The sequence below is a fragment of the Rhamphochromis longiceps genome, linkage group LG1, assembly GCF_057381845.1.
Source record: "Rhamphochromis longiceps isolate RC_006_pf linkage group LG1, R_longiceps_female_GT1.1, whole genome shotgun sequence".
Lineage (NCBI taxonomy): Eukaryota > Metazoa > Chordata > Actinopteri > Cichliformes > Cichlidae > Rhamphochromis > Rhamphochromis longiceps.
The window spans coordinates 30449774-30593952 of NC_140557.1; the positions used below are offsets into that span (position 1 = coordinate 30449774).

At 40.8% G+C, this 144179-nt stretch overlaps 5 protein-coding genes and 2 long non-coding RNA genes across 20 annotated transcripts; 4 read left to right on the forward strand and 3 right to left on the reverse strand.

The window, feature by feature from the left end:
* Positions 1 to 1325: 1325 nt before the first annotated feature.
* LOC146678980 (serine/threonine-protein kinase pim-2-like) lies at positions 1326 to 5331 on the forward strand. 2 transcript variants are annotated; one of them, XM_085405737.1, is made up of 6 exons: positions 1326 to 1816; positions 2709 to 2785; positions 3176 to 4370; positions 4460 to 4640; positions 4727 to 4897; positions 4971 to 5331. In XM_085405737.1, the coding sequence occupies exons 3-6, from the start codon at positions 4191 to 4193 to the stop codon at positions 5060 to 5062; spliced, it is 624 nt and encodes a 207-aa protein (XP_085261863.1). In that variant the 5' UTR covers positions 1326 to 1816; positions 2709 to 2785; positions 3176 to 4190; the 3' UTR covers positions 5063 to 5331. The 2 variants fall into 2 exon arrangements, with proteins under 2 accessions (XP_085261863.1, XP_085261856.1); XM_085405730.1 differs by lacking the exon at positions 1326 to 1816 and having other exon boundaries at positions 2072 to 4370.
* Positions 5332 to 9059: 3728 nt separating this feature from the next.
* On the forward strand, positions 9060 to 12069 carry LOC146678981 (serine/threonine-protein kinase pim-2-like). Its single transcript, XM_085405782.1, has 9 exons — positions 9060 to 9773; positions 10164 to 10400; positions 10526 to 10651; positions 10775 to 10869; positions 11008 to 11055; positions 11140 to 11358; positions 11448 to 11628; positions 11715 to 11885; positions 11959 to 12069. The coding sequence occupies exons 1-9, from the start codon at positions 9713 to 9715 to the stop codon at positions 12048 to 12050; spliced, it is 1230 nt and encodes a 409-aa protein (XP_085261908.1). The 5' UTR covers positions 9060 to 9712; the 3' UTR covers positions 12051 to 12069.
* Positions 12070 to 18567: 6498 nt separating this feature from the next.
* LOC146678982 (serine/threonine-protein kinase pim-2-like) lies at positions 18568 to 24969 on the forward strand. The gene is made up of 11 exons (XM_085405795.1): positions 18568 to 18695; positions 19588 to 19664; positions 20055 to 20291; positions 20417 to 20542; positions 20666 to 20760; positions 20899 to 20946; positions 21031 to 21249; positions 21339 to 21519; positions 21606 to 21776; positions 21850 to 24835; positions 24907 to 24969. Exons 2-10 carry the CDS (start codon positions 19604 to 19606, stop codon positions 21939 to 21941), a joined length of 1230 nt encoding a protein of 409 aa, XP_085261921.1. The 5' UTR covers positions 18568 to 18695; positions 19588 to 19603; the 3' UTR covers positions 21942 to 24835; positions 24907 to 24969.
* On the reverse strand, positions 21114 to 58233 carry LOC146678983 (uncharacterized). The gene is made up of 3 exons (XR_014911701.1): positions 58154 to 58233; positions 57127 to 57300; positions 21114 to 21195 (listed from the first exon to the last, which is right to left on the reverse strand). It is a non-coding gene; the product is annotated as an uncharacterized LOC146678983 (long non-coding RNA).
* A 48975-nt stretch (positions 58234 to 107208) lies between these two features.
* Positions 107209 to 119187, reverse strand: LOC146678984 (kinesin-like protein KIF23). 12 transcript variants are annotated; one of them, XM_085405646.1, is made up of 24 exons: positions 119097 to 119187; positions 118464 to 118530; positions 117681 to 117809; positions 117320 to 117425; positions 117041 to 117177; positions 116843 to 116955; positions 116532 to 116702; positions 116264 to 116299; positions 115681 to 115793; positions 113724 to 113845; positions 113478 to 113580; positions 113253 to 113332; positions 113014 to 113133; positions 112515 to 112674; positions 112205 to 112366; positions 111815 to 111981; positions 111523 to 111696; positions 110980 to 111186; positions 110446 to 110754; positions 108439 to 108672; positions 108134 to 108222; positions 107882 to 107942; positions 107757 to 107797; positions 107209 to 107658 (listed from the first exon to the last, which is right to left on the reverse strand). In XM_085405646.1, exons 1-24 carry the CDS (start codon positions 119108 to 119110, stop codon positions 107643 to 107645), a joined length of 2931 nt encoding a protein of 976 aa, XP_085261772.1. In that variant the 5' UTR covers positions 119111 to 119187; the 3' UTR covers positions 107209 to 107642. The 12 variants fall into 12 exon arrangements, with proteins under 12 accessions (XP_085261772.1, XP_085261706.1, XP_085261699.1 ...); XM_085405580.1 differs by having other exon boundaries at positions 112205 to 112369; XM_085405573.1 differs by having other exon boundaries at positions 116258 to 116299.
* Positions 118561 to 123061, forward strand: LOC146678985 (uncharacterized). Its single transcript, XR_014911693.1, has 3 exons — positions 118561 to 118803; positions 119213 to 119310; positions 122922 to 123061. It is a non-coding gene; the product is annotated as an uncharacterized LOC146678985 (long non-coding RNA).
* On the reverse strand, positions 122058 to 131132 carry LOC146678986 (membrane progestin receptor gamma-B-like). 2 transcript variants are annotated; one of them, XM_085405656.1, is made up of 8 exons: positions 130983 to 131132; positions 130613 to 130740; positions 127566 to 127771; positions 127191 to 127317; positions 126049 to 126093; positions 125097 to 125193; positions 123944 to 124088; positions 122058 to 123135 (listed from the first exon to the last, which is right to left on the reverse strand). In XM_085405656.1, exons 1-8 carry the CDS (start codon positions 131034 to 131036, stop codon positions 122861 to 122863), a joined length of 1077 nt encoding a protein of 358 aa, XP_085261782.1. In that variant the 5' UTR covers positions 131037 to 131132; the 3' UTR covers positions 122058 to 122860. The 2 variants fall into 2 exon arrangements, with proteins under 2 accessions (XP_085261782.1, XP_085261792.1); XM_085405666.1 differs by lacking the exon at positions 126049 to 126093.
* Positions 131133 to 144179: the final 13047 nt, after the last annotated feature.

Genomic DNA, 144179 nt, shown 5'->3' on the forward strand with positions numbered 1-144179 from the left:
TCAGAAGAGGAGCAAGTGGCTTTTCCCTACCTGGATTTCCCCGGAGCCTTTTCCCTGTCACCGCTTTGTATATAGCACTATCCCCTGCACTGTTTGTATATACACCTGGTGGAACTGTAATAAATACTGACTGTGCCTCTGAGTCCTGCTTGTGAGTCCTCAAGCGAACCGTGACACCCACACAGATGAGAGCTTAGCAGTGAAGCTCTCTCTTAAAATTTGAGTTATAAAGTCAGAAGTTATCACGGACAGAGATCCATGTTCTTTTAACATAAGAAAGAATATTTGCTGGAATTGACATTAATCCAAGCCCTTAAAACGCCATTTTGGATTAAGCATTTCCTCTTAGAAAAGTCTTCAATGAGCAGGAAGCTCCAGTACTGGCACCGGTGAGGTCGGCTGCCGTCACGACTGCTCCGACCACTTTTTCTTTGTCTTTGTTTTTTAAGTTAGTTTTCAGCGTTTCTAAATCGGCAAAATCATCACCATTGGGTACATTAGGTATGACAGTGACACTCTTGTTTCTATTGGTATACAATGTACTCACAATTCGAAGTTTTTAACTCCGGATCCGAGCTGGCCGAGTGAGATCTTGAGGGAGAACAAAGGGAAGCGGCGGCGGCCTAGAGGGAAGCGAGCCGGCGTCAGGAACAGGCTGAGAGCTCGTGCACACCGCACACCTCTGCCTAGCATCCTGCTCGCCAACGTCCAGTCACTGGAGAACAAGCTTGACGACCTCAGGGCCAGGGTAAAGTTCCAGAGAGACATTCGGGACTGCAATCTCCTCTGCTTCACCGAGACATGGCTGAACCCAGCGGTGCCGGACCACGCCATCCAGCCGGCAGAGTTCTTCTCGGTTCACCGCATGGACAGGACACGGGACTCGGGGAAGTCAAGGGGAGGCGGCGTGTGTTTAATGGTGAACAACAACTGGTGCAACAGTGCGAACGTTGTTCCTCTCACACGCTCCTGCACACCAAATCTGGAACTTCTGTCCATCATGTGTCGTCCTTTTTATCTACCTCGGGAATTAACATCGGTCATTGTAAGTGCCGTTTATATTCCACCACAAGCGGACACGGTCACCGCCTTATGCGAGCTGCATGAGGCACTCACACAGCACCAGACACAACACCGGGACGCTGCGCTTATTGTGACTTATTACAATGACGGGGGACTTTAATAGCGCCAACCTCAAACGCGCAGCGCCGAAGTTTTATCAACACATCACCTGCCCCACCAGAGGTGAAAGGACACTGGACCACTGCTACACCACGGTCAAGGACGGCTACAAGGCACAATCCCGCCCTCCGTTTGGCAAATCTGATCACGCCGCCATCTTCCTGGTCACTGGTCACTACATTCTTCATTTCCGGTTAATACTTGTACAGCTGCTGTTATTGTGTGTATATATATATATTTATTTATTTATATTTCTTCATACATTCTTATATAGTTCTATATTGTGTATTTTGTTGTACAGTTATTTTATTTTCAACTTTAATTTATATATTTTATCTTATTCTTTCCCAGTTAAATTTACCCTTCATTCTAATTTGTGTTGTACAGTTATTTCATTTTTAACCTTAATTTATATTTTATTCCTTCCTAGTTAAATTTACCCTTTTTAATTTTTCATATTTATTTCCTATCTTTTTCATAGCCTTTTCCTTTTTTGTTTTCTTTAGGTCACGAGCAGTTGTCCAAGCATTTCACTACATATCGTACTGTGTATGACTGTGTACGTGACAAATAAAATTTGAATTTGAATTTGTACTGAAAAAGAAGCCAACATCAACTGCTAAACGTGCTAAAAGTAAGTAAGTCCCCGTAGACTCCTATGATCAAAGCACATACAGTATAAAAGTTATAGGTTACAGATCTGAAAAGTAAAACAAATGTCAAAGTGCAAAAAGACTTATGGTCCCATAGAAGTCTATTCCATTTGCCGGGAATTAGGTGAACACCTTTGTGACAAATTTAATGGCTCAGTCATTTGTTCCATGTCATATTTAATAAAAGACCGACATGGTGGCATGTTGAATTGTCCATTTTGCACATATTTGGTCATTCTAAGCGTCAGAGGGGGAAAGATCATTCTGGGAATGCCTACTGGCATTAAGAGTGACTAGACATGACACGTGGGACACAGGGGCAAGGCAAAGTAACAGAAACCTAAAGCCTAAGAATGTAACACAAGAAGAAAACAATAAAGAGAACCAAAAACATACATAAGAATAATCAATGAATATAAATGAACAAACACAAAACACTGGGTCACAGACTCAGTACCATGACAGTTAAATGTACATAATAAATACTTTAAATCAGATGACAATGTAGCTGACACTGTGTTTATTAGTGTGTGGTCAACCACAAATCTTCATACTGTCATCCATACATGAGGTCTTTATACAAATGATGAAAGAAAATGAAAGAAACTGTTTAATTGATATGAAATGATTGAATCATATGAAATATTATGGCTTTGTCTGCCAGAGTGTTTTTCTGTAAACTACTTTGAACTGCTGGCAGTCAGTGAAGTCACTGAAAGGCAAGATTCTATGTTGTGTTGCCGTAGTTTCCAGTTTACTTATAAAGCTCACTTACAGAATTCAGTTAGAAAAGTCAAGCATTTGAAAGGTGCACATTTGAAGGAATATTAAGTCAGTATTAACTCATTACGGTTTACATTTTCGATTTTAAAGGGTCTCCGAAATTACAATGAAAGAGGAAACAAGAAAAATGACCACTCCAGGCGATAAGAAAGATTCAGGAGATCAAGGTAAGTAAAATAATAAAATAAAATCCTGGTAAAATACAAATCCTAGAACTGTTGACACTGTGTGAATCATTTTTAGAGCAATTGAATCATATGTTTGATTGAAAATAGCTTTAATACAAGATGTCTAATCAAAGAAAGGTTACCGGTCTTTTGGTAAAATAAGGTAATAAGTTTATTCTTGGACTCAACAGTAAAAACAGACCAACAAGTGTCATCAAGATCTAAGACTTAGTGAACCTAGTATCAATTCGCACTGATCAGTTTTTTTTTATCCCAAGAATAAACTTGTGATAATTTAAGCAAAAGCAATTTCAAATTCTTTGCCATCAAACTACTTCCAGTCCTGATGTCGGGGACTCTTTTTCACCACTGTGTTGTTGTCGTTTATAGATTGTAAGAGCAGGACTGCTAAAAGAAAGGCCAGTCCTGAAAAGAAGACCCCAATAAAAAGGAGGAGGGTCGCTGACCAGGCTGGTCCTTCCACCAGCTCAGATGTGGTCAAAGGAGTGAAACGCAAGGTTGTGCAAGATGAAGAGGGCACAACAAAGAAAGCAAAGAGGGCTAAACTGCTTGATCATATGAGCGGTGACGAGGAGCAAGCATCCTCCTCGTTGGACTCTGGTAAAGGTAGGCTAATTAGTTGAATAAGGGGGTAGATTAAGTGTGGTTGCTAGGTTTAAGATATTGGTGTTTAGTGTTTGTGTCTATCATCCAGTGAGCTGATGTGCTTTTGGTGTTTTCCACATCTCCAGACTTGAACAACAAACAGGTGTGCGCAAAAAATGGCAAAAGAAAGGCCACGGGAGACAACAGAGAGTCACCCAAGAAAAAAAGAAGGAATGTGGACCAGGGCAAAAAATCAGTGGCAGACCAAAAACGTAAGTAGCAAGCAGCTTGGGTTTTATATTCAGGGGAAGGGCAAAAGGAACATTTAGGCTACAGAGGAGAGTAATTTGTGTCACAGCTGTAATAAAACAAGATTTGCTGTTTTGTCTGTTCAGGTGAATTCCAAGCCAGATATGTGGAGGAGCACCAGCTCGGAGAAGGAGGCTGTGGAGCAGTGTTTGCGGGCTACCGGATAGAAGATCGTTTTCCAGTAAGTGTTCAGATGATGGTAGTAAGACAGGCAGTAACGCAGATAATGGATAATATCGTAAACTGAAACGTCTGCTGTGTTTCCACCTTTCATTATGTCATACTGAGGAAATGCTCACCAATGCTCTGTGTCTTTTAGGTTGCCATCAAACACATTCCCAAAAATAAAGTCTACTGCAAAGTGGCGGTAAGCATCCAACACTTGAATCAGTTTTACATTACTGGATTGAATGCGGCGTTCCTCATCATCCACTTTGTTGTAACATTTCAGGATGAAAGCGGGAAGAAGCTCTCGGTGGAAGTGGCCATTATGCTTAAACTTGCAGGTGAAGCAGAAGGGTCAGTGGGAATATCAGCACCTGTGTCCTTGCTGGAGTGGTTCGACATTGGCAAAGAGCTGATCCTGGTGCTGGAGAGACCTGTCCCTGCTGTGGACCTGCAAAAATACAAAGCAGAAAAAGGAAGAACTTTACCAGAGGACAAGGCCAAGGTAGGTTGACTGGGAGAGCCTTGGACTGTACAGCGTTCAATCAAGGCAGAAAAGCATTAACTCATTATTGTGTTTTTCATCTTTTCCAGGTCATTCTGAAGCAACTAGTTGATGCTGTAAAGGAACTTGAGGATAAACACATCTTTCATCGGGACATCAAGGGAGAAAACATTCTGATTGAGACCGGCTCAGATGTGCCTCGAGTTCGCATCATCGACTTTGGACTGAGCTGCTTTGTTAAACAGCGATCTCTGTATCGCATCTTCTATGGTAACATATTCTGCTCCTGCTTTTCACAGATGTAACAATTTGTGTCTTTTGTTTTAGAAGAAATTGTAATTGTGTCTGTTTGTTAGGCACGCCTCTTCACACCCCTCCCGAGTGGTACAGGAGGAGCTGCTACAGGTGTGGACCCACCACGGTGTGGCAAATGGGAGTGGTGTTGTATGAAGCGCTTCATGCACGGGACTTTAGTACCGAGAGGTTCCTCGCAAAGAAACTGAGCATCAAAAAGCGTCTGTCCGCAGGTAAGAAAACTTCACACTTCCAGATTCACTAGAACTATCATCTTCATCTTTTTGATCTTTTCTTTCTTTCAAGGATGCCGGAATTTCTTGGAGGCATGTTTAACTACAGTCCCGGAGAAGCGCCCAACACTGGAGGAGCTCCAGCTTCACCCCTGGCTAAGATAACACACACAAACACACAATTCACACCTTATCATGCAAGTGTGATACATTGTGGTAACTTCCTTTCTTTTTTCTGTTGGACAGGAATAGATAGGATGGGTCAATCTTAAAAAATAAATAAATAAAAATTGAGCTTTTTTGGAGCTCCTGTAACCCCCCCAGCCATCCCAGGAAAGGGGATCTCTCTTTGAATGGGCTTTCCCGAGGTTTCTTCCCATCGATCTGGCCCCCTGGGGAGTTTTTCCTCGTCTTCATAGAGAGCTTGGGCTGGGTCAGGAGCTTCATCAAAACTGTCTTTATTTGATGACTTTAATGTCATCAAATAAAGATGTGTTTTACTTAAAGAAAAATTTGATCAAAATAAAACTTGTTTAATTCATCTTTGCTGAGGATTCTCCTTCGTTACTATTTTGTTTTGTTTTTGTTTTGTTTTTTATTACCCATGGTGCATTTTGACAAATAAGAAAACTGAATCAGGTCAAAGTGTGCACAAAGACAGTCACACTGCAAATGATCTGAAGACTTGCATCTGTTGCTCTAACCCCCAACTAGTTTAGACAGATTTCCTGGTTCTACCAGAGGTTTTTTCCTTCAAGAAGGGAGTTTTTCCTTCCCACTGTTGCTGAGTGTTTGCTCATAGTGGGTTGTAAAAGCATAAAAGTTAATAAGAGGCATTCAAAACAGAGTTATCACAGAGGGAACTATATAGCTTAAATGTACAATTTCTACAGGACAAATTATAACTGTAGCGAGATTCAAATGGACAAAAGCGAAAGAAAAATATTACAGATTTGTTTTATTAATCAAGAATAAACTTTATTATACACAACTCTAAATTTCAGTTGGTCTTAGTCAGATGTGTTTTTAATTCAATCCTGCAACACTGTGCTCACTGCCATCATGTGCAATTCAAATATATACTTATTACAATATTTTTCCCCCTTAACTCTCAACTCGTGTTTTTAAAATGTCTGTGATCATGTTTGTCCGTTGACTTCTGTCTGGGCCTCGAACGATTCATCAGACAGGTTGGCAGCCTCCAACTGATGCTCCAGACTTTCATCATCGCCTCTATTCTGATCAACTCTTATCTTAAACTTAGTGATGAACTCATTACTGGCCAGCGCGCCCTCCTTTTTAGGGCATGTGGGCTTTGATAGTCGCTCTGCAAAGAAAATTCACAAAACATTTCTTATTTGGTAAGCTTGTTAACAAATTTTAGTTCAGTTTTGCTGAAAGTTATAGCATGCATCAGGTAAGAAGCAATTGGTTCTTAAAAAGCATATACATTCCCCAAAACATTTTTATTATGTGCATTTTGGAGAATAAAAGATTCTCAATTTCCCTTTTTGAAGTAAAAAGATTATTAAGTCTAATTCTTACTTATTCAGTAGATTAAAGTATTGAAACATCATTATTCATAAAATATGCACATTACAAAATTAAAGTTATTCAAAAATTACTCAAGTACTTACTCCAATACTCACATTATTCAAGTAAATTTAATTTTTGCCAATGTAATGTCACATAAAATCTTAATCTGAATAAGGGATTTGAACCCCACTGTCACGGCCAGGGGATCAGCAGGCCGCTGACTAGTAGTGTTCTCTCTCTCTCTTGCTCTCTGTCTCTCGCTCTCTCGCCAGGGCGGAACTCATGGTGGGTTCACGCCCTCGGCCCACGCCCCTCTGAAGAGGAAACACCTGGGCCTCATCAGTGCAGCCAGCATTTAAGCCAGGGAGTGGCTTCTACTCATCGCTGGACCGTTGTGTGTGACTCGTGCCAGTGCAGCCCGGCTCTGAGCAAGTTCTCTTTTGCTTCCCTGTGCAAAACCTCTAACGTGTGTTTCCTTCTGTACATAGATCCCCTGGACCCGACTCTGCATTCCCCGAGCGGATTCCCTTTTTGTGTGAGTGTTTGGAGAGAGAGTCAGAAGAGGAGCAAGTGGCTTTTCCCTACCTGGATTTCCCCGGAGCCTTTTCCCTGTCACCGCTTTGTATATAGCACTATCCCCTGCACTGTTTGTATATACACCTGGTGGAACTGTAATAAATACTGACTGTGCCTCTGAGTCCTGCTTGTGAGTCCTCAAGCGAACCGTGACACCCACACAGATGAGAGCTTAGCAGTGAAGCTCTCTCTTAAAATTTGAGTTATAAAGTCAGAAGTTATCACGGACAGAGATCCATGTTCTTTTAACATAAGAAAGAATATTTGCTGGAATTGACATTAATCCAAGCCCTTAAAACGCCATTTTGGATTAAGCATTTCCTCTTAGAAAAGTCTTCAATGAGCAGGAAGCTCCAGTACTGGCGCCGGTGAGGTCGGCTGCCGTCACGACTGCTCCGACCACTTTTTCTTTGTCTTTGTTTTTTAAGTTAGTTTTCAGCGTTTCTAAATCGGCAAAATCATCACCATTGGGTACATTAGGTATGACAGTGACACTCTTGTTTCTATTGGTATACAATGTACTCACAATTCGAAGTTTTTAACTCCGGATCCGAGCTGGCCGAGTGAGATCTTGAGGGAGAACAAAGGGAAGCGGCGGCGGCCTAGAGGGAAGCGAGCCGGCGTCAGGAACAGGCTGAGAGCTCGTGCACACCGCACACCTCTGCCTAGCATCCTGCTCGCCAACGTCCAGTCACTGGAGAACAAGCTTGACGACCTCAGGGCCAGGGTAAAGTTCCAGAGAGACATTCGGGACTGCAATCTCCTCTGCTTCACCGAGACATGGCTGAACCCAGCGGTGCCGGACCACGCCATCCAGCCGGCAGAGTTCTTCTCGGTTCACCGCATGGACAGGACACGGGACTCGGGGAAGTCAAGGGGAGGCGGCGTGTGTTTAATGGTGAACAACAACTGGTGCAACAGTGCGAACGTTGTTCCTCTCACACGCTCCTGCACACCAAATCTGGAACTTCTGTCCATCATGTGTCGTCCTTTTTATCTACCTCGGGAATTAACATCGGTCATTGTAAGTGCCGTTTATATTCCACCACAAGCGGACACGGTCACCGCCTTATGCGAGCTGCATGAGGCACTCACACAGCACCAGACACAACACCGGGACGCTGCGCTTATTGTGACTTATTACAATGACGGGGGACTTTAATAGCGCCAACCTCAAACGCGCAGCGCCGAAGTTTTATCAACACATCACCTGCCCCACCAGAGGTGAAAGGACACTGGACCACTGCTACACCACGGTCAAGGACGGCTACAAGGCACAATCCCGCCCTCCGTTTGGCAAATCTGATCACGCCGCCATCTTCCTGGTCACTGGTCACTACATTCTTCATTTCCGGTTAATACTTGTACAGCTGCTGTTATTGTGTGTATATATATATATTTATTTATTTATATTTCTTCATACATTCTTATATAGTTCTATATTGTGTATTTTGTTGTACAGTTATTTTATTTTCAACTTTAATTTATATATTTTATCTTATTCTTTCCCAGTTAAATTTACCCTTCATTCTAATTTGTGTTGTACAGTTATTTCATTTTTAACCTTAATTTATATTTTATTCCTTCCTAGTTAAATTTACCCTTTTTAATTTTTCATATTTATTTCCTATCTTTTTCATAGCCTTTTCCTTTTTTGTTTTCTTTAGGTCACGAGCAGTTGTCCAAGCATTTCACTACATATCGTACTGTGTATGACTGTGTACGTGACAAATAAAATTTGAATTTGAATTTGTACTGAAAAAGAAGCCAACATCAACTGCTAAACGTGCTAAAAGTAAGTAAGTCCCCGTAGACTCCTATGATCAAAGCACATACAGTATAAAAGTTATAGGTTACAGATCTGAAAAGTAAAACAAATGTCAAAGTGCAAAAAGACTTATGGTCCCATAGAAGTCTATTCCATTTGCCGGGAATTAGGTGAACACCTTTGTGACAAATTTAATGGCTCAGTCATTTGTTCCATGTCATATTTAATAAAAGACCGACATGGTGGCATGTTGAATTGTCCATTTTGCACATATTTGGTCATTCTAAGCGTCAGAGGGGGAAAGATCATTCTGGGAATGCCTACTGGCATTAAGAGTGACTAGACATGACACGTGGGACACAGGGGCAAGGCAAAGTAACAGAAACCTAAAGCCTAAGAATGTAACACAAGAAGAAAACAATAAAGAGAACCAAAAACATACATAAGAATAATCAATGAATATAAATGAACAAACACAAAACACTGGGTCACAGACTCAGTACCATGACAGTTAAATGTACATAATAAATACTTTAAATCAGATGACAATGTAGCTGACACTGTGTTTATTAGTGTGTGGTCAACCACAAATCTTCATACTGTCATCCATACATGAGGTCTTTATACAAATGATGAAAGAAAATGAAAGAAACTGTTTAATTGATATGAAATGATTGAATCATATGAAATATTATGGCTTTGTCTGCCAGAGTGTTTTTCTGTAAACTACTTTGAACTGCTGGCAGTCAGTGAAGTCACTGAAAGGCAAGATTCTATGTTGTGTTGCCGTAGTTTCCAGTTTACTTATAAAGCTCACTTACAGAATTCAGTTAGAAAAGTCAAGCATTTGAAAGGTGCACATTTGAAGGAATATTAAGTCAGTATTAACTCATTACGGTTTACATTTTCGATTTTAAAGGGTCTCCGAAATTACAATGAAAGAGGAAACAAGAAAAATGACCACTCCAGGCGATAAGAAAGATTCAGGAGATCAAGGTAAGTAAAATAATAAAATAAAATCCTGGTAAAATACAAATCCTAGAACTGTTGACACTGTGTGAATCATTTTTAGAGCAATTGAATCATATGTTTGATTGAAAATAGCTTTAATACAAGATGTCTAATCAAAGAAAGGTTACCGGTCTTTTGGTAAAATAAGGTAATAAGTTTATTCTTGGACTCAACAGTAAAAACAGACCAACAAGTGTCATCAAGATCTAAGACTTAGTGAACCTAGTATCAATTCGCACTGATCAGTTTTTTTTTATCCCAAGAATAAACTTGTGATAATTTAAGCAAAAGCAATTTCAAATTCTTTGCCATCAAACTACTTCCAGTCCTGATGTCGGGGACTCTTTTTCACCACTGTGTTGTTGTCGTTTATAGATTGTAAGAGCAGGACTGCTAAAAGAAAGGCCAGTCCTGAAAAGAAGACCCCAATAAAAAGGAGGAGGGTCGCTGACCAGGCTGGTCCTTCCACCAGCTCAGATGTGGTCAAAGGAGTGAAACGCAAGGTTGTGCAAGATGAAGAGGGCACAACAAAGAAAGCAAAGAGGGCTAAACTGCTTGATCATATGAGCGGTGACAAGGAGCAAGCATCCTCCTCGTTGGACTCTGGTAAAGGTAGGCTAATTAGTTGAATAAGGGGGTAGATTAAGTGTGGTTGCTAGGTTTAAGATATTGGTGTTTAGTGTTTGTGTCTATCATCCAGTGAGCTGATGTGCTTTTGGTGTTTTCCACATCTCCAGACTTGAACAACAAACAGGTGTGCGCAAAAAATGGCAAAAGAAAGGCCACGGGAGACAACAGAGAGTCACCCAAGAAAAAAAGAAGGAATGTGGACCAGGGCAAAAAATCAGTGGCAGACCAAAAACGTAAGTAGCAAGCAGCTTGGGTTTTATATTCAGGGGAAGGGCAAAAGGAACATTTATGCTACAGAGGAGAGTAATTTGTGTCACAGCTGTAATAAAACAAGATTTGCTGTTTTGTCTGTTCAGGTGAATTCCAAGCCAGATATGTGGAGGAGCACCAGCTCGGAGAAGGAGGCTGTGGAGCAGTGTTTGCGGGCTACCGGATAGAAGATCGTTTTCCAGTAAGTGTTCAGATGATGGTAGTAAGACAGGCAGTAACGCAGATAATGGATAATATCGTAAACTGAAACGTCTGCTGTGTTTCCACCTTTCATTATGTCATACTGAGGAAATGCTCACCAATGCTCTGTGTCTTCTAGGTTGCCATCAAACACATTCCCAAAAATAAAGTCTACTGCAAAGTGGCGGTAAGCATCCAACACTTGAATCAGTTTTACATTACTGGATTGAATGCGGCGTTCCTCATCATCCACTTTGTTGTAACATTTCAGGATGAAAGCGGGAAGAAGCTCTCGGTGGAAGTGGCCATTATGCTTAAACTTGCAGGTGAAGCAGAAGGGTCAGTGGGAATATCAGCACCTGTGTCCTTGCTGGAGTGGTTCGACATTGGCAAAGAGCTGATCCTGGTGCTGGAGAGACCTGTCCCTGCTGTGGACCTGCAAAAATACAAAGCAGAAAAAGGAAGAACTTTACCAGAGGACAAGGCCAAGGTAGGTTGACTGGGAGAGCCTTGGACTGTACAGCGTTCAATCAAGGCAGAAAAGCATTAACTCATTATTGTGTTTTTCATCTTTTCCAGGTCATTCTGAAGCAACTAGTTGATGCTGTAAAGGAACTTGAGGATAAACACATCTTTCATCGGGACATCAAGGGAGAAAACATTCTGATTGAGACCGGCTCAGATGTGCCTCGAGTTCGCATCATCGACTTTGGACTGAGCTGCTTTGTTAAACAGCGATCTCTGTATCGCATCTTCTATGGTAACATATTCTGCTCCTGCTTTTCACAGATGTAACAATTTGTGTCTTTTGTTTTAGAAGAAATTGTAATTGTGTCTGTTTGTTAGGCACGCCTCTTCACACCCCTCCCGAGTGGTACAGGAGGAGCTGCTACAGGTGTGGACCCACCACGGTGTGGCAAATGGGAGTGGTGTTGTATGAAGCGCTTCATGCACGGGACTTTAGTACCGAGAGGTTCCTCGCAAAGAAACTGAGCATCAAAAAGCGTCTGTCCGCAGGTAAGAAAACTTCACACTTCCAGATTCACTAGAACTATCATCTTCATCTTTTTGATCTTTTCTTTCTTTCAAGGATGCCGGAATTTCTTGGAGGCATGTTTAACTACAATCCCGGAGAAGCGCCCAACACTGGAGGAGCTCCAGCTTCACCCCTGGCTAAGATAACACACACAAACACACAATTCACACCTTATCATGCAAGTGTGATACATTGTGGTAACTTCCTTTCTTTTTTCTGTTGGACAGGAATAGATAGGATGGGTCAATCTTAAAAAATAAATAAATAAAAATTGAGCTTTTTTGGAGCTCCTGTAACCCCCCCAGCCATCCCAGGAAAGGGGATCTCTCTTTGAATGGGCTTTCCCGAGGTTTCTTCCCATCGATCTGGCCCCCTGGGGAGTTTTTCCTCGTCTTCATAGAGAGCTTGGGCTGGGTCAGGAGCTCCATCAAAACTGTCTTTATTTGATGACTTTAATGTCATCAAATAAAGATGTGTTTTACTTAAAGAAAAATTTGATCAAAATAAAACTTGTTTAATTCATCTTTGCTGAGGATTCTCCTTCGTTACTATTTTGTTTTGTTTTTGTTTTTGTTTTGTTTTTTATTACCCATGGTGCATTTTGACAAATAAGAAAACTGAATCAGGTCAAAGTGTGCACAAAGACAGTCACACTGCAAATGATCTGAAGACTTGCATCTGTTGCTCTAACCCCCAACTAGTTTAGACAGATTTCCTGGTTCTACCAGAGGTTTTTTCCTTCAAGAAGGGAGTTTTTCCTTCCCACTGTTGCTGAGTGTTTGCTCATAGTGGGTTGTAAAAGCATAAAAGTTAATAAGAGGCATTCAAAACAGAGTTATCACAGAGGGAACTATATAGCTTAAATGTACAATTTCTACAGGACAAATTATAACTGTAGCGAGATTCAAATGGACAAAAGCGAAAGAAAAATATTACAGATTTGTTTTATTAATCAAGAATAAACTTTATTATACACAACTCTAAATTTCAGTTGGTCTTAGTCAGATGTGTTTTTAATTCAATCCTGCAACACTGTGCTCGCTGCCATCACTTTATATCTTAGTGTGCAATTCAAATATATACTTATTACAATATTTTTCCCCCTTAACTCTCAACTCGCGTTTTTAAAATGTCTGTGATCATGTTTGTCCGTTGACTTCTGTCTGGGCCTCGAACGATTCATCAGACAGGTTGGCAGCCTCCAACTGATGCTCCAGACTTTCATCATCGCCTCTATTCTGATCAACTCTTATCTTAAACTTAGTGATGAACTCATTACTGGCCAGCGCGCCCTCCTTTTTAGGGCATGTGGGCTTTGATAGTCGCTCTGCAAAGAAAATTCACAAAACATTTCTTATTTGGTAAGCTTGTTAACAAATTTTAGTTCAGTTTTGCTGAAAGTTATAGCATGCATCAGGTAAGAAGCAATTGGTTCTTAAAAAGCATATACATTCCCCAAAACATTTTTATTATGTGCATTTTGGAGAATAAAAGATTGTACACAATTTCCCTTTTTGAAGTAAAAAGATTATTAAGTCTAATTCTTACTTATTCAGTAGATTAAAGTATTGAAACATCATTTTTCATAAAATATGCACATTACAAAATTAAAGTTATTCAAAAATTACTCAAGTACTTACTCCAATACTCACATTATTCAAGTAAATTTAATTTTTGCCAATGTAATGTCACGTAAAATCTTAATCTGAATAAGGGATTTGAACCCCACTGTCACGGCCAGGGGATCAGCAGGCCGCTGACTAGTAGTGTTCTCTCTCTCTCTTGCTCTCTGTCTCTCGCTCTCTCGCCAGGGCGGAACTCATGGTGGGTTCACGCCCTCGGCCCACGCCCCTCTGAAGAGGAAACACCTGGGCCTCATCAGTGCAGCCAGCATTTAAGCCAGGGAGTGGCTTCTACTCATCGCTGGACCGTTGTGTGTGACTCGTGCCAGTGCAGCCCGGCTCTGAGCAAGTTCTCTTTTGCTTCCCTGTGCAAAACCTCTAACGTGTGTTTCCTTCTGTACATAGATCCCCTGGACCCGACTCTGCATTCTCCGAGCGGATTCCCTTTTTGTGTGAGTGTTTGGAGAGAGAGTCAGAAGAGGAGCAAGTGGCTTTTCCCTACCTGGATTTCCCCGGAGCCTTTTCCCTGTCACCGCTTTGTATATAGCACTATCCCCTGCACTGTTTGTATATACACCTGGTGGAACTGTAATAAATACTGACTGTGCCTCTGAGTCCTGCTTGTGAGTCCTCAAGCGAACCGTGACACCCACACAGATGAGAGCTTAGCAGTGAAGCTCTCTCTTAAAATTTGAGTTATAAAGTCAGAAGTTATCACGGACAGAGATCCATGTTCTTTTAACATAAGAAAGAATATTTGCTGGAATTGACATTAATCCAAGCCCTTAAAACGCCATTTTGGATTAAGCATTTCCTTTTAGAAAAGTCTTCAATGAGCAGGAAGCTCCAGTACTGGCGCCGGTGAGGTCGGCTGCCGTCACGACTGCTCCGACCACTTTTTCTTTGTCTTTGTTTTTTAAGTTAGTTTTCAGCGTTTCTAAATCGGCAAAATCATCACCATTGGGTACATTAGGTATGACAGTGACACTCTTGTTTCTATTGGTATACAATGTACTCACAATTCGAAGTTTTTAACTCCGGATCCGAGCTGGCCGAGTGAGATCTTGAGGGAGAACAAAGGGAAGCGGCGGCGGCCTAGAGGGAAGCGAGCCGGCGTCAGGAACAGGCTGAGAGCTCGTGCACACCGCACACCTCTGCCTAGCATCCTGCTCGCCAACGTCCAGTCACTGGAGAACAAGCTTGACGACCTCAGGGCCAGGGTAAAGTTCCAGAGAGACATTCGGGACTGCAATCTCCTCTGCTTCACCGAGACATGGCTGAACCCAGCGGTGCCGGACCACGCCATCCAGCCGGCAGAGTTCTTCTCGGTTCACCGCATGGACAGGACACGGGACTCGGGGAAGTCAAGGGGAGGCGGCGTGTGTTTAATGGTGAACAACAACTGGTGCAAAAGTGCGAACGTTGTTCCTCTCACACGCTCCTGCACACCAAATCTGGAACTTCTGTCCATCATGTGTCGTCCTTTTTATCTACCTCGGGAATTTACATCGGTCATTGTAAGTGCCGTTTATATTCCACCACAAGCGGACACGGTCACCGCCTTATGCGAGCTGCATGAGGCACTCACACAGCACCAGACACAACACCGGGACGCTGCGCTTATTGTGACGGGGGACTTTAATAGCGCCAACCTCAAACGCGCAGCGCCGAAGTTTTATCAACACATCACCTGCCCCACCAGAGGTGAAAGGACACTGGACCACTGCTACACTACGGTCAAGGACGGCTACAAGGCACAATCCCGCCCTCCGTTTGGCAAATCTGATCACGCCGCCATCTTCCTGGTCACTGGTCACTACATTCTTCATTTCCGGTTAATACTTGTACAGCTGCTGTTATTGTGTGTATATATATATATATTTATTTATTTATATTTCTTCATACATTCTTATATAGTTCTATATTGTGTATTTTGTTGTACAGTTATTTTATTTTCAACTTTAATTTATATATTTTATCTTATTCTTTCCCAAATTCAAATTCAAATTTTATTTGTCACGTACACAGTCATACACAGTACGATATGTAGTGAAATGCTTGGACAACTGCTCGTGACCTAAAGAGAACAAAAAAGGAAAAGGCTATGAAAAAGATAGGAAATAAATATGAAAAATTAAAAAGGGTAAATTTAACTAGGAAGGAATAAAATATAAATTAAGGTTAAAAATGAAATAACTGTACAACACAAATTAGAATGAAGGGTAAATTTAACTGGGAAGAATAAGATAAAGATAAATATATAAATTAAAGTTGAAAATAAAATAACTGTACAACAAAATACACAATACACAATATAGAACTATATAAGAATGTATGAAGAAATCTAAATATAAATAAATATATACACAATAACAGCAGCTGTACAAGTATTAACCGGAAATGAAGAATATAGTGACCAGTGTTGTGCAAAACCAAAGTCCAGAAAGTCCAGTGTGTGTGTAAGAACCATATGTGTGGGTCAGTACTGTGTGGTGGTGTGATTGAGAGACCGTATCGCCTGCGGGAAGAAGCTCCTCCTCAGTCTCTCTGTGTTGGTCTTCAGGGAGCGGAATCGCTTTCCTGACCTCAACAGAGAGAACAGTCTGTTGTTGGGATGGCTGAGGTCCTTCACGATCTTCCTGGCCTTGGTCCAGCACCGCCTGCTGTAGATTGAGTGCAGGTCAGGGAGCTCGGAGCGGATGGTGCGCTCAGCTGACCGCACAACCCTCTGTAGAGCTCGTCTGTCCTGCATGGTGCTGTTCCCGAACCAGGTTAAGATGTTTCCCGCCAGGATGCTCTCTATGGTGCACGAGTAAAAGTTCCTGAGCACCTTGGAGGGCAGTTGGAAGTCTCTCAAGCGTCTGAGGTGGTAGAGACGCTGTCAGGCCTTTTTCACCACGGTGTTGATGTGACAGGACCATGACAGGTCCTGCGTGATGTGAACTCCGAGGTATTTGAAGCTGTCCACTCTCTCCACTGGGCACTCGTTGATGACGGGGGTCTGGTAGTTCCTCTCCTGCTTAGTGCTGAAGTCCACTATCAGCTCCTTTGTCTTACTGACGTTTAGAAGGAGGTTGTTCCTCTGGCACCAGTTCTCCAGATTCCTAATCTCCTTCAGGTAGGCCGTCTCGTTGTTATCAGAGATCAGGCCCACCACGACGGTGTCGTCAGCAAACTTGATGATGGTGGTGGAGCTGGTAGTGGCCACACAGTCATATGTGTACAAAGAGTACAGCAGGGGGCTCAGAACACACCCCTGGGGGGCTCCAGTGCTGAGAGTGGTGGAGGCTGAGACATGTCCGCCCATCCTTACTGCCTGTGGTCTGCCAGTTAGGAAGTTGGAGATCCACTGACACATAGATGAGCTGAGTCCCAGATGCTCCAGCTTGGTGGTGAGTGTGGAGGGAATTATGGTATTAAATGCAGAGCTGTAGTCTATGAAGAGCATTTTAACATAATTCCCCCTTCTAGTGTCCAAGTGAGTGAGTGATGTGTGGAGGAGATGAGAGATGGCATCGTCTGTGGAACGATTTGGACGGTAAGCGAACTGTAGTGGGTCCAGTGTGTCTGGTAGTGAAGAAATGATGAAGTCTCTGACCAGGCGTTCAAAGCACTTCATCACTACTGAGGTGAGGGCTACAGGGCGATAGTCGTTGAGAGAAGCAGGGTGGGGTTTCTTCGGGACAGGAACAATGATGGACTCTTTGAAGCATGTGGGGATCACCGACTGAGATAAAGAGATGTTGAATATCTCAGTGAACACAGGAACTAGCTGGTATGCGCAGTCTCTTAGGATACGACCTGGGATGCCGTCTGGTCCTGCTGCTTTCCTGGTGTTCACTCTCTTGAAGGCTCTCCTTACTTCATGCTCGGAGATGACGAGCACGTTTCCGGTGCTGGCAGTATCTTCCTGTCTGCAGCCGTTAGCGCCGCTAACACTAGCATTGTTGGAGACCTTAGCTGCAGCCTCGAAGCGAGCATAGAAAGTGTTCAGCTCGTCTGCCAGAGTCACGGCCGCGTTCGTCATACCGGTTGTTGGTGCTTTATAGTCCGTTATTGTCCTTAGTCCCCGCCACAGGCTCCTAGAGTCACTCTGTTGGAGTTGTGACTCTAGTTTCCTCCCGTAGCGCTGCTTCGCCTCTTTCACCGCCCTCCGCACGTTATATGACGCGGCTTTGTACGGGTCCATGTCCCCCGTCATGAGTCCCGTGTTGTAGGCAGCGGTGCGGGATCTCAGAGCGTCGCGGATGGTTTTATCCACCCACGGCTTCTGGTTGGGAAACGTTGTGATAGTCTTTGTCTCCACGGTATCATCCGCTAGTTTCCCGATGAATCCCACAACCGCTTCCGTAAACACGTTGACGTCATCGTCGGAGCTGTTTCTGAACATGCCCCAGTCTGCGTCATCGAGTGCGTCCTGTAACGCGGCCACCGATTGATCCGTCCAGCGCGCGACCTTCCTCTGAACCGGAACTTCCTGTTTCAGCCTTTGTTTGTATTTTGGCATGAGGAAGATGGCGGCGTGATCAGATTTGTCAAACGGGGGGCGGGATTGTGCCTTGTAGCCGTCCTTGACCGTAGTGTAGCAGTGGTCCAGTGTCCTTTCACCCCTGGTGGGGCAGGTGATGTGTTGATAAAACTTCGGCGCTGCGCGTTTGAGGTTGGCGCTATTAAAGTCCCCCGTCACAATAAGCGCAGCGTCCCGGTGTTGTGTCTGGTGCTGTGTGAGTGCCTCATGCAGCTCGCATAAGGCGGTGACCGTGTCCGCTTGTGGTGGAATATAAACGGCACTTACAATGACCGATGTTAATTCCCGAGGTAGATAAAAAGGACGACACATGATGGACAGAAGTTCCAGATTTGGTGTGCAGGAGCGTGTGTCCCAGTTAAATTTACCCTTCATTCTAATTTGTGTTGTACAGTTATTTCATTTTTAACCTTAATTTATATTTTATTCCTTCCTAGTTAAATTTACCCTTTTTAATTTTTCATATTTATTTCCTATCTTTTTCATAGCCTTTTCCTTTTTTGTTTTCTTTAGGTCACGAGCAGTTGTCCAAGCATTTCACTACATATCGTACTGTGTATGACTGTGTACGTGACAAATAAAATTTGAATTTGAATTTGTACTGAAAAAGAAGCCAACATCAACTGCTAAACGTGCTAAAAGTAAGTAAGTCCCCGTAGACTCCTATGATCAAAGCACATACAGTATAAAAGTTATAGGTTACAGATCTGAAAAGTAAAACAAATGTCAAAGTGCAAAAAGACTTATGGTCCCATAGAAGTCTATTCCATTTGCCGGGAATTAGGTGAACACCTTTGTGACAAATTTAATGGCTCAGTCATTTGTTCCATGTCATATTTAATAAAAGACCGACATGGTGGCATGTTGAATTGTCCATTTTGCACATATTTGGTCATTCTAAGCGTCAGAGGGGGAAAGATCATTCTGGGAATGCCTACTGGCATTAAGAGTGACTAGACATGACACGTGGGACACAGGGGCAAGGCAAAGTAACAGAAACCTAAAGCCTAAGAATGTAACACAAGAAGAAAACAATAAAGAGAACCAAAAACATACATAAGAATAATCAATGAATATAAATGAACAAACACAAAACACTGGGTCACAGACTCAGTACCATGACAGTTAAATGTACATAATAAATACTTTAAATCAGATGACAATGTAGCTGACACTGTGTTTATTAGTGTGTGGTCAACCACAAATCTTCATACTGTCATCCATACATGAGGTCTTTATACAAATGATGAAAGAAAATGAAAGAAACTGTTTAATTGATATGAAATGATTGAATCATATGAAATATTATGGCTTTGTCTGCCAGAGTGTTTTTCTGTAAACTACTTTGAACTGCTGGCAGTCAGTGAAGTCACTGAAAGGCAAGATTCTATGTTGTGTTGCCGTAGTTTCCAGTTTACTTATAAAGCTCACTTACAGAATTCAGTTAGAAAAGTCAAGCATTTGAAAGGTGCACATTTGAAGGAATATTAAGTCAGTATTAACTCATTACGGTTTACATTTTCGATTTTAAAGGGTCTCCGAAATTACAATGAAAGAGGAAACAAGAAAAATGACCACTCCAGGCGATAAGAAAGATTCAGGAGATCAAGGTAAGTAAAATAATAAAATAAAATCCTGGTAAAATACAAATCCTAGAACTGTTGACACTGTGTGAATCATTTTTAGAGCAATTGAATCATATGTTTGATTGAAAATAGCTTTAATACAAGATGTCTAATCAAAGAAAGGTTACCGGTCTTTTGGTAAAATAAGGTAATAAGTTTATTCTTGGACTCAACAGTAAAAACAGACCAACAAGTGTCATCAAGATCTAAGACTTAGTGAACCTAGTATCAATTCGCACTGATCAGTTTTTTTTTATCCCAAGAATAAACTTGTGATAATTTAAGCAAAAGCAATTTCAAATTCTTTGCCATCAAACTACTTCCAGTCCTGATGTCGGGGACTCTTTTTCACCACTGTGTTGTTGTCGTTTATAGATTGTAAGAGCAGGACTGCTAAAAGAAAGGCCAGTCCTGAAAAGAAGACCCCAATAAAAAGGAGGAGGGTCGCTGACCAGGCTGGTCCTTCCACCAGCTCAGATGTGGTCAAAGGAGTGAAACGCAAGGTTGTGCAAGATGAAGAGGGCACAACAAAGAAAGCAAAGAGGGCTAAACTGCTTGATCATATGAGCGGTGACAAGGAGCAAGCATCCTCCTCGTTGGACTCTGGTAAAGGTAGGCTAATTAGTTGAATAAGGGGGTAGATTAAGTGTGGTTGCTAGGTTTAAGATATTGGTGTTTAGTGTTTGTGTCTATCATCCAGTGAGCTGATGTGCTTTTGGTGTTTTCCACATCTCCAGACTTGAACAACAAACAGGTGTGCGCAAAAAATGGCAAAAGAAAGGCCACGGGAGACAACAGAGAGTCACCCAAGAAAAAAAGAAGGAATGTGGACCAGGGCAAAAAATCAGTGGCAGACCAAAAACGTAAGTAGCAAGCAGCTTGGGTTTTATATTCAGGGGAAGGGCAAAAGGAACATTTAGGCTACAGAGGAGAGTAATTTGTGTCACAGCTGTAATAAAACAAGATTTGCTGTTTTGTCTGTTCAGGTGAATTCCAAGCCAGATATGTGGAGGAGCACCAGCTCGGAGAAGGAGGCTGTGGAGCAGTGTTTGCGGGCTACCGGATAGAAGATCGTTTTCCAGTAAGTGTTCAGATGATGGTAGTAAGACAGGCAGTAACGCAGATAATGGATAATATCGTAAACTGAAACGTCTGCTGTGTTTCCACCTTTCATTATGTCATACTGAGGAAATGCTCACCAATGCTCTGTGTCTTCTAGGTTGCCATCAAACACATTCCCAAAAATAAAGTCTACTGCAAAGTGGCGGTAAGCATCCAACACTTGAATCAGTTTTACATTACTGGATTGAATGCGGCGTTCCTCATCATCCACTTTGTTGTAACATTTCAGGATGAAAGCGGGAAGAAGCTCTCGGTGGAAGTGGCCATTATGCTTAAACTTGCAGGTGAAGCAGAAGGGTCAGTGGGAATATCAGCACCTGTGTCCTTGCTGGAGTGGTTCGACATTGGCAAAGAGCTGATCCTGGTGCTGGAGAGACCTGTCCCTGCTGTGGACCTGCAAAAATACAAAGCAGAAAAAGGAAGAACTTTACCAGAGGACAAGGCCAAGGTAGGTTGACTGGGAGAGCCTTGGACTGTACAGCGTTCAATCAAGGCAGAAAAGCATTAACTCATTATTGTGTTTTTCATCTTTTCCAGGTCATTCTGAAGCAACTAGTTGATGCTGTAAAGGAACTTGAGGATAAACACATCTTTCATCGGGACATCAAGGGAGAAAACATTCTGATTGAGACCGGCTCAGATGTGCCTCGAGTTCGCATCATCGACTTTGGACTGAGCTGCTTTGTTAAACAGCGATCTCTGTATCGCATCTTCTATGGTAACATATTCTGCTCCTGCTTTTCACAGATGTAACAATTTGTGTCTTTTGTTTTAGAAGAAATTGTAATTGTGTCTGTTTGTTAGGCACGCCTCTTCACACCCCTCCCGAGTGGTACAGGAGGAGCTGCTACAGGTGTGGACCCACCACGGTGTGGCAAATGGGAGTGGTGTTGTATGAAGCGCTTCATGCACGGGACTTTAGTACCGAGAGGTTCCTCGCAAAGAAACTGAGCATCAAAAAGCGTCTGTCCGCAGGTAAGAAAACTTCACACTTCCAGATTCACTAGAACTATCATCTTCATCTTTTTGATCTTTTCTTTCTTTCAAGGATGCCGGAATTTCTTGGAGGCATGTTTAACTACAGTCCCGGAGAAGCGCCCAACACTGGAGGAGCTCCAGCTTCACCCCTGGCTAAGATAACACACACAAACACACAATTCACACCTTATCATGCAAGTGTGATACATTGTGGTAACTTCCTTTCTTTTTTCTGTTGGACAGGAATAGATAGGATGGGTCAATCTTAAAAAATAAATAAATAAAAATTGAGCTTTTTTGGAGCTCCTGTAACCCCCCCAGCCATCCCAGGAAAGGGGATCTCTCTTTGAATGGGCTTTCCCGAGGTTTCTTCCCATCGATCTGGCCCCCTGGGGAGTTTTTCCTCGTCTTCATAGAGAGCTTGGGCTGGGTCAGGAGCTCCATCAAAACTGTCTTTATTTGATGACTTTAATGTCATCAAATAAAGATGTGTTTTACTTAAAGAAAAATTTGATCAAAATAAAACTTGTTTAATTCATCTTTGCTGAGGATTCTCCTTCGTTACTATTTTGTTTTGTTTTTGTTTTGTTTTTTATTACCCATGGTGCATTTTGACAAATAAGAAAACTGAATCAGGTCAAAGTGTGCACAAAGACAGTCACACTGCAAATGATCTGAAGACTTGCATCTGTTGCTCTAACCCCCAACTAGTTTAGACAGATTTCCTGGTTCTACCAGAGGTTTTTTCCTTCAAGAAGGGAGTTTTTCCTTCCCACTGTTGCTGAGTGTTTGCTCATAGTGGGTTGTAAAAGCATAAAAGTTAATAAGAGGCATTCAAAACAGAGTTATCACAGAGGGAACTATATAGCTTAAATGTACAATTTCTACAGGACAAATTATAACTTCATTATGTATAAAAGCTCCTGTGGATAATTACTCCTATTTGTAACTTTACACAAGAGAAAGTTTGCTGTCACACTATTTATAACAGGTTGGGTTTTGTCCTCTGAGTTGAGCCTTTGGTTGCAGTTTATTGAAGAATTTCCTCTAAAGTAGCTGTTGATAAAGATTTAAAGTCCTGTTTATATACAGAAATATGCTTTAGTTCATGTTTTTTTACATGTCTGCCTCAGTGGATCAGTAGAAGATCTGGCACAGGAAACTAGATGATGAAAAAAGGGTACGAATACACATATATATCTATACCTATATAGATACAGATATATATACACACACACACACACACACACACACACAGGTTGCAACGTAGTATTTTCATTTTTTCTTAGCATTTCTTTAACGTCTTGGTGCAAAAAAATACCAGCATTTGTGTGTAAAGAAATGTTACATATATACTAAAAACAGTTGGAAAAAAGAACTACAAATTTGGAAAGGAATTTATTCATGTTCTTACTCATAGATGGAGTACATGGTTTAAAAAACACTCAGGAAACAGATATGAGGCGGCTGTATCAACATAAAAACATTAATACAGTTAAAAATGAATAAAAAGTTGCACGCTTAAACTTATTTCTCTACAGTTTGTACAATTAATCCATGTAACAATAGGTTCTCTCTTAATATAGTAGTTAATTAAAATATCTTTACATAAAAATACATTTTTAAGTACTCTCCGGTGGAAGTCTGTTGTGGCTTATGTTTCTAAATGACACAACCATAAAGCAGCCCACAGAATATACAAATATGTCTTTGATAAGTGAATGTTGGCTCCCACAATGGCCTGTTAAGTTATTGCAAAAATAATTTACTGCATAATATGTCAGATTAGAACATGTTTTAAGCACAAAACTGAAGGGGAAACAATAAAAACAAAAATTAAAAAACAAATACTAAATTAAGTTAAAGGATATTTCTTACTATACTATATAATTGTGTAATGTTGCGTTTGATTGCAAAAGAAAACCCACCAAGAAAAAAAGAAAGAAAAAAAAGAGAATAGAGTTTAATTTATTCAAAACATATTCTTTTCTTTTATTTAAGCTGTAGCGAGATTCAAATGGACAAAAGCGAAAGAAAAATATTACAGATGTGTTTTATTAATCATGAATAAACTTTATTATACACAACTCTAAATTTCAGTTGGTCTTAGTCAGATGTGTTTTTAATTCAATCCTGCAACACTGTGCTCGCTGCCATCACTTTATATCTTAGTGTGCAATTCAAATATATACTTATTACAATATTTTTCCCCCTTAACTCTCAACTCGCGTTTTTAAAATGTCTGTGATCATGTTTGTCCGTTGACTTCTGTCTGGGCCTCGAACGATTCATCAGACAGGTTGGCAGCCTCCAACTGATGCTCCAGACTTTCATCATCGCCTCTATTCTGATCAACTCTTATCTTAAACTTAGTGATGAACTCATTACTGGCCAGCGCGCCCTCCTTTTTTTTAGGGCATGTGGGCTTTGATAGTCGCTCTGCAAAGAAAATTCACAAAACATTTCTTATTTGGTAAGCTTGTTAACAAATTTTAGTTCAGTTTTGCTGCAAGTTATAGCATGCATCAGGTAAGAAGCAATTGGTTCTTAAAAAGCATATACATTCCCCAAAACATTTTTATTATGTGCATTTTGGAGAATAAAAGATTGTACACAATTTCCCTTTTTGAAGTAAAAAGATTATTAAGTCTAATTCTTACTTATTCAGTAGATTAAAGTATTGAAACATCATTATTCATAAAATATGCACATTACAAAATTAAAGTTATTCAAAAATTACTCAAGTACTTACTCCAATACTCACATTATTCAAGTAAATTTAATTTTTGCCAATGTAATGTCACATAAAATCTTAATCTGAATAAGGGATTTGAACCCCACTGTCACGGCCAGGGGATCAGCAGGCCGCTGACTAGTAGTGTTCTCTCTCTCTCTTGCTCTCTGTCTCTCGCTCTCTCGCCAGGGCGGAACTCATGGTGGGTTCACGCCCTCGGCCCACGCCCCTCTGAAGAGGAAACACCTGGGCCTCATCAGTGCAGCCAGCATTTAAGCCAGGGAGTGGCTTCTACTCATCGCTGGACCGTTGTGTGTGACTCGTGCCAGTGCAGCAAGTTCTCTTTTGCTTCCCTGTGCAAAACCTCTAACATGTGTTTCCTTCTGTACATAGATCCCCTGGACCCGACTCTGCATTCCCCGAGCGGATTCCCTTTTTGTGTGAGTGTTTGGAGAGAGAGTCAGAAGAGGAGCAAGTGGCTTTTCCCTACCTGGATTTCCCCGGAGCCTTTTCCCTGTCACCGCTTTGTATATAGCACTATCCCCTGCACTGTTTGTATATACACCTGGTGGAACTGTAATAAATACTGACTGTGCCTCTGAGTCCTGCTTGTGAGTCCTCAAGCGAACCGTGACACCCACACAGATGAGAGCTTAGCAGTGAAGCTCTCTCTTAAAATTTGAGTTATAAAGTCAGAAGTTATCACTGACAGAGATCCATGTTCTTTTAACATAAGAAAGAATATTTGCTGGAATTGACATTAATCCAAGCCCTTAAAACGCCATTTTGGATTAAGCATTTCCTTTTAGAAAAGTCTTCAATGAACAGGAAGCTCCAGTACTGAAAAAAGAAGCCAACATCAACTGCTAAATGTGCTAAAAGTAAGTAAGTCCCTGTAGACTCCTATGATCAAAGCACATACAGTATAAAAGTTATAGGTTACAGATCTGAAAAGTAAAACAAATGTCAAAGTGCAAAAAGACTTATGGTCCCATAGAAGTCTATTCCATTTGCCTGGAATTAGGTGAACACCTTTGTGACAAATTTAATGGCTCAGTCATTTGTTCCATGTCATATTTAATAAAAGACCGACATGGTGGCATGTTGAATTGTCCATTTTGCACATATTTGGTCATTCTAAGCGTCAGAGGGAGAAAGATCATTCTGGGAATGCCTACTGGCGAAGGATGTGTGACTGACAAGTCCAGTGTGTGAAGTTTAACTACAGTCTAAGGAGCTTGGAAAGAAAAGCATCTGGACTTCTTTAAGTTTCTTGAAGATGTTTCACCTCTCATCTGAGAAGCTTCTTCAGAGAACTGAAGAAGCTTCTTGAATGAGAGGTGAAACGCTCTTCAAGAACCTTAACAGACAGTTCTTCCCTTCATTCATCATGCCTGATTTCAAAACACCAAGATGGCAGTCATGAAAACACTCATCTTGAGTCTTCATGGGACTACGGTGAGATCAGTTATGCCTCTTATGATGAGGCATACTTTTTTGCCCCACTGTACGTTGCTGCTCCTGGAGGAGCTGGAAATGTTTCCTCTTTTCATCTTCAGCCTGCAGCAACCTGAAGGAGGGGGAAAAGGGAAGAAGCAACTGAAAATGTTAATACTTCTCATGGATATATCAGATCTCCATCACAAATAAAATAATAAAGGGCCATAATAAGAGTTAGAAATCCATTGTTACCGCTCAAGCTCCAGTCTGGCCCTCTCCTCCTCCAGCCGAGCCTGGATCTCCATATTAAGAAATATGGTGAAAAAAATCCAGCACAGACCTGACACAGGACCTGTGATCTGGCCCCTTCAGTTGATCCATCTACTGTTCACTGAAGCCTCATCAGAAATGGTGTCAGTGGATTCTTCAGGGAGGCAAAAATTAAGAAAAGGCCGAAGTTGCCCAAATTACACAAGAACTGTCACTGAAAGAATCAGTGAAAACAGGCCTGATGGAGTAAGGAATCCAAACGTTTTGCATTATTGGTTGAAATTACTGTAGCAAGTGTCTACAGCCATTTATAAAATGCAGATGGTGTTGCAAATGATGAAAATATTAACACAAAAAAGTACAGTCAGCTTTTGATCCACCATGGAAAACTATGTGGAAAGCACTGGATTGGTATTTTTTCCTTATGTACTGTATTTTCATGTATGTTTGTATTTCAGTAAATAGCTGCAACATTTCTCAAGCAAAATATAAAGAAATTGAAGGTGGCTCAAGATGTTTTCCCCACACACATAATTAAAACTAATCAATTTGATAAAAATGGCACAATGAAATAATTTCAAACTACAGTGGGGCAAAAAAGTATTTAGTCAGCCACCGATTGTGCAAGTTCCCCCACCTAAAATGATGACAGAGGTCAGTAATTTGCACCAGAGGTACACTTCAACTGTGAGAGACAGAATGTGAAAAAAAAATCCATGAATCCACATGGTAGGATTTGTAAAGAATTTATTCGTAAATCAGGGTGGAAAATAAGTATTTGGTCAATAACAAAAATACAACTCAATACTTTGTAACATAACCTTTGTTGGCAATAACAGAGGTCAAACGTTTACTATAGGTCTTTACCAGGTTTGCACACACAGTAGCTGGTATTTTGGCCCATTCCTCCATGCAGGTCTTCTCGAGAGCAGTGATGTTTTGGGGCTGTCGCCGAGCAACACGGACTTTCAACTCCCGCCACAGATTTTCTATGGGGTTGAGTTCTGGAGACTGGCTAGGCCACTCCAGGACTTTCAAATGCTTCTTACGGAGCCACTCCTTTGTTGCCCTGGCGGTGTGTTTTGGATCATTGTCATGTTGGAAGACCCAGCCTCGTTTCATCTTCAAAGTTCTCACTGATGGAAGGAGGTTTTGGCTCAAAATCTCACGATACATGGCCCCATTCATTCTGTCCTTAACACGGATCAGTCGTCCTGTCCCCTTGGCAGAAAAACAGCCCCATAGCATGATGTTTCCACCCCCATGCTTCACAGTAGGTATGGTGTTCTTGGGATGCAACTCAGTATTCTTCTTCCTCCAAACACGACGAGTTGAGTTTATACCAAAAAGTTCTACTTTGGTTTCATCTGACCACATGACATTCTCCCAATCCTCTGCTGTATCATCCATGTGCTCTCTGGCAAACTTCAGACGGGCCTGGACATGCACTGGCTTCAGCAGCGGAACACATCTGGCACTGCGGGATTTGATTCCCTGCCGTTGTAGTGTGTTACTGATGGTGACCTTTGTCACTTTGGTCCCAGCTCTCTGCAGGTCATTCACCAGGTCCCCCCGTGTGGTTCTGGGATCTTTGCTCACCGTTCTCATGATCATTTTGACCCCACGGGATGAGATCTTGCGTGGAGCCCCAGATCGAGGGAGATTATCAGTGGTCTTGTACGTCTTCCATTTTCTGATGATTGCTCCCACAGTTGATTTTTTCACACCAAGCTGCTTGCCTATTGTAGATTCACTCTTCCCAGTCTGGTGCAGGTCTACAATACTTTTCCTGGTGTCCTTCCAAAGCTCTTTGGTCTTGGCCATGGCGGAGTTTGGAGTCTGACTGTTTGAGGCTGTGGACAGGTGTCTTTTATACAGATGATGAGTTCAAACAGGTGCCATTCATACAGGTAACGAGTGGGGGACAGAAAAGCTTCTTACAGAAGACGTTACAGGTCTGTGAGAGCCAGAGATTTTCCTTGTTTGAGGTGACCAAATACTTATTTTCCACCCTGATTTACGAATAAATTCTTTACAAATCCTACCATGTGAATTCATGGATTTTTTTTCACATTCTGTCTCTCACAGTTGAAGTGTACCTCTGGTGCAAATTACTGACCTCTGTCATCATTTTAAGTGGGGGAACTTGCACAATCGGTGGCTGACTAAATACTTTTTTGCCCCACTGTATATACTGTCAAACTACAACCCTGTGAGTGCTTACTGTATTTGGGTCATTACAAGCTTGTGATTTTATTTAAACTGTCTCTTTAAATTTAACATGTAAACACATGTTACACACTGCATGTTCAGCCAGTAACTACAGAAATAAGGATATAAGGAAAATCCCTGTTGTTTATTAAGTGTGACAAAACTCATTCAGTCTGTAAACATTTAGTAAGCACGTTAGCAAGTGATTCATGGGGTGTCTCTGTGTATGTGCTGGGACGGCAGGGCGCATTTCATCATGTCATTAGCAGTCTAGCAAGCAGAAATGACTTTTTCTGCACCTTGGAGCATGTTTCAGATCAATGCCCTTGGCAGTTCTTAAATCAATGAGTGATGCTGTAACTAGGGGACTCATCTGTGAAACAGACCCCTGGGAGAGAGCTTGAGTGAGAGAGCGGCTGTCAAAGAAGAAAGACGAGAGAGAAAAAATCCACAGTTTAAATAAACAAAAAGACAACTGAGGGGACAGGAGGACAGGCGGAGGGGAAGTGTAGGTCATCTTAGTGGATATGCATGTAGTATGTGTGGTATGGATGTGTGCGTGTGTGTCTGTGTATTAAAGACCATAAAACAGAAACACATCCAGAAGCACTGACCTTTCTAAGTGCCTTTTGGTACAGCACAATGCAAACGCAATCATGTCTAAATAATTGGTTACTTGATGAGGCAGGTGAATCTCTGCACCTCCATCTTTCTCTCCATCTCGCTCTGCCATGTATTCCTGCAAAGTGTGCGCCTCATACGGGGTGGGGGAGCAAAGTAATGGGCAGGAGGTGGAGCATGAAAAAGGTTAGGGAGAAAAATCACATCACCAGAGAGAGAAACGATGAGAGTGCGCCCACCACCCAAGGCCAGATGTATTTACCTGGGTAATGATAGTCATCTGGACCGACAGGGTGCGTATATGTAGTGTATATATATGTGCATGTGTGTGCTTGTGCGCGCGTGTGTGGTACAGGTGCTGTGTAGGCTAGGTTTCTCTTTGACTGCTAGCTTGCCAATTTATTTGCTGGCGAAAACACAACAGTGTCTCTTGTTCGCCCTTTCCTCTGTTTGTCCTCCCCTCATCTCATTTTTGTTAACATTCTCTTTTTATTCCTCTCATCCCATCTTGCTTCTCCGGTATCCTCTCTCTCTTTCTACCACCATCATCTCTGCTTTGCTTGAAACGTTGCCTTTATTAATTCATAAACAACACACTCCACACACGATTGGGTTCCATAGGCACCGGAGCATGATTCAATCCCCTGCATGCACACATGCTCGCGCACTTTTTCCTTGTTTATGCACCCTATTACCTTGCCTTCCCTCACCCCTCTTCTCGCCGGCTACCTCCGCCAGACAGTTCCCTACTTCAGCAGGCATAAAGTGAAGGCTACAGCCATTTGTGTTCTGTTATGTACAAATAGTTGGCACATTGACTCGCCTCTAGCACAAAGGGAGAGAAAGCAAGCTGATGTAAATACTTCGTTTTTGCCTCGGTTGTCCAGCGCTCTTCGCCACGGGTCATGGATCTTTCTGTTTTGCTGATTTTCTGTATTTTTTATTTTTCTCGCAAACATTTTTCGTTTTGTGCATTTGCAGAAAAGAGAAAAAGTCTGTCTGCGAGTGCGCGTACACGCACATTTGATTCATTTCTTTGGGGCATGTGTGTGACACTTGACTGTTCTTATCGAGGGTTGCCAGATGTGAGCCCTGAGGTCAAAGAGGGGTCCCATTTATGCGCGTGCACGCACACACGTGCACACGGATACATAAAAACATGTACATGCCCTTTCTCAAGCCTCCCTCCTCCCCACTGGAAAAGAGTAGGAAGGAAAAGGAATGGGTGCTTGGATATGGATTGCTGGGATTGAATTAAAAACATTAGCTTGAGGCTGTACGGCTGAATTCTGATGATGAGGCCACCGGGGGAAAATGGAGAAAATGGGCTTTCGCTGCCAGGGCCTTGAAAATCCCTTACTAATGGAATGAGAAAAGGCAGATAGCAAGAGCGAGGGAGGGGAAGAAAGGATATCACACATATGAGTGTGCGTGAATGGTTACAAAGACAATGCATTCTGTTTGTGTGCGTGAGTGTGTGTTCATGTGAGAGCAAAATGGGCTGAAACAAATGGAGCAGAGCCAGAAGGCCTCCAATGAAACATCATTACAAGTAGCTCCAGAAATATTATGCCAAAGGCATAACTAGCAATGCTGGGGAGGGCAGAGCAGATTATTTCCAAGGAGCACACAAGTCACAGCACAGGCACTCGAGCGCTAACACTTGGACACAACATTCACACACGAGTTTGATGTTGTTGAGTAGTCTCAGCTTCGGACATTAAATCGATCCAGCTCGGTTTAGATGGTTAGGACTTTTGCCAAATATGTTTAAAAGATGTGCTTATTTTGTTCATAGCGGACGTTTCCATTCCTGGTGCCAACCACACCGGAGTTAAACAAAAGATCGTATAGAATAGAAGGAAAAAATGCTGAAGGCATGAAGTAGCAAATGGTAACTGCCTTCTCTGAATCGTTGTCTTTATTCCTGTTATAAACAATTCTGGACTGTAGTCTGAGAAATATGGGCAGATGGTTAATTAGAAATAAAAAGCTCTGAGTGCACACTGAAGAAATGCCTGTTTCTTTTCCTCATTTTGCCTTTCTCCACCACCATCACGGTTAATTCTCTGGTAAATTCTCCAAGCGGTGGGCATTTCAGCCCCCTCATTTCTCTGTAAAATGAATAGAAGCATCTGACATGGGCTGCCATGGGCTTTAAATGTACAATCTGGCTGTTTTTATAATGGGAACAAATTAATAAGTGAATGTTATCTGTGAGTAGCAGCGCGGGGTGGCTTGCCAGGCCCTTTTGTTCCCGTACCACTTCTTTTCATGTAAAATGACAGAAGACACAAAACAGACAGAGCTCTTGGTCTGAACTGGATTTTGACACGGGTATTGACACACTTTTTGTGTGCATGCACGTGCAATGTGGCACGCATTAAAGTGCACACACCGAATGCGGATAGGAATGTGTATTGCTTTGTTAGTGCAGCGCTATTTAAATGTGTTTGCGCGCAGTGTTTAGGATGAGACTAGTTTCAGGTTTGATGGAGAACGCGCGGCTTCCCTGTGGAAACATGAATTTTCTGAGCATAAACAGGCGGCCAGAGCAGGAATGAAAAATAAGGTGAGGCTGAATCAAGCATAGGTGGCCAGCAGCGTCTCGCTCCTCTTTCTCTCTCAATATTGGTATTGCGAAGTCACAGAGATGGCAATCAGCAGGAGATGTGTCTCGAAGATGAAAGCAGGGAGAAGAGAAACAGAAGGAGAGCGAGAGAAAGGACAGCCTCTTAAGGCACCTCTATCAGTCTGTCGTTAGGAGGGTAATGAACCCAGCACCAGTGCTGCCAAGCAACCAATGACTCACTCGCACACACACACAGCACATGCACAGACTATACAAAATAAACACACTAACAAAATGGAAATCTCTCAAGTACCTGAGACGTGTCCCTGCTACTCAGCCATTATCAGACCATCTTCCCAATTACACAATGTTTATGCAGAAAAGAGAGGATGCACACAGTGCATCATACGAGCAGGAGTAACAGATTGTTTCCATGTTTACTCAGATCCATCGTTCTCTTATATTTTTCCCAGGCTGCTCGGCTTTTGCCATATGCTGTAGGTTTTACTCCACTTGATGTGTTCTTCAAAGATCCATTTATCTCAGACAGAAATATGCCTTAAAGGATAATTCCAATCATTTTACTCCTGGGGCGCACTTATCTAGATTTTACCAATCTAATGATTTTTTTTTCAGTTACCACACTAAAGAGCTGTTTTGAGCTGTTTGTGAAGTGTTTTGTAATTCATTCAAGATTTTTGAGTCACCCCTGATTTCTTCATATTTTGTTTAGAAATTGGGACATCGCCATAGTAATTTCTTAAACATGTGCAAAACCAATAGAAAAGCAATATACAAGTGTTCAACTCTTGTAGCTTGAAAGTCAGTATTTGGTATGACCATCTTTATTCTTCAGCACAGGTTGGACTCTTTCAGACAGCTTTTTTGTCATTTCTTTAAGTACTCTCCAGGAATAGTTCTCCAATGATCACTGTTGTACCTCTCTCCTGACGTCCTCCATATGTATTAACAAATATATGAATACAAATTTCATCACTCCATAATACCTGCTGCCACTGATTTTCAGTCCAGTTCTTGTAGAACTTGGCATCCTTGTCACGCCATTTCCCTCCCTGAAGAATGGCTTCTTGACAGCCACCCTTGCACTGAGACAATGGACAAGGCCTCAGCGAACAGTAGATGGATCAATTGAAGGATCAGATGCATCTCTCAGGTCCTGTGTCAGGTCGATTGCTTCCATATTTCTTAAGGACATGACTTTCAGATACTGTCATTTGCTGCAGTTTTTAGTCCTATTGTCCTCATTGGACACCATACTGAGATATGCCAATTTTTCAGCTAATAGCTCTTTAGTAATCACTTTGCTGGTGCAGAAATTCTATCTAATGCCTGTCAAACTGTGTTACCTTCGGCATTCTTGTATATTCAGCTAAAGCAGGGGTGGCCCACTCCAAGCCTTGAGAGCCAATATCCTGTAGGTTTTAGACATCACCCTGGGTCAACACACCTGAATCAAATGATTAGTTCATTACCAGGCCTCTGGAGAACTTCAAGAAATGTTGAGGAGGTAATTTAGCCATTTAAATGAGCTGTGTTGGATCAAGGACACATCTAGAACCTGCAGGACACCGGTTCTCGAGGCCTGGAGTTGGCCACCCCTGATCTAAAGAATACTATGTATGTGTTAAGCAGCTTAGCAAACAAAAAATACTCATCTAAAAATGTTCAGGTCCAAGGACTGGACTGAAAAAGCAGCTAATGTACAGTGAAACACTATGATATAAACTCACTTAAGTGTAAATGATGCGTCTGATCAATATTCAAAGTCAACCCTACTCAACAAGCTTACACTTAATTTGCCAAATGCAATATAATGTATTCCTCCTGCTCTAGCCACTATTTAAGTTCAGCTGCCAGGAATGTATTTGTGCCTCATGTCACAAAAATCTGAAAAATGAGTAAATCACACCCACGTGGATTGGCTGCCAGAGTTTGGGCTTGTGATTCTGCCCAATGTGAGGCAAAATAAATCTATCATCACAAAACTGAAGTGAATTCCTCCTGCTGCTGTCACTGGTCACTAGCTGAAGCTTTAAATAATACAATCTGATCAGCTCAAATCCAGGACAGCTGATTTTTCAGCCGAACAAACGCTTAAAGGAATTCCCTCAAGCTCTGCCTACGAATCTGAGGCACTGCTTCTGTTAACGTAAAGTACACAGCACAAGACGAATGTTCACATATTCAACTGTTGTATGCGCATCCAAAGCAGTGACGAAACAAATGCACATTTTAACTTTAGGAAGCACATCATGCAAGGTTGCAATCTAATTACTCAAACATCAATCACATTACTCTATCCTTGCTTGAACTCAGCCCTGCTCACTTCTAGCTCTGCCTGCACAGATGCATGTTGTGCATTTCTGCAACACTGAACCAATGTGTTTGTTTTTGGCTGCTGTGTTTACATGTCAGCAATCGTCATCAACAAGCCACCCCCCCTGAGGACATGGGTTTAACTGTCAGCCTCAGTCAGACATCACACACACACACACACACACACACACAGTTTTTGATGTGTGTCATCTTCTCTTAAGATATCAGGCAGACATATACATGGCTCAGTACCTCCATCATCTTCCACCAGAGTGAACCTGGACTGGGCTCTCCATGAAAGCGAGCGTGAGAGTTAGAAGTCAATCGTCCTCAAAGCTGGGCCTCATAGAGTTCACAAGCAGTGCCGGTTATGGCTGAGCCAGAAAGCTCCCCACAGTAACAGTGACTGGGTTAGTAAGTGACTGACCTAGTCCTCTCCCCATCACCCTCACTATCACAGACACTCAGGCCGACTGTGGTTTGTCTTATTGTCACTATGTGAGATTGCCAATGCTACATTACCAACACTCTGATTTATATATTCCAGTGACGTCTGGTACGCTTACAGGCCTTTGTTGTTCCTTTCACTTAAACCACAACAGTACTGGACGGTATCAAACCTTCATGTACACAGGCTAATCAGAATGAGCCCTCATACAGTTATTAATGTAATTACCGACAGATCATCCGTTCCCATCCTTTGTAATGTCTTGGTCTCTTGTTTATTCCCGGCCTGTTTGGTCCAGCTGAAATGGCTGTCATCTTAATTGACCAAAAAAAGGGGGAGCCAATGCCACATTTAATCGTGTAATAGTGTGAATATTATTACATGCCTAATTTCCATTAGCCAGCATTAATCCACTGAATGAAGTGGTGCTCACGGCCCACTCACCTCTATTCAGGGACAAATTGCACGAGTCTCTAGGCTTGTTTCTGTGTCTCCACTGGTCGTACTCGCAAGTCAGCTCGGTGGCCAGACTGTGGTGCTGATTATAGGTGACAGGGACACTGCTGGCCAGAGGGACCTGGGAAAGTTGGCATGGCAATGGTGAAAGGTCATTACCACAGCACTGTCAGCATCATCACTGTGACACTGTGACAAAAGAGCCAAAGAGAACAACAAGGAGACTCCAACACATTCACACCTCCCCTTTTTGGGAAAAAGGTCTTTGCTAAATAAAAGTAAGGGTTATTTAAAAATGAAAAATGTTTTTCTCAGATTGTTACAAAGCCAATAAAACATAAAACACTGCTGAGTTAAAACAATATATCCTACAGCTTATTAAATGGCTTTAAAGCAATTATTATCCAAGCAAGGATCTGCTCTAAGTCCTCACATGACTTGCATCTAAAACCGCTACATGCTTCAGCTATATATTTATTTTTTGTCCCTCTAAGGGTGAAGCATTACCTCATTAATAAAGAATTGAGCGAGGCTTCTCGATATTATCATTCCAAATAACTTTCAGCCTCATTTGAAAGTAATGTTGCTCCATTACTGGGGCAGTAAACTCTATAAACACACATATGAGAAGATTTCTGGCAGTAAAAGCTTTCTGTTTGACGTTGGTACTCCGATTCATGGTGACTAATCACATTTAAGCAGGCTTTAGTTACATGCGTGTAAACAGCACATGTGAGGAGCAAAAGCAGGAACGCCTTTGCAAAGTACAACCTAAAAACCATTGGCTAATGTCTGACAACAATGGAGCTTTTTATTGTCTTATTAAAATGTGTGTAGAATTTAAACAATGACAAGGACAGGAAATGTTGATATTCGAAGCTACGACAGAGTAATCCCGCCTCCTCCAGATTTCTACATGCATATATATATATATATATATATATATATATATATATATATATATATATATATATATATATATATTAGGGGTGCAACGATACTCGTATCAGTGCTTTCGGTTCGGTACGCATATGTATCGAACAATACAACATTTTTAATTTATTTTATCAGCTTTCCTTCTGACAATGCTGTCTGTGTTGAGCGCTCAGTGGATCTGCGCTCGACAGTGCAGCCTAGGCGGAGTAGTCGAACGCAGATTCACTGAGCGCAGGGCAAGCTAGCGAGACAGAAGTTAAGCTGTCGTTGCAACATGGCAAATTGAACCTCCCCCACCCTCATTCAGATCTGGCGTTTGGAACTATTTTGGTTTTCATGTGACGTATGACCCTGAAGTAGAGCTGGGCGATAGAACGATAACGATATGTATCGCGATATAACTTTTACTCGATAGAGAAATTAAGCTATCGCGATAGACCTCGCCGCTCTTGTCCTCTTAAAAAAAAAAAAAAAAAAAGGTCAGCCGATCCAAATTCAGCGCAGAGCCGAACCAATCACAGCCGCAGCGTCACGTCGCGTGACTTGTTACGTACAGCACAAGTGCCAAGCCGCACGTGTGTTTGTTTGGGAAGCAGCCAGCGCGTAATGGAGCCAGCGCGTAATGGAGGAAATGAGTGTGCCGACTAGAAAAATCAACCGAGCGTGACCGAAGAGAAAACCGATGATGGTTCCAATGCCGGAGAGATTGTCGAACGGAAGAGCCATAGAAGTTCCGTAGTGTGACGGTATTTCGGCTATTTCAAGTCTGACAAAAAACAGAGTAGCGTGCACTGTAAATTGTGCCGAAAGCAAGTCTGGAAATACAATAAACTGGTGCATGCGTCACACTGTGCGCCACGTTATTGTTTCGGTGAAATGAATTTCTACAATACTGTTACTGTTAATTCTACTCTCTGCAGTGTTTAAATGCTTACATATACACACAGTTACTGTCCCTCCACACATACGACTCGGTTCTGCTTCTATGCCCCAGCTTTGTTTACTTTTTCCCACCGAGGCTTCTAGACTTCTGATTGGCCAACATTTCTGCACGGTTAGGAATCTAGCGCCACCTGCTGCTTTGGCATGTTCATAGCAGCGTTTTCCTTCATTTCTGCCTTTACGTGTGGACGGGATTATTTTTTAAAACGAAAACGGAAAATCTCCGTTTTCAAAAATACCCGTGTACGTGTGGACGTAGCCTCAGTCTCTGACTGGAAGCGCTAATTCGTCATTCGGCTTTTGTCAGACTAAAGTAACTGTTAAAACTGTTTGAAAACAATGTGATCTGTACGCTCGAGTGGGATGGCCTTTGTTGTCCTCCAGGAGGTTTGCTCACTGGTGCATCTTTATTTATAAGGCCCTGCTTGGACAAATGCCCACCTACATTTGCGATCTGCTCACACGGAGAAGTACTGTTTCTTACAGCCTGCGTTCAAGCGATCTTTTATTGCTCAATGTTCCATTTGCCAGAACTGAACTGGGAAAGAGGGCTTTTACTTATGCTGCCCCTTTCACATGGAACATGATGCAAAAAGACTGGAAGATAGCAGATCTTATTTCATTAAATGCTTTTAAGTCCAGATTGAGAGAGCCAGAGAAAAATGTTTTTAAAATGTAATTGTTATTTATAATATGTATGTAACTTTGTAATTTCAACGTGTTGTCGCCTCTTGGCCAGGACTCCCTTGCAAAAGAGGTTTTTAATCTCAATGGGACTTTTCCTGGTTAAATAAAGGTTAATAAATAATAAATAAATAAAAGCTAAGCTATACAACAAGGAGAGATTGAGAATTTCCTTTTAGTTCTCAGTTTATTTGATATTGACAAAAGTTAGTCAGTTTTGTCTGTTCTTCTGTAAAACAAACTAAGATTTATTTTTAGAATTAATATTTTGTTTCTAAGTGGAATTGACAATTTAGTCTGTTTCGTTTGTTCTATTTTGAAACTTAAACGCTTTAGCGGCTGCCTTTTGTGTAGTTTGCAATATTTGCCTTTATTTATCTGAAAAAGTCTCATGTTCCTTAAGTACATCTACCCTGTTGAACTTATTATGGGAAATAAATATTTAAATAAAAACAAGCTGCTGATTATTTCACATTTTACTTGTGAGCAACGGCACATTTAAATCTTACAAATATAGTTATTTGGCTTATATCGTGATAGATATCGTTATCGCCTGAAATGAAAAAAACATATCGTGATATGAAAAAATCTCATATCGCCCAGCTCTACCCTGAAGGTAAGCGCGTCATGGACTAAAGTAAAACAGTATGTCGGATGTGCCACGCAATGCTCAATTACATTGGTGGGAACTAGTGTGTTAGCGCAGTTAGCTCGTTAACGTGTTGACCGTCCAGCTCTACGCCCGGGGCGATCCGGGGTCGCTCGTTAACGGAGATTTGCCGCGTTGTGGCGTTAACGTCATTTCAACGAGATTAACGCTGACAGCACTAGGGGGAACACAACGAATATGACTGCACATTTACTCCGACATCATCCTAGTGCAAAGACAAGTGGAAGCAGACAAAAACAACAAGCACGCATGCTACAAACTTTACCCGAGTCATTTAGACAGCCGTTAGCACATGATTCTCCTTATGGGGACCTGATATGTTTAATATGCTGCTGAGAATATAGCCCAGAAGAAGCGTATAGTACAGCTTTTATTTTGGAAAGAGCCATTTCTCTGTAATAAACTCTCTTTTCCAAAGATGAGTGATTTCTCGATCAGATAGATTAATTATTTTATTACTTTGTTGTTTCAGCAACATTAAATTTAAAAACTGTGCTTTTGAGTTAAGATATATATATATATATATATATATATATATATATATATACACACACACACACACACACACACACACACACACACACACACACACATACATGTGGTTCATCTCTTAAGTACTATATTTTTACCAATAAATAGCTGTAGACTGGCTTGTCATTACAGTTATTTTGAGTCGTATTTTTTGTTCCCCATTACTATCCATGAAATCCATAGAATATTTTTGTTAGAGCTATTTTTGAATTTTACTTTCAGACATTTTTTTCAGGCTCAATTCTCTGCGTGTGATTCTTTTGCTAAACACTTCAATCCCTTGGACTGCACGGCCTCTTTGTCTCTCCATTCGGCACTCTCCTTTTTATAACTTCTCGAGTACAAGTGGGAGCAGAGGGTAGGAGGAGGGAGTGATTGGAATTCATTATGGTCAAATGATTGCAAACTCTAGAAGCTGAGAGGCTTTTCTAATCACAGCTGAATGGGCTGGAGAGTTAATGTGGGCAGGCTGTGGAGAGTGGAGAGGAAAGGAGGAGCGAGAACTCCATCGTCGGTGTAGCGCTTTCAAGGGCTCTTCACGGGGCTCTAATGGTGGAATTGTTCTGACACTGAATGGATGTTTGAGATGTTGTGTTTCATGGCCGTGACTCACTCTAAAAAATGTAGTTAGGTTCATTTCTGTGCAGAGGTTTTTATAGAAATGTTTTCACAGGAAAGAAAATAGACAATTTTCCTCATGACAGCAGGTCGGTCGCCAGTCGGGTATTGATGCGTGCCCATAAGGGTCCTTTAAATCAGAGCCCATTTGGTTGGCTGCTGAATCAAAAAATAACGACAACAAACCAGGTGAGATGCAGAACTCCAGTGAACATCTATGCATCTGCACCTCAGTCGGAAACAGAAACTCCGATCTGACCCAGATTTCTTCTGGCGATTGTTCAACTACAGTCATTGCATATGCAAGAATACTATTACCTATAACTGCAGTTCAGCTTTTCATCTGTTTTCGCAAATACTGACTGATCTGGATGACTTGTATGGAATTGCTCTTTCTCTACAGTGTGATTTCATTTGTTGCTATGAGAAGAAATACAAGGACGACAAGGTCTCTGTTGAATTCATTTAACTCTGCCCCTCGAAAGTGTACGATGAGTTAACCTTGAAGCTCTTTTCAGCACTGAGTTGTTTCTGTCATATTTCTGCCTGTATATACAAAAAATGGGTTTGCAACAGAAGTTAGTGAGGATGGTCTCTGCCTGTGCAGCTACCCCTGGAAAAACACAGAAACTATTCTAATGGTCATCAAACCAGATCTTTATTGAAGGATACTGAGGTGTCCAAACTAGAGATGGACCGATCCGATATTACGTATCGGTATCGGTCCGATACTGACCTAAATTACTGGATCGGATATCGGAGAAAAATAAAAAATGTAATCCGATCCATTAAATATCACGAAAGCACCTCACAAAACTTGCAACACGCCGTAACTCACCTCAGAACGTTAGCACGTCGGAGCAGTATGCATCACGTGATAGAGCGGCTGTGGCATGCGGGACCTGTAGGTGGTCTGGATAGCATTTGGAGCTTCGCTAGCAACCCGGCATTTCATCTCCGACAAAGTTATCCCCGAGAGAAGTAAAGCAAGTGTGTAAGTCCATCTCTGAATGTTTGTAAAGCATTCCTGCGTTAAGCTTAACAAGCGACTGCCTCTCCTGCTGCTACTTCAATCATGAAACTGCTTAACGATCAGCTGATCGGCTTTTCTGTCGCGAGTCCGTCTCTCTAGTTTGCTTTTGGCCCACTTTGCACCAGAAAGAGGAAACCAGCGGCTGAACAACAGCAGCACGTTTAAGCTTGATCAGCTGTTGTTAGAATGTATTTAATATTACTTTCTACTCGAGGATCTTTTTCTACGTAGCTGACGCTGGTAGCTGTGCAGGGGCGGATCTAGCAAAGTTTAGCCAGGGGGGCCGATAGGGCATTAACAGGGAAAAGGGGGCACAAAGACATACTTTTCTTTCTTATTCTCATTTAAAATGTCGAGCTTTTAATAAATAATTATCTGACACCCAAAGTTTTAATTTGATGTAAAATGAATAGAAGTCAATTACTGTATATAGTAACTATTAAGTCTAATATATATACCCTAGTAAGCTATAGTACTTTTTCCTTTGGGAAGGTACCATCTGTGCAGTCTGCAATTTTGTTGAAGAAAGATGTTGAATCTATTTAATATTTCTTGAAAAATAATTGATTTCTGTGCATTTTTTTTCACACTGCATCAAATTAAGGTTGATTACGTCGATTAAGCATCATGAGGTGGAGCGTGAGGGGTGGTTCCCTATTTTTTATTTATTTATTTTTGTTGTTGCTGGGAGTTGGAACCCTATTAGTTAGGTTGCTTAATATTTATGCTAAGTACTCTTTAAAATACCAGAATAGGGAGGATGGTGTAGGTTTAAGTTTATTAGATTGATCAGTATTGCTGAACTATGAAATATTTTTTTTTGCATATAGGTATAACAGAATAGCTTTAGTGTAGTTGTTGTTTTAAACTTGAGTATGAACTTATACAAAATGCAGCAAGATATTTAAAAAACAGTTTTGTTGATTAAAAAACATTATATCGGATTCATATCGGTATCGGCAGATATCCAAATTTATGATATCGGTATCGGACATAAAAAAGTGGTATCGTGCCATCTCTAGTCCAAACTCGTCATTAAGGGTACAGGGGTGGTCACGTTGCACTCAATTTTGTCTCCATCAACGAGGCAGTGCAACATCACACTCATTTCTGAAACTTCTGAATGTTCAGATGATCTGCCAGTGTGCTAGTGTTAGACCAATACACAGGATGGCTGCTGCCCCAAAACATTTGGCTCTGCTGAGATCGCTGTGCCCACTTCCTAATATCTAGGAGTAGAGCACTACTGCTTTTCAAATCCTGTTTGGGTCTCTGCGCTCCTCCTCTACCCGTCTGGGCATGTTGGCACCAACTACAAAGGAGCTGAATAGTTGGCACACATTGGGCATCCGAGGGCCGGGGATCAGAGGAGAGGAGATCACTCATCCTGCCATCAACTTGGCGCAGGCTTTTGGGACAGACTCACTACAGATTAGCCTGCAGTGCTAACCTGTGCGACTGCAGACCATTGGCGAAGCACATCAATGGCTGAGAGACTCCCCGCGGACTTTAAAGACATATGTGCACATGGCAGATCAAATTAAAATGCTGACACTGAGGTGGTTTCATCTTTTGGCACTATCTTCCAAAGAGCCACCTGGCCAGTGCAGCGTGCCTGTGCTCATCACAGTCCTCATTGCAGATAACTGCTGGTGTTAGCCTGGAAATTCCTAGCACTTGAATCCAAAGCCATATGTCTCTGTTAGCCTGCGCATAATATTGAATATATTATTGCCACTTGCTGCTGTGCCTCTTTTTTTCCAGATTCATCAAGATCCAGTCCTGTGTGGCCCTATAAGACTGAGTAATTTGTCTCAGAAACAGAAGATAGGCTATCAAGCAAAACAACATATGCAGGATAGTTAGCACCCTTTTTTTCCAACCAAAAACCATATGCACTAATGCTAATCCAGCAGGGTTTAAAACAAAATCAAATGGCTTCAAGCTGTGAAGCTTGAAGAATGACTGTGTAAGCCCATAAGGAGAAACAACTGGATTGGGGTGACAATTATCATTTAATATGTTGTTAGTTTGCGCAGGAAAGATGGAGTTGTGACGAACCATTTTAAAAGTGTCTAATAGAGTCGACAGGAGGTCATGAAGTCCTGGAGGTTTTCCCAGAATGCCTCAGCAAACGTAGATGGACATCTGCGGCGACACAACAGCGGCCTGAGATCATGTGTCTGACTTCATTACGCATTATGCTTCCGACACGTTGGCAGTGTAGGGGCTCAGGGTCTGCACAGTGACATGCGCGCGCATGCGTGTCCAAACAGACGCACATCCTACTTTTACTGACAACACAAAATGACCCTGGACTATCTGCAATATCAAGACTCACGGATAGGTTGGTGCTTGTTGGATGCTAAATTAATAACGCAAACATTACTTTTAAAAACAAAGAAGAAGAAGAAGAAAAAAGAAAGACATGCAACCCAAGGCACTAATCTGGCCAAGCAGACAGACTGGCTTTAAGTGTAAATCTAAACGGTGTTAAACTGCGCTGCAAATATGAGGTCCCCTGTTGCTAATGAGTCGGTTTAGCCAGAGGAGGCCAAACATAGCTGGAAAGCCTTTGACTGATCACAGTGCTAAGAGGCATTTATTGAAGCTGGCGGATCTTATTTTCACACTCCCAGCAAACCCTGACTCCTGGTGTGAATGTGCAGGGGGTGTGATATGTGCATGTGTGTGTGCCAGCTGCATTTCACTGTTGATGGACAAGCAGATTTATGGGAGGCCAGATGGGTCTCAGGGTATGCGAACTGAAATTAGGTTCAACTGGCACTCCGCTGTCCTGTGTTTGCCCAAGTAAAGGTTAGTGTCCAGACGCTTTTTGTTATCAGCCTATTTAGTTTTTATAGTGATGAAGCAAAATGAAGTAAAGAACACGAGGAGAGACCGCAGTTAACCAACCATCCACTAATTAACAGGAGAACGCGTGGCAGGCTTCCAGAACACACACTGCAATGACTGCTGATTTAATCAGGGCAACAAAAGTGAGATTATTAGTAACCCCAAACACCACCCAAGGTGACCGACAACATGGGATCCCTATGCTGCATCCTGCTTTGTCAGCACTGCTACACACAGTTAAGCTGCAATGCACAGCATACACTGTGTGGCACTTTTATGGGTACGCATCATAGCCACGAAACCGAGTGAAACAAATCGCATCTGAGTTGGGTTGGAGCCTGCACGCTCACTATATATAGAGGTGTAAATGCCTCGCACCGGTCCACCTCAAAACATCTGACGATGCAAATCTAATCTAAGCAAACATGCCACAGTTATGTCGCGCCTCATTTTAGGTTTGTAGCAGTGGCCTTTAACTGGATTGTGGAGTACAGCCACCCTTACGCTGCTTTTCTCTAAAGGGGAATAAGGGGTGGGGGCTGGGGGGGAGTGCAGATTGGCTAAGAGGAAACGACAGGTGGACACTTGGGTCATGAAACCTGGATTGCCACTGGGGGGCCTGCTGGTTGCTTTCAGCATGGTCATGTTGTCATCCCCCCTTCGCAACTGTTTGACTGCCAACCCCCCACTTTCTGGCTTCGTCCACTCCCCCTGCAGCACAAGCACCTCCTGTTTGCCCCCTCTCACCCACACGACAGCAGAGACCCCCAAGCAACTGGAGCCGATGACACTTGTCAGCAAAGAGATAGAGTGTCTGACTCCAGCCTCTCAGACTCATGCACACACTTACAAGCTTCATACATGTCCATGTTCACACACACGCACACGCATTTTCTGACACCTCCTGACAGTATATGTCAAAGATCATTCTAGAAAGTCAGTACGCGTGAGATGAGACTGAGACAAAGCCGATGCACACAAATGCACACACGGCTTACTGGGTGGTTATACAGACACGACGCACTGTACAAAAGCTCGCTCAGACACTTTCACTCGCACTGCAATGTGGGCACACCACTGCGCTGACATGGTTTTAAACTAACGCTGGGAATTGCAAAAGAAGTCACTACACTATCATGATACGTTACCCACAATTAGGGTTGCCAACCGTCCCTTAAAATACGGAATCGTCCCGTATTTCGAAACAAAAGTACACGTCCCGTATTGAGCTAATAAGGGACGCACTTTGTCCCGTAATACAGTGAGAATCAAAAGTAGTCTATAAATGTTTATGGAATTAACACTTTGTTTGAAAACATAATTCCCAGCCCCTCTCCTGCTTTGTGACCAATGAGCTGACAGCACACTTATGACAATTCGAGTATGACAATTCAGATTACCGCTCATCTCATTGGTCGAGGAAAGGTCGCTTGCGGAGAAAATACCGGAAGACAACAGATGACCACAACAAGAAGCATGGCCAACAGGGAAACAAACGCCGACACTGCGGTGCAAGTCTCGGACGACAGTACACCTAAAGCTGGGCAGACACTGTGCGATTTTTTCAGTCACGTTATTCAGCTCCTGCTCAAACTGCACGATTGACTCACAGGGGTTAGACGTTCATAGGTCACGATGCAGGTCTCACACTATACGGCCCGATGCTCTGATGCGACCTGAGTGCTCACACTGTGCCTCCATAAAATGAAGGTTATAACAGAAAATCTGTCGCGCTCTCTCTCTCCGTCTTACACTCACACAGACACACACACCACTACCATCAACTTTGCTAAATTGCTAATGAAAAACATTGATCAGGCAGCTGTGATTGAGCAGCAGTGTAAATCCAACTATTTTCACGGTTGTTGTGGTCGTGATAATTTTGTGATGCCACATCGAAAAGGCTCGGATGAGCTTTCCAAAGTTCTACAAGTTGTGCCTCCATCGCTTGTGTCCAGATCACACGCTGCACAGCCGTGCTGCTCCGTCTTTTTCACCAACGTTTACGTTTGCGCGTGAGCAGTGTGAGCGCCTGTGGTGACACCCTCACGAGCGATTGATGATCGGGAGCTGGTCGTGAGGTGTTAATCACTTCTCGTTACCCCACGTATACTACACGACGCACAATGAAGGCCAAAATCGGTCCGATCACTCAAAAATCGGCCAAAAACCGCACAGTGTAAGCCCAGCATTAGAGCAGCAATGTTTGTTCCCCTCAGAGAAAGGGAAGAATGGGAAAAGGAAAACACCTGGCTGGAAAACGTTAATATGGGCATGTGCAGTGAATATCAGCGCTATGTGGCCAGAAGTGTGATAATATAATTTATTTTGTGTAATAAACAACTGCAAGGATAGATGATTACAACAAATTGATGACTAATACATAAAAGTAATACATAGATTAATAATGATGATGACTTAAGATGCGTAATCATGGGAACAAGCAGGTTTACAAACAGGAGCAGCTGATTAGCATTAGAAAAGCTGAAATAATACCTCAACTGAAGCCAATTGTACTAAATGCACTAAATGTGCACTGTTACAAGAATATTTTTCTTTCTATTGTTTTCTATTATTTTAAGTTAAGCAGGACAGAGTTCTTTTAAAGAAAGATTTACTTATATTCTCAAAAGTTAAGCATGACAGGCTTCTGTTTAAGAAAGAGACCTGTTTTACTGTGTTAATGTTGTCATTTTGAGCTAAAAATAAATGGCTAAATGATCATTTGTTTCACATGTGTTCATATCACAAAGAATAGAATATGCATCTACTTAAATCAACTTCAAGTCAAATGGTTAAAAAAATAATTTCACACACAAAAAAAGAGCTAGAAAATTCACCACACTGGGAAGGGTGAAGACAACTGGGTCGCCCGGCCCTGGCCACGAGGTGTCCCTTATTTATTTTTCAGGGAGTTGGCAACCCTACCCACAATAATGATGTATCACAATGCAATTATACAGACACTGCCAGGCAATTCTGTACAGCAGGGAGACACAAAAGGAAGAATGCAGACATAATGTGTGCAATCAGTCCACACTGTGTCGACGTGTGTGTGCGCTATCAAGTCAGTTCAGTTTTTAGCTTTTTGATAACCCTCGACTGACCACCGTTTTCTTCCTCTTCTTCCTGCAAATTCACGAAGAAGAGACCATCAACACCTTTTGAGGAGTCGTGAGGTGCTGATGAGCATTTGGTGAATATGAATCTGTTTAGTGTGCTCATGTTTTCAGAAAAATATCAATATTTTTTGCCAATGTGTTGATAAATGCATTGCAAGAGAAAGGAATCCACTATATTGCCATATCAATAGTTTGTCCTATCATATACATATTAAAGGCATAAACAAAAACTCCTGGGTTTACATCTTGACTGTGCTGAGTGCTTTAAGGAAATCTGTATTCATTATGGAACGGTTTTCAAATGACTCAATCTTCAGATTAATGAGATTTAAATGAGACGGGTGCTGTAAACATAGTGGTATTAATTGAGCCAATCAACACTTTTCAGTCTTTCTCTGCTATATCCCTAATGTTATGTCATAGATCATTCCTACAGCCACAGCAGCTACACGTTGCCAGCTGCAGCTGTTATAACAGTGGTTTGCAAAGACTTCATAGTCTTATTTATTCTCTCGCATGTAATGATTAGCTTGCACCCTGGAACTTTTGCCGTGTTTTGCATTAAGTGTTTCGGGGTTAAACAGCGGCAATCAATGCACTCGGTGAACACATGCTCGACAAACCATGTGCTGACTGAGAGGACTGAAGCAGCACGCAAGAACAAATACTTACGCACTGGTTTAAGACTGGATCGGCAATTTTACTCTGCAGATGTATCCTTTTATTGCAAATGCAAAAATGAATGACAGTTTCATGCAGTAGCGTTTAGTATATAAAGCAGCTCTCATAAAAATGTAGGTGCTGTGCTGCTTCAGCTCTGACTCTACCCTTTCACTTCTGATCTATGCAGTATTTTAACATGCTTATATGAGCTTGACAGCCTATATCCGTGTCCACCCTGCTCCCTCAGAGTGGAGAACCAGGCACAGTGTCAGATGGCAAGCTGAATTAAGGCGATGTCAACACATTCACCGTGGCATGGATGAGTTTCAGCAACTCACTGACCGTTCTGTCACTGTCATCTAAAGGTATGCATGTACTCTATGCATTAGGAAGCCGCGTGTTGAGATGCACAGACTGCAATCAAATTGAACCGAACACAAATGTGAATATTTTCAATTATGTCCGATTTTCTTGATCACCACCTGTAATGCTCACCTGTGCTTTGACAATATCAGTCAAAGAGTCTGGGCTGAGGAATAAATGACAAAAAGCTTTGTTTAAGGTCTGCTTTACTTTAATCGTTCACCAAACATTTTTGGCTGCAGTTTACACCAAATGTGTATTCAGATGCGTACTCTTTTAAATGTATGTGTTTAAAACTGTGATCACCTTTAGGTCCTTCTTCTTCCTACAACCTACTGTGTATATAAAATGTAAAAGGAAATGAAATGTAATGTTATCATCTTGCCCTTTTTTTTTTAGCCTGAAATAAAATACACTGTTTTAGAAATAAGCATCTGCATATTCAAAGCAGGAATGAGGTTTTGGTTGTCACTTGAAAAATGACAATTTTAAAAATACGTGATTTTGTTTTCCTAAAAGAAATTCTTTGTCAGTAATTCATAATGATTTGTGTCAAACACACATGAAAAGATGCTGACACGAAACAAATGTAGACAAGACCAGTAAACACCCGAGCACTATGTTTATTAATGCATGGAGGTTGCATGGATGTAGCCCAGCATGAATGAATTATTGTGCATCTCTGGTTTTTATCCATATACCGTCTTATATGTGGAGTAGAAATAAAATGAAAGCAGTTGGACGTTACAAGAAAGTGTAATAAAGTAAAAAGCAAAATATGCCAAATTGTAATTTTGTCTGTTATCTTAAATAAAGATTAAAACACTGGAGCTGCATCCTTTCTGTTCAAGCTGCAGTGCTATTATTAGGAAATATACTGTGAAGTACACACATGACTAATATAACCAGCACAGGTTTCAACAGAACTTGTGAGGTCAGCGATGGTTTTGAAGTTTGACACATGACCAACTTTAACTGGGCTCGGAGTAGGAGTATGGATATGTGAACAATGCCAAGTTGAGTCCTGAGCCAAAAGCTCCTTTGCTCAAGCCTCAGCTTCCTGACAAGCTTATTCCACTTGTCAGACAGACCTGAATTATACTTTGTATTACAGACGCCTTCAAAGGAGAACTCTACCATTTGGGCCAAAAATATCTCTGTCAAAGGAGATGATTGAAAATGTCAGGATGACGCCTCGCGACAGTGACAGTAGCTATGGGGTTTTTCTTTAGCATTGAGAGGAACAAAGCTAGCTCTTTGTGGAAAAATAAAAGTTTGAGTCTGTTATGTGTGTTTGTCTGTGGGTGGTATCTGCATGTGCTGTGTTGTTTGTTCACTGTTCATATGTCATACTGCTGTATTCATGTTAGCCATGCTTACATGAATTCTATTTTTATCCTCCTCTCTAATGCACTTAGTTCAAGAGTAAATTTCCTTTTAAATCTGTGCATGAGCCCTATACATCCGCACCTACTGCGAGTCCAGCCGAGAGGTTCAGGTGCTATGTCACACCCTCGCGGTCAAAGCCAGAATCGATCATCTCCTTCCCATCCATCATCAGACTGCAGCTTGAAGGAAGGAACGCGACACTCAGAGCTGCGGCGAACGCAAACTGCTTCACCTCCTAAACAAACTTCTCACCAGGAGAGGTTTTAATTAACAAGCGAGACACCAAGGAGCAAACAAGTCAAGTGGGGAGAAATGTAAACACATTTGATAAACTCTGGTTGTTTGCATCGGCATCCCTGGCTTCCTTTTACACACAAGCCAGAGACACATGTCCTCCACTGCCCCACTGTCCCTTCCCTGTGCATCCACAGCACTTTGCAGCTTGTTAGTGGGGCAGTGTCCCAAAGGCAGCGGCGTGAAGGTGACATCTATCACTTAGAGCCCTGGCATGCTATAAATACCAACTGGCAGGCTCCCTGTGGTTCCGCCTTGTGACAGCTATAGCTTGGAGTGGGAGGGAAACAGCTGATGGGGGGGAGGTTGGGTGATGGAAGGTGGGGAGGAGAGTTGGAAGGGAGGATTTACAGCTGAAAGGGAGGGGCTGGTGGGTGGGGGGGGGGGGGGGGGGTTATGCCTCCAGTGGATGCTGTCACTACCAGGGGTATCTTAATTATATCCTTCAGACACAAATCTAAAAAGCAGTTGGTTCGTCATGACAAATCACATACACAAAGAGCTTAAGGAGACTGTTTTCATTTCCGTGCATACCTGCATACCTAAATACCAGTGAGAGATGTTCAGTGCTAAAGACTTTGCATTCAAATCACAACAAAGCATTTTACGGTGACGCAAATTGAATACCAACAAAACCCAGGTATGCGTTTCAGGGTTAAAGGACTTAACATTAAAGCAGAAGGAAAGAGGCGATGATATGGATCCACATTTTTTGGTTATTATAGGCACACACTACACAAACACAAGGCTCATGAACTCTCTGCAACACCCTTAATCTGTTTAAATGTTGGGTTTTTGAGATTTAAATTGTGTGATTTCAGTAGATTATTTCCCTTTGCTTGTCATAATCCATTCGCTATAATACCTCGGCTTTATAACAGCGTCTGACAGATGCTGAACAAAAGTGTTTTTCTCATACAACCACTTAGAAATGTGTTGCTCTGTGCCACCTTCTGTCTATTCAGCTCTGTTTGTACGCTTCTTTATCTCAAGGGCTTGGCCATTAAACAAAAGATTATTGTCATCTTTTCAACCGGCGAACCAGAAGAGAAAGGCGTTTCCCAACCCGACAAGCCAAAAGTAGCATACGCATAAACCTGTCTATAAGAAAATGTGCTTAACAGTCTATCGTAGCTATGACTAACAATCTACCCATTCTTCTCTACTGTTTTCCTTCTGCCTCCTGTAAACATTATATTCACCTGTCATCACACGAAAAGCCACAAAAACCACAGCAGCTGGAAATCAGCCACAGGTATTTTCCACAGAGCAACACGTGACGCTTGTATTTACCTTCTGAGTTACTGAATTCTTTAACGATGACTCTGTAAGCCATAACTTTTCCCCCCCTATCGCACTGTCACACTGTTTGGTAACATAGCAGCGGGAAACTGTAAAAACAAAATTAAGCCGTCAAAACATTTAATGATTAGATGACATTTACACTTCCTGTTAGGTAAAATGCCTTGACTTTCTCACGAAAAACTGATAATGGCCATTTGGCAAATATAAATATTATTTAGCATTATTATGTCTCCTAAAACAACGTTTTGAGAATAATCATCAGGGTGTTACAGACTGTACATGCCTTGCGCTAAACTTGCTTGGTTAAAGGGGACCTACTGAGCTCAAATCCAACATCGTATTTTTTTATTCTTGGCCATTACTGAATTAGCATTGTAGGATTTACAGTTCAGTATAATTATTATTACTACCTCGCCTTTGTACATGCACTTAAATTCCTCCCCAGTTTGAAAAATCTGAAGTCTTCCTCCCTTTAACTCTGATTGGCTGCCCTTGATAAACACAATGTTTGAACAGCAGGTGGGCGGGCCTTCTGCGTTTGTAATTTGAGCTGTTTGATACGAGCTTCCACAATTGTCAGAGTACAAACACTCACTGGCTACTTGTTTAACTGCTTGTTATGACAAACATCTACACATCTAAACATCTACAGAATTTGCAAACAAGGTGATTTAAGTGTGATTTACCATCCCTAGGGTTTATATTCGAATGGTCCAAAAATGAGTGGCAGCTTTCAGGCAGAAATTGCATCAGAAGAGAATGGCCAGTCTGCTTTGAGATGACAGAAAAGCAAAATTAACTCAAATAACCACTCGTCCCAACGAAGGTATTCTTGAAGGAGATGGGTGACAGCACCAGAAGACTACACCAGGTGCCACGCCTGTCAGTTAAGAACAGGAAACTAATGCTACATTTTACATGGGCTCACCAAAACTGGACAAAAGAAGAATGGAAAAACACTTCAAGTCTGTTGAGTCTCCATTTCTGCTGCGATATTCAGATGCTAAGGATCTCTGATGAATGTTTCCAGCACATTGCTGAATCTGAGCCGTGTGTCCAAACTAATACCAGCAAGATACAGTGGGGCAAAAAAGTATTTAGTCAGCCACCGATTGTGCAAGTTCCCCCACCTAAAATGATGACAGAGGTCAGTAATTTGCACCAGAGGTACACTTCAACTGTGAGAGACAGAATGTGAAAAAAAATCCATGAATCCACATGGTAGGATTTGTAAAGAATTTATTCGTAAATCAGGGTGGAAAATAAGTATTTGGTCAATAACAAAAATACAACTCAATACTTTGTAACATAACCTTTGTTGGCAATAACAGAGGTCAAACGTTTACTATAGGTCTTTACCAGGTTTGCACACACAGTAGCTGGTATTTTGGCCCATTCCTCCATGCAGATCTTCTCGAGAGCAGTGATGTTTTGGGGCTGTCGCCAAGCAACACGGACTTTCAACTCCCGCCACAGATTTTCTATGGGGTTGAGGTCTGGAGACTGGCTAGGCCACTCCAGGACTTTCAAATGCTTCTTATTCCTTTGTTGCCCTGGCGGTGTGTTTTGGATCATTGTCATGTTGGAAGACCCAGCCTCGTTTCATCTTCAAAGTTCTCACTGATGGAAGGAGGTTTTGGCTCAAAATCTCACGATACATGGCCCCATTCATTCTGTCCTTAACACGGATCAGTCGTCCTGTCCCCTTGGCAGAAAAACAGCCCCATAGCATGATGTTTCCACCCCCATGCTTCACAGTAGGTATGGTGTTCTTGGGATGCAACTCAGTATTCTTCTTCCTCCAAACACGACGAGTTGAGTTTATACCAAAAAGTTCTACTTTGGTTTCATCTGACCACATGACATTCTCCCAATCCTCTGCTGTATCATCCATGTGCTCTCTGGCAAACTTCAGACGGGCCTGGACATGCACTGGCTTCAGCAGCGGAACACGTCTGGCACTGCGGGATTTGATTCCCTGCCGTTGTAGTGTGTTACTGATGGTGACCTTTGTTACTTTGGTCCCAGCTCTCTGCAGGTCATTCACCAGGTCCCCCCGTGTGGTTCTGGGATCTTTGCTCACCGTTCTCATGATCATTTTGACCCCACGGGATGAGATCTTGCGTGGAGCCCCAGATCGAGGGAGATTATCAGTGGTCTTGTATGTCTTCCATTTTCTGATGATTGCTCCCACAGTTGATTTTTTCACACCAAGCTGCTTGCCTATTGTAGATTCACTCTTCCCAGTCTGGTGCAGGTCTACAATACTTTTCCTGGTGTCCTTCCAAAGCTCTTTGGTCTTGGCCATGGTGGAGTTTGGAGTCTGACTGTTTGAGGCTGTGGACATGTGTCTTTTATACAGATGATGAGTTCAAACAGGTGCCATTCATACAGGTAACGAGTGGGGGACAGAAAAGCGTCTTACAGAAGACGTTACAGGTCTGTGAGAGCCAGAGATTTTCCATGTTTGAGGTGACCAAATACTTATTTTCCACCCTAACTTACGAATAAATTCTTTACAAATCCTACCATGTGAATTCATGGATTTTTTTTTCACATTCTGTCTCTCACAGTTGAAGTGTACCTCTGGTGCAAATTACTGACCTCTGTCATCATTTTAGGTGGGGGAACTTGCACAATCGGTGGCTGACTAAATACTTTTTTGCCCCACTGTATACCTAGTAAAGTATTTGGTGATTATGACAGAAAGTAAGGGAAAAAATGATAGGGATAGGTAACTCTTTACCCTTTGAAAGCCAACTATGAGCAGCTCTTGAAGCTCTTATCATATCATTTATACTGATAACTACTGTCAAAACTTGTCATTTAGGTTATGGGGGAGGACATCATAGGGGAAGAAGTTAAAATGACAATTGGATCAGAGATATGGGAAGATTTCATTGCTGCAGTCGATGTTGCCTAATAGAGTTAGGTATAAAAAATCTAAACTCTTGTCTGTATGCTTCATATGAAAGAAAAAGACTAATAAAATACAATTAATTTACTTAATGTTTACGTTAACAGAAATCTAAAAGCCATGTGGTTAGCCAAGATGCTTTTTAACATATAAATAGAGCCTTGTTAAATTCTTTAACAGCTTTTCTAATAGCAAGACATTAAGGGCTTTACGTTTGCTATGGTAACAGTTTACAAACTGACATGTTCATTAGCTGAGGCTGGCTGAATGTAGGTTACAGTGCACCACATCAAAACAGCCAAAACCACTTTCACAGATGCCTCCAGAATGTCAATCTACAGTGCAAACACATTTTTTCCTGAATAAAACTATCTTTAAATGCAGCTCTTATGAACAATTTGAATCAGCTGCAATGTTAATAAATGACATGAACAGCCTGTGCTGACAATTTCTGTGTGGTGAGCAGTAGATAAATCTCAATCCTCATTCAAAATAATTCAGTTCTGGCATAAGTCAAACTCTGTTGTGTATGTATCCTTTAAAACCCAGAAATAGAGACTCCAGCATTGTGACAACTTAAGAAAAACTGACTTGGACAAAGCAGGGATTTGTCTGTAATGTTTTTCAGTGTCCCGTTGAGTTTCTTCCCAATTCATCTTTCTTGAAAGTTGTTTAGACATTTTATAACCAAGTTACTGGACTAAAGAACAGTTTGTTCCCTAAAGTTTTTGTTGAGTACCACCAACCATTAGTTCAAAGAAGAGAAAAAAGAGGAAATGCCAAATCTAACAAGCCTCCAGAAAAAAAGTCCATGTTTATGTTCCACTGTGCATAACCCAACTGTGTTTTGTGGTCGGGTTTTGAATAACAGCGGTCTGGCTCACAATGTTGAGGATATAAACCCCATGCCTCCACTGTTTTGGCTGAACTTAATGTAAACACATGCAGTAAAATCCATTTCATTGGCAAGCCAGCCCTTACTGTGGTTACCAAACCTGTTTATGGTATTGTCCCGTAAATGCTGGAAAAGTCACAGCATTCTCCCACAGGCTACAGTCCAAAGTATTCCCAAAATTTACAATCTACAAATTATAAAATAGCCAGTGACTAATGGGAGATTTTATTCCTCTGCTGTGTCAAATCTGTTTGTCTGACTGCTTGTCAGCAAGATAATACAAAAGCTACAAAGCTGAATTTTACAAAGCACGATGGAGAGATGGAGTTTGTGCAAATAAGAACTCATTGCAGTTTGACGCTGAGCCAGATTACTTTCTTTCAAGTTGTGAGAAAGGACACTGACCTTGGCAGAGGACGCACTCTCCAAATGTACTTCTAGTTACATTTTGGCGTTGTTACTCTGCCAGTCCCTTCCGCTCGCTTAGTTGTATCCATGGGCCAGTAGAGGGGAAAGAACTGGCAGAAAAGCTGCAAAGAAATAAGTCCAAAAACAGGGTTTTTGAGACATAACTTTATGTGCATGATCTTTATCTTTAAGTGTAGTCGGTTATTCTGGCATGGATGACTTTTAAATTGGCTGAAATGAAAACACCAGACTGCGTTTGGCAAATGGATGTGGACAAGCCAGCAGCTCCAAAATTCAAAAGTCTGAAGTCATAAGAATATATTTGAAAAAAAAAAGTTGTAATCTACATTTGACATTGTTGACTGAACATCATTAAATATTCAAATCTTTAGATCTCATAGTCAAAGCAAGAATAGCAGAAGGCTTGTTTTTTGTGCTGCTGCTACAACAGCGTTATTATTTTAGGATATCTCATCAAAAACATAAGTGTCCTCATATACTTGGCTTCTCTGCCTGACAGATTTAATGCATCACAGATACAGTCAAAAACTCATAGCAACATGAGTCAGGCGCTGCTTATGTGTCCCTATGTGATGAAAAGTGAAACAAACTGATACTTACTGTATCTGTGCATGCAACCAGTGAACACTCAAACAATTACTCGGATGTCTTAACGCAGCGGTCCCCAGCGCCGATTTATGTCCAACAATATTTTCATGGACGGGCCTTTCAGGTGTCGCGGATAAATACAACAAAATAAAACCAGTACTGGTACCAAAAAAAAGGAAGATTTATTCATAACACACAGGAAAAGACCCAGGGAAACTGAGTTAATGATAAAATCGATTAAAAAAATAACGATAAAAAACAATAAAAACCCTGAAAACATTACATTTAACACATAAATTCAACTCTCTCACAGCCTGGTACCAAACGTGGCCCGGGGGTTGGGGACCGCTGCCTTAATAGAAACCACAACTACAAAGACATCTGTAGCCACTGCATTGGTCATCACTTATAACCAGCAGCAGTTATTTTTTCCAATGAAATCCATGTAATGGATCATGAGAGACATGGCAAGAACAAAGCTGTAGCTTTAGCTTTGTGCCTCTACTTTGACTCTAGAACACTTTGGTATACAGAGGAGTTCAAGGTCAACTCAATGAGTGCAAGGTGCTCACTGTGTATCTGTAAAACAAGCCTGAATCACCTCCTCCACCACCGTGCTTCTGGTATGAGGGTTGCTGTTATGCCGAGTTTGTTTTTTGCCACACGTGATGCTATGCATTACAGCCAAGCATCTCCATTCCCGTCTCATTTGTCTAAAGGACCATTGTTCCAAAAGTCTTGTGGTTTGTTCAGATGCAACTTTGCAAACCTAAGCTGTGCTGCCATGTTCTTTATAGAAAGAAAATACTTTATTTTAAACAAGCCATACTTGTTCAGTCTTTTTCTAACTTAACTGGCATGAACTCAAACATTTAACATGCTAACCGAGGCCTGGAGAGTTTGATAAACAAACTCCATGAGAGACCAGCAAACTGCCAAAACGTTAGGCTTTTATAGAGGTGTTAACACTTGCTGATGATTGATTAATTAATAAAGTGCATTTGATTAGCAGCACCTGGCTGCTATCTACCCTCTTAATTCCTGTGGCAGCAGTGAGGGTGTATAGTTGTGGGAAAAGCAACTTTGGAGTGCAACCAGATATACAGACAGCTTAGTAGGACAGGGCACTCATATCATGAGCTGGAATAGTCACGGTCCCTTTAAAAAAAATGAAATTAGCCATCCAAAACGTCTCACAACATAAATACATTTATTCTTCATCCTCAATTGTAATTGAAGAGAGATTTTCATATCTGTTTGATTGGCTTAACAAAACAGCCAAGCCAACTCATCCTCCTAAATCTCTGTTCTGGGTCCCGTTCAATAATTCATCTGCAGTGGAGAGCTCAGGATGTCACCTCCACTGCTACAGGCCTCTTGGCCAGGCTACAGTCTGGTTGGGAGGGCTGCCTTCTGCCATTAGAATGGCTCTGATCAGATTAACAGTTGGCCTTTTGCCAAAGGAGAGGAATTAGTGGGGGGAGAGCTGTGCCTGGCATGGCTTGGATATAGCACAGCACATTTAGCAGGCTGGAGTTACCACTACACTTAGCACACTGCCATCATGGTGACACAAGTGGTGTGATACCCCTGCCAGGAAAGGGAATCAGTGTAGGTTAATCACAGCAGCAGTGCTGTTTATTTGGTTTCATTACATTAGCAGTCACCACCCCGGTAACTTTATTCATTACTGTATATCATTTGGTATGCTTTCTATCATACGGCAATGTTTTCTGATGACTCTGAAATAGCAGTGCTAGAGCCTGCTGACATACAAAAACCCAGTAATGGAAAGAGGCGGCTACGAAAGGTTTCTCAAAAGAAATTCAATATTAAAAGCAAAATGTCAAAGAGAATAAAAACTGCCTAAAGATAGAAGAGGGACAAAACCGTTGTAAAGGACAGAAGGTATAAAAAGAAGAAGGTGAGGAGTGACAGACAGTGTTACAAAAGGATGAAGTGGAGAGAAGGAATAAAGAGTATGTGTGTGTGTGGATTGATGGCCGCCCTCCCACAGCTCTACCTGTGGTGAAACAGATTGGACCCGCCGCAGAGCTTTCTGATTGCTGTGTCGACCAAGCATCAGCTGACAGATGGCTGCCTCCGAGCACAGGGCACCAGGCCGTCCACGGCTTGCACTGATTCGAAGTCCATGCACACACAACACTCCTGACACCCACATGCACAAACTGGTGGCCTACGAAAATGGAAAGGGGGAATGGAGGACACGGCTGTTTTGATCTTGAAGATATTGGGCATTTTGACTCTTGCCATTCTTGTAAACAAGGATTGACCACCTCCAAAATAAACACAGACAAGCCGGGTCATACATTGTTCACAATCAGGGAAGGAAGAGAAGCAATGAGTGTCATTATATTTTTTCCTTTAGAGTGTCTATTTTGGGGGGGATTAAAATCTATGCATTAAGCACTGAGCAATATAGACAGAGACTGGATAAATAACCACAGATCCATATCAATGTGCATGAAACCTAGAAGAAAACATTCATATAGCTCCCAGAAACAGTCTTTCCAAGTTACTCCTGTTAATGTGTGTCAGTGTGTGTAAAGGACAACTGCTTTCAGATACCTACAGTAAACCCACAATGATAGAAATATCAGGGTACTAAAGCATTTACAGCTGTGCCTCAAAGTACAACAGTATTACATATTCACAGGATATGCTCCTCTACTTTAAGTTCTGATGAATCTAAAATCTAATTTAAAAAACTAAAAAGTTTCCAGTACCAAAATATATGGTGGCCCTGAGAGGCCAAACGATCTGCAACTTAAGAAAACACCAGCAATAAGAAAAACGCTGCAAAAGCACACAAGGCACAATGGAAATAGGAAAAAGCTAAACAGAAATAGAAAAAACAAAAACAGAAATAGGAAAAACTGATTTCCAAAAGCCAAAGGGAAGTGTTTCTGGGGAGGCATTAACCCGACAGACCAGTTGCAGGAACCCAAAACATGCTAGGTGTCTTTTATCATGATTCATATAATACTGATGACGGATTTTTAGGCTAATAGTTAGGCTAACACACTTACCTCTCATCATTTCTTTCCTAGATCCTCTACTTCTTTTAAGTGTCTCCCAGTGCAATTCTTAGCATGTTTTGGTTCCTGCAACTGGTCCGTCGGGTTATTGTCTCCCCAGAAACACTTCCCTTTGGCTTTTGGAAATCTGTTTTTTCCTATTTCTGTTTATTAACAGCCAACAACGGGAAAAACGGCAGCTTTTCTAAAAGAAAAGTTGAGCATATCCTCTACAACTCACTCCAATATCACTATCATCAGAATAAAGTGAGCTTCACTGACGTATTGTTAGATGTTAGACTATTTTTACAAAGTTTCACAGCGTCCTTCATATTAAAAAGATGTGGCTGCCTCTTACCTAGCATTGACAGCTGAGGTAAATGGTGAACTGACCGCAAACCCAGAAAGGAGTTGGGCCAGATCCAGTCCAGAGTCCTTTTGCTATCTAGCTACAGGTGGCTGGCTGATGATATTATTCAAATATGTTGAAATATTATGTGTACACAAATATTTTTTATATAAACAGTAGAAGGATCACGTCTGTTTGGGGTCTCATCTCATGTTTTTGAGCTCTCTGTTGACAGCAATCTGCAATCTACTGACATCTAGTGGTGTGATTTTGCACACTGTAACTTTAAATAGAGAGGATGGTCATTTCTAATTGAGAATGTGAAACAAAGAAGTTCTTGAAAAATTTCTGTCACACTTTCATTAACACTATAAGTAATAAGCTTTGCCTCAGATTGAAACTACAAAGTAACGAATATTTGTACTGCATCTGCAAGTGACATGAAAACCAGCCTCAAGCCCCCCCCCCTCCCCCCCATATGATCTTGCCTACATTTTTCAACCCAGTCAGACTTGTGTTAAAAACACCCTCATACAAGCCAGTCAGCAAAGTCATACAAGTGTGAAATAGACAATAATACAGCATATCACAGCAGCCATTTCCCTACGCAATTCACTTTCTTTCCGCACCATTTACTCTCTCTCTCCTTCTCACATACACACGGGCATTGGATCTCTGAGGCAAATGGGTTGCGTGTGTCTCGCACCTCCTGTTGCCATAAATATCTTGTTATGAAAGGCAGGTAATGAAAAGCGCTGCCTTGGTAATCCGTGACGGAAGGCAGTTTCATGCTAGTTCAGCTTCCATCACCCCCCCTTGCTCCCTCCACAGGCCCAATGACACAAGTCCTTGTCTTTGGTACACTTGTCCTCTCTCATCTCCTCTTCTTTGTCCCTTTGCAGAGAAACGTCACGGGTCATCTATCTGCAGGAGCATTTATGAATATTATATGTGCATTCTGTGTTTGTTTTTATTTCGTTTCTTGGCCCGAAATGGAGCGTGAGAATAACAAAATTGGTTTATTGATCCACCCTGCTTTGTTTCACTTCAGGATATTTGAGGCCCCGCCCCCACATATGATGATGGATGGATGATGATTGTTGTGATCTTTTTAAACTAAGATTCTATGATTATGGCTCAACCATGTGCATTTTGATTACCTTGATTACACATTGCTTTGTAAAGCTAAATGAGCCTGAATTTATATGTTGAGTCTTTGCACATAGTGTATAAGTGTAAACTTAATTCTTTTTATTCTAAGTATGAGGCAACAAAAAGAGCTCCTTTTTTGACCTTGTTCTCTCTGCCTCACAATCAGTGAGGCAGTTGGCTCCTGAGAGCAAGCAATTGATCAGGCTGGATTGCAGGAGACAGTGGCTCAGAGCTGCAGTCCTAAGAGGAAGACCCTCTCATACATGCTGGCAGGCCTTCCAACAGAATAGATAATTCTGCAGCAGCCGTTCCCACTTTCACCTCGTGCCAACAAATTTACAATTCAAACATGGAACAAGGTGTTGAAGAGGGATGATCGAAAACACTTTGATTTGTTTTTATAAGAGATTTGACAGAGGTTGGACAAAGGAAAGCCCCAACAGTGCAGGTCCTGAAAGGAATTTAAATCACCCTTTACGGTGATTTTATCTGGTTATAGTGAAGTTTTGATGCACATGAGCTCAAGATCAAAAGAGAGCAAAGCACGGTTAAAATGTGTTTTAGCATTTAAATCAGCATTATAAGCACAATGTTAGGAGTAGAAGTCCATTCACCCACCCTCAACAAACAGTTGGACCTAATGTTACACAAATATGGTTGCATTTGAAATGCACAAAAGTTTGTCCCCAATATCCAACAACCCGAATCAACAGTCAGGCTACAGCAACATTTAAAAACGTATCACTTTCTTACAGAGCCACTGCTTTCTTTCTCACTTCTCATGAGTGAATGAGTCACCCTAACTTAGTTATTTTAAGTAAGCTTTGCATAGTTATTTTACATCATTTGTTTAAGTTCTGGGAACAAAGATTTTACAGTGCCTTTTCTTTACTCTTACTGAGCACTCAAAGTGGTATATAAATGTAAATACGTTATATTATATTATTATGCAAAACATAAAATTGAACCATGAATAGCTCCAGTTGACCTTAAAGTTGGTTATCTTGTCCTTCATTTCATCAGGAGTTGAGAGGCTTTCATGAATTGGATTTTCTGCCAAAGTTGTCATGTTTTTCAGCTCGTGCAGATGCAGATTTGTCTCTTTTGGTATGCTGAGATCTTACGTAAGAGTAACTTACCAAACCTTTCCTTGGTGTTAAAGCGCCATGAGACAGGTTGACAGTCTAACTTACTTATTAATAATTAATAAACCATTTTTTCCCTGTCATGCACTTAATTTAAAATGTAAATGTTTTACTTCATTTTAGAGTCCAAGCCAGCTCTAAATTTTAGTTAATAATTCTATGGGAAACATTTGAGTGGAACAAGTTTAATTTTTAAACATTGTTTTCTGCTAAAAATGCCAGTATGCCAAACACGTCCAACCTACACCAGTAGATACCGAAGCATATTATTGTCATTTCACATAGTCGTGAAGTGAGCTGGTACAGCTCCAGAGTCTGCAGTGTTTTATTACTATCCCAGTACATTAGCAGAAAAACCGAATAGCATCGCACAAGTTTTTTTGATATACAGACTCTTTATAATATACCTTTTCCATAGCTCAGACATGTTTGTATTTGCATATTGTTGCACTATGTTTATCTTGGACTCTGTGCCTCACCGCCTTTAGGCATGATAGCTCAAGTTCCACTGCCCTCAAAATTAAAAACCTCATCAGGAGATAATTCTGGGAGCTGCCACAATGCCAGCTATGTGCGACTGTCACCTTATCTTCCAGGCCTTTGCGAGCTGCTTCCCTTGTCTGTACCCTGGGGAAGACAGCTTAGTACCCGTTCTGGCTGCAGCAGAGAGGAGCAGGGCAGCGGAGATCACTCATTTTAATAGGCCTGTCACATCTGTTTTTAGAACCTGCAGAGGTCTCCTGCTGCAGGCCTCTGAATGAAGTGACCCCAAAATGATGTGACAAGCTGTGACGAGCTCAGGGAGGGGAGCTTTGGGGCAGAGGACTAGAAGAAGGGATTAGATACAGGGTGAAAAAGTAAAGGGATTACATCAGAATCATAAAATCTACCACAGTACTGGTTTTGTCACTTTCTAACACTGAAACATTTTATGTTTACTGAGAATTCACTATCTTAGGAGTTAATCTGTACTAGTGGATTCTACATTTTGTCATGATTGTTCTTCATTCATGCAATGTTTCATATGTCTCAATCAAACCTTTCATTTTTCTAGAAATCTATGTTAGAGACTGCAGTGTTTCATCCTTGGGCAAAATGTGCCCATACAGACACTGGCAGCAACATGCCTGACTCTGCTCTCCCAAGTATAGTAAAGCGTGTAAGCTCTCAGATATCACCGCAGTTTAAGTGTTAGCTGAGCTGTGTTCAGCCACTGTGTAAACAGCATTTACTGAAGTCTCGGAGGACCCCCTTGTTCTCGATGCAAAAGAGCCAGATGCAGGTGCAAACTAGACTCATTATGTTACAACAATACTGTGATGTTGCAATGCCGTGCTCATTACCCTCACAATAAGGTTATTTTCCATATTTTCAGGCACAAGTGGCCAAACATGCCATTATTCATTTGTGCATGGAGTGGCCATCAAAATCAAACTTCCTGACACTGGTTTGCAAGTGACCCTGATTAACAACTCAGCATCAATGCATATTCACCTGACGTGGCCACACAGAGGAAAGCACGTCACAGAAAAATGAGCCGACATTTGCACTGTAGAAATGAATGCAGGAAGAACTGCTAAAAATCCAACTTCATTGTGTTGGCCGGGGTCAGAATTACTCTCAGAATTGGTTTGGGCTTCTTTTGCTGCTAGCTTTGTGTGTAAAAGAGAAAGGAATGATCCTTTTGCAGGTGTTTTGATGATGCATGGGGTTTTCTTCTGCCCATATGGCCACTCCTCGTAACTGATAGATGCCACCGCCTCTTTTTTGGTCCTGAAAATGTCACACTTGCTTGACCATCATGAAGATAGCTGAAAAAAACTGTCCAACGCAAGTAGTAACATTGTTGTTATTCTGTATGTGTAAAATATTTATTAAATGCAATGTGATGAACATATTAGGTAAGGGAGTGCTACAGATAAATGTAGTGTGTTTTATTTTCTGATTTTGAGAGGAGAAATAAGAACGAAAAGAAATATTGCACATGGAGCAGAAAAAAATCAAACCCTCTCAGTACCATATGAGACTGTAATTGGATGGATAGCCTCAGGCAGAGGTGTTATCTGTTCCAGAGGCCTGGCTGACAAAGAAAAGGGAGGTCAAGACCGCCGGGCTCTGTAACGACCTGCCTGAAGGAATCAGCTTGTCGGAGTCAGTAACATCTTTTACATCACATTTAACATCCTTTAAATAAGATACTTTTAAGCTTTCAGATTTATTTTGACAGCTTTTATTTACTTTTACTTTTTATTCGGCCTTTATTCTAACCAACTTTCGTTATGTCTGATTTTGTTTTGAACTGGTGCCCTTACTTTGTAACTGCACAGACTTCTTTCAGCACCTCTTGGCAGATTATGGCAGTTCATGATTTTAAAAAAATGAGTTATGTGCTCTGTTAATGTGTCAACACGTGCCTAAGGTAGCCACGCAATATTACGACAGACGGTTTTGTGCACTTACAAACTTCCTAGTCAGTAATTTTCACATTTAATGTCATTTTGATTGATTGTTTTGAAGAAATTGAGTGGTTTTAACAGAGTGTTTTTATATCATCTTAAAGTAAATTAATTGCAGTGACATAGTTACAATGCATATTTAATTTCGCCTACCCTTTAGCATTTAATTTTCTTTTTTCAATTTTTTTTTTTACAGCTCCTCGTTTTAAAAATCCCTACTGTAGCTCAGTTGTCCTTTTGCCCTTTAACCTTATGTTCTCTACAGACTTTCAGGTTGTTGTCTGAATGCACCCACATTAGTGCATGGCTTCAAAACATCAATGAGAGTGCTCTTGCATGAAGGGTTATGCAAAGTGCATAAGAACATGTCTGAAGAGGTAGCATGCTTTCAAGCATGCAGGAACCAAGAAGAAAAAAAAATTAGGCACCTGATGCAATCCCATATTGAGTCCTTGTTTTCCACAGAAACCTGTGTAGTGCCAGTATTTTCTATTGCTGTGTTCAGTGGGTGAAAAAGTTATTTGACCCCCTGCTGAATTTGTAAGTTTGCTCATTTACAAAAAACAGTCTCTAATTTAAATGGTTGCTCCATGTTAATGGAGGGAGCGAGAATAGCAATAGTGCTGTGTCATTATGAGCCCTTACAGTACTATGGGTCCTTCTCATGTTTGTGCTGTTTGGATTTAACAAATGTATGAAACATTTTCAAAAACAGAGAGCTGACTATATACTGCAAAAAAGATTTTCTTAGTTATAAGACAAATGTAGTTTTACTGGAGCTCATACTGCGCAGATGTACAAAGATGCTGTTATGGCTACCATTAAGGCAGAGAATGAAACTGGATGAGACGGCTAGCAATGTCAGTGTCCTTGAGTAAAACACTAAACAGACTCATTCAGCTGTGAACAGTTTTACAAAGCAGCTAAATGCCTGACGCTGATGGCTCGTTACAATGGATATTCAATGGTTACAATGGATGCTTGTGTTGATCTAACTACTCAAAAAGTATAGCAAACCTTTCCAGTGTGTTTTTACACTGTCAGTTCACCATGTTTGTATGTGTGTGTGTTTACCTGGTGGTGACAATCATGTGGGCGAGTGTGTGATCTGCTTCTTTCAGGGTCAAGTAAACAGCCATCAGATAAGGGCAGCCACTATTTTGGTCTCATCTGCCATACAAGTGGCAAAACAACACTTGCTTAATCATAGGAAACAAAAAATAAGAGGAAGGGAGTGACTGCTGATGTTTATCTCTGCATGTGAGGCACAAACCCAAGGGCGCCGACTCATCTGTATCCCAAGCTGGAATTTGACAACAATGAGACGTATTCCAGCCATTTTGTACCATTTGTGGTTTAGCGGTAGCTAACTGTGTGGGCAGCAATGGAATCTGAGATTCCCATCTCTGAGATTCCCATCTCAGATGGAATCTGATGGGAATCTCAGATGATGGGCGAAAAACAAACTACAAATCTAAGATTATAAAAACATTGGAAAAAAGAAAGAAATGGTAATTACAGTATCTTACAGTTTAATGTCATCAATTGTTTTGCTTTAATGTATAATAATAATGTATAATAATAATAATAATTGAATAATTGACCCCAGGAGGGAATAAAAAACAACAATTTCAACTTATATTCGGTTGGTTAGCTAAGCATACCATGAAAACCTATGAGTTATTAATAAATGTATATTTTATAATAATATTAAAATCTACATTTTCAAAAATAATTACTTACCCAACCTCAAAAACAATGACTTGAAATTGAACTAGCAGTTTAAATACAGATTCCCTGTTTCCATTTAAAACATACCGGAGAAAATGAGCTTCATCAATAAGCGTGGCGAATGGGTACGTTTGCTGGAACATTCCTGTTTGCTTTTTACCAGTGAAGATAAATGGTAAATGGCCTGTAATTATATAGCGCTTTACTTGTCCCTAAGGACCCCAAAGCGCTTTACATATCCAGTCATCCACCCATTCACACACTGGTGATGGCACTGGGGCGCACTGACAGAGGTGAGGCTGCCGGACACTGGCGCCACCGGGCCCTCTGACCACCAGTAGGCAACGGGTGAAGTGTCTTGCTCAAGGACACAACAACCGAGACTGTCCGAGCCGGGGCTCGAACCGGCAACCTTCTGATTACAAGGCGAACGCCCAACTCTTGAGCCACGATCGCCCCACCACACACAGATGTCTGGTCAAGCTTTCTATAGAACAAAAAAAGGAGATATTTTGTATCAGTTTTAATTTGCATACTTTCTAAATCAATTTCACAGTTAGCATAAAGCATTCATGTTGCAAAAAGTGAAACTTACATATGACCATCATAAGCTTCCTGCTGTTTCCGGAGCCTGTAAGAACCTCCTCTTTGCTTTAGTACTTTCACACTGTTGATATGAAAGCTATCAGGATAAAATATTGATCGCAAGGGGGGGAAAACCTACTCAATAGAAAGTTGAGTTCACATCTCAAATGGTTTTGTGAAATATAGTAAAACAAAGTATTGAGAATCCAAGGTCAGATCATTTGGATTTAACTGACCTGCCTCATGCATAACAGTAGCTCTGAAAGTACAATGTCACTGATCTGTATGTGAAGAAACGGTTTCAGTGGGAAACGGTACGTAAAGGAAGTTTAAAACCTGGACAAGCAGCGAAACACTTTAAATCACATGGGAAGATTTACAAGTGTTGGGTTCTGCCTGAAAATGGGTTGGGACTTAGTGTTATTACAAACTAGACAATAGATAAAGAATCATAATTTAAAGTGTGGGGTGTTAACTGACCACATTACCACCATAGAAGAGGTCAGGTTTTGAGCCATTTCTTTAAAAATAAAAGATTACTTTCCACCACAGCTCATTTCCACTGTTGCCTAAGAGTGGTGCGGCCACAGACTGAAAAAAGGTTACTGATTTAAATCAAGAAATGAGTGCAAAACAGAAACGCTTTTAAATGGCTCTGTAAAACTTTATCAAAACACGAGGACTGCGTGAAAAGCATGTCAAAGCAGCCGAAAAGGAAAGCTACGCAATTAATCAAATGACATTTTAATGACACACTCGAATTTTGCAAAGGAAATATGGTCCAAAGTCATTTCACCCTAGATTTCAGTCTAACCATCCAAAGAAAACAAAAGGATAAGAGTCAAGTCCCAAGGAGAGTAACACCATGCATGCAAACACCATTTCAGCCAAGACGTGGTAACTGTGATACATATGCACATTTAATCAGCCTCTTCCTGTGGAAACCACTAATAACATCTAAAAGTCTCAGCCATTATGAAACCCAACACACTTTCCACAAAGAATGAAGGAAACAAAATACCCAAAGCCTGATTGCTCAGACATTTATGTATAGAACATACGGAGCAATGTAATTTCCATTAGCATGCCTAAATTCTCTGGAGAATGTACAGTTACAGCAGTTAACAATGTAATGGCAGTTGTAGTTTTGATGGTCATATTCAACCATTAGTCATACAAAGAAAAACACACTTCCCACGGTGACATCAGATATATTAGCAGTTGAATCATTTTCAAGTTGGTGCACAGTAGTCAAAATTTTATCATTTTATCAAGCAGTTTGTCAAACAAGATTTGAGGAAATGGCAAAAAAATAAAATACAATTCCATATGAAATGATTAGTAACAAATAAACAGAAAGAGGCTGAAAATTCCAATTTATTAAGTAAAATGAACTGCGAAATTTCTAGATAATCCTTTATTATTATTATTTTGACTATCTGGGGTTTTTATTCTGACAGTTCAACAAATTCTGAAGCACAATGCTTTTTCATTAAGAAACTTTGGCTTTTATTTTGAAGGTCTGGCGCATATCTTATCCCTCTTACTGGTCACTCTCAAGGCCTGGGACTATTATTTATTGTCCATGATTCTGTGCATGTGAGAAAAAAATTAGAGCAGAGAATCTTGAAATGATTCAGCTTGAATACTTGAAACTACGCTATCATTTGAGATGCAATTAAAATAACTTGAGGATGGGCATGCAGTTCCACATACTGCATGCCCTTACTCAAAATCACAAACTGCCAATGACAAACGGGCCTAAACAGAATGAAGGGTGTTCAAATGCAGTTCCTGCTGGTCACTATGGTCATTTGTCTGAGATAGAGACAAATACCTGGAAACATCTGCAGACCCAGAAAGAGAGTGATAGCAGTTAACGCTACCACAGTGATATGATTCTCTGTAACTGATGGTGAAAGCTGTGTTCACTCTGCACTGCTCACAAGCTGTAGATAAAATTCTGCATCTGCCCGCACTGATTAGAATTTGAAAGAAGACAAATTTTCCTTCAGTTTGGTGGTAAAATAATGTCTGCAGAGTGAAACCTGTAGGCTTACCAGCAGATTAGAAGCACATTTTTCTTTCTATATTTTCTTCAGATTCTCCCGCTCACTTGAACCTTGACATGCATGCCCGAAAAAGTAATAGCAGTCATCTCACCACTGACTTGGTTAATTTGGTGTCTGTACGAGAAAAACGGCGTGGGAAGAGATACACGCTGAGGCCGAAAAATAATCATAACAACGAAACTTAGCCGAGCAAAACCTATACTGGGATTGTTGGCTCTGAAAGAATCCCACCAATTAGAATTAATTGCTATCTGCACTGATTGCATATTTCAGATACACACACAAGTTATAATTTTACTGATAGGTTTGAAATTGGCAACCAAAATATTAGTTATTAGCTCGCTATTTACGCCCATGGCTTCAGAGTATATTTCTTGCTGCTAAAGAGCACATGACAGTAACAGCTGCCATGCTAAAACTTAGCATAGAAAAAAAGAGTAAAATGATAACAAACTGAACCTACAATGATTAGTAAAATGCATCATTTGTGCTCACTCACTGTGAAACCACGTCCTACACACAAACATGTTGGGAGGGTCCTAATTCCCTGTGTGATACAGCCCCCTGAAGAGGCCTTATATTTATATCCGTTGTCAGTGCAGAGCTGGAGAGACTTGCTGGCTCATAAATCTGACCGTGCTTAGCAAGCACAAATTTCCACCTCGTTAGCGCTCCACACCCTGTGGAGAGACCTGAAATACACACCAGTTTCGAAATTTTGCCAATCAACCAACAGTAGGATCGCTCTGCTGCTAGCTATGACACCTCCTCACGCATCTAGTTTCAGTAGACTGTGTCATTTTAACATAAAACTATTTTACAGCATAAGATTGTGTGTTAATCCGGGTCACACAAAGACCGCAGTGAGCACCTTTGAGCAGATTTCTAAATGCAAATTGTTCCCAACAACCATCAAATGATGAACCACTGAGTTTGCATCCATCTGCATCCTAATTCCTTCCCTTCTTTTAAGCATTGTGAAAAATTCACACCTCTGTGATGTCCACTTTGATTATCGCACACCCCTTATGGCTTTATCCCGCACTCGTGTTGCCTGTGGGTGGATACACCCCATCTTTGAAGCCCAAACTAGAGCCACAGTGAGGTATAAAATAGGCTCAATACGCCTCCCCCTTCTCCACCTCCCACACTAAGCCTTAGCCCTTCACTCAAGCTTCAGTCTCTTCTCTCGGGGGAAACATGTATGTCAGAGACAGCAGGTGTGAAGTGAGATTAGAAAGCACAGGATAAGGAGGAGGGGATGGAGGATGATAATGGGAAGGGAAGGGGAGAGAAACACAAGGATAATGTTGACGGTATACGTGCCGGTGTCTCACTTTGTATGCAACCAAGTTATGTGAAGTTAATTTCGTATGCTTGTGCATCAGCTGAGCACATACACTGCTAATAGCCTTTGTTTCTCTTCGGAGAATGTCACTCGTCAGGCCCATATGATGGACAGCTTGGTGGCTGGCACCGGTATGTGAAGAAAGCTCCCAGGCCATCCACTCCTCAGAGCAGCAATTATCTCTTAGCCTCAGCCCCACACCATGGGGCTGCATGAGAATGAGCCCAGGGCCATGCCTCGACGTCTGGCGTTCTCTCTTTGGAAATACAGACCACATGCACATACAACACTCACAGTGATGGATGCATGGCCTAGCTCACACATACCAAAGGAGGGAGGCGGACGAAGCTATAGTATGCTAGTACCGTCCTCCAGTGCTAGTTCCTTCAAACAGAGACACTGGAACTGTTGAATATTTAAGAAACGCAACGTGTCAGCGCACATTTAAGCAGGGAAGACATGGGCTGGAAATGAAGCTGCTGAAACTGACAGGTGAAGCCCTGTGGCCAAGATCAAGACCAGGTAGCATTTCTGCTGCAGCCTGAGGGTGAAAGAGTGCAAAGTACCTGTGTCAGGTAAGTTCTCAGAAAAACCTGATCTGGAAGTTAAATTCCCAGGACTGTAAATAATCATTCAGGTGACATTTGTAAGGTCAGTTTTAGATAACAATTATATAAAACAAAATAAACGCTAGCTTTTTTCTGGTGACACAATTTTAGCTGTGGGAGTAAAGCCAAACACTTTGATTGAAATAAACATAAAAATTGCTCGGCTTGTTTGGCATGAGCAGCAGACACATATGGCCCACGAACAAACAAAACTTCTGTCAATATTAGGCCGTTTGTTTATTTGCTTGCATAGCCCATCACTTACACTGGTGTTTAGTGTTTGTGCCCAGAACAAACACTAATTCAAGAGAATGCTTCTCAACCAGCTGAAGAAGCTTGTACATCCCGCCCACCTCCCCTGAGATAAAACTGTAAACATTTCGCAGCTGCTCTTTCTGTTTCCTCAATCTGATAGCAACAGCAAAGTTCTCCAGTGCCGTGATTCTTCTTTTAATTTGCATGAAAGCAGGTATGAGCCACGGTGGCAAGGTAACTCATCAGCATATCGACAGGCAGGCATTTTATTCAAAACTGGCCTTAAAACACATTCATCATTCAGCACAGAGGAAAAAGCAAACGCTGCTTTTTGTAAGCATCCAATTATTCACCCAGTAAACACTGGCGAACAATAAATGGCTAAGACATTTTAAAAATGAGTAGTGCCAACAATCATACCGCAACACACTTTTTAGACAGAAGTTGTTCTAAAAAAATGTTTCCTTTTAAAGTCAGCGACTAATTTGTTAGGCCAAAACAGCATATCTCAGAAAATCTTTGTTTATAGCAGTTTTTTTCTACATAAACAAACTAACTAATAAATTGTTCTCTAGTAACACATTGCTACGTTTAAATCAGGTTTTTTAGAATAGTTACAAAGGATATGGATATATTTATATATGGAGAGAGAAAATTACATCAGAGAAGAACAATATACTTGTCTTGTCTATGGGGAAATTATATGGTGATGAAACTCTGTCAAACATATATTTTCTGTACTGTAATTTCTTTGGGTTTGTCAGCTGCCAAGTACACGGTAGCAGTGCAGTTGACCAACTCTGTTATGTCTTTAAGACAGCTTTCTTTATGTGCAATGCAAAATCTTGGACATCCCTGGTCAAAACTGGTTTGACTGAAGAAAGCAAAAGACAAAGTGAGTCTAAAACCACAGTCTGGACTGCATAATCCACACTTAGTACAGACCATACATGAACACAGCTAGCTTGAGGTCCTTCAGTTCTTGCCTTAGGGTTTTTTTTTTCGATTGTCCCGGCAAGAGATGTCTGTGAGATTCTCGGCCTATCTTCCATGCTCTGCTCTTTTGAGATCTATCCGCAAAATTCAGAATTATGTTTAGTCCAGGGGACTGTGAGAGCCTGGTCAAAAGCTTCAGTTTGCCCCTCTTGAGGATTTCTGAGGTGTGTTTAGGATCATTATTCTGCTGTAGGAGTAATCCTCATTTCATCTTCAGCATTTTTACAGAAACTGTGATATTTCTCAAGAACCTGATGGTATTTAATCGAATCCACACTTCCCTGAACAAAGCACACAGTGTGATTCACCAAAACCTGGGTATAACTGGAGAGGTATTCTTTTTCTTAGACTTTGTTATCTCTCCAAACTTACCTTTGCCTCACCTAAACCTTCCTAATCATAATCCCCACCTTTGAGGGCTGAAATGATCCAAATTCTTTCAAGACTTCCATTGTAGTTGTTCTCCCAGGTGTAACAATCGGGCAGTATTGTGCAGACCTCCATTATGTGGCACTGGAGGTTAGCAGAACCCAAGAAGCAAGCTGTCAACTAAAAATTACATGACATGTTGTGGTACAGAGATTTCTAAAAAGACCAAAACAAAGTAAGATTTTGGAGGCTTAGTGAAGTTAGGCTGCCACCTTGCCACTAGCTTTTAGGCCAACAAAACAAAACAAAGAAACACCAGTAAAGGTTATGGGTGTTCTTAGTAAATGTTCACACTTAGTAATTCATTGAGTCCAGAGGCAGTGGTGTACACTGGGAAGTCTTAACAAGAGTTTCATACAACAGAGCAGAGGGTTAGACCTGGGAACAGAGTTTATACATCAACATTTAATACACTAATCTTGCTTTAAATTCAAATTAAATTTAAGCTTATAAATGAACCTTTGATTCAAATTTTTGAGACTGTACATTTGAGAGAGGTTTGGCAGAAACATCTAAACAGAAGCAAGATACTACATGGGTACGTCTCTATTGTTTCTTCTTGAATGCCGTACTTCACCTGTAGCTGGCTCTAGAAAACCGTGTATATACCTGGCTTAAAGTACGAGGTGCACAGCTCCTAACAGCACGACATTCTATCATAAATACTAGGTTATGTGCAGAAAATGGTTTGGGCAAGGTTTTTCCCCCAGGCGTATCATTTATAGATATGAAACTTTTCCCTAGTGGAAACAAGGCCAATTTCTCCATTTGTCATTTGCAGAGCACACAGTGCTATGTAGACTCAGTGATCAGAGTCCTGGACTTTGCTGTTGGACAGATGGTCAGTGAACTTCAGTGACGACAGCTTTTGTTTACAAAGGTCAGGCCTGATCTTGTTTGTATGTCTCTTCCAGCTCCAGTAGGCTCTGTTGGTTATGATGTTGCTGCTGCTGTTTCACATGAATTTGCTCCATCTCCAAAGGCTTGGTTTGCACTACTGGAGTACAAAAGGAAGCTCTGCACAGCACAGTGTCCGCACCGCTTTTTAGTGTTTAGAAGGCGTAATCAGAATGCAGCACAGACATGTTGTACACATAACGTGTGGCTGCACAGCAGTTCGTTTTGATTTGTACACACAAACTGGCCGAAACTACTGTGGGATTTGTTCACGTGAAAGCAGTTGAAGGTCCTCGTGGAAAGTGTAAGAGGGAAAACAAAGAATAACCTCCAGGTGAGCAACATCAGGGAATAAATGTACATGAAAACAAAGCAATAATTATATTTCCCAGCAAAAAAAAGACTATATATGCAATAAAAATATATTTAAAGTGGTTTTTGCAACAGGTTTACGATCTCTCTCAAAAAACAGTGCTTGGCCGTGATATGAGGGACTGCGGGTGAGCGAGGTCAGCAATAAGCAAATTGGAGGCAAACAATGGTTTTGACTAGAATTGGGCATATTGATCGAAATATTGACAGCATCCATAGAATTGTTGGCATTGGCATTGTATTTATTCACTTCAGCTTATCCTTAGCAGGGTCACAGAGGGGCTGGAGCCTATTCCAGCTGCCATGAAGGCGGGGCACACGCTGGACAGGTCGCCAGTCTGATGTAGGGCTAATTCAAAGAGACAGACAGCTATTCACACTCACATTCACACAGCTGGGCAAGTTAGAGTTTCCAGTTAACCTAACCCCACTAACTACATGCATTTGGACTGTGGGAGGAAGCCGGAGTGCCCGGAGAGAACCCACACAACCACAGGGAGAACATGCAAACTCCACACAGAAAGGCGTGGCCAAGCAGCAACAGTACTAACCACCGCGCCACCATGCTGCCCGACGTTGCTTCATCAAAAAGCAGACACATCTGTGCAAATACCACTCCTCTTACGTCTTTGTCGTGCAATCGTGTGACTCGGCGCCATCAGCAGACACATGCAGACTGCACTGATTGCATGATAGCTGTAATTCAAGAGAAGCATCCTGTGGAGATACTATCTGTAAATGAAAGCATTTCAAACTACAATCCAGGTAGGAAGATTATACACTACTGTGGCAACGCCAACAACTCATACCAACACATGAAAACACCATGAAAAAGAGAACTCTGAACAACAAAAGAAGCAAAGGAGGAAGAAGAGGAAAATCCTTCAGATACACCCAGACCCCCAGCACAAAGACAGAGGCAACTAGAGACCTTTAAGAGGAGCAAAAAATAAGTAGGCAGCTTATACAGTGGTAAAAAGTTCTATTAAAAATGTTCTTAACATGGGTGTCTACTGTCTTGTGCAGTCTGGGGTCGGGTGGGCTGCCCCGGGTCCTGTGGGGCTGGGCGGTCCTGCTGCCGTAGGCCCCGATCTGGATGGGCCTGGGCTCCCTTGCCTTGGTGGGTGCCGAAGGACGGGGGTGCCTACTGGGGTCAGCGGGGGAGCTGGCCCCAGGGAGGGGCATCTTGCTCCTCCCTTCTTTTCCCGGCTGCCTCCCTCTTCCCGCTCCACCACACCCACCCACACAAGTAGGGCCTTGGGGTGCGGGTGTGTCACCAGGGTGCAGGGGAGACATCCCCCCCCCCCCCCCCCCCCCCCCGTTAAACTTCACAGTTCACTAGGAACAGACTAGCTCCGCGGGGGTTTAAGTGTTAATAGGTTACCTTCCCTTTCACTCTAAATAACAAATATATTAACCATTTTTGTGGGTTAAGCATTCAGCACAGGCTAAAATTCAACAGGGATGAGTTGATTTGTCACTCGGCGAGTAAATAGTAAGGATAATGGCAGCAATTTATGATCCACAATGACTGAAGCAGAAGAACAAACAGCTAATAATAGAAAAATGACATTTTCTTTGACAGACAAGGAAGTGGTTTAGTCCAGATCAGCCCAAATACCTGCCTCTTTGTTTTCTCTCGGCCTTTATTTTGGTCTCCACCGACTTCATTGTTGCTGCTGTGTACTATGCAGACAGAGCTGACAGGGAGAGGACATTTAGCACGCAGAAATACACATAGCAACTCCAGCTTCTCTGTGTGCTCTGCTAATATTTACATTGCCAGACTGAACACTGCTACTATTGAGTTTGGCCATTCAAAATAATGTTTGACTAGTATTAGAACAACAGTGAAGAAACACCGTCTGGGCAATAAGTCCCTCAGGGTGCGGCCCAGATAGAAAGATGAAGACGGAGGGGTGTGAGCTGATGGCATCTTTTCACACCAGTTAAACATTTAGTGAGTCAGTATTTTTCGTTGTTGGCTTTTCTTTGTTCTGGCCTTTAGTGCATGTGGAGGTGTGTGGATTGATTCATGTGTGTAGTATCTTTCTCTTTTTTCTCTATGCTTTTTCTTGCTCGCCATGAAAAGCTATGAATGGAATACAAACAGAATGATTGCTAACTGGATTCATATGTTGTCTTTAGTATAATTTACAGTCAAACTCCAAATTTATAAACTACTGGAAATTCAACTGAGTGACAGGAGAACAGTTCATCTATATAAGCACAATTACATCATGTCAGTCGTCTATTTGAGCAACTGGAAAAGTGAAGGTTTGTGGAACAACCCGAGCTAATAGGAACTGCTTTGTCTCTTGTAAAACATTAGCCTGAATTTGTGTTTGTTCAGGTTAAGTGTTTGCTGTTTTTGATAGCCAACAGGCAGAGTTCACTGTCCACAGGTCTGTCACCATTGAGCAGGTCACATGAGGCCTGACATGTAAAGAAAGAAAAGCTAACACATCAAAGGGTGTGTGGTTTTCTTTATTTTAAATTATTTCTTTTATTTTACATTTTTAAAACAGTCGAGAGAGAACCCCAGAGGTAGGTGGTGGGTGGGACACAACAGGTACAAAGCATTACAGACCAAAGAAAGCATCTTTCATGGTTAGTACTGCCATCTAATGGTGACTAATTTACTGTATTAATGTGTGAGTTTACAGAAAAGTCTTCATATTTTTGCTGAGGTATTAACTAAAAATTATTATTATTAATAAAACAAAAAAACATCAAGCTCTTCACTTCACTTGCTGATTTAACAGACTCTGATGTGTGTAGTTTTGTTCATAACTACTTAGGCAAAACAAAAAAAAGGTTAAAAAAAAAAGAGTGATGACGACAATAGTGTAACCGTAAATACTTCGAGTTAACTTTAAGATGACTTATTTTGAAAGAAAACCACATATTCAGTGTGGTAGTTGAAACAATCCAAAGTGCTGCTTTGAAAAAAACTGAAGAGCTGTGTACTGAATCCGGTTCAATCTAATAACTGAAAGCACTTGAACACTCAGTTTCGGCGCTGACAGATTTTCTATGAAGGACCTAAGAGTAGCTGAACGGACAGTGAAGAGGTGAAAGTACATACACGAGTTGTCTGTTGATGTCTAAGCTGCGAAAGCCACTGCAATACGAGTTGATGGCTAAGCCTCACAACACAACCTCAAGATTTCCTTCCAGGCTTCTGATGTTATTTGGGTTTGGACCGAAGCAACTGAATCAATGGATTCACTGCAGTAATTACTGGCAGCTTTCTAAGGAATGTCTGGAGTCACCGTGCCTTGCGGATGAGATTTCAGGTTGGTAAGGGGTGATCTTGCCAACCTCACTTTCCTCTGACTTTTTCAGCACTGATAAAGCACTGAGCTGGCAGCAGATGGCCTGGGCTGAAAAAGATTTACATTGTGCCTGAAGGTCAGCTTGAATCTGCTTGGCAGTTCCCTAAGCTGTTATCTCTGGTATTTCAGCAATATTTGATGTCTGACTAAGTATATTTTTCTTCCTTGTGGTCTCATTCTGAGAACCGAGCTACAATGCCACAGGTCACAAGCATCACAATAACATTTATTTTTTTATGGAAACATGGACGCAGTTCTCTGGAGGTAAACTTGTAGCTTTGATAATGTCCCTGAATTCAAACGTATCGTTTTCTTATCTACCTCTGTCCACAGTTATCCGCTCTATAATCATTGATACACACAGCGATGGCAACGTTAACAGTTACTTGTTTTCAAAACTGGTAGAACGAGTGTTCGTTATGCTGTGAGCAACGAGAGGCAATAAAAACAATTCAGAGAAATCGTAAGCATTTCCAGTAACACTGATGATACAGTCGCTTGAAATAGGACATTATTAAAAAAGTGCAAGGATGCAAATATTACCAGCAGAATTCCCAGCTTCTGAGTAGCGCAGAGACACGCAAGATGTCTAATAAATGGAAAGGCAATTTAGGGAGCTGTAATCAAATATGTACTTGACTTGGCTGTTAAAACCATCTGCATCCACTTCATGGTATTTGGAAAAGCTGCAACCAAATAAAACCTGGCCAGCAACTACAATGTCACTGTTCAATATACGTCTGCAGTATTTCAGTTAAGGCATTTATTTTTTCTCTAGTTTGGGAAAGCATAACAGTTATTACTTGCAAACCTTTTTCTAAAAGAATATTATTTAACAGTGTAACGGCACCATTTCAATTTGCCGCTGCTAACAAAATCTTAAACAAATATTAGCTCTGGCAGGACATCACGTCAGAAAACATAAAGTCACTGGCCTTAATGAATAGTTTATAGAGTCGCTTACTGCATATAAAGAGTGGACAAAGACAATGGGAGCACAATGGAGGGTGGAGCACTGTGTCCACTAATAGGAGGTATTTAGTGTGTCCTTATATATCAGTGACCTCTGTGAGTAACATAAGGGTTCTTTAAAACAAACTCGCACAACAACTGCACCATAATAATTGGATCTCGCCAGAATTTATTATGACTCAGTTTGTATTTGCATATCTCTGTTTGTATCTGCATAGATGCACTGGTTTGTATTTCCCCTGACAGATAGCAATTCCTGATATTTTAAAGGTCTGACCTGCCAAATCAATATCTTTGCACAAATCAATATGCCATGTTTTATTGATTTGTGTTTGCACAGGATATTGCTGCCAAGCGGAACAATCAGTGGCTTTATTCTGCTCCTCAGCAACGTGCCGGTACGTTTCTGGAGAGGTGAACGTCAGGTTCTGGTGAATCGGCATAGAATGGGATGAATCTAAGGTCGACTTTTATCTGAGCAGTGACCTGCTAACTGATTCTGCCTGATCGATCGGTGCATACCTACGCATTTAAAACTACTTTTTAATGATGGCAGTATGAGGTTAGATGAGGCCAGACATAATTAAAACACACTTTCAGGTTAGCCAAACTTTATTACTCTCAACTGCAGAAATAGTAATGATCGTTTGCTCACAAACACATAGGATTGAAATACTGCCCATCTAGTAGCCAGAACTACAATTCCTTTCCATATAAAAACACTGTCAAAAATACAGTTTTGCCGAAGTGATTAAACTACTAAACTTTTTTCTACATCCTGGATCCAATGTTGTTATATTTATGTGTATATAGGTTTTTGGAAGCATTAAACAAAATCACAGAAGAAAGCAGGTAGCTAACATTCGAGGCCCTACCTTCAAAATCTCTAAAAATATGGCTACAGTGCACGGCAGCTGTCTGGCTAACGTAGTTCACGACGCATAAAGGTGAAAATGGCTCTTTTCATTCCAGAACGGAGCTCTGAACTAAAGCCCACCACGCTGCATAGTGCTACTGAGCCAAAATCAAATCAAATCAAATCAAATCAAATCACTTTTATTGTCACATCACATGTGCAGGCACACTGGCACAGCACATGCGAGTGAAATTCTTGTGTGCGAGCCCCACAAGCAACAGAGATGTGCAAACACAACAACACAAACGAGCAAAATACAAGAATGGCCAACCTGAAACTAATAAATATATGTACAATATATAATAGTGTATGCATTTCTGGATGTGTATACTAAATATTTTCCTACGTGTGTGTGTGTGTGTGTGTGTGTGTGTGTGTGTGTGTGTGTGTGTGTGTGTGTGTGTATACACATTTTTACAAATTAAATAGTAAAAAAAAAATAAAAAAAAAAAAAAATAATAATAATGATAATAATAATAATAATAATAATAATAAAATATATAAAATATACAGAGTTGAATATGTGCAAAACAAGTGGCATTTATATACAGTGTGGAGTGCATAATGTTGAAGTTCCAGTAGTGAAGCTGAGGTGTCTATGACGTGTTCAGCAGTCTGATGGCCTGATGGAAGAAGCTGTCTCTCAGTCTGCTGGTACAGGACCGGATGCTGCAGAACCTCCTTCCTGATGGAAGCAGTCTGAACAGTTTATGGCTGGGGTGACTGGAGTCCTTGATGATCCTCCCCGCTTTCCTCAGGCAGCGCTTCCTGTAGATGTCTTGGAGGGAGGGAAGCTCACCTCCAATTATCCGTTCAGAGCACCGCACTACTCGCTGGAGAGCTTTGCAGTTGTAGGCGGTGCTGTTGCCATACCAGGTGGTGATGCATCCAGTGAGGATGCTCTCAATGGCACAGTGATAGAAGGTCCTGAGGATGCGGGGGCTCATGCCGAATCTTTTCAGTCTCCTGAGAAAGAAGAGGCGCTGCTGCGCCTTCTTCACTGTTTTGTTTGTGTGTACTGACCACGTAAGATCCTCAGCCAGGTGTACGCCAAGGAACCGGAAGCTGCTCACTCTCTCCACAGCAGCGCCGTTGATGGTGATGGGGGTGTGTAATTCTCTGCACCTCCGGAAGTCCACTATCAACTCCTTTGTCTTTGCGACGTTGAGGGTGAGATGGTTGTCTTGACACCAGTGGGTCAGGGCGCTGACCTCCTCCCTGTAAGCCGTCTCATCACCGTTGGTGATAAGACCCACCACTGTAGTGTCGTCCGCAAACTTCACAATGATGTTGGAGCTGTTAGTGGCTGTGCAGTCGTAGGTGTAGAGTGAGTACAGGAGAGGGCTCAGTACACACCCCTGTGGAGCACCAGTGTTCAGTGTGATGGCTCCTCAAAGAGCTGTGGCATCTGTCTAAAGAGCTGCACTTTTCGTGTTCCAAATTTAAAAATATATCTGCAAAGGTCTTAAGTATGTGAAATATAATGAATATTAACTGTGTGGCTTTTACTGGGCTAAGCCTCAGTTTATATATTTTTTAATCTGAATCATAAATTGTAGAGCGTGTTAGAAAAAACAGCACCTGACATGAAAGCCACGTTAGCGTGCTTAAAACAGAAGTTACAATGTGATTTCTCCTAATCACATCCAATGTGACAATGCTGGCTTCTTTAAAAAGAGCTTCACTAAAACACACTCTGCAGGGGGATGAAAAGGCTTGGTATGCCATTTTCTTGTGTGCTCTGCTGAAAAGAAAAGCAATTATGTCTCTTTTGAAAAGCCACTTGGACAGCTCTTGTGGCATCCTGTGAGTAGCCCCACTCATACATGACTCATTTCTACTCATTTTCATCCAGCGACTGAAAATGCACTACACTACTGCTCCTGCCAGCTTTTGGTGCAATTATACTCGCACTCCTCCACTCTCATATCTTCTCCATGTGAGGTCAACTAAGGCCCTAATATCTGTGTGATTTAGAATAGAGCATCTAGCACTGAAAAAGTCCTTTGCATTTTAACAGAGAAAACTGCACCTATGTACTTATAGTGGGACATTATCACAATCTTATATAAATCTATATATTGTATACATTTAGTTTTGCAACAAGCATAAAGTTTTTATAAGCACAATCTTGATTGTTGGTTCCTCTGCTCTTGGCTCGTCTATAGACGCACCCATCTGGCACAAAATTAGGTTCCCCAAAAAGAACAACATATCAGACAAAATTATGTGCCAAGATACAAGATATGGAAGACATGAAAACAACAATTTGAAGTACCACAATCCTTATTAATAATTTTTCCAAAAGAGTACAAACCCACAATACACACACAGTGGCACCCACACTTGTAGCCATATACCAACAGGTCACTTGTTCTTCGCTGTGACTGAAGACATAAAGTGAACCATGAGAAGGCCATGAAACACAACAAACCTAATCGAAAACTTAAGTCATCCTCACACAGCTAAACATGCACGTTTCAAAGAAGCCTGACCTCTGGGTAGCTAGCTTTAGCAAAGTTCAGCTATTCAGAGGTCAGAGCCAGACTCAAGCCAGCAGTCTTTGTATGAGCAAAGAATCAAAACAGTTATGAGGAAAATTACAGAAATGACTAAAAAAGAGACAAGTGTCAATATTCTGATATCCTGTGAAGTCATAAACATAACAGAAAATGTTGTAAATACCTGACATTTGTTTTGCTATAAATCTGTTTCACCTGGCTTTGTTTGTCAGGGTAAAATATATCAAACAAAGATGGCTGTACACCATCTGATTTTCAGTTAATTACTTGTACCTGCTTCGAGTAGAAGATCACTTTATATTCAAATATTTCAGCGACAAAAAAGCTTGATATGAAGTTTAATAATTTCTTTAATCATGAAAATAATAAATGGCAATAAAGTCAAGCTTTATATGGGCATTTATATTAATTAGAGTGATTTTTATTGATTAGAGGGATTGATTTATTATAACCTACCTGGAATATACTTTGTAAGGGTTTATTTTTAATATATGAACTATTGCTACACTTTATGGACTCGCTGTCAAACCCATATATCCTTTTAGTAGTTATGAGCTGCTATCAGGTCATGCATCCCTTGTAAAAATAGTTACTCAAAGCAAGCAATATAACTTTCCAGAAAATGCAATTTGCACTTCCTTGAAATCAGGGTGACTATGGTATGTATTTGAGTCTCTTTCAATAGGCCAAGTTAAACATTAATTTCAGCCATCCACACCAAACTGTCATTCACTGGATGTTTACAACGATGGTGCTGCCACATGACTTATGATCCGGCACTACACAAAGGGTGGAAAAAACTGTGTATAGATTGAGGTGGTAGAGGGAACAAAGTTATTTAATAGTTATGTTAAAAAATAGAAAAACCTGCATAAATCAACCTGATATGGTAACATAATCTCGCACATAAAAGTTCAGATTTTAAAAGTTAACATTCATTAGGTGAAATTATGATATATAAGTAACTAGAATTCAAATAAGTGGGAAGAAAGTAGGGTGTGGTTAATGGCTTTGAGTGCAGCACGGTGCTCACTGCAGCAGTGTCCTGACCGTGAGTCCACCATCTGCCCGCGCCCTTTATGTGTGATGTTTCCTCCGTGGGTTCCAGCTTCCTCCCAAAGTCCAAAGATGTGCAGTTAGTGGGGTTAGGTTAATTGTTAAATTGCTCATGGGTGTGAATGTGAGTGTGAATGATTGTCTGTCTGCCTGTCTATCTGTGTTAGCCCTGTTTCAGACTGCCTCTAATCCTGTGACCACTCAGATAGGCTCCAGCTCCAGGCCAAGGGGCTGGAGCACTTTCTGTGCAATAGTAAAAAAAAAAGATCTTAATCCTCACTAATATTTATCTTGAATTCAAATAAATACAATAAAAAAAATGAAAACAAAACCCCCCTCAACACAAGAGCCATTTGCGTTTGCTAATTAAAATGATTCATCGTTTTCTGTGTCATGATTACTGAAACTAGATTATGTCAGTACAAACAGCAGCGTTGTTCCACAACACAGGTGTAACAAACTTGGAGCCTAACAATATAATGTGAGTTGATGAACTCTAATATGGACAACTTTCCATTTCCAGAAAGGCTGATCACTGTTAGTTCAGTCAGCTTGTTCACCCTGAGTTAAGAACATGTGTTAGAGAAAGCCGTCATATGTGGAGCTCCAATACTGCAATTTACTATGGCAACAAACAAGTAAATAAATAGCACCAGGGACTAGGTAATAGTAACTTAAAATAAAAATACTACTCTAACAAAAAGAACTGTTTATTCTTGGATCTGTGATATTATTTAGTGAGACTGATTAACATGGATTTTACTGGAAAAGAGATCAAGGATTTTAAATTTTCAGACAATGTAACTTGTAAGTTTTGCTTGGCATCATTTAATGACTGGATTTCACATTTCAATTTCAACATGAAATCAGGCTGTCTGCAGTCTGCATTCAAAAATGTACTTCAAACTAAATTTTATCCAAATTTAGGTCACACACACTCATTCATATATATATGCACACACAGTGTACTGTATACTGTATATGAATATGACAGTTGAGTATTGGGAATCAGACAACTTCATGGGTTAGTTTGTTCAGCTCTAACGACCAGATTTGGTTAAACTGAGCAATTTTCTGTTTCAGGGCCTTATTTTTTTCAAGGATGTATAATTTGTTTGAAGATTATTTTATTGCCAGCGTTCAAAATGGTTTTCAATTTCAGTTCAAAGAGATGGCGAGGACCAAGAAGGCCATGTGGAGAGCGTTAGGGCTGTAAGGAAATTACTAGCAGAGGGAATTTGCAAATATAAAGGCAAGTAATCTAAGAGGCAGAGTTACAGAAACAATGTTTGGATGTATGTTTTTTCTAAACTGCTTAACACACTTCTTGTTGCCATTGCCCTTGCCACTGTGTGCGTGTCTGCATGTGTTGGACATATTAAACCATTCTTAGTGTAATCAGATATGTGGTACAATTACACAGCCCCATTATCACTGCAATTAAAAATGATTGGAATACCATTCTGTCAGCTTTGGAAACCAAACACTGGTGGCTGGCCGCCAGCCTGGCACTCATTTCTGAAAGCTACTTTCAGGAACTGGAACATTTAGCACAAAGCCATTTTCTCAATATTAAGAAAACCAGGAACACTGTAAATAATCTCACCATATTGCTTGTTTCCACTGACCACCGTTTCCTGCGTATGGGTCCCAGTCCTGCTGTATAATAAAATGGCACGATTTCCCCAAATCCCAGAGAGCTGAGGGTACCATAAGGCTTGTGCTAAGATGAAAGATGGATAATTTGCATTGATAATGTCATTAAATGTAAAACATCATGAAAAAGCTTCTAAACTTTTTGTAGTGTTGTATGAAGTCAACAAAAGCAGCATTAAAAACTCAACGCTTGAAAGTAAAAGGAGACTGGGAGTTTAAAACCAGAGCGGGAGTGCGATAGAAAACCATGCATACTAGCCTTTAATGAGTGTGGGCGGATGGGCATCAGTCTCAAAACTGTCATCATAAAGACAACCACAGCCAGTGAAAAGTCAGCCTGGGATTCACAGCGCCTTAGCAAAACCACACCACTGACAGCTGCAGAAACTAAAGGCTGTGCCAGGAACACAAGGAAAACATCCAACCCACTTTGGCTGAGAGTGTTTATCCCTCAACAATGCCTTCCAATATTTTCTGTGGATGCAAAAACCCAGAGCTTTCATTGTTCTTGGCAGGGCCCTTCGTGTCCTGGTTGGTGTTGATGAGGAACCAGCTTAACAGCAATCACTTACAAATGTATTTATCTTTTATTGCTCACGATTGCTAAATGTTTTCTACAGAAAGCTGAAGCCAGTGTTTGTCAGTTGAGGCATTTATTTGAGATTCCTTCAGGAAAGTTACATTTAGGGCCCTTTTCACGCTCGAATGTCCAAACCAAAGTATATTTTTGTTACATTTAATCTCGTTAGTTTTGGTTTCACAAGTATGCAAACATGATAAAAACTTCACATATTAATGCACTGAAAAAAGTGGCTCGGCATTCAGCTTATAGCACTGCTGAGGATTTATTGAAGCCCAGGTTGCTTTAATTCATCTCATCACTATTTTTGGGTCAGGTGTTTCTCCATATCCCATAAGTTCTCCAAAAGGTTCAGGTCAGGCTGACTGGCCAATCAATGATGGACAAAAAACCTTTTGGTAGTAGATATGGGACTGTGGACAGAACAGTGAAACAACCACCACTAAAACCAGTAGATGAAATGGCACCCCACAGAAACTTCATGCTGGACTTTGGACCGCATGTGCTTCTCTGCTCTTCCTCCAGACTCATCTAAAAAGATAACTTTGGACCACTGAGCAAGCGTGCAGGTCTTTTCCTACTTAGCCCAAGTAAGGTGTTTCTAATGTTTTCTGTGGGTTAGGACTGGCTTGATATGAGACAATTGCAATTGTATTTATATAGTGCATTTAAGTGCAGTGAGAACAGAAAAATGAAACTAAAACCATACATGCAAAGCGATTGAGTGTAGGCCTGTGTGAACAAAAAGGTTTTGAGGCAAAGATGTAAATGGTCTCAGGTCAGCAGGCAGCTTGTTCCAAAGAACAGGACCACAGTAACTGCGAGCATCTTCAGTACACTTCAGTCTGATTCTAGGAAGATCTGTACCCAATGACCTGAGAGGTCTGACCGGGTTGTAAACAGGGAGCAAGTCACAGTACTTGAAAGGACTCTGGTTGGAATGAAAGCACGGAACAATTTCTCAGAGCAAGTTCGGGATAATATTTTCTCTCTTTTTATATATTTTTTAAATGATAGAAGGCAGTTCTGGTGATGGGATTGACATGATCATCAAAACTGAGATCACTGTGCAAAATAATCTCAAGGTTCCTGACTTGCTTACTGTGTTTCATAGACAGAGATGATCTAAATCAACACATTTTTCTTACTCTGACTTTTTGGACCAACAACCAGTATTTCCATTTTGTCTCTGTTCAGTTCAAAAAGTTTTGAGACGTCCAGCAATCAATGTCACCAGTGCAACTCAATAGTTTGTAAACAGGGGTTAGATCACCAGAGGTAAATGATATATAGAACTGTCTCTCAAATGCATAAGAATGGTAGGATATGTAATGATCTTTATGATAGTACAAAGCAGGTACATGTAAAAGAATTGGTTAAAGAGTAATGGATCAAGGACAGACCCTTGAGGAACCCCAGATTGAATTTTTAGTTCTGCAGATCTGAAACATAAAAAACTAAAAATTCTACCCTTTAGATAAGAGCCAATCAAGAACCTGACCTGTTAAACCAACTGCAGGTTTGCTTTTGATGTGCTGATACCACCCTCAGTCCAATCCTTGCCAAGTTATTTCTAGCTCCCGAACTGACTATTCTTGACAATCCTCTGATTGTTGTGTCCATCGCTGTTGCTTCTTCCCCCTTTTTCTTACCACACTTTTCCTTTCCAGTCAGTACCATTAACAAGCTTCAGTACAGCACTAGATTACAGCAATAATCTTCTGTTGCTTATCCTCCTTGTGGAGAGGGTCAGTGATCATCATGTGTACAACTGTCAAGTCCGCAGCATCGCTGTGACTGTTTCCATCTGCTGAACTAGACCAAGAGATACAAAGTGTTGCAACTGTTTAAATAGTATCGGAATATTTGAATCATCGGAATAAAAAGAGGTTTGATATATTTTCACGTATTTGCTCTGAAAACACACGTGTAAAGTGTTGGGACTTAGATTTCTCTTCTGTTAATTGTCAAAACATATATCCTAAATCAGGCATCCCCAACCTTTTTTGCGCCACAGACCGCCGTCCTGAATAATAGTTTCCTCATCTACCATGTGCTACTGCAGCTTTTCTTTCCAGTTCTGATAATAATCTGCTATACTTCCTATTTACATTGGCACATTTATAGGTCCAAAAACCCATCCAAAAGGAAATACATAAGAAATGAACCAAACCACGATTCCAGTTTGATCAGAACGGACCCTCATTCATCTGTTCGATCAGGACCTTGACCTGGGGAAGGCTTCACACTTAACTGAAAGAATTAGGTGTGAAGCCACAGTTGCAGATGCTTTTACATGATTGGAAAACAGCTTAGGTGACCCATTGCATTGCAATGAGCCATTTTACCAGTTGGTGTGCATTTGAGCCAAGGAGTCATTACCCAGAGGCAGAGCGAACGGATGACAAATGAGGCCTCCAAGTGAAACAAAGCCAGATTAGAATATGTTTTTCTTCTCTGAATAAATACAGAGAGCATCTTTTTGTGTGGATAAAGGATAAGTCCTTCTGTAATCTATTTATAGTATTTGTATTATGGTTGTGCTGTGGCAGATGGTGTAGCACTGCTCAGCAGTGGTAGTCCTGAATGGGATTTATTTCAGTCAAATTCAAAGTTATGGATATGGTATTATGAGGGTGCCACAAGCGGATGCATTTTAGAGCAGCTTTCATTTCATAATGTTACCAATATGGTGGTGTATAAACCACAGCACATTCAGTAATGTGGGGATTATGGCTACAGCAGGGTTATGGGGAAATCCAAGGAAAATATTGTCTCTGCTCACTGTATCGTCCCCATCTTTTAGCTTCAGCCGACACCGTTAAAGTGTCAGCTGAATCTAAGAGAAAAACACTGGGCACAAAACATTTATTTAAAATGAGATTTTAAGCAAAAATGAAAAGGTTGCATTGAATGAAAATATGCTGCTATAACAGACAAGGCTTTTCTCATGTTTTATCTGCATTCATCCACTACCATTGACCTAAGAGTTGCTTCGTTGTGATAGTTTGCAAGTAATTGTTGTAAACCAAAGTACTGAACACATTTGTATATGGTTTGGTTGAAACTAAGTAAAAATTAAACAACCATCTGTTAGAAATTATCTAGAAAATGTAATGTTTAAAAATAACTCCTAGAAAATGTGAGCTTCGTGGTAATGATGGAAAATTTCTAAGGTAATAGAAAAGGTCTTTCAACTAAAACAAATCCATCATATACCCTCATGCAGTTAGGTCCACAAGTTCTTTTGTATACATACATTTAACATTTACACAATATGCGTTAATCTTGGTCTCATCTGTCCAGAGATGTTTTCTTTTTTTAGACCTTTGCAGGGTCGTTTAGATTGCTGGCAGAGGCTGACCTATCCTTCTTGTTCTTGAATGTAGATGGTTGGCACCTTGTTGTAAACCTTCTGTATTTACATTCATGAGTGCGTCTTGATTGTAGACCTTGACGATGTTATGCCCAACTCCAAAAGAGTGTTCTTGGCAAGATGTTATGAAAGGGTTTTTCTCTTCATGAAACTGCAATCATCTGCTTTAGTTGATTTCTGTGGTCTTTCAGTCATTTTTAGCATTGCTGAGCTAGCCAGTCCACTCCTTCTGTCTAAGAATGTACCAGATTGTTGATTTAACCACTCATACATTTTTGTATGATTTTTGGTTGGTTTATTTTGGATTTTCAGTTACTTGCTTCGCTTGAATCGACATCTCTTTGGACCTCATATGGAGACTTTCATTGAAAAGCTACAAATCTTTTATCTGTTCAAAGTGTCATTTAAAACGAGGCAACAGGCCTCACCTGGTCATGACGCTGTTTATCAGTCAATTGTCCAGTTACACATCTTGATGGTTTGATTTAAAATCAATCATGATCATGAACTTTGCGCAGAGATACTTTACAGGCGAAGGGAAAACCTTCATTTACCTTAATGGAAAGTACACAATATACAAGGTAACTAGGATTTTTCATCTATGTATCATCACTCCTATCACCATACTAAAACTTCCTGGCAGTCCTCTAGAGACTTGCTTTCATAGTTCACCAGATCGCTGGGTGAACAAAACAGTAGCTGAGAGGTAGAAACCATGAGAATACAGCCATATAACTACATTGTTGCATCCCAGTGTCCCCCATTTCAAAACATTAGCCCTGATATATACAAAAACTGGGCAACTGTTGATGCCCTTTGCTAATGTCTTGTTTAGAAGGTGGCCCTGCTAATTTAATGTCAGTGGCCACTCTCAGGCATATGTTTGACCAAGCGCTGGGGAAAGTTTAGAGTTTGATGAATTACAGCTGGCCACTAGTGGCAGCTTCAAAGGTCATGGGCAAAGCTGGGAAAACCACCACAGCCTAAGCTGATTTTAAAGGAAACTTGCCTGTAACCACTGTAATTACATTTTACAGTGTTCACAAGGCAAAGTGTGGTGTACGAGACAACTTTTACTATGCATGTTAATAGCTTTTAACTAAAAAGCACCCCATTTTTTGCACAGATAATGCATGCTCAGTCTTAGGCAAAGTCTCTCTCTCTCTATGTATATCATAAGGAAATGTTGATCTGATGTCACAAACAGAAAGCAAAGTACATGGCATAAGCATCTATAATTCCCGAGCATAGTTAGAAGGAAACTAGAGAACTGAACTGCATCCAAGTCGAGAAACAGTACAAGGTTTGTAAGCTGGAATCTGAATATGCTCTCTGAATAAACAAAGAGAAATTTGCATTTTAAACAGCAACACATTATGTGCTGCAGCTTTGTGGAAATCATTAGTTACACACTTCCTTGCAATTAGTTTGCAACTTCACCCCACACATTGCATATGATAGGAAGACAGAGAAAAGCTCTAGTCTTTATGAGAATCACTCACCCAGAGCACAAGATAAAGCAGAGCAATAACTTATTTCAAAAAATCCCAACCGGCTAATTAACATTGTGAATTCAACCAGAAAGTCAGTATTCCTCTGACGAGTTTAATTGCATTGATGTGTGAGCCACAATTAAACAGCTCAAATAGAGAGCTGCTTTGGCTCCCATAAATGACAGTATTTTCTCACCTCAAAGACGGTAACAGGATTTTTTTCCTTCCGAGCATAATCAAGTTTAGCTTTACCTGAGCTCATTTGATGATTTAAGAGACTTAAATGAGTTTTCCTACCAAGGTTAATTATGAAGCTCTGAATTTAATTTGCCACTGCGCTGATTGCTTATTTATAAAAACGTCTTCAGCTTCGCTCAGAGGTAATGTGATTACTGGATTGGACTGAGCACCAGCCAAATAATGTTGTGCGCATAAGTTTGCTGATGAGTTCGAAGGGTCACTGAAAATCAAGATCTTCTTTGGCAAGCAGTGAATGTAGAGCAGGTGAAACTCTTGGTCTGCACCGTAGTATAAACCTGCTTCAGAGAAATATGTAAATTAAAACAATTTTCACTCAAATAAGGTACGGCCACACTTTAAATTGTGTATCATATGTCAGTGTAATTAGTAGAAATGCTATTTTAATTGGCAGCCTGTTAAACGCTGCATTTCTTCACACATTGTGAGAGCTTTGCTTTGTATTTAAAGAGCTGCTGTCCAGGTTTGCTCAGGATTTCCAAAATCCAAATCACAAGAGCAAAAGTGTGAGCAATCCCTTACACGGTGCATTTCTCTGCTTCAACATGAGCCACAATCATTAATATCTCCAGTTACTGTCTTACTAGTGTCTAAGTCTAGTTTCTCTCGTTCTCACTTTTATTTATATAGTGCCAGATCACAACAGTTTCCTCAAGGTGCTCAAGTGACCTGGATGGAGTCAGAGTTTAGGTAAGAATTAGCAGTTCCCTCCTGCTCGTCATCTCCATACTGCTTTATTTATTAAACACAGTCTTTCTGTGTAATATCACAGATGTGGCCTTGGAGTTTATTTAAAGAGCCTTTTACAGAGTTCTCTTTAAGCATAACTGCAGCCAAAGTTAACGTTATATAACCTGCTGATGTGATCGTCTTCCTCCGTCTGATTTTAAACACATTTATAACACTATAAAAGGTGTAAAGCTAAAGTGGTAAATCTGTCATTGTGACTGTGCCATGCAGGAATGTTAAGATCGGCAGGCACACCAACAGTAACCAAGAAGGGTGTGGCTTGCTGCACAATTTGATGCATTAAAAGTCAATTATATCCCCACAGAAAAAAAGCTAAATTAGCAAGATGCATTCCAACAAAACCATCAGATGATGCAAGAGCACTATGGTCTCGTTCTTTTCTAACACGTTTTCAGCATCCGCACTCATCCTCGCTATCCCCCTAACAACCTACAAGCTTTAAAAAAAACTATTATTATTTAAATTTTGCAAATTTATAACACCTCTAACATTGTGAAGCGCTGCTCAGAAAGGCCACCGTGGCAGAGGGAACAAGTGATTATACAGTGGTACAACTCATCAAACAGGGCACTTGATATCTCAGACAAGTGAATTTAATAGCTGCCAGTGCTTGACCTTCTTCACAGGGCCTCCATTTTAGTCATTCTCCAGCAATTCCAAATTGAACGAGTCACATCAGCCAGTGAATGTGTGCAGAGAGAGGCGAACGAGAAAGTACACATAAGAGAGAGAGAGGAAGCACTTTGGAGATTTCACCCCCCTCCCTTAGGGTCTCTCTCTTCAGTCCACCCTGGTATAGCCGACCGATTTGGGAGTGGGTTTCCCAGTTGGGCGATAGTGTGACAGCGTCTCTGAGTATTTCACCGCGTAAAGTTTGTGGGCAGAAAGGAGAGCTGCAGACCACCCTGCTTACTGGATGAGTCTGAAAGCTGCATTAGCCGCTGCCAGCAATAACATTTTGGCACAAAGGGCACGAGTGTTGCTGCAAACTGGGCTAAATATCCACGATAACAGGACTTCCACTCTCATTTATATATGTAATATTCTTGTTCAACCAGGATCTGGCGAATCAAAATGTTATGAATATGTCTTTTTCGAAAGCTTAGCACGAAAATTTAAATAACAAAAAATAACACGCTATTTGTGACCTAATTAAACCGACACACAGTACCAAACGGTGGAATTTCACCATATGTCCAGAACGGCTCACAATAAGCCTCCATCGGCTTCACATCAGTGACCCACGGCTCCACCCCTGAATGGCCCTGCCATTACTCTCATCCTCCTTATGGACGTCCTGACATTCATAAGTGAATCTATTGACGATTACAATTAAGGAGAGTGATGGAGCTCATCCCTCAAGTTCCAGCGTCGCTGGTGAAACATGCAGCAGGTTCTGTGAATGGAACAATTAAGATAATTGACTGTACAAGCCCCATTAACAAAGCCTGCTCGCAGCTAGAAGCTGCGATTAGATTAATTCTCATAATGGAGAAGCCCTTGTTCCTCTATTGTTCACCATTTGCCCTCTTCATTCCAGGTGCCAGTCATATCCTGTGAGGGAGGTTTCATATTCAACTGGAATCACAGCGTTTGGTTAGACACACAGGATAAAGGACAATGCCCGGTCAATGTAAAGTGACCGGTATTTAATCAATACTTTAGCAACAGATACGCAACTCTGAATTCGATTTCTGTCCCTGCGATTCAAATACTGTGTGCTTTAGAGGCCTGGTAAATAGAAATGCATCCATATAACAACATTAGTAACATTTCTTATGATAAGCCTCCATCCCAAATAGACATGATCTAGGCCAGAGAGGAGCCCATTTCAAGCCAGCGAGTTTTGCACGCTTCATACAATTGAACTCTTTTGGATAACTGAGGCAACAGTTCAGTCCTGTGGGATGCACATGCAACGGTTGTATGTGCAAGTCGAGCATGCAGGAAAAAAGGAAAAAGAAAAGACTAATTACTTTAGTAAGTTGTTATCCACTAATTCAACTCTAAATTGCTGGTCTTGAATCTAAAAGCCGGATTTACTAAACGGGGCAAAACAGCATCTGATCACAATCCTGAAATAGTAACCATATGTGAGGTTAGCTTGATGGATGTTTACACAAGTTAAGCACAGCTGGTTTATTGTCAGTTCAATTCAGTTTTATTTGTTGCTAAATCACAACAAGTTGCCAGACCTACAATAACACAACATAATATTATATTTCAATATCAAGCCAAAGAATAAGACATGCTTTTACTTGGAATTGAATATAATAAAAATATAATTAATCTAATAATATAACAGGGTTAGCCCTGCATCAGGTTGGCGACTTGTCCAGGGTGTACCCCACCTCTCGCCCTATGGTAACTGGGATAGGCTCCTGTGTTTCTGGTGAAGCAACTCCATTACCAGTCTTTCCAGTCTTATGCCTGTCTGTGCTCTTGCCTCTTGCATGCTTGGAACATGGAGGTCAGGACTGAGGCGTCTGCTACTGAATTTTCTTTTTCTTTGGTTGTTATTCTAAAGAACATGATGTTCTCTTTTATGTCTGTCCAGCTCAATCAGCTCATTCAGGAATGATATGGATTCTTCAGCCACTTCAACCCACCTGCACCCCAAGCCACGCAGAACAGGTTGCACTGCCTAAGTCAAGAATGCTGCAAATACAGATGCAGTTATTGGACAGGGGTTTGTGGAAAATAAGAATAAAAAGCTATAGACACAACACCACAGCAGCAAATGTTTGAACATACTATATGGCAGAGAGATGAGAAGATTTTGTTCTTTCTAATAAAACGAGAGCACACAGCTGCTTCAGATTCGTCCCATCTCTGTCCATTTGCAGTAAGAGCCCCTTCACGACGTCTGTAACAGAAGGCAAACCAAATACCTTCTGAGTCAACACAACCTTGATCCAGCCTGCAGTTGGAAAACAAATAAACACGGGCTCACGCTAGTTAGCCCCAGCGAATCCACTCAGGAATTTCAAATACTCTTGAATTTATTTTCCATGAAGTCTGTGGGGCAATCAAAGAGGTCAATTTTACTTGGAAAGAGAAAACTATGAGGTAAATATTTTCAGGGAAGCTGGTCCTATTTGAAATGAAATGGCTTCTCTCTTCACCCCTGCCCTCTGTTTTTTCAAGCACACGCAGTGTACACACAGGGAGACGCACAAAGCTGCGCTGGAGACACATGCATACACAAACAGCTTTTCTTTTAGACACGGTCCAGTTTTTTCCGAACGATCAGCTCCCCTGCTGCTGCACCGACTGACACGCTTGTTTATTTTTCCCATGCCCACTTTAAATTCCAACATCCCCCTCCACCCCACACCACAGCCGAGAAGATCCATGCGCCTGGCCAGGAGGACAAAAAAGGTAGGAAAATATCAACAAGTCATCATTTACATCAGAATAAAAACAAACAGAGCCAGGAGAAAGGAGCTGCTAAGGAGGTCCAAGGCTTTCCCCCCCCCTTTTTTTGCTCCAGGAATCCTTCTCATGTGGCTTCAGGCAGCCTGCCAGCCAAATCTAATATGGATTTATATACAAAGAAAGTGCTTAGTTTAACATAATGAATATTTAATCATGCATGGACCCTGTAAAGCAATTTTGCAGAAATAATTGAAAGCAGACTTTGTCTTGAGGCTTGGAAAAAAAAGAAGAAAGAAGATGAAGAACAAGAAGGAAAAAAACAACAGCTAAACTGTTGACCCAAAGGAGCCCAAAAATCTCACGCTGGATTAAATGTCTACACTGCTGGCATACACTCTGATAAATGAGGTTAGGAATCTGGGGTGGAATCAGCGGGTGTTAAATCTGCTGATTGTGTAGGGGTGAGAGAACACACAGATGCCCTGCTATGCATATAACACATGCACAGGGCTGAGCAGCTTCAACCTGCATCCCTCAGCGGTCTATGCATCAAGTATGTAAACTCTTTCATTCAGAGAGTGATGACTTAGTGAAGGAATACAGATGTCGATGCACCTGCATGAGTCCGAAAATTCACGTTAACCGTCTCTTTAAATGAATCGAGCAAACACATTTTGCATTTTTTGCATGGAGTTTGTGTTTTGCTCTTCCTACTCTAAACATCACATTGTACTCCTAATGTGACGGTCAGGATGACACTGTCTCTGCATATTTTAGAGTTTTTAATTGAGCCAGCATGTCTATTAGCAAAGAAAGAAAGAAAAAAGTCCACCAGGAGAAAAGCTTGATTTTCAGCAAGAGAGTGCAGCCAAAGCAGGGACAAGATAAAGTACAATCAATCACAGGAGAAAAATTACATCATATAAAAAGCTTTTCACAGGCATGTCTCATGCAATTCACTCTTTTGTGATTATTACTCTCTCCTAATAGCATTAACAAAGAGACTGTGACGATAGCATTGCACAGCCTCAGGTCACAGAAAAATACAAGAACAGCTAAACTTGTATTTTTTTTTTTTTTTTAAAAGGCAGGACGGGACCACATAAGAGGATTTGAGGGAAAGTGTTCACTTATGCAAAATAAAGCAGGTTATCAGGTCTATTTGGTGATTCCCTGGCACCCTTAATAAATCAGCTTAGGGTGCGGCCCAATGGCTTCATTCACCTCACAAATCTCTGCACTGCAATAACATGCGCCAGCGAGCACAGATTAATTTAATAACTCTTTAATATTCTCCATGAAAAAAAGAACAGGAGACCAACGAGTCAGGAGCATATGGGGAGGGTGGTGAAGGTGGCTATCTGTGGAATAGGATATTGCTGCAGCAACAGATTGAATATTACGTAATGATGTCATTTATATTCCATTCAAAGTGCTCGCTTTCTAGACTGGGGACTCAAACAGAGCTGGGGATTTGTCTGTGATCAAGTGTAATACTGAGAGAAAAAGTTTGCAGGTACAGTCAGCGTGAATGAGGACGGAGGTGAACAGGTAGTGAAAAAATGGTCTTATTACATGTGAGAGTGTGCGCGACTTGATGTAAAGAGTCAAGTGTAATGTACGTATATGCATTTGAATACATTAAATAAGAAACATTTCTCAGTCAAAAAGCTTAATATGAAGCACCGTCTCCAGTCATCTTTTGCATGTAAGCAGCTCGATCAAACCTATATAATCAAACGTATATATTGCATAAGGCTAATTGTTTTTTTCTTTACAATAAAGCAGTTGTGATTAGATTTTTTTTTAAATACGACATGGCAAGATTAAACTTTTTTCGGGAAAATTGCTGCACAAACACACATAAGACTCCTGATTTTTAGCTTAAGTTCCCAATGGATAAACTTCTGATAATTTCATCACCATGGCCTCTAAACTAACTCCCATACTACTGAGGTCATGGTGTTGTAACATATGCAGAAATGAGGTTTGGCAGTGTCTTGCTGAAATCAGTAAAGGCCTGAAATACATATCAGTTAGCATTAATGAAGCCTTCAAACATATGCACGTTACTCGTGCTATTTAGACTTTTGCACTCTAATACCATCACAAACTGTGGCATCATTGCTTAAAAACAAGAAATCCTCCCTCTCCATGATTCAAAGAAAACTGTAGCCTTTCTTGTTTAGTTATGATTCATTTATATTTATATTTTGGCTGCAGTGACGATATGTGTTCACTGATAACACATTTTCAGAAATACACCTATGACTATGCAGTTATATGTAGAAAATGATGTTATTAATACAGCATCACCTGACAGTTCAAGGGTCACAGCCATTCCACACTGGTTTCCAGTCCTGTCCTGCACACACAGATTTTTCTGAACTCTCTGATTCTTTTAATCATATTAATTTTAGTTTAGTTTTCATATTAATCAATGAAAACCACACACCATCTTCTGGGTTGCTCTTTTCATAACCAGTCCTTTGTTGGTCTTTTAAGTTTCCAGTCCTTTTCTCAACCAATCCCACATTTTTCAGATGTGTTGCTGACATCCAAACAAAGACATCTATTTAATGTTGCCTGTACATTATTTTCAATTAAATGCATGATTCAAATTATTTGCAAATCACTTTGTTGTTTTTTTTCTTTTTCTTTTGCACTGTGATCAAGCTTTTAAAACTGGGATGTAAATAGAAATGTATAAATTTCAAGAAACGTGGCTGCAGGTCTAATGCTACAGCGCTGTCATCCTAAACTATTTCCAAATCAGTAATGGTGTCTGACCACATTTCGATCTCTCCATCTTGTGCCAACGTCTGACTCTCCTCTAACTGTTCGTTCACGTTCATTACAAATTACTCCATTTATTAGCGATACTGTGGGAACTTGTTCATGATAATTATCGAGATCATTTTATTACCCAGCCCCAGCAGCGATGCAACAGATCACTCTAAACAGCCCCACAAAACAAATGATGTCTGTTTTTGCCATTCTGTGCTGAGGGTGATAAATATCCTGTAATCAGCAAAACGAGGCATAGCAAAATGACACGTCTGCATCGGAAACAAGTGTTGAACACATCAGATGGAAAAGTGGTGCAAGGGGTGGAGGTGAGGCTTGGAGAGAATAAACAGAGCTTGCAGACGTTGTAATGAGAATTTGCTCCATTTGGCAGTAGCCCACAGCAAAGGTCTCCCATCTGTTTCCCATTGGAAAGGGAGTCAACAGTTTGAAGGGGGGGGAGGTGGAAAAAAGGAAATGAAAGAACGAACAGGCCACAGTGACATCGTGTGGCAGCAGCTGATAACGCAGGGTAGGGTGGGGATGTATGAATCCAAGCTTCATTTTTAAATGAATTGAAGCAGTGCTGGAAAGCATTTACAGCTGTTCTTCTTTGCTTGTGTTCAGGTCGTAAACACACACAAGTAAAGTGTCCAACATGGCGCTTAGGCTGTTCCAACGTAAACAGTGGATTCTGTAGGAAATGAGCTGAACGTGTTCTAATATTTGAAAGGTTTGATGGAGAACACAAGTGGTAAAAAATAAACTGAATCTCAGGTCTCGTCTGTCCTTCAGTGGACAAACATTGCACAAGAGCGCTGACTTTAACTAATGTTAGCTTGAGAGTCTACTATTTTAATTGTCTCGGGGGACAGAAGGGTCTTGGCTTTGTCCTCATGCTCACATTCTCAAAGAACATGGGAGTTGGCTGACAGTGACTAAAGATTTGTTTGCATGTTAAGTGACGGTCGTTTGTGCAGGAAGATTAAACACTAGGGTCAATGTTGAACCTGTAAAAGCACTCGACAAAGAATGGCATTACAGTTGTTATTAATGTGTGTGCTTAAACTGGGTACACACACTTGTGTTTAGTGTCTGTATCCATGGGGTGTGAAAGGCTTTTAGCAAGATCAACAGGCAAAGCGGGTAAACAGGCTCGACGGTGGCTATCACCTGTGGAGGATGTTATAGCTTTACCTAGCACACAGGCCCTGCCTTTAACTTTCAAACTGTGAAAACATGATATAAGAGGACTTTCCCAGGCCTCACCAAGCCGTCACTCAGCTACTGTCCCAAACGCATACGTAAAGATGTCCTCGACCACAAACTCGTGGCTCGCGAGCACATCTTTTGGTTTCGCTTTTGTTTACAGGTATCAAATCTGTGGTCACGGGGAGACATTTTTGTCAACGTCCCCATCAGTTTTTCTCTGATAATACTACAATTCACATTCTTCCAAATGATAAACGCTGCCAGTCACACAATAATGGAACTTAACAAACCTCAAACTTCGTGACACCAAGCTGGATTTAATGCTGCCTTTCCTAAACACTGACAAAAAAGTGTTGAGCCACTGCTCGTTTCTTCGATTTTGCTTGAAAAATTGAAAATAGGTTCAGCCATTTGTTAAAACTTGTGCAAACATAAATCACAATACAGTATATGAGGCAAACAGTTTTTTTCTTTTGTCCATCATTTTTCCCATTTACACAATTTTTAAAGGACGCACTGCACACCTGCTGAGATATGCTAAGGTTTCAGTTCATAGCTCATTGAGAAGCAGCTTGAGGTGATTTCCAGTGGTCAGAAACAAGGACTGCACTGAAAATTAGTGAAAAAGCAGCCAAAGAAAACCTTTGAAAGACCTTCAGAAAGACTAGAGAACTATTACTCAAGCGCACTTTAAAAAGTCTGGCTGCTTACAAACAATATAAGAAATTGGCTCAAGACTTTTGCACAGTACTTTAGGTCAGCGATGAAACAAAAAAAAAAAACTACCTTGATAAGTTTGTGAAGTCACGCGTCCTAAAAACTACATGAAATGTATTTATTACTTTTATTGCTGTAACATTATTTATATCATATAATTAGGTTCTGCTATAATTTTATTTAATGCCAATTAAAGTATAACTAACATTTTCAGGTTTTTTGGGGGCACATTACAAAGAGCATCATTACACAACCTGTGATGGGTTCACGCTACAGCAGGCCACATCCATGTTTTTCTGAGACAAATTCTAAAACGACAAATTTTCAATTCATATTTTCATAATCGATGCATCGTATTAGCTCCAACCAATCAATACAATGTTATTTACAGTTGCTACACATTTGCCTCACAATCGATGTGAGATAAATGTGTAATAATTGTAATAAAATGTAATAAAACTGTGTTAACATTTACTCAGTGTCACGCAGTGGACATGGACACCAACTTGGACATTAACTGAGAGACGAGGTGGCCCTTGCTTGAATGGCCATTGTTTACTCTGATCTCACACACACACACACACACACACACACACACACACACACACACACGGCTGTATAAACACTCTTTGCTGACTCGGGAAGAGACAAAGGAAGTAAGTGGAAAGAGGAGGGAGCTGATGTGGAAGAGTGCAGTCATATATTTTTAAACACTGGTGGCAAAGAGTGCAAGAAGGATGTTGGAGCTAAATAAACACATTTAACTATTACAATTTTTTTACTCTCACCCCTCTGTTACACATACACACATATCAGCAATTGATATCAATAACTAAATACACTGATCATGGCTAGAGACAGTCCTATTAACGCACACCACAACATAAGTACAAAAACAAGGGGAAATACCGTGCCCCGACCCTTTTTTTTTTTTTTTTTAAATCAAAACAGCATCAGCCAAAAACTACCTCATCACCCTTACCATTGTGTTCATTCAAGACAAAGCTAAAACACAACACAGAGGGACTGAAAAGCCGGTAGGCAAAACATGTTCTTTGACTTCCTAAATGCACCTTCAGATCAAAAATACCACCACTAAAAGTTGAGGTTATCACATGAATCTACATACAGTTTTATCGGAGACCAAAACACTGAAAAGCAGTTTATAATGCTACCAGGCAGGATTTCACAAAGAATATATTTTATCTTTCGTTGCTATGATTGCAAGGCAAACAGCCGAATAATACGCCGCACTTTACAAAGCAATCACCCAGGAATGTTTTCATGCACATACTTGACTGACAATGATTGCTAGATATTGCCACATTGTGTCAGGGTAAAAGTGGAGCCATGTTCTACCGCTTTGGCTCCCCCACTGTGCAGTTTTTGAACTGAAAGGAATCCATGAGCCATACAGTAGTAGCGTGCAGAGAGCATAACAAACAGCTACAACATATGGACATCTAGATATGACCCACAGCTTCATCAGGAAATCAAAGACCTGGCTACACCAATGGGCTACACGTAAAAAACTTAAATAAAATGCAAGGCGCTTTTCTACTTCTAATAACTGTTGGAACTGCAGGAAATCTTAGATCCTAAAACGCTGTGTGAGGGGTATTTCTTAGCTAGTTTTTCAATCTAGGTATTCTCCCAGCATTGATGCAGCTGCACAGTTAGCTACATTCTTTTATTAGCAGGCAGAAAAAAATTCCCTGGAATTGATGTTGTTCTCCCAGTGGGTATTTACACTGGGGAAGTCCCCTGAACTGTTTGGTCCTAGAGCAACATAACAAAGTCAGAAACTTCCTAAAATGGCCTTAACTTCCTTTTCTTTCTTTCTTTTTTTAAAAAAAGAACTTGTATATGGTGGGACTCTGTACCCTGGCCAACAGGTTGTTTGTAGTATTTGGTTAGTAATCAAGAGTTGTTTTTATTTTAAAGATTTAATGTAATCTTAAACCCTTCTCTGTAAAATGCAAACGCATTTGAATTTACATGTTCATACCTGGTTCTTTAACCGTCAAACCACCTTTAACCGATGGCAGTTGTAAATGACTTCAAATTTGCCAAGGTGTTCAGCTGCAGCTGTGTACGCTCGAGACTATAAAATTCAAAACTAACCACAGCTTAGCTAATTATCCTCATGTTCATAAAGCTCCTGTAGAATTTGACAGTTGTAAGCTGTCAGGTGGGGTATGTGCTGTGTCTGTGGTCGTTTGATGATAAAGTGCTGTGAATTTGGCTTGAAATTTGCATCTAATAACTACTCAAATTAATCTATAGAGCAATCAACCCCTGCCTTTGCTCCATCCATCTATTGCTACTCTGAACTCCGACTCCGAACTATGTCTTCTGGGTTAGCTGCAGTTCAGCAGGTAGAGGAGGTAACCTACTAATTACCAACTAAGGTTGGAGGTTCAATCACTTGCATCTCCAGTCTGAATGACCAAATATACTTGGCCCTGATTCATTTTTGAATTTTTAAATCAGATATTGGATCTGTGTTGCAGATTATTGTCTTGCAAAACAAGCTGTAGTTTGCTAATTTCATAATATTATGTTATTCAAAGGTTGTGTGAAAATATCAGGCAGTTTATTGCAGGTGACACTAGTCAGTGTGTAATACTGTGAGAACAGTTCTACCCTTGGTGTGTTACTATGTTACAGAAGACATCAATCTTTAATTAAGGCGATGATGCTGATCGTTTAATTCTACATTTATACCAGTTTTTAAGAGTCTCAGGGCTGTAAATAAGCCTGTCAATCAGTTTGTGAAACATCTGTGAATATCTTGTTGAATTTACTTGTAAATCCACAAATACCAGTTGTTGCGGGAATTGCTGTCTTGTGTGTGACTGGGTGCAGTAAGGAGTGTATGTAATGTGTGTGTGAGCATGCGTGTGAAGGAAACGCGGGGAGCTAAAGAGGAAAAAGAGAGTGAGAGAGTGTGTCATGGGTAGAGGGCGACCGGGAGCAGCGTTCTAACGGGCTACAGGCTATGCAGTGTGTTTCCAAAGTGTGCAGTACTGTTATTAAAGCCTCATCTCTTCAGTACTCTCCGGTGCCTCGGCTGATTTCTGTCTGCCTCACTACTCCACAAAAGTGAAGGGAGTTAACCCCGAAGGAGGACAAACTTCGGCCCTGGAGGAAGCATCTCCCCTCGTGTCTCCCGACCACGGTCAGGGGACTGACGGCGAGGAATGGTTAACACAGTGAATACTCGCGTAGCACCACAGGTCAACTGAAGACAGTCTGCAGACAAAGAAAAATCTTTTGGAGGTTAAAAAAAAAAAAAAAAAAAAACTATCATGGCACTTGTTTCGAAGTAATTCTTTTTTTCCTCACTTCACTGCTACATCTGGTCTTAGGGTTCCCACAACTACGCCCTTCAGTTTCTGGCTGCAGCTAGCAGAAACAAGTTTTGCCAAAGTCAGAAACTCATCAGAACTAACTAACACACCTAGCTCTAACCTCCTGATCTGATAAACATATAGAAGAAGCCACTGTAACCAACTCATTTTAGACTCGCCGTCATGTTGGTTTTCTGAAGCCAGAAATGTTATGATGGTTAAATCAATAAACTTTATGGGTGCTTTGCACAGACACACATATTAGCAATCTAATAAAATGTTCGACTTTCTCCCACCACAACTGAGGTAAAAACTTGTTGGGTACTAGACACCAAACCAGATGGAATTGACCAAGGTAGACATCAGGTAGATGATTTTAGTTGAACATTTAGACACTGCAGCCTTCTTCTTATTTTCAGGGCTTTAAATACATCTGTACGTGTTGCATAACTGCCTCCTGTCACATTATCCAGTCATAGTTTAATCTGCAGTCCAAATGAACTGTATTCTTTACAACAGTCCCACTGTTTTCACTACCATTCCTCCCACTGCTGAGTTCTCACAGACACATATCGCTAATGTATGCATGTATTCCCTACCCTTAATATTTGTATGCTGGCACTTCTCTTTCCCCTTGTTTCTTTGTACCCCCTCTTTATGATATCAATGCATGCTCCTCTGACTCTCTTTCATGACACCAATTATAACAACCACAACCAGTCAGATGTTTCCTCATAATAAAAAAATGTGTGCTATTTAAATTAGCGAGTCCTATTCTCAAACTACTAATGATGACTTGTTCTTTCTTACCGGAGCCAGTGCTTCTTTCCTGGTAATCTGGTAATACTTTGTTTTTACATTCATCAGGTCATTCATCAAAGAGAAATTAAAAACACACACCATGGAAGAGTTCGGGTCTTAGGAGGTTAATCATTTCGTGCCATAATATGGACTTTTTTCAGTATCTCTGTCTCATTCATGAACAGATTCCTCTGCTAAGTTATCTGCTTTCTCACCTTCTCATTGCCAGGAATTCTCTTCAAGTCCTGGAGGTTCCCACCTGGGGAGGACAAAAACAAAACAAAACAAAACAAACAACAGTTCCTCCAATAGCTAGTTGAGGTTGGCTCCAAAAATGAGTCAATCGAGACAGAAATAAGAACACTCAGAGAACATAACTCCCCCCAAAGGGCAAAGGCTATGCAAAAACATCGATGTTATTTAAAAATCAATTTTAACCCCGCTAACAATGAAAGTAAAGGTCAAAAGGTCAATTGCTTAACCAACCTAGGTAATCATTTGCCTCAATTATTGTTGTGAAGTATGAAGACAACCCATAGAAAATTGTGGGTAATATAAAGGTTTTACTGATTGATCCTTGACACGATTTTCATCAAAATTAAATCCACTCAAGTTGTCACTGGTATCGATCATCACACAAAATTTGAAAATGATGTCTTGAAAACTGTGGATGCTAGACTGCGAACAAACAGACAGATGGAACCAAATACATACTTCCTCCCTTTGGGGGAAGAAAAAAAGATTATTTGAACAACTAATAGGGTTGCAAATATTAAAAGGCAAGGAAGTTCAGAGAGGCAAGAAAAAATAAAACACAAACACATTTTACAGTCTTGAATAAAAAAATTAAAATCAAGATTCATAAGACAATGCAAACAGCACAAAGTGTCATTTTTAAGTAAATGTTAAATTTAAACAAAGTAGTGACCATAAAATAACAGCAGTCTTAAATGATCCCAGGTATTCTATGAAGAAAACTATTACACATCACCTAAAGAACACATTGAAAAATGGCTGTTGGGCTTGAATCACCACTGATTTCAGATCAGGTCACAGGTCTTGTTGTCTTGCACTATAAACAAAAACATATCTAAAAAGATTTCCTACAGTGACCTGACCTACAGTTAGACGCACGAGCACATTAAAGTCATTAAAGTGAGCAAGCTGCAGTTATTACCACGGGTCTAACAGAAAGTCTACACGTATCAATTACCAAATATCACTCACATAAGCCAAGTCAGCGTTTGAACTTTATGGCTTACTGTATATTTAGTCTGTCACGCTACAGTCTTTACTGAACAGCCTTCTGTTTACTTGAACATCACGTCTTTGTGTGTGTACACAGGCCAACAAAACCCACCAGCCGCTGTGTATCTACATCATATTTGTGCTACACTGGAAAGAAAATTACCCAGAAAATAAAAGCCTCCAACATCAAATACATGGTTTGTAATCTCTCGCTTTCACACGGCAGTGCACAAAAAGGTGACCAGTCTAATACAATGAACCAAAGCAAACACAAAGTCCACAACGGATAAGAGGAGCTGTATTTAAGCAGCCATTAGCAGGTGTTTGACTTAAGGAAGCCATAAAGCAGTCCTGTCATATGGTATTTGCTCCCACACTGCTCAAAGGCTGACTAGTTAAACAACCAGGAAAGGAAATGTCAATGTTTTTAGATGCAAGCGTGGAAAGAGGTTGAGACTGGCGGAAAACCACGTACCATGTTCTTACCACAAAACCAGTCCACAAGGCAGGATGGACATCCTGTGGGCAACAGAAATCACCACAGGATCAAATAACTAAGGACCAATTAGAAAAAAACAATAGTTTAGTCCTGTCATAAGTTTTCCTTACACAGGTAAAGCTGTATGTAAGTAGCCATAATACTGTCAGGCCACATAGTATTATCAAGTCAGTACAGTGCAAAGTCACCTGGGGATTCACATATTAAAACAAAGCATTTATTTTTGATGTATTAATCATAATTATTTGATATAAGTTACAAGTGCTGGAGCTTATACTATGATGTGCAAATTATGTATAATGCTAAAAGCTCTGTTAAAAGATGTCATCTCTTTATATTTCCAAGCTGGAGAGCAACTGTTCTCCAGACTTTCTGGAGGTCTTTCGAAGGTTTTCTTGGGACACTGGCTGCTTTTTCACTCCAGTAACTGCACCAGACCATTTTCAGGTTCGTTTTTATTTTATGTCTGTTTGTTAAGCCACTTAACACAAATCAATTATTCAATCTTAAAAAAAATGTGCCTAACTCAAGAGTTAAATCTGTGTTGTCACTGCAGACAACATAGAGAGAAAAAAAATTAGCCTGTGTCCCTATGACAAATGCCAAATATAACAAAGTTTGACATAAAAATGAATTCTTTCACCAACAAGGTGTTTCCCAAAGAGCTATTAGCTGAAAACATGCCATATCTTAGCATGGTGTGCAGTTTGTCCTTTAAAATTTTAGAGAACTGAAAAAGTGGAGGACAAAAAAAAGACATGACAGGCCTTAAAAAAAAAAAAAAAAAAAAAACTATCTACAGCAGCAGAATAGGGTCTGGAAGTCCTGTCCTGAAGAAACAGGAGGGGGGAAAGCAGTAAAGACCTCACACAGGATCTAAGAGATGCATGTGCCCCTTCAGTTCATCCATTTGCTGTTCACTGAAGGTCATCAGAAACTGTCTCAGTGGAAGGGTGGCTTTCAAGAAGCCATTCTTTAGAAAGGGAAACAGGAAAAAAGGCAGAGATTTCCCAAATTACTCAACAACTAAACTGAAAATCAGTGGAATCAAATTTAAAGTTTTGGTTGAAATCTTTGTTCATATGTATGAAGAAGGTCAAGAGAGACACTGAACAGACAACAAAACTAAAGTCAGTCAAGAGAAGAGCTTTGAATGTCCTTAAAGAAGCCTGGAAAACTATTCCTGAATACTCCTTGAAGAAATGACAAGATCGCTTGCCTAAGAGAGCTTTGATAACATTATACAATCTCTGTTTTTGCCTTATTTACTGTATTTGAATGCATGTTTAATTCAATAAATCGCTGCAGCTATTCCCCATTTTCCTGGCAAAATATAAAGAACTGAAGGGTGGCTAAAGCCTTTTGCACACTTCTATACACTCACTTGAGTTTCCTGTTCACCAATTTATTTTTACACATCAAATGTTGTTAGAAACACTAACTATCAGTAGCCAGAAAATTTAAAATCCTATATCAAGAGCCTCCTGATGAAAGGGAACAAAATCATGTTTAGTTGAGCAGCCACTGTTTGTAACGTCGTGTTTTGTGTTAAACAAAAAACAACAAAGAAACCCCCCAAAAAGGCTCATATTCCATCAGCAAGTTTTAGTAACCAAATTGCCCTCCATAGTCAATTTGCCAAGTGCACATTAGCCGTCACCACACATACTTTTCAGCTTCATTTCCTGTGAAGTGAAAATAAGGCAATTTCAATCTAATGACAGCTCATCATCCAGGCAGAAAAGTAGTTCATCAAATCAGTGACCTCATCATCCTGGTTGTCCAGGCATTCACTGTGAAATGATACCGCTGAGGCAGCAGGGCATCATGGGAGGCACAAGCTGTCTAATGTCAGCGGCGGTGAACGAGCAGGCAGCATTAAACCTCCATAAATGGATGACTGTCACACTCGTTTCACTCCCGGGTCATTTCAGGTCAAGCGAGTAACGTGCAGAAAGGAAAATGGATCATAAAGGCCAGATGAACATTTTAAGGTAATAATAGCAGATCAGATTTAGCCTAAAGGAGAATGAAACCCACAACTCAAGCATATCAGAAGCACACACTCCTCACTGATCTGCAATTAGAAATACTGGCTGTGCCTTCTAAAGCGGTTTAGTTCCATCTGCTGTTCAGACTGTAAACTACAGTTAAGTAAGCATTCAGTGCAGTGAAATGAAAGAAGCCTTTTAAACAGCAGTATAAGAAAATAAAATGATTAATAAGGAGGAAAAGAATCAACTGTGCTCCATAAAGATGTCAAGCTTTAACATTTTGCAATCAATGACACGCTGCTCTCATAACCTAATCTGTCATCTGAAAATTCAGTTATACTCCGGTTGCACCGACTTTGCCAACGCAGTTAATAAATATTGATGGAATTTTATACATCCCAAAATGCAAGCAGAGCCTCAGTCCACGGGATTTTTTCCTCTCAGAGGTGAGGACAGGGCTGCTAGTGTGTACGTCTAGCTGGTAGTTTGGTTTGACATTTTTCACCTGCTGACAGGCCAAAAATGTTGCACAAACAAGCATAAAGTGTCTACTTGTCAGCAAGGCAATCTGTGTGCCGAGTCTAAAAGGAAGTCTTGAACTCAAGCTGAGAAGCTGTCAGGGAAATATATGTTTGAGTTTTAGCTTATGCAATCTCTCTTTACACAAGTTAATAACAGTTAGTCCCCCACCTTTAAGAATAATCAAAAGGATCATTCTCAGTAACTTCTTCATTCACACTAACCTGTAGCCATTACTATTATTTTTCTTGTTAATTTAATCACATTAAACAAAAATACTAAATACAACAATGAACTATGCTCACTGGCCACTTCATTAGGTTTAGCTGCTCATTAATGCAATCAGCCAATGGCAGTAACTCAAAGCATTTAAACACACAGGCTAACTCAAGTTTAAACGGAGCACTGTACGGGGGAATAAAGGGGATTTAAGTGACTTTGACATGATTGTTGGTGCCAGATGGGCTTGTCTGTGTTTTTCAAAAGCTGTTGACAATCCTCTCTAGGCTTTACAGAGAATGGGCAGACTGCTTCAAGCTGATTAGAAGGCAAATACTCAAGCATTCGTTACAAGCAAGTCATGCAGAGGAGCATCTCTGGATGGATAACACATCAAACTTTAGCAGATGGGCTACCAGAAGACTCTAACCCCAAGAAAAGGAAACTGAGGCAACAACGTGCACAGGCTTTTAAACACCACAGCCTGAGTAACATGAGTATTGTTGTTGACCGTGTCCATCAGTATGACCACAGTGTACCCACATTCACATCAACTGACAAATCTGCAACAACTGTGCGATGATGTCATGTCAAGATGGACCAAAACCTCTGAGGAATGTTTCCAGCACCTTGTTTTATCTTTGCCATGATGAACTAAGAGTTTGGGAGGCAAGTGAAGTCAATCCCAGGACTAGAAAGGTTAAGACCAAAGTCAGTTTAATCCATTCGCTCTTTGGTGATTGAGGACCAAAAAAATAAATAAATAAATAAATAAAAAAATAAAAAAAATCATAATGAGGCTTGATGTTGGTGTTTGAATAAATTTAATGCCACCAGAAAGAGCAGTGTGCTACATGTCTTAGGAGATGTTTCAATAAGCCAAAGTAAAAAGTTGCATGACACCTATTTACATGGAGGCCAGGGATCGAGTTCAAAACCTACATAATAGTGTAATATTTACAGTTTCAATTCTACACAGTATATTCTAAAATTTGTTTTTTTAATAATCAGCATTATGCTTAGTCTGGCATTCGATCAATCAATGACCTTTGAAAAGAAAAACAATGACATAGGAGAAAAAAAAAAAAAAAAAAAAAAAAAGAAGCACAACGGTCTATAGAGGCATGTGGTCGTCTTTGGATAGTACAAAGCATTCAAAAGCATAAAAAGTTCCATTTATAGAGTGTTTATAAGTTTGTTCATGTTTTTAAGGAGAAATATTTCCAGAATTCAAAAAGTAACACAAATACAGCAATTACAACTTAAATATTGCTCTTGTTCTGAAAAAATGATAATTCCACCAGAATAATTCCTAATATGATTTGATAGAATTAAAAAACAAAACAAACAAAACAAACAAAAGACCCAACTTGGTATCCAAAAGATGCATAGTTTCCCTTCAATTTCCTCACAATTACCCATTCTTGTATGTTAAAAGCAAGATGAAAATATTGAGGGCAATTTAAGGCTTTCTGCGTCTGGAAGAAAGAAAACAAAGACAACCAAGAACAGAGTTTAGTTTGAACTGAAAACCAAAATCTAAAGTACATAAAACAAACACATGCTTTGTGCTTACTTTTGATACCCATGGGATGAATTTGTGCTAGCCGCTGGAGCCTAGGGAGGGAAAGTTTGAACAGGGATTAGAAAGCATAGGTAAAGTTTTGCTCGTGGTTGTATTTACGCTTTTTAAGAGCTTACCCTGTTTTCTATGTCCTCCCCTTCAGCTGGTCCTTCTGCAGATCCTGATCGCCTTTTGCGACTGAAACAAAGAGCGTTGTTTTTAAGTCAGTTCTCTTATAAAGTTAAGGATTCAAACCTTTCCCAGTCTCTATTTGGGAACATTTAATAACTTGTATTTGATTAGCATTAATAAGTGCTATGTTTTGGTATTATAGTCATATTTCTCTGTGCACACAGAAATATATCACATTTCTGTACATAATACTGTACCTTGGTGCTAACGGGCACACTTGTTTGAGCGTCTCAATGTCTGTAAATTGCACAGCTTGTCCGCCACTTCTGGTCTTAAACACATCACCCTGGTGAGGTTTAAACAACAAGAACAAAAAAAAAAAAAAAAGAAGGGAAAAAAAAAAAAAAAAAGGAAAGAGGAGGAAGAAAGTGTTATCAGAATTAAATCTGTAAGTAAATAGGAAGGAGCGTCCCACTAAAACACTGTAATCAAGTGAAATTCATGCAACATCTAAAATGATCAAAATCAAACACCAAAAATTAGTCACATTTTTTGATTTTACCTTAATCAGTTTGGTTTCGATCTCCCCGTCAGAGGCAAGCTCTTGATGTCTAAGCACATACTTGTGGCATTTAGACAGAGCCTTCTCGCTTGGGGTGGACACCTTGATTGCATTGGGTATGATTGGCTGCATGACAGTGTCTAACTCCAAATTAGAAGGTGGTTTGTGGTCTACCCATTTCTCCCCACCGGCAGAGTGTGAACGCCTGTGTTTTGGATGAACTGGAAGAGCCTTCTGGTGATCCCAATGTGAGAAAGACAAACCAGGAAGTTATTCACATGTGACTCCAATCAAACTATGTCGAGGTTAGTAGGGAAGGTGAAACGCTAGAAGGTGTTAGCTTGTTAGGAAAATAAATGTATTACTGGAAGTCACAGGAAGTTGATGCATTATAGACTTTATTTCTGGAAATTTCTAATCAAAGTTTAATAGTTTATTTAAAAGTTTAACTGTCTTCCAGCAATACACATTGTCAAAGGGTGTTTTCACACCTGCAGTGTTTTGTCAGTTTATATTGAACTCTGGTTCGTTTCCCCCTTGGTGCGGTTCACTTGTGAACACAGTAATCACACTCAGGTGCAGACCAATGCAGATGAACTAAGGGGTTTCTTCATGGTTTGAATGTGACCCGACCTCAATCCAAACAAACTAGCAGGTGCATCTTACATGTTTGAGCTACTTACAAGGAAAAAAAAGCCATGTGTGTTTTGTATTCTGGAATGTGGCAGGGTACTAAATGGCCTGGTAAATGGCCTGTATTTATATAGCGCTTTACTAGTCCCTAAGGACCCCAAAGCGCTTTACATATCCAGTCATCCACCCATTCACACACTGGTGATGGCAGCTACATTGTAGCCACAGCCACCCTGGGGCGCACTGACAGAGGTGAGGCTGCCGGACACTGGCGCCACCGGGCCCTCTGACCACCACCAGTAGGCAACAGGTGAAGTGTCTTGCCCAAGGACACAACGACCGAGTCTGTCCAAGCTGGGGCTCGAACCGGCAACCTTCCGATTACAAGGCGAACTCCCAACTCTTGAGCCACGATCGCCCATAGAGATGTGTAAAGATCTGTACGGGTCAGCAACTAGCTGTGAAATGAATGCAAATTCTGTGTTCTCCAAGAGTTCAAAACCCAGCAACTTCCTGCATCTACTTTTGTTGCTCCCGCCCCAGACACATCTGGCCAATTAGCAGACTGAACGTTCTCGCGTGGTCTGTAGTGATGCATTTTGGTTTGCTTGAAGTCCACTTGCGAACCAAATCAAAAGGGGAAAGCTTAAAGTTACAAAGTCATTAACTGATTCAGACCAGAGTAAACAAACTATAGGTGTGAAAATTCCCTTCGATTAAGTGATAGCACTCTAAAGAATTAAGAAATTAATGACAATGCATGCAAAGAAGCACAAAGGTAGCATATCTTGTAATGCAGACACCCATTACAAAAGCCAATCTTTTCCCCACCCACGTTGGCCGACTTATTATCATCCAGTTTTATTGAGCAAATTTCAGCATTAATTTGAAAATTAGCAACACTGGTGCTGCTATAAGGCTCAGGACCGAGAACTCCGGAGGACCGTTGTCAACGGCCTAGACCCTAGACTATTAATACTCAGTGTTTTTTGGGGGTTTTTTTGAACAAAGATGTTTCTGTTCATTTCAATACCATGTTTATGCCATTTTGCTACTGGAGTACAAGAAAAAAAAAAAAAAAAAAAAAAAAAAGCATTTCTAGAGAGCAGTTTGCATCCAGAAAAAGAAAGATCTACAAACATGATGTAAATACTCATGAGCCTTAAGATGCAAGCCAAGAAGATTTCCAAGCATGACAGATCAGTCTGCCTAAGAGCGAGGACAGGAGACACACCAGTCTACACTGATGCTGCTACTCAATGTATTTCTAAACAAGGCGACAGCTGTTGGAATCACAGATGCAGTTCTACACCAAGGCGAAGCTTAAACTACAGGCTCACAGAGATGAACATCTAGGTTCTAGCACACACTGACCCTTGTGCCTGCCTCTAGGTCTAGTCCATAGACAAGAGTGGTGGCAGGGACCTCAGTGCCTGGGGCCCTGCGCTGGCCTCTCCTGTGACCAACACTGCTGGTGCTGTGGCATGTGGCCGGAGTCCGGCTCCTGCATTGGGGAGTCCCGGTGAACCTATTCTGGCTGCCTGAATCTACAGGGAACCTCTGCTCCCACCTAGAGATGCTGGAGGCTACTGAAGAATAGTCAGAGGAGGATGGTGTGGAGGTGGGGTCCTGAAACACCCTAACTCTGGCTTTATTTTGGTGGGAAGGAGTTTGGCTGAAATCCTGAAAGGGATGAGGTATTGTGGATGTTAGGTGCTCCAGATTAACACAAATTCACAACAGAGCAACAGACAAAGTAGAAAACAAAGTGATGTAACCAGTAAGCGTATACATGTCAGGATTCCTGCTCATGATTTTCACAATGATTAGAAACATGCTGATTCAATCGGGTTGACAGAATGATTAGGTGCACATTGGCGAAACATGCAGCATCAGCAAATAACTCACAGGAAGTGGTGATGGAGAGGGAGACCTCTTCTGTTGGATGTTTCGATCTCTCTCCCTTGAGGGCCTCTCGGGCTTCTCTGGACGCTCAGTGGGAGCGCTGCCACCGCTGCTGCTCTCCGTCACTATGGCCTTCAGCTGCTTCAGCTTCTCATCCTTTACCCACAGCTTGTTCTGCATCTCCAGCTGCTTTGCGTTCACCCGTCTCTCCTAATCAGAAACCATGGACAAGAAAATATTTAAAGTCTTATTTGATCGTGTCATATCTAACAATTGGAATTACAAACTTACATGAACGATCTGAGGGACATTACAAAGTGGAGTTTAGTATAATTACATTGCACTGTTCATGTTTTGGTAGATTATGTGGGTTAATCTCCGTGTGTACCCATACAAATGTTTCCAAACAGTAGGGCTCTCAATGCATATTTGAAATGCAATTGTAAAATATAACTTATAATTGTGCAAATTAACGTTTGATTGCAGAAAAATAATTTACAATACCTGATATCCTAATGGCTCAAAACAGTGAACAACTCCACTTACACACTCCTTCTCCCACTTGAGTCTGGTGTCCGTCACCGCGCCCTGCATGCGCTGCTCCATGCGCTTCCTCTCTGACAGCTCGCTCTGTAGCCTGTGCTCCCGGGTCTCCAGCTCCTGCTGAAGTGCACGTTTGTCCTGCTCGTACATGTCCGTCGTCTTCTGCAGGATATCGATCTGAAGACGAGCAGCGTACACAAACAGTTAAATGCAGGCCATTATTTAAAAGAAAATTAACTGAATGCACATTTCCAAGAACATGTGTTTTGTGTCAGTTGTAGAAAGAAGACAGCACCTTATACTCCAACGTTTTGGACTTTTTCTCCAGTCGTTCTATCTCTGTCTTCTGACTGAGAATGACTTTGTCTTTTTCATTCAGTTTGCTCTGTTGATCGTGAAGGAAGTAATCCTTTGCACTGAGCTGGCTGTCAAACTGCTGCAGCATGGATTTCACTGTATTAGCTGTAGGAAGAAGCACACGGATATTAACAGATGTAGATTTATATTTATTTTTAAATAGAAATGTTACTTGTTTGTGAAAACAAAAACAATCCATATTACAGAAAAAAGATTTAGATACTGAAAACACTCAGACTGATGCATCACTGCTGTACCGAATAAATCTGCTCTAACAGCCTAATCCTGGAATTCCAAACTTTGCGTGATGGAGACAAATGGCCTGTACCAGTTTTATTGAATTGTTCTGTCATCATCTGTCGGATTTGATGCCTCCTTTCCAGGACCTCAATCATGCGGGGCAGCGTCTGGTCATCAGCTGGGTCGACCAGCTCGCAAGTAGGTAAATCTGGAAGGCTTTCTATAAGCTGAGTCATCAGAACTCTGTCATCTACTATGAGAATCAGATATGGTAAAGATTGTTTAAACTGAGTAACATACAAAAAATAAAACATCTCCGATTGCTTTAAGTTTAAATGTATGAATGCAGCATAATAACAGCACAATGAGCAAGCAGCAGAGACTTGAAGGTGATCTACCAGCATTGCTGGGCCCTCCTCGTTCTTCCAGACGACGTGAGAGCTCGTCTCTGAAAGCCTGGTTTCTGTGCCTGCGTCCAGGAGCAAGGCCACATATTGGACGGTCAACCGGCCGTGCCACTTCTACCTCTTGGGTCATTTCTGCAAAGCGCATCACCAACTGCAACACACAATATGGAGGACTCTTTAGAAATAGTCTACTTGGCAGGGACAGCTCAGTAGGTGGAGTGGTGGCCCCATGATCGGAAGGTCGGGGGTTCGAATCCACTGAACGGCTACCCTGAGGTACCCCTGAGCAAGGTACCGTCCCTACACACTGCTCCCCGGGTGCCCAATGGCTGCCCACTGCTTTACTGAGTGAATGGTTTAAATGCAGAGAGGAATTTCCCCACGGGGATCAATAAAGTACACACATTATTTCATAAAGCATCCAGCAAGGCTGCAAAAGAAAAGTTTGCTCATGCAGGCCATTCTACCACACGAAAAGAAAATGTCTTACCACAGTTTCTTCATAGTCATCAGCATTTGGGTTGACACAAACAATCATCCTGACTTTTCCCTCCCCATCAAAGTAGTTTTTAAATAGATGGGTAACTTTGGAGTCTCTGTATGGCACCATCTGAAAGAAAACAACAGCTCTGAAACTGCAATGAATGAAAAACAAAAAACAAAAAAAACAAACAACAACAAATGTTAAAAACAGAGATCAAGGAGGTGGGAAAATGATAAAACACGAACCTTATTAGTTCCACACATCTGATTTTCACGCAGGACTTCAATACATGTGCGCAGCGTCATCAGGGACTGGTTAATATTTCCTGCAAATGAGACATCACTAAAAATGCTTGGTCTCCTAAGAAAAGTGATTTCTACATAAAGAAACTTTCAGAATGTGGTTAACATTAGAAAAGCTGAAAACAACAACAACAACAAAAAAAACAAAAACACAAACAACAGACAAACCCGCTTCACGGAGACGGCTTCCCTCTGCTCTGGTCCTGTTAGTGCGCTCACTGCCGGCCAGGTCAACCAGACACAGCTGGCTCACATTCACCTGGTTTTTGTCCTGTTGTTCAGTGACATTGTGTCAGCATCACCAAGCATTATAAAAAACAAAAACATCGGTCTTTCTTTGAATAAAAAGGTATAATTGAAGATACCGATATCACTGACATATGTAAACATGTTTAAATAAGGGCTGCGCGTCACCTGTAGTATGTGGTCCCCATCAGCATCTAGCGGTGCCTGGGCCAGTTTTATTGTGAAGACACTGTGGGAGCGGCTGGATTCACGGTTGAGCTGAGTGTTGGCTATCCTCCTTTTCTTTTGACCTGGACAGAGAGGAGATCATTAACACAATCTGTGAGCTCAAAAACCAGCAGTAACAACTTTAATTTACTACAATTTCCATTTATTTGCGTTAATTTGATTTATCACTTATTATAAATGCTGCCATATCCTCCTGACTACCAGGGGAAAAAAAAGTTGTCCAATCAATATTTTTTTTTTTTTTTTTTTAAAATCCCCCAATGTTTGTAAGGTAATCAGAAAGACAGAAATAATTTTTTTGGGGAAAAAAAGGTTTTTCTTTTTTAGATATCACATGTCCACTGCAGAGGACATAGGAAGGCCAAGCATGTAAAACTGAACTTTTATGGCAAACATTTGCTTCAACTCTTCACCAAGGAGCAGTTTGAAGTCAGGGAATTTTAGTGGTTTTTTCACCCAAACCTGCAAGTCACTGCTATACTGAAGCCATGAGTTGGTGATTGCCAGATCAAGAAAGTACAGAACTGCAAGTTCAGGAGGACTTCGTCTGAGTACCGTCTCTGATGCTCCCCTTTCTTTCTGCTTGAAGGGCTTATTCCCTATGATCTTCTTCGTCAGACAACTCAAGATCTGAGTTTCCCTCAACAAACTGCAATAAATTTATTTCTGCTTCTAAAAAGGACTCATTTTCTGGTCATTTAAAAAAAAAAAAAACAACAAAAAAACAACAAAAAAACAACAACAACAACAACAAAAAAAAAAAAAAAAAAAAAACCAGAACAAAATGGAAGAAATGACTACAAATGTCCACTACGGAGGACATTTTTTAAACACTTCAATACTATACTAAAAAGGTTAGAATTAAGCATACTATGTTTTAATGTGTTATTAAGAGCCTCATCTAAAATATGCTAACATTTATAGCCAAAAATTGCTCAATGAAAAGTTTTATGCACTTACTTTTGTTCTCCCCATAAAATGTGCTTGCAGCGATGGCCGCCATGTTCCTTGATTAAAAAACTAAAGTTCCCAAAGGCCCACCCCTTTACATTTGGTATCATTGGAAAACCCTAAATGCCCTCTGTAGATTCCAAAAGGAGGTAATTCTGTAGTATGCAGTGGATGGGAGATATTCAGGTTTAGAAAGGTCCTCTACAGAGGACAAATTTGCATTGCTGGTAGTCAGGAGGATGTCTGCAGGAAGCTCAAAATTGTTCTGCTGTACATCAGCAATCCCAGCATGGCACAAACATTGTAAAATCTAAGTCACTGCTCTCCATTTACATGCAATATAGAAACTCTTTTAAAGCTTATATTTTACAAAAAAAAAAAATTCAGATTTCAATTTATCTGATGAGTTTTCCACTTTGCCTCATTCCATTCTTTTAATTAGCTTTGGCCCGCCCAAAAAAAGATGACAGCATTTCTGGATTATGTTCAAATATGGCTGCTTCTTTGCATGATAGGGCTTTAAACTGGATCTGTAGATGGCAGTGAAAAGTTGTTCTGAGCCTCTGCAGGGATTTTAACCACATAATAATGCCCATTTTAAATCCAGTGCCTTGTAGCGGCCCAGAAGTCATGGTCATCCAATACTGATTTTCGGCCCTATACCCTGCGCTCAGAGATTCTGAATCTTTTGATGATAATGATATTCAGCCCATCTTTACTTTTGCAGCCAAATATCATAATTAGTTGCAAAGTCTTCCTCCAGCTGGTTGTTTCTAGTACCACTTACTTTATTGTTTTTTACATTTTACTCAGCATCTGTACTCTTTTCAAACTCATAAGAACTGTTTGATTTAAATATTTTACTGATTTCCATCATAAGAAAAAACAAACAGACACAATACCGTTTAAAATGTTTCAACACATTCAAGTTCTGACTTCTACTCACCCTTCCAGAAGACTTCAAAAGCTTCCTCTGTTGATTTTACCTCCACCTCTGTGCAGCCAGCCACATACATGTTATGATTCTGATCTTCTCGTAGAATCTTAGATTGAGGTGGTCTACAACAAATTCAAAATATTTCTAAGCAAACACCAGTGAGGTAACGCAATTACATGTTGGTATAGTAAGCAAAGCAGCAAAAGCCAGATGCCAAATAATTGTTAGCGCCATTATTTAAATTTAAATTTAAAAAAAAAAAAAAAAAAAAAAAAAGCAATCTAGGAAGACATACACATTCATTTAGGGGTACAGACACATGCACACAGCATTTGCACAAAAGCAGCTTGAAATGTTTAAAGACACTGTTTCCTCTACGTTGACAGAGAGCCAATTAACTACAACGGCGGGAGAAAAAAAACAAAGACAAACAAAAAAACAAAACAGTAAGCTACACCTATGCTACAGACAGACGACTGGATTAATGGGAAGGGAATGCACTGATTACTTAAACAACTTATCAGCTACAGCCAAGTTATGCCTATGAAAAACAGTACTGTGTAATGCAATTTTACTGGCCACATACACATACTCATTGCTCCGCACAGGCGTGCTTCCACCGAGCCACCTAACAAAAAACAGGGTTTTTACAAGTACAATTTGTCAGTAAAGACCTACGAAGCACAAAAAAAATAAAAAATAAAATAAAAAAAACATGGTATCATTTTATACTTTCTCAGTTTCAACACTGCTATCTTCATGTGCACCACAAGTATGGGTGCTGTCGGGTAGCTTTGTACACAGAGCTTTTTAACAAGACGTTATGTTTCAAAAGCATATGTTGATTTCTAATCTCTTACTTTGGTCTGATCGGGTCATACGGAGCATCTTCAAGGAGATCGTAGATGTAGTTGTTGTAGATCTCAATGTAGGAAACAAACACACCGTAACAACCGTCTTCATCCACATTCTCCGATTTACAGGCCTCATCTGGGCTGATCATATCTGCAAATTCAGGGTCAGGCTTCTGCCTAAAAAAAAAAAAAGAAAGAAGAGAAAGTAAAAAGTAACCTAACAATGAAATGCAAACTTTAAACTCAAATGTCAACAGTGCTCGTGACCACCATGAAAGTATAAAGTGAAGAGTGGACTAAAATGACTCCTTAGCTACCTAGAAGATGGCGTTTTGGGCACTGCCTGCTGACTGTCTCGCTTCTGCCTCTCGAGGAGAGCATCAACTTGACTCTGGATCTCCATGCCATTTTTATCATCTGGTTTGAACACCTGAAGAGGTTTAAAACAAATATTCGGTAATTTCAGTAAATGCCTCACTCTGCAAAAAAACAAAAACAAAACTGTTCAGTCTTACAAATCTTTTAGCCTGAAAGGGTCCAATGCTGTTGAAGATCATGTCTAGAGAACGGGGGAGAAGACCACCTTCTCCAGGTGAGCCAGTCATAGTGAAGGTCTTACCACTTCCAGTAACACCATACGTAAACAACAGACCTGTGGTGAAGGTAGGTAGGATATTGCAACATCACAGTAAAGCAACTCTCACAGAGACTCACACAGAGAACCAGCACGGCAAACTAGCAGTAATCTTTTGGCAAGTCTTCAAAGTACACATTACACATGTCAAGTGACTTACCATTTTTACAGTGAATTAGATCCTCTACCAGTGGCTTGGCAACATCCTCAAACAACTCCAACTGAGTGGTGTTAATACCGAATACTTTCTTAAAGGAGTACTGTGTCTGAAGGGTAAACAAACAAGAACATACATCAATGGTATTAAGAAGAATAGAGACAATAATAGCAGTTACTATAATTTATGAAATCGCTGTCGAAAAAATTCTTTGGTAGCCGCTTTCAGGTATTTGCTGGGTTCAGTATTGTTTTGTGATTTTCAGCACAGTTTAACAGCGATAAACTGAGCTCATGAAAGGGGGGGGGATACTAATCAAGTATGAGTGGCCAGCTTGTTTTACATTTTTATAAAACACACTTACCTCCTTGTATTCCCCATTTCGGTTAGCTTTAAGACCATCAGGAGCATGCAGCTGAATGGTGGTGCTGCTGATCATCTCAACACAGCATTCCTCATCCTCTGATCCAAGGGGCCGTATACGGCAGTACACCTACAATAAATGTTGTTTTTATAAAAGCTCTTTGTTTGGCACCCACGCATGACCAATTTGTCTGGAGACCCTACTAGAAACAAAACATAACCCCTGTGATCACTGGAACACACAAAGCCCTCCACCATGATGGAGGGTAATTCACGGACATATATGGATTTGAAGTCTGTCTGTGAGCTTAAAACGGACAAAATTATTCAACAGGACTGTAACTAACAATTCTTTAGACTAGAAGATTTTAAGTCAATCAGTCACATGATTAACTGTTTAGTTTCTGAAACCCCAGAACACTGGGAAAATGTGTCAAACTTTTCTAACTCAAGTCCAAGTAACAATCCAGTTTGCCATTTTGCTCCAAATATTCAGTTTACTAACAAATACGATAAGCAAGACAACAAATCTCAACAGTTAACTGGCATGGTCATAACAAAGGGCTCAAAAAGGTTGAAATAAGTCACCTTTTTCTCATTTTTGTTTGAAAAACAGCAATTATCTGTCACAAGCACTGGCAGCTGTAAAGAACTACATCGATCACCTTGTCTTGTCTTTGTTTACACGAAGCACTAAACTACAAAAAAAGAGGATTTGACAGTAATGGCTTCTCCATTAATTATACTTTAGTTTCATGAATAATGAGTAAATAAGTTCACTTACTCCCACAGGATCTCTCTCTGTGTTGGACGCCTTCTTTGGCCCAGGCCTCCGAGGAGTCTTCCCTTTGCTGGAAGTGTCAGTACAACACCATCAACACCAAACACATTATTTAGTTACGGAATAACCGACCTATCTTAACGTGTGTGTGTCTTGTGCGGTATTATGTAGAAACAGACGTGTGCTTAAAGTGCCAAACTACACAGTTAGACAGGGGTAGGTAGGCGGAAGGTTAAAAAAAAAAAAAAACTGTCAGTGAGGGTCTGACGTGTATGATGAATGGAGTCTTCTTATGAATTACGCTAACTAGCTAGCCAAGTTAGCTTCTAACTCGCTAACCACGGTAACGTAATTTTATTTCTTACTCGATATTATATTTTGAACGTTAAGCAAACCGAAGTCACGCTACCCTTTAGGTTTAAAAAAAGTGTAGCAAACACTGTCAGAAACAGCCGAGGAGTTGAATCTGAGCTTGGAAGCCAGTTGAGCAGTTACCAGACGGTTTTAATTACGCGGCGATAATCTCAAAGCTCCCTTTTCAGAGAACAACCGTAAACTAACGTCCTTTTAATACGTCTCTCATTTATAATGTGCTACCTGTTCACTGTTAGACGTGTAAACGATGATAATACTGACCCCGGTCTTTGCATTGTTTGTTTTGTGAACACCCTCTCCGCTGTTCTCACGAGCGCCTCTTCTCGATTTGAAAATTTCCCTCTTGTAAACGTTCTTCCGAAAATCTGAACTTCCAGCCAATCTCAATACTCTGCAGCGGAAGTCCCGCCTCCATCCTCTCCCCCTCCTAACTCCGTTACTAGCTCTGGATCAAACAGACAGGTCCGAAAATCTGGTAAGCTGTATTTTCACAAGTTTAGCATGACTTTCCTCTTCATTCCTATTTTTTAGAGCAATGTCGTAACATTTAACTTCTGTTTTATTTCTGAACTTTGAAACTAGTAATTAACCTTAATTAAATTACACCTGAGACGTTAAAGAAGGGGGACTTGGGTGACAATATATTAGAGTGACTATTTGGGGAAATAACTCGTTTTTCTAATTAATCTGCAATTAATTAGTTCGACAGTTTATTTTTTCCAACACTTCAGTGAGTCGTCTAAGCGTCAGACACCTGCCTGATCTCCTGTATTCTGTTACATTTTATACCCAATGCCCCCCCTATTTTAGTGCAATCTGTTTATTTGGTTGAAGAATTACACAAACGGTAGATAAAGGTTGCATTTATATTGTAGTAGGCCTCACTGGGTCTCTTTATTATGGAAAAATGTTGACACGATGCAAACTCCTTTCGGGTACTGGCATTATAAGGGTGACCAGATGTTACAATTTTGTGGGACAGCACAGCATTTTGGTCCCCTCATTCCACCCTCTGAGTCAAAGTCTCTTATTTTGATTGGCTGTAGTATACAAAAATTAGCAGTACATGGCAGACACTTTTCTAAAATTTGGCCTTTAACGGCTGTGAAGAAAGCAGAAAGGCTTTCTTCATGGGTCATTTGCAGGATAACATGTCATTTTCTGACCAAAATAAATATGAATATCATGGAAGTTACCACATGTGAAATGCAACAAGACTGGAAAAGTGCTTATAAGTGTGTGAAGTCAGTGAAAGTCAGTTTCCAGTGCTTTTCCCAAGTTATCATTGTTTTCAGTTTCACACAGGAGAGGATCATGATATGGAGTGACCAAATAGTACAGGTGGGAATTACCACGATACACTCCATGATACAGTGTGTGGTGGGGCGTGGCCTGTGGTGCCGTGCAGAGGAGGCGGACGCACCTGCACGGCATCCGCAATTACGCCCCGCCGAATTAAACATTGTACTGGGTCCTGTGGTTGGCGTTGTTGTTGTGGTGGTGTTGAGCGGGCAGCGGGAGAGCTGCAGCTCTACGTGTATTGTGAACAGCAACCATCCAGTATTAATAAAGAATGGTTAAAATGCCACTGGGTCTGCCATGGTTGTTTACACAGTGTTATTGCAAACATTCCCAGTTAAACATTGGCAGTATACATTTATTCAATAAGAAAGTTAATGGATAAATAATTTTTACATTGTATAAAGTTATAAAATGAGCTTGTCACTGAAACCTGCCAAATGTTGCCATAAGAGGGAGTCAGTCTACTATAAGTCTGTTTGAATGGGTCCTTGGAAATCACCTATCTGTTATTGGGCACAAAGACAGAAATCCACGTTTAGCTCTCACATATGGAAAAGAAATAGAAAAAACTTATAAAAGACTTGCATCAGATGTGGCCTACTTCATATAGTGAATCATATAAGGCTTATATGATTTACTCAGGAAAGTGGCCACTTTCATATATTATTTTACTAAGTATCCTAAACATACAAGTTTCATTTATATAATTTTTCTAGGGATCTTATATCTGTTTTCACTCTCGTATGCTTTTCATACAAGTTTCACACAAGACAGATACAAACTTTATAAGATTTATATATCTCTTTTCCATATGGGTTATGCTCAGTAACAGTCCTGTTCTGTCGGTATATAACCAGAAAACAACCAACTGACAGGCAGTTGAGTCGAGTCCCCTCGAGTTGTGCAGACTGATCAGAATCAGAGAAACTTTGTTAATCCCAGAAAAGAATGCTACTGTGAATTGTCACAGCAGCATGCATACAACAAATCACATAAAATGAATTTTCTCTTTATAGAGATATAAATATAACTATATACATGAATATAAAAGGACACTATTAACTAATATTTCTGTGATATTAAAGATATTAGTGTACAGGTGTGCAAGTATACATTGTGGAGTACAAAGTGACAGAGTGCAGTGAGCAATGTTTAGTCTGGTTCAGTATGTGTGGGTCTGACCCAAGTGGATGAACTAAAGAGAGTGATAGCAGCAGGAAGGAACAAACTCCTGCGTTGTTCCCTCAGACAGCAAGGTTGAAGGAATCTGTTGCTGAAACTGCTCTTCATATTGTCCAGTGTGTTATGAAGAAGGTGGGAGTCATTTTCCATGATTGCCAGCAGTCTTGGCGACATGTTGGCATGTCTGCATTTCGAAATTAGACAGCAGTGGTTGGCAACCCTTTGAAAATCTCTCTGAGAGTGATTCCAGCCAGTCCAACTCAGGCTACAAGTGTTTGCAGAAAAGTTGCCTCTTATCAGACGACCTGTGCAATTACCTTGGGATCAAAAGTGGTTGTGACTTTAAAACATCCACAATCTGGGTAACCATTTAGTCACCACAAGTTGCAATCAGTGTTAGCAGGCCATTTTTTGTAGATGCAAGCAGGTTGCTGTCCTGCTTTTGCTCACATGACTCTGCCCATATGAATACTATGTATTCGAATACTATATTTGGCCCTCACATTTGACCTGCATAGCTTACATCTGTTTATTCTTTTAGGTTGGACACTCCAGGCCTCACATGTCTCACACTCATACTCATATATTTCTCTCAGACAAACAAACTGTTTGTCCCACATTTAGTTTATTGGGATCTGGTCACCCTGTTATAGGATGTAAATACTTGTAGGATAAACACTAATGTGCCAGCATTATGCAACAGGATGCTCCTAATTAAAATAAAAGGGACACAGACAATCGTAGTTTACAGTTTATATGAAAAACTCATAATAAATAACTTTGTTCTTAAATACTCTGTTTTGTAATCCAGGAAAATGTAACACCAGAAACATCAGACATTCTGAGGGAAATAAATGACTCAGAGGACATCAGCTCTGTGCTCAGTGACCACACTGTCAGTCTATTAAGCTGAAGTTTAAACTAAAAAAAAACAACATCTGATCTCCCTGAACAAAACTGCTTCATTTGTTTGATGTGCATTATTTGACTGATGTCACATTTAACTTAACGGCAGTCATGAGAAACATGAAAAGGCACATTGTCAGTTCAGCATCAAAACCTGCAATTGAAAGGGAAAAAACAGTATTTTACATAGTTTTTGTTCCCTGCAGTCTCTTCATACACCACAAGTGTGGAAATCGGAGAAGCAAAAAGATAAACACACATGCGCTGCCTCGTAATGTAGCTAACCTGCTACATTTGTAGCTTCATGTAGAAACAGGTTTCCTCAGAAACATTTAAAAGTCGTTACATATTATGAAACTTAACAAACACGTTGTTAATTTTCATGCTATGTTTGTGTACCTTGCACCTATATTTTCAGCCTATCAGCACAGCAGCAGGCATCTCATTGATAATTAAAGGCCAAATGCAACCGTGATTCATTTAAACATCATGTCAGTTCCTCATCTGGTGCACCCTTCACTATGTTATACCATTTATATTACCCATAATGCAATTTCTTTAGTCTTGGGACCATATAAAGTGTATGATTTGGATGAGTTAAAGCCCTTTAAACCATGACCAATGAAGCTGGAGGTTCAGCTGTGGGGGCAGTTTGTGTCTTTCTTTGGTCCTCTACTGTACTTCTTGTCTTTGCAGACTGGGCCCAAGAGGAGAGGTAGGCTGTAGAGGAAGATGACAACCAAATTCAACACCACACAAAGCAGCGCCGGACCCACTGAGTTGGCAAATGTGATGGGGATTGAGTTTTCCACGAGCCAGGAACGGCGTATCGTCATGTCCTGCTCCATGGCCTGCATCTGGAAGTGGGTGCCGAGGATGGCGCACACATGGAAAAGCTGATGGCTGTGACCTGCAGAGGGAGCAGTTGATATGTGTTTGTTAGAGGAAAGAGGTAGACTGCAAACGTTCAGCACTGAGCAAATGATTCACATTGGAAGCACAACATTAACACAGGATATGTGAAAAAACAGAGGTGATTATGCATTATTGTTGTAGCACAGCAGAGACAATACTTTTTAATATCCACTTAATAAAGTGCAGTGCTGGAAAATGATTAAGTCAAACTAGTCAAACATTTGTTCAATGCTGGTTTGGTTTATAATTGATGGATGTTTTTCCGTTGGAACTCTTTATGATCTTTTTGTCACTGATTAATTACCCCTTAGTGTTGGTGAATGCTTATTAACCTCACCTTAGGATCAGAAATTAGCATTAAAATTCACTTTATTTGAAGTACAAAAACCATAAAGACGTGAAAATCACAGACTTATTGCAAAAAAATAGCCAAAACAAATGACTTATAATAAATAGTACATTGACCATTCAAAAAAGCTAAAAAAAATTTCATGCTGAAGGAAAAGACAAGAAATGCAGCACAATACAGCGATGCAGAGAGCATTTTTAACGTAATCTTTGCCAACAAAGAGACAGTAGTTAAAGTTCTTTCATGGATCTCTGCTTTCAGTAGCTTGTAAATGTCTCCTTTGTCTGTCTTCCTTTCAGTGCTGAGCAGGTTGTGTACAGTGGTTTACTTTGGGGGTTTTTGTGAAACTCTATGTACAGCTAAGAGGAACCGGCGATAACGCTCTATCAGTAAACAGGCCGAAAAAGCTAAACATGCTAATAATTATAAAGAGTGCTCGTCAGATCTGGTTTACCTATGAAGTCGAAGCTTCCGGGTGCCAGGCGCTCGGGTAAATGGGTGGCAAACAGAAAAGCAGTGAGAAAAGCCAGGGTGATGTGGTAGTAGTGGAGGATGTTGGTAGCGTTATCTGTACAGCCCTCCCCTTTACACAGGAGCACCTGCGAACACGACAGCACAATCGCTTTTAACTTCAATGGTTAAATAGCCGATGACTGTTTTTTACTTTAACACCCCAAAATTTCTTAATGAGGGTCAAACTCTCTGCATCTGCCAGTGGAGCTGCTTTCATGTCATAAACGCAGATTGAGAAAAAAACAAGAGTATTGTTCACATTTATGATATTTATGATATTGTTTTCATCATAAATGTTAAACGCATGTATCTAAACAGGGAGCTAATTGGTTGTAAAGTATTCAGGTGGGTTCCAAACATGAGCAATTGGCTTCTGCTTTGTAAGTCTTTCAAAGAAAATACTCGGCTCCTCTTGATATACACTGAAGGGGTTACGTCATTTTATAGAAGGTTACCGCCTTCAATAAAAGGAGTTTATTGTTTTATGATATAATAAAATATTTTCTTCAGGGGTTAGTGATTTTTATCTGTTTATTATGCCCTTTTCTGTAGTAGCTGTGAATTTTACCCTGTAACATACATAATTTTAGATTATTATACCAAGGATGCAGCAATATATTGAATATGTATTGGAATATTAGCCCCGTACTATATAGCTTCTGTGTAGCCATCTACTGATGCTATTTGCCAACGTTTTTCTGTTGTTTCGCGTCAGTGTTTGCTGGCTAAACTTTCAAAGGCAGTGTGATGATAAAATTAACTTCTGCATAACTTGTGTAAGGGAAATAATTGTTATTTTTGTTTATTTAAAGCAGCAACAGCTTTAAAGTTAAATCTGAGGTAGCGTTGATGGCTAAGTTATACAAATGGAAGTGGAACATTGAGCACCAGGGTCAAAAACCCTTAAAAAATGCTGTGTTTTTTGGTGTAGCAAAGAAGTTTGAAGATGATACTCACACAGAAAATTACAAACACACACATGCTTTCAGTCTGTTACCTATTGTATGGTTACCTCTCTAGAACTAACCGCATATTTTGCTTTATAGTGTTTCAGGTGTGTCTTGTGAGGCAAGTGGATGTTTAAAGTGCCTTACTCGGTAGAACAGAGGAATGTTGTCAAACAGGTAAGGGTAGGCAAAGGCTACGACTCTAAGACATTTGCTAAACTTTGGACTCTGGTACTCAGGGAATCTGGAGGGGAAAAAAAAGAAAGAAAGGCATTTTCAGTGGAGGAAGCTCTACAGAAACAGAAACAGAATCATCATCGATAATGAAAACATTATGTAAGAACTGATTATTAACCTGCTACATTTTTTAAACAGAACATAAATTAGAATGGAATTACAGCTGAAAACAGCTTGAATGAGCCAGAAATGATAATAAAACAAATCTTTCTTTAAACAACTCAAAATATAAATACACGCAAATATATTTAAATTTACGAAGCATGTGGACCATGAAATGTTTTCTGAGCAGCACGTTAATGCAGTGCACGCTCCTTTCCTATTGTTGCGTGAAGCCAGGATTGACTTTGAGTCAGTGAGTCAGGCTGTTACAGAACACGTTTAGCTGCCCTGTGTGTCAGCTCCTCCAACCTGCTCCAATTGAAACTGTGCTTGGAGTCAGTCACCGTTCAGGGCTGGTCCGTATAGTTACAGTCTCGCCTCTGTCAGTGCGCCCCAGGGTGTCTGTGGCTATAATGTAGCTTGCCATCACCAGTGTGTGAATGTGTGGATGACAGGTTGTGTAAAGCGCTTTGGGGCCCTTAGGGACTAGAAAAGCGCTATACAAATACAGGCCATTTACCACGCCATTTACAGATACATAACAACAGTTGTGTTAAGAAGCAAGTTGCTCAATTGCACCTTCGAAATTCCATTCACCTACTGTGGTGTGTCCGAAGACTTGTCAATACTTTAAATAGATGACTCGCATGTTTTACGTAGGCACCTTGCATTTAAATAATGACAATGTAATGAAAAATACAGTTCAGAGGACGATAAACGAGACGGAGGAGCAGATTGTTAGCAAATACGTTTTGTTTACCTCTTAATGATGTCGTGATTATACTGTAGAAATGGTAAGCCAAGCCTTAGCGGTGGGAGAGATAAGTGAAAGAACAATCATTAGCTAGACCAAGCCAACATTTTCCAGTACATAAAGGTAATAAATATGATTATTGCTGTAAATGGAAAACGTGGAAAAGTGAATACTGTGTTTTGCCTCTTATGATCAAAGCAAGCTTTACATTTTCCAAGAGTTCTGATTTGCAGTCGCTGAGAATGATCTAGATTTTGATGTAAGCCACGCCCACCATTGTGCTCTACCAGACACGGTGCTCAGGCTGTTTGACAAGATTTACGTGACTCATGTACTCAAGTACAACCTCGAGATACAAAGACGACAAATATTTGTTAGTTGTCACATTACAATGTTGTCCTGGACCAGGTTCTCCCAACTGCTATAAACATATTTTCCTTCTTATTAGTTCAGCTGGAGTTGAAACACTGACTGCGTAACTGTATGCTTCCTAGAAAGTGTTACTGTGCTAATGACGACACGATAACATGCATGTTCGCCTATACAGCGTTACGTATAGCATGGGAAAAGGAAAAAGCATTTAGTGTGTTATTATGAGAAGATGCAAATGTTAGATCTTAACTGAATTTCTCAGAGGACTCCTCTAAAGCTTTCCATTTCAAAGTTTCACCCACAGCTGGAGCTTTAAATGGGCAAAAACGTTTAGATCAAACACACAGTCACACAGGCTAAAAAGGACCTGCAGCATGTTTGTGCTCAGTTCTGCACCATGCACCCGCAAAAAAAAGCTGTACTGTTGTTAGTTTTATTGTATCTGCACTCTTATGCGATGGAGAGGTTCTATCCTGTTTTTCCCCCCTTCATTTTCATACACAGTGAGGCACTTATATTTTATTCATCTTGCATAAGATGAGCTTTTAGATTTTAGATTGGCTTGAATCAGTTAAAAATTGATTTTGAGCTGGGGACGTAATGTTTTTTTCAGTTGGAAAATTTTGTTAAAAGCACAAAGTGAAGCCATCTGCTGTTAAGAAGGCTCGCATGTTAAATTGCATAGTACAGACACCTCGTCTTGCATAATAAAAGCATAAATCTAGGATAGAAACAGCATCAGCAGTAGGGATGTAAAAGTCATTTTTTCAGCTTACCTGGAGTAGCATGCTAGGATGGTGCAGATGACGGTGTTGAACACAGTGATGGTGATGTAGGACTGGTGGAAGGAGCTGTTCACCCACTTGTCGGGGAAAATGTAAGCTGAATAGACGATCGCTGAGCCTGCAGCCGAGCACACCATAAGCATGAAAATCTAGTCTTCCAGCACTCCATAATTCCATTAAAATCTGACCTAGAAAACTACCATAAGTTTAGACTGCGCCTGAACTTTAGAAAAGGGAATCCACATTGGTTTCACTGAACATGTAGTGGACCCACTACTGTGCAGTGGACGTCCCTGCCCCTTTCGAGTAGAAGTACAAATTCACCCATCGTGTATCTTCCTCGAACAGCTTTTGTTTTTCACTTACCCAGGCTGTAGAAACTGATAGAGCCATAGTCAAAAAAGAAGCAGATGTGGCGTGCCCGCACTGACATGGTGCTGAAGGTGTGAGCGCAGCTCGACGCCAGTGGATAAATGCAGCAGGTGAACAGGAAGATCACCATGGGCCAGGTGAAGGAGTCCTGCCACGCTTTCTGCATCAGCACCACCGTTACTAGTTTCCATAGGAAGTACCTGCCGGGAGAAAAACTGGGTTGAAGAAATCAGAATGGATGTAACACATGCTTATGACAGATGCGTCTAGTTATAAGGAGTATTTAGTAGTTTTAATTCGTTTAGTTTTGGAGTGTGATTATTTGATGGTGTACTCAGAACAAAAAGGGCTGTGTGCACAGACAGACTGCAGGAAGAAGAAACGGAGAAACACGATGCACGTGCTTTCATACGGGAAGGTCTAATGAATAGTTTGATGGTATGATATAAATCGAATGCTATGGCTTTTATAGTCACCAAATCAATGCTGCTGAACAAACATGGCAGATTTTCCAGCCGTGGCAAACAGAGCTCTGAGTCTGTTTAGGGTGACACTTTAGGTGGGGTTTTCCTTTCATTCGTCAGACATGGAAAAGGTTAATTATTAACTAAAGAGCACTGTAGCTAACTGATAATTATAAGGTTAAAAAAGAATCTGGCAGTCAAAGCTGAAAGACGCACATCGATGACTAAACCCAACTTCTATCATTGCTCTGTTTTGTTAGTAAGCTGCTCAGCGCTGAATTCACTGTGGTCATACCATTTGCGGTCACGTATAAATATGAAATAATATACTCTATATGTCAGCTGTGAGCACAGTAAACACACGTTGGCTCCCATGTTTCACACGGCTTTCTGTACAACCACTGAATGTCATTTTTCACATTTCTGTTTGCTGAAGGATTAAAGAACCACAAAGCAAAGTCTCAAGGACTACGAGGTGACATCCCAGCTGTTTCCCCTTCAAGTCTGTACACTGCGCTATGCTGTCTAGCTCCATATTTTATACACAGACCTGAGAGTCAAACTTTTCCTCAAGGCAAGAAAGCTAATAAGTGTTTAAGTGTCCAGAAGTATTAACTGGAGCCGGAACGTCCAGCTGGCTCCGTGCTTTGAAGCGACACAGCAACATTAAGGAGGCCAGAAAACCTACATATAATAGCAGAAAGTTGTATGTAGCACCTATCAGTGTAGAAAAAGTACTTTATTACTCAGAAAATGATGTATTTGGCAGTTACCTCTGCAGCTGACTTGACTTTCCAAACACTTTTATCCTATCATGAGGATATTGTATTGCCTTGTGTATTGCAGTCGCTGCCTCGACTTCTCAGAGCGCCTCACTAACAAATCAACATTACTCGTGCTTTTCCCATCACCGAGCAGTTAACTAATTGTGGCAGTTTATGCAAAAGTCTTCAGCACAGATCTGCTCATTACTACCTAGGTCTACATAGAGCCCCTGGACACCAACACCCATGTGTCCTTTGCTTATCTGAACACAAAGACACTCACAACCACCCATGCAATCAAAGGAAGGAAGGAAGTGCAGAGCGACTACTGGGAAAAGAAGCCTCTGAAGTACCTTTAAATCCTTACACAACAAGAACAGCATCGAGACGTTAGCTACAGAGCTGCCACAAGTCATGGACAGAGTCACGTTTGTCAAACAGACAGAGAGGAATCGCAAGTTTAGGAGGCCGAGGAGCCAAAACTACTTTAGAAAAGAGTCCTCGGTATTTTTCTTTGTCCACCTTTACTTCTGTTTGTTAGTCATGCAAACTCTTACGTTGGGTTTATCGTTGTGCTAACTGACAGGCTTTAAACTGGACAGGCTTAAATTACTGCACACAGTCGTCAGACTGGATTCCTTATCGCAGTTTTCAGATTTTAGTAATTCCCTCACGTAACGCACTGCCTAATCAGTGTAGCTCATGCTGAAACCACATCTACACTTGAGTCTTGAGTATAAAAAAGGACATTAAGTCTCCATCATAACTATGCTCAAATAGAAAAATGAAAGGTTTTCTGTAAATGCCAGGATGAATGATGATGAGCTAACTAGATTTAATGAGTTACTGATCAACTTTACAAATTTGAAAACTTCTTTGTCTGTTGTCTGGAAAGCTTTGTAATCCTCCTTCGTCCCAAATAGTCACAAATTTTGGTCAACAGGACAGTGCTGATAATGAATTGTGTAAACACAAACAGGCTCATATTAAGATTGAGCATCGTCATACGCAAAATGACAGTGACAGGGAGGCACGGTGATGGGGGACCCGCATCGTTGCTGAAATCACAACAAACATCTGTGTATATTCAGTCCTCGTGTTACGTAAGTCAGTGCAAACAGATGCTGCTGAAGCTGCAGGTCCCGTGAGCCTTTTGATCTCCATTCTGTGAAAACTGGCCACGCTACTTTTAAACTTTTTTTTTTTTAGTATTAGTACTGTAACGTGCCACTGATCCTCTGCCATCTGTTGAACTCCATCAAGACGTGCACATAACATGAATTCCAAGCGCACTGTACTGATAGAGGTGATAAGACTTAGGTCCGACTGCAGAAAATGCCACGAAGGTATAAGGTAAGCAAATATTCAAAGAAAATTCTAGAAAACTCAGAGTCCTACGAGCTTTACAAGATGTGCAAGATTCCTTCTTTCATGAATCCGACCAGGCTGGTCAGGAGGGAGTGTAAAATCACGTACACTCTTCTCTGCTTTAAAAAGCTGCTTCTCTGCTGCCCCTTTATTCACAGCCGGGTCAGCACAGCCGGGAGCGCTGCTTTTCTGCTCAGCTTTGCTTCTGTATTAATATTTTTATTTAGTAAACGGAGAAAATAGTAGAAAGACTTCAGTAACTATGATGTAAGACTGTACTTGATCGCTCAGCTGTCACCTCATGTACAAACCAGGCCACCTGCCAGCTGAATCTAAATTCTGTCAGGTGTGTCGCATGTTGTCAATCTTTCCAAGCGCACAGCAGGGGGGTGAAAACAACTTTGCAGTGAAAGAAAAACAAGAGAAAAAAAATTGTCAGCTGTACCAGGTGGGCAGAAAATGGGTCCAGATATTGAGCGTCTCATTGGTCATCTGGAAGAGGCTCAGGATGCAGTCGGTGGCTGAGCTCCGGGGGTGCCGGTACCCAGTAATAATGCCGTCCTCATGGAAAACCTCAATGAAGAAACACTTGCAGTTAGTGCTCTGCCCAAATGTGAGAAGACCAATTTTGTTTTCACCTCTTCTGAGAGTTTAACAAAGAATGCATGACTAGGACTTCTCAAATATAAAAGCGGTTTGTTTCTTTTTCAACATTTTGCATGTTTGAGATTTGTCTTTGAAATTTTTTCTTTTTTCAAATTTCTAGCACTTATAAAAAGCGAAAAATTGTAAAGATTGAGTGAAGGTAAACTTACTTTGGGCACTTGATTGATGGTGAAGACTCGTGGCAATTTGATGAGGCTGAGCATGACTATGGCAAGGTGCTGCTGTCTGAGAGGCGAGCTTAACTGAAGCTATAAGCCGGGTGTGTCTCCGTCTTTTATAAGGTTTGCGTTGTCATGCTGTTCTCAAGGTTCCTCCCCTATCGTGTCCTCCCTCTTCAAACCCAACGAGAATTTCCAGTGTACCTGTGCCACTCCTACTCCTGCTGTCTCTCTGGAGGCAGAGGGTATGCACACACAGGTGTATGCTCACATAAACAGACACATACACACACCTGCTGCTTGGCCACAAAAAAAAAGTTTGACAAGACTGGACCAAAATTACTCATGTCACAGCGACATTAGCGTTATGAAACAAAGCTATTGTTATTTTGTAATTGCGTAACACTCCTGTGGCAAAGACAGTCTGCCCAGTAAGGCAGGTTTTGCAACGGAGGACAATATTTTTAGACAGAAGTTCAGAGTTTCAGGCCAGATAAGGCTGACATCATGAATGTAGGGTGTAAATCGGCCTGGCAGAAAAGTCAACAGAGTTCCTTTCACGCACTTTCCTGCTCGCCTCCCTGTTAAACTGACATGTCACCATCTACCCTCCACCTCCCCACCCCCAAACCGACATCAGCCGTCACGCCCGGTAGAGACGGCCGAGCCCAGTCGGACCTCCCCGGGCCTGTTATCTTGTTCAAACTCTGAAGCAATGAAAGCAAACATGTCTCACTGCTCCTGCAGAATTAGGAAGGGGAAAGTAGGATAAGCCTTTTTATGTGGCTTGTTAGATCCTTTGTGTTGCACATGAGAGAGAAAATCAATTTGGTTCTTTTTTCTTTTTCTATTTTCAATTTGGCGAAATAATTTTAAATCACGAAAGAGTTTTTGATCTGAGTAAAACTACGAGCTGTTATAAAAAATGTCATGCTGGCTTAAGAATAGACACCAAGTTAATCATCCATCTGGTTTTATTCCTCTAATCCTTGATATCAAGCTTCTGTTTTCACATTCCTTCAAACTATTCTGGACCTGTTTTGTTTTAAATATACACAAAGTCCCTTAAACCACTCGATCTTGTACTGGTCTCCAAACCATCACTATTGCACCCTCAGTGATCCACCTTTTCCGTGTTGGGTTGTGAGCTGCAGCTCAGTGCCATGAACTAACGCGTGCACTGCAATGGAGCACCTTGGGATTTCATTCCGCGTTCCCTCAGAGGAGCAGAGCTGCCAGAGCAACATCTCGAGTTGAAAATCCACCAACAGGAGCTGCTCGTCTCACCGGGAGTTTGGCTTGGCTCGAGGTCAGTTACAGTTAAAGTGTGAGTTAATATGTAAGTATTTAAGAGTTTTAGGGCCAACAGTATAAACAAAGTCAAGTGCAGAGGGTTATGACTTTGGTAGAGGAGAGAAAAACAAGGTTATTTGTAGGACACCCCAAAGCACACCCCAGTGAGAGCGAATTCATGGTCTCCCTGCGGAGTGAAGAGAGAAACGGACGAAACATGGTGTCTGAATTTTATAATTACACCTCATTTTTTTGTTTTAATATAATTATACTCATAAACTTGACTTGAGTTATTCAATACAAGGGAGGAAAAAACACAATGAGAAAACAAATTTCCAGAAGTTTCTGCTCACACTCATCCAGCTTTACTGATGGGTGTGGTTGGCACACAGGACAACACATTTCACGCGCTAGCTTAATCCTGAACGGTACAGGCTAATGGAAAATTTCTTGTGGCAATGTTGTGGTTGAATCTGCACAGACGAACAAAATCTTCTACAGTGTTGTTTTGGTTTTTGTACTTACAGTAACTACAAAGTAGGGCTGCCACAAACGATTATTTTGATAGTCGACTAGTCACCGATTATTTATGCGATTAGTCGACTAATCAGATCATCATCCACTGGACGCAAAACTACAGCTTATTGCACCAGCAGCATCTGCTCTTATATAACTATCATTAGCTTACAGCTTTAAGCTTTTAAGGTGCTAACTAAAAATAAAGACAAGATGATAGTTTATTCAATTTTAATGAAATTTGCAGATTGTTTCGGTAAAGTTTAATAAACTCCTTGCTATCTAAAATATAACAGGACACCGGAGTATATTCTCCAGCATCTCACACTTCTGATAATCAGCTGTCTGCTTGACGTTTATTCAGCTGTGTAAAAACTATAACTTTAATCTCAGCCAAACCGATTTACTCAGGAACAAATAAAATACTAAAAAAAAGCCAAACAATAACATTTTTAATTTATCTAAGTGACTCATATATATTTAACCTGAGTCGCGAAAGACGGCGGTGGGTTTGAAAACAATTTGCCGGGAGTCCGGTGTTCTCACGGCGCTAGTGACCTAGCCCCCGGCTAGCTATCGAGCTAGTGGGTAACAGACGTCTCCGAAAACGTCGGAGCGCTTTTGAAAATATGTGGTGTCCTGATAAACTGAGCAGATATTTGAGGTTTACACAGCTACATTCTCGCCTGAAAATATGTTAAACGTTTATTTTGTGACCCAGAAAGAATAATAAGAGTAATATTAAAACTAACTAGCTACCGCCATTGTTGGAAACTAAGCTTGGCCGCGCTATGAATTCTGGGACACAGCTGCTTCTTCTTCTTCTTCGGGGTTTAACGGCAGCTGGCATCCTTGTACATGCTGTGCTGCCATCTTCTGTTTCAGTCCGTTATTACACTCTTAAATCCTGCTATTATTCCTGCGTCTTTTGCGATCTTACAAAGCTTCAAACGACACGTCGACTATTAAATCAGTCGTCGACGATTTTGATAGTCGACGTAATCGTGACTAGTCGACAAATCGTGGCAGCCCTACTACAAAGTACTGGTACTGTCCAGTTTTACAGTATTTTTTCCTCTTCAGTGAGTCACAAATCGAATTAAATGAAGTGTATTTAATTTGATTACCTCCATCTATAAGTCATCTGCGCAAAATCATGTTGCAGCATGTCTCATTTAGCACACGGTTACTGTGAAGAAGTGAACAAGGAGGCGCAGGAAATTGTAGCTGTGTACGCTCTGCCCTGGAGAGCACAAAGACTTCATTTAGAAGTGTTGCTATGATTATACTTTAACTGATGTGAAGATGTGATGTGGGTTTTTTTCAGTGTTTGTGTGAACAAGAATAAGGTTGACATTTAACTAGCAACAAGCCAGTGAGGCGAATCACAACAAAAGCTGAAACCCCCACCATCATGCTGTAATTTAAACTGAATTCATGCTAAATGAACATGATTAAGGCCCTGTTTAGTGTTGGGACAGGTGTTTTTAAACATTTAAAGTACTGAAACATCATGAAATAACTTCTTCATGAGATCACAGAAGAAAACTGCGTTGCCACGTTGTTAGCTATACCCGTTCCACTGCTTGTTAACTCAAATGTTTAAGTAGCCAATCAACTTGGTGTATCAACTGATTTTTTGAACATGACAATGAGTTTAACAGCTCAGCAGATAATACTTTTATTAATATTAACATCATATCTCCTTATCTCAGCAGATTTAAGTCTAATAGAGCGCCGTGGGATGTAGTTGAAAGGGAGTTTGTACTGTAATTTTTACAGTGGGAGCCTGTTATAGTACAAAAACTTTAAAATAACAAATAGAGCTGGGAGTACTTTACTGTAATTTAACAGGGTGATTTCTTATGGTGTGTCTGAAAACATTTGCACGCTGTAAAAAGATTTTATCGCAGTGTCTCTACCACTTCCTGCTGTTTATCAGCTGACAGAGTCTGCACCGAACCTGTCGCCTCATATACCGTCTGCCCACTGTTTCATTAGTTTTTCTTACCACTGCAAGGCCTTCACCCTATGACATCCAGCAAATCTCAAACCACCTTCTCATATTACAGGAATAATTAACAACAGGCAACAGCAACAAGCCAGTAAGCAAGCCTCAAAGACCTGCTGCTCTTATACACATTAAATATACTCCTTGCATTTTAAAATTTGTTTCTTAATCTTGAATGTTTAACAAATAAGACGTATTATTAATGACAGCATTAGTAGTAATAAACTGGATTTTTAGCTTCCAGCTGATACCTGGTTTAGTTATTTTGGTATCGCAGAGCTGACTGAAATATTATATTGGTGAATATTGCTCCTGTACAGACAGGTGAGTTGGTGGAATCTCTGTTGTTATTACTACTTACTATGTACAATGCCATGAAAAAGCCCCCTCCTCTCGTTTCTTCTTCTTCTTCTTTTTTAAAATGATTATATTAGACAAAGATAACCTGAGTGAACATAAAATGGAAATGATTACTGCAAGACAAATCACTTAAATAGAATCTGTTTGAAATGGGACTAAGATCTCAAAAAGCAACACATCATGCCACGATCTACAGAAACAACTAAGAAACAAAGTCAGTGACATCTACAGTCAAGGGTCAAAAGTCATTTCTAGGGCTTTGGGACTACAGTGAATCAAAGGGAGAGCAATCAATTACAAATGGAGAAACTATGAAACAGTGGTGAACCTGCCCAGGAGAGGCTGGCCTACCAAAATCAGTGCAGCGATGACTCATGCAGGAGGCTGGCAAAGAACCCAGAACAATATCTGAAGAACTGCAGGCCTCACATGCCTCGGGTAAGTTCCACAGTCATGAATCAACAATAAAACAAAATGGACAAAAATGTCAGGAATGGCATTCAAGTAGAAAATCACTTCTGACCAAAATGAACACAAAGACTTTGTCTGTGAAGGTTCTCAGTCATCCAGGTCATCGTAGTCAAAGGAGACCCAGCAACACGCTCAGACAAAAACTGGTTCACCCGAAAGACAAAACGCCAAAACACAGACTTAACAATGTGGTGTATGCTGTACAGTGCAGCGAGGAATGCCCAGACCTCTACATTGGAGAGACCAAACAGCCACTTCACAAGCGCATGGCACAACACAGAAGAGCCACCTCCACAGGACAAGACTCAGCAGTCCATCTGCATCTTAAGGATAAAGGACACTCTTTCGAGGATGCCAACGTTCACATTTTGGACAGAGAGGACAGATGGTTTGAAAGAGGAGTGAAAGAAGCCATCTATGTCCACTGTGAGCGACCATCTTTGAACAGAGGCGGTGGTTTACGACACCAACTCTCTGCCATCTATAATCCAGTTTTGAGATCCCTTCCCAGACGCCTTAACGCCCACTCACATCCTGGGACAGCTGATCTCAGGAATTTGCATGATAAGGTGGGGCCAGGTTTCACAATGAACGCACCCGAAACTCTGGCTGATTGGGACCCACACCCAGTTTCACACCTTGGCTCAGGCGATTAGAGGCTCATCAGGGGGTCCTTTTGTCCCTCTGTGGGGGGATACTCCCACTAGGTTTATATCTGGGACTCTCCACCATTTGACCTCAGAACTGAAGAAGCTTCTCGGATGAGAGGTGAAACGTCTTCAAGTAACTTAAAGAAGTCCAGACACTTTTCTTTGCAAGCTCCTTTGACAACACAAAGACTTGTCTCACATTTACCAGAAAACATCCTGATGATCGCTGAGACTTTTGGGAAAATATTCTGTGGGCTGATGAGGCAGAAGCTGAACTCTCTGGAAGGTTTGAGTCCCACCTCTGCGTAAAACTAACAGCATTTCAAAAAAAGAAAGAAAATCATAGAAACAGTCAAACATGGTGGTGGTAGTGTGATGGTCTGGGCTGTTTTGCTGCCTCGGGACTCGGAAGACTCGCTTTGGTAAATGGAACCATGAATTCTTCTACCAAAACATCTTGAAGGATAACATCCAGCCATCGGTTCATGCCCTGAAGCTCAAGCTCACTTGGTTTATGCAGCATGACTGAAAACACACCAACATGTACACCTCTGAATGGCTCAAAAAACAAACTGGCGTTTTTGTAGTAGCCTATTCAAAGTCATAACTGTAAATAGATGTCGTCCATCTAAAGCGCCAGGAAGAAGCTGTGATGGCAAAAAAAAGAAACAGCTGGAGAAATGAGAGAAAATATAAAAATATAAACTGCAAATTTATTTTTAAATTTATAAAAATGGACTTTACTGCTACAAAAATGAAATAAAAATAGCCAAACAATCCTACATCTCCCAACAATGATCTGTCTAATTCTAATATACATCAAACACCATCATTCATAAGTTCCCCTCACACTGACCAGCTGACGTGCAGTAAAAGAGCTGCGATATCGACTGAGGCGAAACATTAAGGTGATGACATATTAAAAGGATAAACTTGAGCTAATGAGCACAGAGACATAACAAAGGCATGATGATGATCCCATACAGGGTCACTGGAAGGTTTACTGAAAACGTGACTCGAATGCTGTGACCTTTACGTGCGTCAGTATTTGATGCCGGCTGAAGACTGTTATAGATGACTCTGATGTGTGAAACAGCTGTCTCCACCATCATCAGTCAAGCACTGTTTTAAGGATCATCTATAGAGAAATAATGCAAATGTGAAGAATCACTGATATGAGTGGATGGTAGCAGACAAGTGCATTTTACTTCACGGACACCCAAAATCAAAATAAGACTCTGTTAAATTGGCACTTGTAATTTCCCATCTTGCCACAAGGTGTCAGTGTTTTATTTTGGATTCTTACCTTTGTTTTCCTCTTGGATTAATTAATTTGTCACTCAGTGCACAGCTACTTTTTTGTTTTGTTTTAACCTTATGTCACAGGGAATTAAAGCAGATCACTGTAGGGAGAGAAAGGTCTTCGTGTGCCGCTAGCTCCTTTTATTGACTGTTAATGAGAAAAAGTAACAAGTTCGCTTCAGGCTAGAGCCCCCCTCCCTCTTCCCTCTCCCCTCTCCCATGCAAGAGATGAACCTCCTGTGGCAAGCCCTGAATGTTCGTGTAACATCAGCACAACCACCGTGGAGCTCTCCTCGCATTAAGCATTCATTGAGTCATTGTTGCTGAGGCAAACATTGCCGTACTTAAGAGAAGTCGGTTTCTGCTTACTGCGGATGACTGCACAAATATTAAAACCAGTCTTCTCATTTTGATGGAAGAAAAAAAATGATTAAAAAAAAATAAGTGAATTTAATTTTCAGCATCTTAAAGCCACCCTTCCACTGAGGTCATTTCTGATGAGGCTTCAGTGAACAGCAGATTGGTTAACTGAAGAGTCAGATGCATTTCTCAGGTCTTTGCCAGGTTTATTCTGATGACTTTCAGATACTATTCTTTGGGCGCATGCGCACGCAGCGACCGGCAGTGAGTGAGAGCTTGGCATCCTAAGTTTTTAAGTTTTTATTATTTCTTTTCGGTTTTATTTGTTGCCGTGTGTTTTGGTTGAAAGAAGTGACAGTTTCTTACAAAGTGACACACGCTCCACAACAGTGAGAACGTCATGGATTCTTTCTTCTTCATTTTGGTTGGATTTCTATTGTGCTGGCTTGTTTCCAATGAGGTGGGCGAGGCCGTGAGTCAGCTGAGGATTGTTTACTCCCGCGACGAACTGTTACAACTTAACTTACCGTATGATGGTAAGGACCTCACCTCATGTATACCGGATTTTATACATAAAGACTCTAACAGAACGAGTGAGAAGAGGAAGAGGAAAAGAGGGAGACGTGGAGGTGTTAAATTGCGTATGAGGAGACAACAGGTCAGTCGGTTTCCCCTGCCGTCTGTTATCCTTGGAAATGTTCAGTCTCTTAGGAACAAACTGGATGAACTCCAGGGAAACGTCAGGTTCCAGAAAGACTTCAGGGACAGCTGTGTAATGGCTTTTTCCGAGACATGGCTGACGGAGCTGGATCAGGACGCCGATTTTTCAATCGACGGTTTTGGAGCTCCCTTCCGCCGGGATCGAGATGTACGGGTAACAGGGAAATCTCAAGGAGGGGGAGTATGCTTGTATGTGAACAAACGTTACTGTAGCGCTGTGACTGTTAGAGAATGTATTTGTACACCAGATGTTGAACTTTTATCTGTGTCACTGCGCCCTTTTTATCTCCCTCGTGAGTTTCCACAACTTTTTATAACCGTAGTTTACATTCACCCGAAGGCTCACCCCGCCTCCACTTGCAGCATCATTTCAGACGTAGTGCAGAAGCTGCAGGCGCTTTCTCCTGATGCACCAAACTTTATAATGGGGGACTTTAACCATGTCTCCCTTAAATCAACTTTGGGCAATCTGTATCAATATGTATCCTGTCCTACCAGACGGGATAAAATGTTGGACCTCTGTTACGGATCGGTGAAGAATGCTTATAAATCCCTCCCGCTTCCTCCTCTGGGATCTTCTGACCATAACTGTGTGCATCTTCTGCCCATCTATAAAACTGTCTTAAAACGAGAGAAGACAAAGACTAAGGATGTTGACATATGGTCAGAAGAATCTGTGCTTACCTTGCAGGAATGTTTTAAGTGTACAGATTGGGAAGTTTTTATTCAGTCTTGTGGAGATGATCTCGACGCTTTGGTGGATGTTACTAGCTCTTATGCAGTATTTTGTAAAGACATGATTATACCCCGTAAGCGCGTTAAAATTTACGCTAACAATAAGCCATGGGTCACTAAAAGTGTCAAATCCTGTTTAAGGAAAAAGAGACAGGCCTTTAAAGAGGGGGCTGTTACCGATTTTCAGACAGCCACCAAGGAAATGAAAATCGAGATCTTGAAAGCAAAACAGAGCTACAAAAACCTTCTTGAAAGCAAATTTGCTGCAAAAAATTTGGGGTCTGCCTGGACTTGTATGAAAACCATAGCAGGGTTTCAAAATCCCCAGAGCAGCAGTCAGGTCATTTTAGATGGTTTTAATTCAGACAGAGATTTTGCAAATGCTTTAAACATGTTTTATGCTCGTTTTAGTTCTTCTGATTTTAGCGAGGATATTTTGGAACTGAAACAGAAACTGAGAGATACTCAGCACTTTATCATTGAACTCAGCGATGTTAAAAAGGCCTTTCATACAGTCAATGTGAACAAGAGCCAGGGTCCTGATAATATTAGTGGCCGCCTAATTAAATCTTGTGCTGATGAACTCAGTCCTATATTTCAGGTTATTTTTAACAAATCCTTGCAAACACAACATGTGCCCTCTCTTTGGAAAGAAGCAGTCGTGGTTCCTGTCCCCAAATCTAGTCGTCCAAAAATTCTAAACGACTTCAGGTCTGTTGCCCTCACTTCAGTTGTCATGAAAGTCTTTGAAAAAATCATCAGAAATGTGATTATGAAAGAGACTGAAGGTCAGCTGGATCCAATGCAGTTTGCATACAGGCCTAACAGAGGAGTGGAGGACGCACTTTTGACTTTACTAAATCTAATTCTTAAACATGTAGAGAGTAAAGGGACCTTTGCAAGACTTCTTTTCATTGATTTTTCTTCGGCTTTTAATACAATACAGCCCCATATTTTAATTAAAAGACTTTTAGAACAGTTTGAAATCAGGAAAAACCTGGTGGGCTGGATTTTAGATTTTCTAACTGACAGGTCACAAAGAGTGAGAATAAATGGGGTTCTGTCTGACCCAGTGTTCTCCTCCACAGGTTCTCCTCAAGGGTGCGTCCTATCGCCCTTATTATTCACTCTCTATACAAATATGTGTCAGGGCAGACATGAAAACAGGGTCATTATTAAATATGCAGATGACTCTGTTATTGTCAGCTTACTGAAAGAGGGTGAAATTAACCACGGTCCAGTCATTGATGACTTTGTTCAGTGGTGTGAGGAGTCTTATCTCCAGCTGAACATATCTAAAACAAAAGACATGGTTGTTGATTTTAGGAAACAACAAAATGGGCACGGAGTCACTTTAATTAAAGGTCAGAAAATAGAGCAAGTACAATCATATAAATATCTTGGGACCATAATAAATGAAAAACTGAACTTTGATCAAAATTGCAAATCAGTTTGTAAAAAGGGTCACCAGCACCTTTATTGCCTTAGGAAACTTGTTCATTTCCACATTGACCAAAAATTTTTAACTTTGTTTTATCGTTCTTTTATTGAGTCTGTTTTATCCTTTTGTTTGGTGGCATGGTTTGGTCAGACCTCTGTCACAGAGAAAAACTCTCTAAATCAGATAGTGAGATGGTCCAGTCGTCTGATAGGTGAGCCACAGTCTTGTTTAGCCTCCCTGTACTCTAAGCAGGTACAGAGGATGGCTTTATCAATCCTTAAAAATGGTTCCCATCCTCTAAGGGGTGAATTTCAGCTTCTTCCCTCAGGACGGAGGTTTCTATTTCCGAGATGCAGGACAAAGCGTTATAAAAATAGCTTTGTCCCCGTTGCTGTCACTGAATTAAATAAGAACTGTTTTTGATTCGAAATATTAAAGTATGTGTCACAGTGAGTTTTATATATTTACTAGGTATGTGTGTTTTTAAAGGGATGTCAAATGCTGTCATTTTTCTGTAAAGCAAATTTACCTTGCCTTTAGGTATAAATAAAGTTACCTTACCTTACCTTACTGCTACAGACAGTTTTTTAGGCCTATCTCTTCTTCGTTTATTCTCAACTTGTCCCATTTTCTCATTTTTTTTAAGGACACACTGCAACCATGTTGATAATTAAAATTGTTTCTGTTATGTACAGTGTTGGGAAGGTTACTTTTCAAATGTATTCCACTACAGATTACAGAATACATGCCCCAAAACGTATTTTGTAACATATTCCGTTATGTTACTCAATGAGAGTAACGTATTCTGAATACTTTGGATTACTTAATATATTTTCATGCTTTTACAACTACATGAATGTACTATTGCTGTGTGATTTATTACTATTATTGAAGGTTACTCGCCATAATACCAACTAGATTTTTAAATCTTAATATAAATGAGTAACAGTAGGTGGACATTAGGTAAGGCTGCACTTTTTGCAGTGATCTCGTGTTGAAAACTATTCCACGCGTATATAAAACAGGTCAGCGGCCCCGAACCGTATCAAAGGGACCTCTGGCTCATACGTCGGGTTCCGTGTCGGGCTCGTAGCTGAAAACTAGCTTTACTTTGTTGTCTGGGTCAACTTTGCTAGCGAGAGACAGAAAAAGGCTACTCCAACATACTGTTTCGGAGGAAAACACGAACACAGTGTACAGTCGAGTATTAATAGCTTGTTTACAACTGGGCTCGTCAGGCACTCATTTTGGCTGCAGTGGTTATTATTATATTTACATGCTTCCAGCTCCCGTTTCTGGTCGGTGACAACTGGTACTTTTTGATTCTCCTTGTTCTAATAATAACCAAAAATAGGAGGGCATAGCCTAACATTGCCTATTGTAGATTCACTCTTCCCAGTCTGGTGCAGGTCTACAATACTTTTCCTGGTGTCCTTCGAAAGCTCTTTGGTCTTGGCCATGGCAGAGTTTGGAGTCTGACTGTTTGAGGCTGTGGACAGGTGTCTTTTATACAGATGATGAGTTCAAACAGGTGCCATTCATACAGGTAACGAGTGGGGGACAGAAAAGCTTCTTACAGAAGACGTTACAGGTCTGTGAGAGCCAGAGATTTTCCTTGTTTGAGGTGACCAAATACTTATTTTCCACCCTAATTTACGAATAAATTCTTTACAAATCCTACCATGTGAATTCATGGATTTTTTTTTCACATTCTGTCTCTCACAGTTGAAGTGTACCTCTGGTGCAAATTACTGACCTCTGTCATCATTTTAAGTGGGGGAACTTGCACAATCGGTGGCTGACTAAATACTTTTTTGCCCCACTGTATGTACACAACACTGGCTCAACCCTTTAGCTGGGTTCCTTTGATAGTCATAGATCAGTGTCACAAACAAAATCAAAAACCACTGAAAATGGAGTGAAAAAGCAGCAAATGTCTAAAACCTTCAGTTCGGATGTAGAACGAATGCTCCACATCCGAAGCCAGATATAAAAGTGAGGGTGCACAACACTATAAAGTACCTATAATACACACATTGACCAACTACAACATCAGAATGTTTGGTGCCTTTAAACAAGATGGTCCTTCGCTCAAGTAAAAGTAGCAATGCTACGAGATAGTTTCAAAACTTTAATCTTGCACTTGTAGTACAGATTAACTGCTGTTGTTACTACTACTCATAAATTATCATGAAAGCAGCTTTTATTGTTGTATTTGATGGAGGTGCCACTATTTTTATTAAGTGACAGGGAGTTAAACCTGTAACAATACATCATGTTTTTACAAGCACGGTTATAAAATTCACAGCTACACATAAGCAAACTGGCATTAAAAAATACACACAAGTACAAATAACATAGCAAGATACACATGTTACAATCAAACAATCATCTTCCTGCTTCACAGTTACCATTTTTAATAATAGTAGCGATTGTGTTCTGCTGATTCTGTGTTTTTTTGTGCGAGTGTCGGGGAATACAAAGAGACCAATCGGGCTGCTGTGCTGCAGCTGCTCAAAGACTCTGCTGCCTCCCTGGTGTTTTGGTTGATGAGGTGTAGTTTGTGTCTCCAAATGAGGAGCATGTGTGGCAGACAGCCCCCTGATACATTATTAATAGTTGCTAGACTCCAGGCGCTCTTTTCTTCCCTCTGTTGAATTTCAGACCTTCACAGCTTCTTCTTCTTCGCTCCGTCTAGAAACACTCCCACCACACACTTGCTTTCCCCCCCTCTGTACATCAGTGCATCATTTTCCTGTTTACCCTATCCCCTGCCGTCACCCCATCCCCTCATTGTTCTCCACCAGCTTCCATCTTCATACCTGACTCAGCTGCTGATTAGCAGCGAAGGCTTCTATTCTCTCGGCTGCGTAAACCAAAGTCTGTCAGCTTCTTATAAATGAGCAAAAAATAAAGCAATTACCTGGCTTAGAAACTGAAACAGTAGATTCATTTCATTCTACAGTAATGACTTCTTCTTTGTCTCTGGTGTTCTTTTAGTAGCGAGGATGAGGCCGAGCTGAATTTGACACACCGTCAGCTCAATAGCACAAATGAAACCAGATAAGAAGTGAAGTTGGGAAATGATTTGGCAGAGCGCAGGGAGAAACAGATTGCCTGACAACAGTAGGTAAAAGCTAATGAGGACTTCAAGGAACTTCAACAGTTTGGAACATGTGTTTCTTCTCTTTCAGAGAGCAGATCGATTGATTCTTTAGGAAAATCAACCTGGTAGTAGCTGGCTTACGGGGATGTGTTATATGTGTTATTTTGTGTTTAATTGTCTCAGTTTTTACAAAATAGTTTAAACTGAAACATGTTAATACATA

Coding starts and splice junctions, on each gene's coding strand:
- LOC146678984 (XM_085405557.1), bottom strand. Junction 113,134..113,252: donor AGATGTGTGGAACTAATAAG/GTTCGTGTTTTA, acceptor GTTTTCTTTCAG/ATGGTGCCATACAGAGACTC. Junction 112,370..112,514: donor AGGAGGGCCCAGCAATGCTG/GTAGATCACCTT, acceptor TGATTCTCATAG/TAGATGACAGAGTTCTGATG.
- LOC146678986 (XM_085405656.1), bottom strand. CDS start 131,036: ATGCTCAGCCTCATCAAATTGCCACGAGTCTTCACCATCAATCAAGTG. Junction 125,194..126,048: donor AATCACGACATCATTAAGAG/GTAAACAAAACG, acceptor TTTCCCCTCCAG/ATTCCCTGAGTACCAGAGTC. Junction 124,089..125,096: donor ACATTCCTCTGTTCTACCGA/GTAAGGCACTTT, acceptor TCGTGTTCGCAG/GTGCTCCTGTGTAAAGGGGA.
- LOC146678982 (XM_085405795.1), top strand. CDS start 19,604: ATGAAAGAGGAAACAAGAAAAATGACCACTCCAGGCGATAAGAAAGAT. Junction 20,292..20,416: donor CTCGTTGGACTCTGGTAAAG/GTAGGCTAATTA, acceptor CCACATCTCCAG/ACTTGAACAACAAACAGGTG. Junction 20,947..21,030: donor AAGTCTACTGCAAAGTGGCG/GTAAGCATCCAA, acceptor GTAACATTTCAG/GATGAAAGCGGGAAGAAGCT.
- LOC146678981 (XM_085405782.1), top strand. CDS start 9,713: ATGAAAGAGGAAACAAGAAAAATGACCACTCCAGGCGATAAGAAAGAT. Junction 11,056..11,139: donor AAGTCTACTGCAAAGTGGCG/GTAAGCATCCAA, acceptor GTAACATTTCAG/GATGAAAGCGGGAAGAAGCT. Junction 11,886..11,958: donor CAAAAAGCGTCTGTCCGCAG/GTAAGAAAACTT, acceptor CTTTCTTTCAAG/GATGCCGGAATTTCTTGGAG.
- LOC146678980 (XM_085405737.1), top strand. CDS start 4,191: ATGCTTAAACTTGCAGGTGAAGCAGAAGGGTCAGTGGGAATATCAGCA. Junction 4,641..4,726: donor TCTGTATCGCATCTTCTATG/GTAACATATTCT, acceptor TCTGTTTGTTAG/GCACGCCTCTTCACACCCCT. Junction 4,898..4,970: donor CAAAAAGCGTCTGTCCGCAG/GTAAGAAAACTT, acceptor CTTTCTTTCAAG/GATGCCGGAATTTCTTGGAG.